General features: G+C 42.5%; 2 protein-coding genes, 1 long non-coding RNA gene and 1 pseudogene across 10 annotated transcripts; 2 read left to right on the top strand and 2 right to left on the bottom strand.

Annotated features, from left to right (window-relative positions):
• Window positions 1-22,292: 22,292 nt before the first annotated feature.
• On the top strand, window positions 22,293-22,740 carry LOC119622681 (proline-rich protein 13 pseudogene; annotated as a pseudogene).
• An 11,838-nt stretch (window positions 22,741-34,578) lies between these two features.
• On the bottom strand, window positions 34,579-42,892 carry LOC140712735 (uncharacterized). The gene is made up of 2 exons (XR_012094450.1): window positions 40,492-42,892; window positions 34,579-38,485 (listed from the first exon to the last, which is right to left on the bottom strand). It is a non-coding gene; the product is annotated as an uncharacterized lncRNA (long non-coding RNA).
• A 169-nt stretch (window positions 42,893-43,061) lies between these two features.
• Window positions 43,062-68,716, top strand: PHC1 (polyhomeotic homolog 1). 7 transcript variants are annotated; one of them, XM_037995125.2, is made up of 15 exons: window positions 43,062-43,381; window positions 46,179-46,336; window positions 48,636-48,746; window positions 49,898-49,978; window positions 50,514-50,663; window positions 51,593-51,724; window positions 58,914-59,406; window positions 61,034-61,818; window positions 62,341-62,488; window positions 62,746-62,957; window positions 63,604-63,718; window positions 65,362-65,470; window positions 65,682-65,832; window positions 66,282-66,513; window positions 67,731-68,716. In XM_037995125.2, exons 2-15 carry the CDS (start codon window positions 46,223-46,225, stop codon window positions 67,883-67,885), a joined length of 2,988 nt encoding a protein of 995 aa, XP_037851053.2. In that variant the 5' UTR covers window positions 43,062-43,381; window positions 46,179-46,222; the 3' UTR covers window positions 67,886-68,716. The 7 variants fall into 7 exon arrangements, with proteins under 7 accessions (XP_037851053.2, XP_007965723.3, XP_072876575.1 ...); XM_007967532.3 differs by having other exon boundaries at window positions 51,569-51,724; XM_073020472.1 differs by lacking the exon at window positions 43,062-43,381 and adding an exon at window positions 43,416-44,633 and having other exon boundaries at window positions 51,569-51,724.
• Window positions 68,717-68,774: 58 nt separating this feature from the next.
• On the bottom strand, window positions 68,775-78,539 carry M6PR (mannose-6-phosphate receptor, cation dependent). 2 transcript variants are annotated; one of them, XM_037995126.2, is made up of 8 exons: window positions 78,090-78,539; window positions 77,734-77,787; window positions 74,842-75,021; window positions 74,042-74,208; window positions 72,174-72,283; window positions 71,788-71,918; window positions 70,814-70,940; window positions 68,775-70,344 (listed from the first exon to the last, which is right to left on the bottom strand). In XM_037995126.2, the coding sequence occupies exons 3-8, from the start codon at window positions 75,018-75,020 to the stop codon at window positions 70,222-70,224; spliced, it is 837 nt and encodes a 278-aa protein (XP_037851054.1). In that variant the 5' UTR covers window position 75,021; window positions 77,734-77,787; window positions 78,090-78,539; the 3' UTR covers window positions 68,775-70,221. The 2 variants fall into 2 exon arrangements, with proteins under 2 accessions (XP_037851054.1, XP_007965726.1); XM_007967535.3 differs by lacking the exon at window positions 77,734-77,787 and having other exon boundaries at window positions 78,090-78,538.
• Between the last annotated feature and the right edge of the window lie 35,329 nt (window positions 78,540-113,868).

The raw sequence follows: 113,868 nt of genomic DNA, 5'->3' as shown, positions 1-113,868 counted from the left end.
CGCAAAGGAGGTCGTTCCCTGGCTTGCCTCTCTGCTATCAAAGGAAGAGAACAGAGGGAACTCTGAAGAAAAGGTAGTTGCCAGGCGCGGTGGCTCACACCTCTAATCCCAGCACTTCGGGAGGCTGAGGCGGGTGGATCACTAGAGATCAGGAGTTCAAGATCAGCCTGGCTAACATGGTGAAACCCTGTCTCTACGAAACATCCAAAATTAGCTGGGCGTGGTGGCGCGTGCCTGTAATCCCAGCTACTCGGGAGCCTGAAGCAGGAGAATCGCTTGAACCTGGGAGACGGAGGTTGCAGTGAGCTGGGATTGCTCCACTGCACTCCAGCCTGGGCGACAGAGTGAGACCCGGTCTCCAAAAAAAAAAAAAAAAAAAAAAAAAAGAAGGTAGTCATGAAAGCCCCTTCCACTCACTAAAAGCTCCACCCCACGTACATTTTGGGTCTGCAGCACTTACCAGAGCATTCCCTCTTTTGGAATAAAAGGAAATAGTGATCCTCAAGACTTAAGAAGTTAAGTGGGTCGGGCGCGGTGGCTCACGCCTGTAATCCCAGCACTTTGGGAGGCTGAGGCAGGCGGATCACGAGGTCAGGAGATGGAGACCATCTTGGCTAACACGGTGAAACCCCGTCTCTACTAAAAATACAAAAAAAACCTAGCCGGGCGAGGTGGCGGGCGCCTGTAGTCCCAGCTACTCGGGAGGCTGAGGCAGGAGAATCGCGTGAACCCGGGAGGCGGAGCTTGCAGTGAGCTGAGATCCGGCCACTGCACTCCAGCCTGGGCGACAGAGCGAGACTCCGTCTCAAAAAAAAAAAAAAAAAAAAAAAAAGAAAGAAATCTGAAGATAAAGATGGGCAGCTAGCAGCAAATAGGTAGTGAGAAGCCAAGGGTGTAGAGGACTAGCTAGGGAACAGGAAATGAGAAGAGGAGAGAAGGAAAGGGAGGGCCAACAGTTCAACAGCAAAGGAAGAGAAGGGACTTCAGAACCCAGATCCCACCAATATTTCTTCCCATACCATGGCTTCTTGAAGGGTTTCCCTTCTCCTACCTCCCCTCTTCATCCAGGATTTGGTAGGAAGTGGAAAGGAACCAGTATCAGAAAAGAAGCCTTGGTTTTTTTTTTCTTTCTAAGAATCCTACCTTACTAAGCAAACTATGTCACATTTGGAGCACAGAGAACTTTCTATCCTTCTTCCTGTAGCCCTGATTGAAATATTTATCATATCCCATCCAGATGGGATGCAAAAACCCTGTCGCTACTCCTTCTATGTCAGAACATTCCTCCACCCCATGTCTATTATTATACTTCACATGTTCTCCATGCACATGGCTGCCCCCATTCAACTAACCCTTATAATTGTGTCAGGTGATGTACTGCTAGCTATTTAAAATCTGGGCCAGGTGCAGTGGCTCCCACCTGTAGTCCCAGCATTTTGGGAGGCTGAGGAAGGAGGATCACTTGAGCCCAGGAGTTCAAGACCAGCCTGGACAACATAGCAAGACCCCATCTCATTCTTTTAAAAAAATAAAATCCTAATCTGATTATGTCATTCATTTGTTTAAAACCCTTCAGGAGCTCTTGGGGGTAAAGCTCTATTCCTCTTCATGGCATAACAGACTTTCATGACTATTTTCTTCCTGCCTCCTCCCCGCCAGCTCCATGTTCAGCCTTTGACCCTCACACTTCAGTAACACCGAACGTTGGGTTCCCAATTTTCACTAAAATCTCCGATAACTTTGAAAGATGCTTTCTATCATGCTTGAAAAGCCTTTCTCTCTTCTGCTTGGAGGACTTCCACTAGTCCTTCAAGGAATGGCCTCCAAGGTGTGTTTCCTACTCTGGCAAGGCTTCCTTAAGACCTCTCTGCTCCTACAGCACCTGTGATTCCGGCGGAGGATTTACCAAGCTGGGTTACCGTTTTCCGTTGACCCTCCCATCTCCCCCATCAGAATGTAAGATCTCTGGAAGCTTGGACCCTGTGCTGGGTACTTCCAACTCCCCCCCACCACACCCCATTATCTGTTCTCTTTATCACTGACAAAAAGTACAATTTTATTTGGAGCAGCAACATGCCCAACTAAAATCGTCACCTTCTCAGAATCGCTTGCAGTTAGATTTGGCCATGTGGCAGAATTCTAGCCTACAAAAAGTAACCGGAAGTCCCTGGAAAATATTTCCTTCTTCTTCTCTCTCTCTCTCTTTTTTTTTAGATAGAGTTTCACTCTTGTTGCCCAGGTTGGAGTGCAATGGCATGATCTCGGCTCACTGCAACCTTCACCTCCCAGGTTCAAGTGATTCTCCTGCCTCAGCCTCCCAAGTAGCTGGGGCTACAGGTACCCACCACCACACCCAGCTAATTTTTGTATTTTGAGTAGGGACAGTGTTTCACCATGTTGGCCAGGCTGGTCTCAAACTCCTAACCTAAAGTGATCCACCCGCCTCAGCCTCCTAAAGTGCTGGGATTACAGGTGCTAGCCACTGCGTCCAGCCAGTATTTCCTTTTTTAATAAAATGACAAAGCCTCATAAAGGAAAAGCTTTTGGTCCTTCCACCTCCTTACTGGAGCAAGGACAAGATACCTGGAGGAAGAGTAGTCATTTTGCAACCACACTGGTAAAAACCACACGCTGAAAGCCGGGCATGGTGGCTCACGCCTGTAATCCCAACACTTTGGGAGGTGGAGATGGAAGGATCACTTGAGATCTGGAGTTCAAGACTCGCCTGGGCAACATAGCAAAACCCCATCTCTACAAAAAATAAAAAACTAGCTGGACATGGTGGCGTGTTTGTGGTCCCAGCTACTCTGGAGGCCGTGGTGGGAGAATCGCTGTGAGCCCAGAAGGCTGCTGCTGCACTCCAGCCTGGGAGACAAAGCCAAACCCCATCACAAACAAACAAACAAACCAAACAAACAAACCTCCCAACACCAAAAAGCCATACACTGAAGGTGAGAGGGCAGAGGGAACAGTGGAGCCCAGCTGCTTAAGGACCCCACAGATTGATCCCGGATGCGCACCCTTGTACATCTTGGATGATCAGTGAGAAAAATTAATAGTTTCCTTTTTTTTTTTTTTTACCTTTTTATTGAAGTATAATAAACAGAAAATATAGATAAGTGTACTTCAATGAATTTTCACAAATCGAAAACACCCGTGTAACCAGCGTCCAGAGCATTTCCAGCATTCTTCTTTCTTTATTTATTTAATTTTTTTTTTTTTTTTTTTGGATACAGGTTCTCACTCTGTCACTCAGGCTGGAGTGCGGTGTCACAGTCACAGCTCACTGCAGCCTCAACCTCCCAGGGTCAAGCGATCCTCCTGTATCACTTTCCTGAGTGGTTGGGACCACAGGCTGGTTCCACCAAGCCTGGCTGATTTTGGTATATTTTGTAGAGATAGGAGTTTTGTCACATTGCCCAGGCGGGTCTTGGACTTCTGGGCTCTAGCCATCCACCTGTCTGAGCCTCCCAAAGTGTTAGGATTATAGGCATGAGCCACCATGCCCAGCCTCCACCATTCTTGAAGCCCACTCCCCAGTTTTGGTCGCCAGTCTCCAGGAAAAACCATTATACTGATTTCTAAGAGCATAGATTAGATTTGCCTGTACTTTTTGCCTATAAAAACAGGCATAGGTACAAATTTTTACTTTTATTTCTGGTTTACTTCATGCGACAATATGTTTGTGATATTCATCAATATTGTTGTAATTATAGATTACTTATTCTATTGCTACGTAGTATTTCAGTGTAAGAATATGCCTCAATTTATTTATCCATTATATGACTGATGGGTAGTTTGAGTGTTGCTACTGTAAAGCAAAATAAATCTCCCCAAAATCACTAGGTCAAAGGGAAAAGTCAAGATGGGCATTGCGTGGGGCAAACCTGCCTCTCATTCTATTCCTAAATAAGATACCTACAAAGATTTTAAAAAAAGAAGAAGAAAGAAAGAAAAAAACGAAGGAAGTTATATAGCTCCCTCACAATTTGCCCACCAGGAAATTCCTTGTGGAAAAAGGATACGCAGAACTCAAAGTCATCCCTCTGCTCTCATGAGACAAATGCATTTCTGATTGCTTCCTTTCACTAAACCAGACTAAGGCATAGGTGACTATTCTTGTAAATTGTGCATTCAGTGAAAGGCTAATCAGAAACTCAAAAAAAAAAACAACATTTGTCTCTTATCTACCTATGACCTGCAAGTCTCTTCTCCACTTGGAGTTGCCCTGCCTTTCCGGACTGAACTAATGTACGACTTACATATATTGATTGAAGTCTCGTGCCTTCCTGAAATGTATAATTCCAAGCTGTGCCCCAACCACCTTGGGCACGTGTTGTCAGGACCGCCCGAGGCTGTGTCACAGGCATGTCCTTAACCTTAATAAAACTTTCTAAATTGATTGAGACCTGTCTCAGATACCTTTTGGTTTCCACTACTATAAATAGCACTGCTACGAATATTCTAATACATGCCTTTTCGTGAACATATTATACACCTTTATGTTAGGGACATATCTAGGAGTGTAATTGCTAGATCATAGGGTATATATGATTTTTGCTTTCATGGACACTACAAAATCATTTCCCAAAGTGTTTGACCAATTTACACTCTCAATAAGAATGTACAAGATAATTCCAGTTATTCTACACCCTTGGCAACACTTTGGTAGATCCTAAGTTGTTTATTTTAGCCATTATGTTAAGCGTGCACTGGTTAACAGAAGACTGGTTTTTAATTGTATTTTCCTGGTAAAATAAAGTTGTCCTGTAAAATAAAGTTGAATACTTTTTTAAAAAGTTTATTGCTCATTTGGATATCCTCTTTTTAAAGAAGCAGTTCTATTAAGATACAATTTACATGCCACGCAATTCTCCCATTTAAAGTGTACAACTCTGGGCTGGGCGCGGTGGCTCACACCTGTAATCCCAGCACTTTGGGAGGCCGAGGAGGGCAGATCACATGAGGTCAGAAGTTTGAGACCAGCCTGGCCAACAGGGTGAAACCCCGCCTCTACTAAGAATACAAAAAATCAGCCAGGCGTGGTGGTGTGCGACTGTGAAAATAAAATGTACAATTCAATGGCTTTTTTTTTTTTTTTTCTTTTGAGACAGGGTCTTGTTCTATTACCCAGGCTGGAGTACAGTGGCGCAATCTCGGCTCACTGCAACCTCCACCTCCCAGGTTCAAGCAATTCTCCTGCCTCAAACTACTAAGTAGCTGGGATTACAGGCATACATCACCATGCCTGGCTAATTGTTTTGTATTTTTAGTAGAGGCAGGGTCTCACCATTTTTCCCAGGCTGGCCTCAAACCCTGACCTCAAGTGATCCTCCCACCTTGGCCTCCCAAAGTTCTGGGATTGCAGGCGTGAGCCACCGCGCCTGGCCAATTCAATGGTTTTTAATAAATTCACAGATGTGTGCAACCATTGCCACAATTTTAGAACATTTTCATTGCCTCAAAAAGAAACTCCATACCTTTTCACTATCATCCTTTATCTCCCCACTCCCTGTGCCCAGCCCCTAAGCAACAAATAACTTTCTATCTATGAATTTTCTTATTCTGAACTTTCAAATGAATGTAATCATATAATATGTGGACTTTTGGTGGGGTGTGGTAGCTCATACCTATAATCCTAGCATTTTGGGTGGCAGAGGTGGGCGGATCGCTTGAGCCCAGGAGTTTGAGACCAGCATGGGCAACATGATGAAACCCTGCCTCTACAAAAAGTGCAAAAATTAGCCAGGCATGGTGGTGGGTACCTGTAGTCCCAGTTACTCAAGAGGCTGAAGTGAGAGGATCACCTGAGCCCAGGAGGTCAAGGCTGTGGTGAGCCACGATCATGTCACTGCACTCCAGCCTGGGTGACAGAGTGAGACCCTGTCTTAAAAAACAACAAAAAGTGTATTTTTGTGACTGGCTTGTTTTCATTTATAAGGTTTTCAAGGTTCACTGAACTTCTAGTATCAATATTTCATTTCTTTCTTTTTTTTTTTTTTAAGATGTAGTTTTGCCCTTGTTGCCCAGGCTGGAGTGCAATGGCGCAATCTCAGCTCACTGCAACCTCCGCCTCCCAGGTTCAAGCAATTCTCCTGCCTCAGCCTCCCGAGTAGCTGGGACTACAGGCATGTGCCACCACACCTGGCTAATTTTGTATTTTTAGTAGAGAGGGCATTTGGCAATGTTGGCCAGGCTGGTCTCGAACTCCAGACCTCAGGTGATCAGCCTGCCTTGGCCTCCCAAAGTGAGCCACTGCGCCCGACCAGAATTGTTTTTTACCTTTTATTTTAGGTTCGGGGTATATGTGCAGGTTTGTTATATAGGTAAACCTGTGTCACGGGGGTTTGATGTACAGATTATTTCATCATCCAGGTACTAAGCCTAGTACCTAGTCACGTAGAAGTTTTTAAGTGCATGTATGTTCTCGTTTCTCTTGGGTGTATATGTAGGAGTAGAACTGTTGAGTTATATGGTGACTCTGTGTTTAATCGTTTGAAAAATTGCTAGACTGTTTTCCAAAGTAACTATACCACTTTACATTTCCACCCACAGTGTATAAGCTGACTCCTCCACATCCACTTTGATACTCGTTACTACTTTTTTTTTTTTTAAATTTTATTATGATGATTATTTTTTGAGATGGAGTCTTGCTCTGTCACCCACGCTGGAGTGCAGTGGTGCAATCTCGGGTCACTGAAACCTCCGTCTCCCAGGTTCAAGCAATTCTGTCTGCCTCAGCCTCCTGAGTAGATGCGATTACAGGCACGCCCCACCACGCTCAACTAATTTTTTGTATTTTTAAAAAATTAAATTTTAATTTTTTGTATTTTAATAATTTTTTGTATTTTTTAGGGTTTCACAATGTTGGCCAGGTTGGTCTTGGACTCCTGACCTCAGGTGATCTGCCCATTTCGGCCTCCCAAAGTGCTGGGATTATAGGTGTGAGCTACCGCACCTGGCCTGTTTTTATTTTTATTTTTAATTTTTGAGACAGAGTCTCGTTCTGTCGCCCAGGCTGGAGTGCAGTGGCACGATCTCGGCTCACTGCAACCTCTGCCTCCCAGGTTCAAGCGATTCTCCTGCCTCAGCCTCCCAAGTAGCTGGGACTACAGGTGTGCACCACCATGCCTAGCTTATTTTTGTATTTTTAGTAGAGACTGAGTTTTGCCGTGTTAATCAGGCTGGTCTTGAATTTCTGGCCTCAAGTTACCTGCCCGTCTCAGCCTCCCAAAGTGCTGGAATTACAGGCGTGACCCACCGCGCCTGGCCCTGTTTTTTTAATTCTAGCCATCTTAGTGGGATATCTCATTGTGGTTGGATATCCTCTGATGAAAAATGGTTTGTTCAAGGCTTTTGTTTATGATTCTGGATTGACTTTCTTTTGAAATTCTTTTTTTTTTTTTTTTTGGTTTGTTTTTTTCTTTTTTAAACTATTTTCTTTTTTTTTTTTTTTTTACTTATTTTAGGTTTGGGAGTACATGTGAAGGTTTGTTACATAGGTAAACGTGTGTCACGGGTTTGTTGAACAGATTATTTCATCACCCAGTTTTTTTTTTTTTTTTTTGAGACGGAGTCTCGCTCTGTCACCCAGGCTGGAGTGCAGTGGCCGGATCTCAGCTCACTGCAAGCTCCACCTCCCGGGTTCATGCCATTCTCCTGCCTCCGCCTCCCGAGTAGCTGGGACTACAGGCGCCCACCACCGCGCCCGGCTAGTTTTTTGTATTTTTTAGTAGAGACGGGGTTTCACTGTGTTAGCCAGGATGGTCTCGATCTCCTGACCTCGTGATCCGCCCATCTCGGCCTCCCAAAGTGCTGGGATTACAGGCTTGAGCCACCGTGCCCAGCCACATCACCCAGATATTAAGCCAGTACCCAATAGTAATCTTTTCTGCTCACTCTCCCTCCTCCCACCCTCCCCCATCAACTAGACCCCAGTGTCTGTTGTCCCCTTCTTTGTGTTCATAAGTTCTTACCATTTAACTCCCACTTAGAAGTGACAGTGTGTGGGATTTCGTTTTCTTTTCTTTTCTTTTTTTTTTCTGTTTGAGACGAAGTCTTACTCTGTTGCCCAAGCTGGAGTGCAGTGGCGTGATCTCGGCTCACCACAACCTCCACTTCTTGGGTTCAAGTGGTTCTCCTGTCTCAGCCTCCCGAGTAGCTGGGACTACAGGCACGCGCCACCATGCCTTTGCGCCACCATGGCTGGCTAATTTTTGTATTTTTAGTAGAGACAGGGTTTCACTATGTTGGCCAGGCTGGTGGGATTTGGTTTTCTGTTTCTGCGTTATTTTGCTGAGTATAATGGCCTCCAGCTTCATCCATGTTCCCGTGAAAGACGTGGTCTCATTCCTTTTTCTGGCTGCATAGTATTCCATGGTTTATATGTACCGCATTTTTTCTGGCTGCATAGTATTCCACGGTTTATATGCACCACATTTTCTTTATCCAATCTGTCATTGATGGACATTTAGGTTGATTCCATGTCTTTGCTATTGTTAACAGTGCTGCAGTGAACATATTCATGCATGTATCTTTATGGTAGAATGATTTATATTCCTCTGGTTATACATTCAGTAATGGGATTGCTGGGTTTTGAAATTCTTTACATATATAGATTAGAGGGCTTTGTGAGATTTTCAGATTTGCAGAAAGTTCAGAATAAACTTCAGTACTGCAAATATCTTCTTCAGTCTATGGGTTGCCTTCTCACTCTTTCAGTAATGTCTTTTGGTGAACAAAAGTTCTTAATTTTAATATAGTTTAAGTGAGTGATTTTATTATTCTATTTAAGAATCTTGCCTGGGTGTGGTGGCTCACATCTGTAATCCTAGCACTTTGGGAGGCTGAGGTGGGAGGATCACTTGAGGCCAGGAGTTTGAAAGCAGCTGTCTCTACAAAATCAAAATCAAAATCAAAATCGAGAGAAAGAAATCTTTACTTCAGGGTCACAAAATGCTTTTCAAATAAAAGCTTTTTTTTTTTTTTTTTTTTTTTTTAGAAAACAGGGTCTCACCCTCCCACTCTGTCACCCAGGTTGGAGTACGGTGGTGCAATCTCAGCTCATTGCAACTTCTGCCTCCTGGGCTCAAGCAATCCTCCCACCTCAGCCTCCTGAATAGCTGGGACCACAGGAGGCACATGCCACCTCGCCCTGCTAATTTTTTCTATTGTTTTGATAGAGTTTGATAGATTGTTGCCCAGGCTGGTCTCGAACTCCTGAGCTCAAGCAATCTGCCTGCCTCGGCCCCCCAAAGTGCTGACATTACACTGCACCCAGCTGAAAGCTGTTTTGTTTTAATTTTATCTGATATTGCTTTTTGCACATGGTATGAGCTAGGTCAAGAGACCCTGTTTTCCTACATGGATTTTATTAATATGGCTCAGATCATCTATTGAAAGACCATCCTTTTCCCACTACATTATAGCATGTTGCTTTTATCATAAATAAGGTAGCCATACATGGAAGAGTTTATTTCTGGATTCTGTTTTGTATCATTGTTTACTTTGCCTATCCTTGCAACAATATCTCACACATACACACACACACACACACACACACACACTAGAGTTTTATTATAGTTCTTGGTCTGGGGTAGTGCAATCCCCTAGGTTTTGAGATTCTTCTTCAAGATAGCCCTCGCTATTCTTGGTATTTTGAATTTCCATATAAATTTAAATCAGTTTGTTAATTTCTTCAAAAAACCTGCTGGGGATTTGGGAGGATTGCTTTGAAGCTGTAGAGTTGAAGATGACTGACATCTTCATAATATTAAGTTTCCAATTTATGAACATGCTCTATCCTTTAAGTATTAAGTCCACCTTCAATTTCTCTCAGCAGTGTTTTGTAGCTTTCAGCGTAGTGGGTGTTGCACATCTTATATTAAATTCATTCCCAGGCCGTTGGTTCTTTTGATGTTATGTAAACAATTTCAGTAATAACATCTAATTTCCTATTTATTTTGTATGTGGACCTTGAATCCAGCAACTTTGGTAAATTTGCTTATTGTCCGGTTTTTTTTCTTAGGTTCTTTTAAATTATCTTGGTACACAATTGTGTGGTCCATGAATAATGACAGCATAGTGGACTTTGTGGCACAGCACCCAGAACCACCCCCTTTCAAGACAGAAGCATTTATTCCTACAGTTCCTGGGAGTGTTAACAGCTGACAGCTACCAGTTTGACAGTGTACCAGTCTGGACTTTTGCCCATAGCGGCCTATCCCCTGTGATGATGCATTCGTAACTCTCTTCTTCCTCTTCTAAAGACATCAGTCACATTGGATTAGCCACCCTTATGGCTGCATTTCACCTTGATTACCTCTTTAAAGGCTCTCTCTCCAAATATAGTCACATTGGGGGTTATGGCTTCAACATATACATTTGGAGGGCAGGTGCGGTGGCTCACACCTGTAATCCTAGCACTTTGGGAGGCCAAGGCAGGAGGATTACTTGAGCCCAGGAGCTAGAAATCAGCCTGGGCAACACAGGGAGACTCATCTCTACAAAAAAATAAAAATAAATAAACAAAAAAAAATTAACTGGGTGTGGTGGTGCATACTTGCAGTCTCAGAAACTTGGGGGCTGAAGTGGGAGGATCACTTAAGCCCAGGAGGTCGAGCCGAGATCACGCCACTGCAGCACTCAAGCCTGGGCAGCAGAGCGAGACCCTGTCTCAAACAAAACAAAATGAAACAAAAAAACAAAACAAAAAAACCCATATACATTTTGGGGAACACATTTCAGTTCATAATAAAGTGGAAAAATTAAAAGAAATTAAATTTACAGTTTAAAGTTAGGCTAGAATAGGTGTGAAGTAGCCCCCCCAAAAAAAAGAGTTAAGAAAGAATATTAACTGCTCCTCTATAAGGTCTGTGAAGCATTAACCATATCTCTCCCCAACATATTTTGTAAGTTCTGTAAGCTCCTGTTTTTCTTGCTGTGCAGCTGCAAAGTCACAAGATAGATAAGCATGAGTTGCGAGACATGTGTTCCCAAGATGTAAGCTGAGTCCTAAGAATGTCACCTGATAATTAACTGCTTTGTTCTCGCTTTTGTAAGCCAGCTTCCTGCATCATATAATTCCCGCCTCAAAGTGCATAAAAGACATTTGTTTTCTTTCTTTGCTGCTCAGACTTTCAAGATGGCTGTCCGCTGAGCCGGTGTACACCTAAAATATTCCCCCCTGAACTCCACTTAGCCTCTCCAGTTTCTGATTTCCCACTACAATAACACATACCTGAAGAGATTTTGGTTTGAGCGATCAGACATAATAATGGTGTTTTCTGTGACGCAGACATGAGGAAACATATGGACTCAAACATTTTTTATTACCTACCTCCTAAAATAATTCTTTAAAATAATTTTTTAAAAGCATACATTATTTTGCATATTTTCAGTCAACATATGATTTTTTTTTTTTTTTTTTTAAGACAGGGTCTCTGTCACCCATGCTGGAGTGCAGTGGTGCAATCATGGCTCACTGCAGTCTCAACATCCCAGGCTCAAGCAATCGTCCGGCCTCAGCCTCCTGAGTACCTGAGACTACAGGTGTTTGCCACCACATCAGGCTAATTTTTGTATTTTTTTGTAGAGACGAGCTTTCGCCATGTTGCCCAGGCTGGTCTCAAACTCCTGGGCTCAAGCAATCATCCCATGTCAGCCTCCCAAAGTGCTGGAATTACTGGTGTGAACCACTGTGCCTAGCCTTCATCCACTTTTATCAGAGAATTTTATTTAATATGTTTTTATGCTTAAAAGTTTTGGCCGGGCGCGGTGGCTCAAGCCTGTAATCCCAGCACTTTGGGAGACCGAGACGGGCGGATCACGAGGTCAGGAGATCGAGACCATCCTGGCCTCGATCACCGTGTTGCGGTGAAACCCCGTCTCTACTAAAAAGTGCGAAAAACTAGCCGGGCGAGGTGGCGGGCGCCTGTAGTCCCAGCTACCTACTTGGGAGGCTGAGGCAGGAGAATGGCGTAAACCAGGGAGGCGGAGCTTGCAGTGAGCTGAGATCCGGCCACTGCACCCCAGCCTGGGTGACAGAGCGAGACTCCGTCTCAAAAAAATAAAAAAAGTTTTATCGGTCATCTTATCAAAAGTTCTGCCATAAAAATATGTATTTAACTTCAGATATCAAAGCATTTTTATTGTATAAGGCTCAAATATATTCAAGGCTTCTTGTGGATTGAGGTAACATCACAATTAGACATATTGGATCAAAACAGCATGCATTTTTAAAATAAGAAGTTAAAAAATATCACTTATTTTGTTTTGAGATGGAGTCTTGCTCTGTTGCGCAGGCTGGAGTGCAGTGGTGTGATCTCTGCTCACTGCAACCTCCGCCTCCCAGGTTCAAGCAATTCTCCTGCCTCAGCCTCTCTAGTAGTTGGGATTACAGGTACGTGCCACCACACCCAGTTAATTTTTTGTACTTTTAGTAGAGAGGGTGTTTCACTACGTTGGCCAGGCTGGTCTTGAACTCTTGACCTCAAGTGATCCTCCCGCCTTGCCTTCCAAAGTGCTGGGATTACAGTCGTGAGCCACTGAGCCCGGCCAAAAAATATTACATATTTTGGTAAATATTAGACATAACAAAAAGTAAAAATTAGAAACACATTTGCTAATTACATGAATGTGGTTGGGATTTTTTCCAATTATCCAATAATATATTAGTGAATGCGTTCACAGATGACTATTGCTTATTTCTTTTTTCTTTTTTTGACACAGAGTCTCACTCCGTCCCCCAGGCTGGAGTGCAGTGGCACAATCTCAGCTCACTGCAACCTCTACCTCCTGGGTTCAAGTGATTCTCCTGCCTCAACCTCCCTAGTAGCTGGGACTACAGCCGCCTGTCACCACGCCCGGCTAATTTTTGTATTTTTAGTAGAGATGGGGTTTCACCATGTTGGGTAGGCTGGTCTCGAACTCCTAATCTCAAGTGATCTACCCATCAAAGTGCTGGGATTACAGGTGTGAGCCACCATGCCTGGCCTATAATTTGCTTATTTCTAGAATGAGACAAGAATCAAGATTAATTGTATTTCAATTTTTAATTTCTTTAGGTATCTTATTTGAGAAATTTCACTCATATAAATAGGAATAGAAGGCATTTAGCTTTAGCAATGCCAGTGAATTTTGTGAACTCTTTCAAGTTATATACCAAAACCTTATGATAATCTTTCATCAAAAACTGATTTATCAGCACTCAACTTGATTAGATGCTCCTTTAATTTGGTTAAAAGAATTATAAATCTTGACTTCCAAAAAGATGTTTCATTAACGTACTTTATCTACACAAAGTGACAATATTTCCAATTATCTTTGGTGGTCAAGAGGTTGTGTGTGTGTGTGTGTGTGTGTGCGCGCGCGTGTGTTTACCCTAGAACAACATACCATGAAATGAATGAGAGTTGCAGTAACCTTCTGTAAAGTGAGCAGGGAGAGGGGAAAGAAGATGCTTTGACACATAGAGAACATTCTTGGCGAAGTGTCACGATGGAGACTGCATGTGGAAGTCAAAAATCTGAAAATTTCAGCCCTATCCCTGTTGAAAAGGCTTTGTACACCCCAGAGATACATGTACTCCAGTTTGAAAATTGCTGATGTAGTGTATATCTGGTGTCAATCAGCCTGTGTTCAAATAACAGCTCTACATCTTGCTAGCTGAATGACTTTGGGCAATTTATTTAATCTAACTATACCTCAGTTTCCTCCTCGGTAAAATGGGAGAGATAATACCTCAAAGAGTGGTAGTAAAGATAAAATTATCTATGTAAAGTACTTAAAACTGACAGGGAGGAAGGAAGGGATTGCAAATTAGCACAAGAAAGCTTTGGGGGTGATATGTTCCATTATCTTGATTATGGTGATAGTTTCATGGTTGCATACGTTAATATTCATCAAATTGTACACTAAATATGTGCTGTTAATTGTATACCAATTTTACCTTAGGAATGCTGTTTTAAACCTGGGCGCGGTGGCTCACGCCTGTAATCCCAGCACTTTGGGAGGCTGAGGCAGGCGGATCACTTTGAGGTCAGGAGTTCGAGACCAGCCTGGCCAACATGATGAAATCCCTACTAAAAATATAAAAATTAGCCTAGCATGGTGGCACACGCTTGTAATCTCAGCTACTTGGAGGCAGGAGATTTGCTTGAACCTGGGAGGTGGGGGTGCAGTGAGCCAAGATCACACCACTGCACTCCAGCCTGGGTGAAAAAGCGAGACTCCATCTCAAAAAAAGAAAAGAAGAATGCTGTTTTAAAAATCTTTCATTTTTTATTTTTAAAAAATAGGGACAGGGTTTCACCATGTTGCCCAGACTTTTCTCTGACTCCTGGACTTGACGGGTCCACTGGCCACAGCCTCCCGAGCCACTGCACCCGGCCTGTTTTAAAAATCTTCATTGGCATTTAATATGTATTCAGTAAATATTAGCTATTATTGTGAAGAGAGATTCTGGACCCTTCTTGCCAGGAGTTAAAATTTCCAGTCTCAATCTAGGCCCCCTGTTTCCCTGGGGCCTTTCCTCTCTACAGCTTTCCCTTCCCCAGCCCCAGGAAAGGTGGAGGCGACACCTTCCGGTCAGAGAGGAGATTACACAATGGTGTCCTGCGTTTAAACTTTTTGTTTTAGCATTTATTTTCGAATAGACAATACATGCCCACGTAAAAATTCAAAGGTCCAAAAAGACACCTTCCACATTTCTTCTCTCCGTTCCCTCCTCCGATGTAACCTATACTATTAGTTTTGCCAAATGTCAGCGCCTTGAAATACCACCCGAAATCTCACAGATAGGCAAAGCTGAGTTATTCATGTCATAGCAAGGGAGCACACTGCCTTGCGGAACTTTAGCTGCATCTGGGAGGAGAGGGCAAAGGGAGGGTATTTATGAGGTTCTAGGTTGGATTAAGGTGGGTCTTTCAGTGAAGGGTTCAGATTAAGTTTGGGTACGGATCATGATTTAGCAAGGTGAGGGTTTAAAAAGGTTTTTTTTTAGCATGAATAATCATTTAATAACTGTGTACTGGAAATCTAAGCAGTTTAAAATACGTTGTCTGGGTATTCCTGAAATGAACAATAACATTATTTAAAAGTTTTATTTTAAAAAGTGTTTTAAATTAAAAAAAAAAATAAAGGGCCGGGCGCGGTGGCTCATGCCTGTAATCTCAGGACTTTGGGAGGCCAAGGTGGGCGGACTACCTGAGATCGGGAGTTGGAGACCAGCTTGACCAATATGGAGAAACCCCCTCTCCACTAAAAATACAAAATTAGCCGGGTGTGGTGGCACATGCCTGTAATCCCAGCTACTAGGGAGGCTGAGGCCGGAGAATCGCTTGAACCCGAGAGGCGGAGGTTGTGCTGAGCCGAGATCATGCCATTGCACTCCAGCCTGGGCAGCAAGAGCGAAACTCCGTCTCAAAAAAAAAAAAAAAAAAAAAAAAAGCATAAGAATGATACAGTGGACTACAATGGACTTTGGGGACTTGAGGGGAAAGGGTGGGAAGGGAGAGAGGAATAACAAACCACAAATTGGGTTCAGTGTATACTACTCGGGTGATGGGTGCACCCAAATCTCACAAATCACCACTAAAGAACTTACTCATGTAACCAAACACCACCTGTTCCCCAAAAACCTATAGAAATAAAAAGTTTTTAAAAAATTTTATTTTGCGAGTGCAGAGTAAGTATATGGGATACATGAGATATTTTGATACAGGCATGCAATGTGTAATAATCACATCAGGGTAAATGGGATATCCATGACCTCAAGCATTCATCCTTTGTGTTACAAACAATACAATTAGGCCAGGCACAGTGGCTCACGCCTGTAATCCCAGGACTTTGGGAGGCTGAGGTGGGTGGTGAGACTCTGTTTCAAGAAAAAATAATAACGATACTATTGTCCTTTTAGTTATTTTAAAATGCACACTAAATTATTATTGATTAGAGTCACTCTGTTGTGCTATCAAATACTACATTTTATTCGTTCTATTTTTTTGTACCCATTAACCATTCCCGCTATAGCTTTTATTTTTGGGGCAAGAGCTTCCTGAAATACTAAAGTATTGTTGGTAAAGACAGTGGAATAGCAAAGTCAAGCTAATGTAGACAGTAAAGTGTGTGGGTGTGGCTTGGCTAATTCTCAATTTCTGTTATATCTTTTCAGAGCTATTCTGTGCTTATTCAATTATACATGTATAAATATTTTTTAATCTTTTTTTTTTTTGAGACAGAGTCTTGCTCTGTCACCCAGGCTGGAGTGCAGTGGCATGATCTCGGCTCACTGCAATCTCCGCCTCCCAGGTTCAAGTGATTCTCCTGTCTCAGCCTCCCATGTAGGTGGGATTACAGGTGTCCGCCACCATGCCGGGCTAATTTTTTTGTATTTTTAGTAGAGACGGGGTTTCACCATGTTGGCCAGGCTGGTCTCAAACTCCTGACCTCAAGTGATCCTCCCCTCTTGGCCTCCCAAAGTGCTGGGATTACAGGCGTGAGCCACTGTACCCAGCCTATACATGTATAAATTTAAGAAATGTGATATTTTTCCCTTTACCAGTTGTTGCAGAAATCCAGAAACTGAGTATGAGATACTCCTCATATAATGGCAATCCGACAGCATTTGCTCTGTGGTGATACGTGATGTACTTTTCCAAAGTATGTATATTTAAGTATTTTGTGTTGAATGGAATGAGTGTTTGAAGTATTCTAGTGTTTTCCCTCTCAGCAATTTATCTAACAGATTATGGTTTTGGCAAAATCTGTGGGGCACATTTTCTTATTCCTGGTTTCCTCTTTTCCATCACAAAGCAGATCACAGGGCTGAGTGGCAGGGGACAGAAATACTTATTCCATAAGCACTGAAATCTGAAGGCCAGCAGAGGGGCCGTCATTAAATGCGAATCTGTTGGGCACCCGCTAAGTGGCAGGCACTGCGCTGGGAACAGGATGAGTGTGACAGCCACACTCCCTGCCCTTCCCAGGCTCGCAGCTGAGTGAGGGAGAGCAACACTGCTTGCCCTTCATGAGGGGGATGAATGTGACAAAGCACAGCCAGGTTGTGGGAACCTAACCTATCTTTGGCTGAAGTAAGAATTCCCAGAAGTGACACTTGAGTTGCAAGCTGAAGAATCAGCAGGAATGAGACAGGTGAGGGGTGGGATGTGGGAGGATTGTTCTAGTAAGGGGAGACAGCCTATGAAACCTTCTCTGGAACTGAGATGACTTTTCTCCGTTTTTCTGGTTTCTGTGTTCAGCCATTCGTTCTGTACATCTTGTGGTCTGCTTTCCAGATAATTCTAAATGTACACAGAGAATTTCCAAGTGAGGAAGTCACCATCCTAAATACAAAAGAATCCATCCTGTGACTAAAGTCCCTCCTCAGCGAACGCCTCTCATGTTAGTGGTCCTAGGGAGACAGGACCCTGTACCTTTTTTAGTTCTCAGCAGATGGAGTGAAGACTGTTTTCTGCATTCTTGATAAAGTTCAAGAAATGCCCATCATTGGCAGAAAATGGAATTATAATTTCTTAGAATTGGAAATGTCTTTAGAAATCATGTAATCAGGGCCAGGCGCAGTGGCTCACCCCTGTAATCCCAGCACTTTGGGAGGCCGAGGTGGGCGGATCACGAGGTGAAGCGATTGAGACCATCCTGGCCAACATGGTGAAACCCTGTCTCTAATAAAAATACAAAAATTAGCTGGGTGTGGTGGCCTGCACCTGTAGTACCGGCTACTAGGGAGGTTGAGACAGGAGAATTGCTTGAATCCAGGAGGCGGAGGTTGCAATGAGCCGAGATCATGCCACTGCACTCCAGTCTGCCAATAGAACAAGACTCCGTCTCAAAAAAAAAAAAAAAAAATTCATGTAATCGGGTCTCTTCAACTAGAAAATGAGGAAAATAAGACCCAAAGTGCAGAATTCCTTTCTAAAAATTTTAATTATTTTAAAATTATTATTTTATTTATTTATTTATTTTTGAGATGGAGTTTCACTCTTGTTGCCCAGGCTGGAGTACAATGGTGTGCTCTCAGCTCACTGCAACCTCCACCTCCCGGGTTCAAAAGATTCTCCTGCTTCAGCCTCTTGAGTAGCTGGGATGTGCACACCACCACACCCAGCTAATTTTTTTGTATTTTTAGTACAGACAGGGTTTTGCCATGTGGCCAGGCTGGTCTTGAACTCCTGGCCTCAGGTGATCTTCTCGCCTCTGCATTACATCTCTTCACGCCTTGGCATTACAGGCGTGAGCCACTGTGGCCGGCCATATATATATATTTTTTTTAAGAGACAAGGACTCTCCCTGTCTTCCAGGCTGGAGTGGAGGGTGTGATCATGGCTCACTGTAGCCTCAAACTCCTGGCCTCAAGCGTTTTTTCCACCTCAGTTTCCCAAAGTATTAGCATTACTGGGGTGGATCACCTTGTGGTGCTCCACAGTACAGAATGTTTTATAATATCCAGGAGACCCGAGGGCTACAGAAACTGAACAGGTTGTAATCTTGCAGAAAATCAGATGTGCTGATCAAATGTCTCTCTCCTCATTAGCCTTCGGGGATGTGCGGGAGGTGGGGGCAATTTGAAAGAAAGGATAAGGTAGCTGGGTGCAGCAGCTTGCGCCTATAAGGCCAGCATTTTGGGAGGCTGAGGTGGGCGGATTGCTTGAGCCCAGGAGTTCCAGACCATCCTGACTAACATGGTGAAATGCTGTCTCTACAAAAAAATACAAAAATTGCCTGTAATCCCAGATGCTCGGGAGGCTGAGGCAGGAGAATCGCTTGAACCCAGGAGGCAGAGGTTGCAGTGAGCCGAGATCGCGCCTTTGCACTCCAGCCTGGGTGACAAGAGCAAAACTCTGTCTCAAAAAAAAGTAACCAGGCATGGTGGTTCGTGCCTATAGTCCCAGCTACTTGGGAGGCTATGGTGGGAGAATCACCTGAGTTTGGAGAGGATGAGGCTGCAATGAGCCGTGATGGAGCTACTACTCTCCAGCCTGGGTGACAGAGCAAGACTCTGTCTCAAAAAAAGAAAAAAAAAAAAAGATAAGGTATCCTAGATTTTTTTTTTTTTTTTTAAACTGGAAAAATGGTCACTTTACAAACAGAACAGTGGGTTCCATATTGTCTATATTAACAGATGTGTTATTGTCTATATTAACGTAAGTACAAAAAGACTTCCCAAGAGAGAAATGGGAGTATTAAATTCTTATTTTTGCTGTGACACATTACAACAATCTGAGTAGCTTTAAACAGCACACATTTATGACCTTATGGTTCTGGAGGTTGGAAGTCTGAAATAGGTTTCACAGGGCAGCAGCCAGGGTGCTGGCACGCCCACGCTGCCTCTGGAAGCTTAGGGAAGAATTCTGTTCCTGTCTTTTCTAGTTTTCAGAGCTGCGTTCCTTGCTTTCCTTGGCTCATGGCCTCCTCTTTCCTCTTTGAAGGCCACAGCAGAGCATCTGTGAATTTCGATGCTTCCATCAGCACCGCACATTGTGTCCCTCTGATCTCCTGCCTCCCTCTTACAAGGACTCCGTGATTACACTGAGCCCATGCAGACAATGCAGGAGAATCTCCCACCCATCTCAAGATCCTGAATTTAATCATGTATGCAAAGTTTCTTCTGCCACATAAAGTAACATTAATAGGATTAGGATGTGGACAACTTGGGGATGATTATTCAGCCTACCACGATGTCATAGATTTTTTTTTTTTCTTTGAGATAGAGTCTCACTCTGCCGCCTAGGCTGGAGTACAGGGGCAAGATCTCGGCTCACTGCACACTCCACCTTCCAAGTTCAAGGGATTCTCCTGTCTCAGTCTCCCAAGTAGCTGGGATTACAGGTGCTCACCACTATGCCCGGGTAATTTTTGTATTTTTGGTAGAGATGGGTTTCCCCATGTTGGCCAGGCTGGTCTCAAATTCCTGACCTCAAATGATCTGCCTGCCTCGGTCTCCCCAAGTTCTGGGTTACAGGGATGAGCCACCGTGCCTGGCCTGGCATGGATAATTTTAAGGAAAACAATTCATAAACTCAACTTCCAAAGGCACTTTCCCAAAACTGCCCATCGGTGTGAAGAGAGTGAAGCGATCAGGTTGTTTCTTCCTCTTCACCTCCTCTTTCACAAGCTTCCTCAAGCTTTGCGAAAGAAAGGCTCACCTCTGGCTGGGCTCACGCCTGTAATCCCAGCACTTTGGGAAGCTGAGGCAGGAGATCACGAGGTCAGGAGTTTGAGACCAGCCTGGCCAGCATGGTGAAACCCTATCTCTACTAAAAATAAAAAAATTAGCTGGGCAATGGTGTCGCATGCCTATAATTCCAGCTACTCAGGAAGCTGAGGCAGGAGAATCTATTGAACCTGGGAGGGGGAGTGTGCAGTGAGCTGAGATCTCACCACTGCACTTCAGCCTAGGTGACAGAGTGAGACTCAAAAAAAAAAAAAAAATTCAGTGACATTACTATAACAAGACCTTTTCCCTTTCTATCTACTTTTTCTTTTCTTTCTTTTTCTTTTCCTTTTTCTTTTTCTGATACAGGATCTCACTCTGTTGCTCAGACTAGAGCATGGGGACACAATCACAGCTCACTGCAGCCTCCAACTCCTGGGCTCAAGTTATCCTTCTGCCTCAGCCTCCCAAGTACAGGTGCCCGCCACTACGCCCGGTTAATTTCTGTATTTTCTTGTTTTGTAGAGACAGAGTTTTGCCATGTTGGCCAGGCTGGTCTTGAACTCCTGGGCTCAAACAATCCACTTGCCTCGGCCTTCCAAAGTGCTGAAATTACAGGCCGTGAGCCACTGCACCCTCTACAATCTATCTACTTATTGATGTATGCCACTTATACCTATTAGACAAGAAAAAGGGATTATAATTGATGTGAACCCTAGCCCATTCTAGCAATAAATTCTAACTATTCAGCCTTGCATATATGAACTAATTATAAGAAGAAAAGAGAAAAGACCACCTGCGGTGGCTCACACCTGTAATCCCAGCACTTTGGGAGGCCGAGGCGGGTGGATCACGAGGTCAGGAGTTTGAGACCAGCCTGGTTAACATGGTGAAACTCCGTTGTCTACTAAAAATACAAAAATTAGCTGGGCGTGGTGGCATGTGCCTGTAATCCCAGCTACTTGGGAGGCTGAGGCAGGAGAACTGGTTGAACCCAGGAGGTAGAGGTTGCAGTGGGCTGAGATTGTACCACTGTACTCCAGCCTGGACAACAGAGTGAGACTTTGTCTCAGAAAAAAAAGAAAAAAAAAAAAAAGAGTTCTACATGACATCCATTTAATTGAACTTCATTTCCTTTTTTGTTTAATAATAATTTATCAAAATTTGCATCATTATTGTTTTCATCTAATTATGTACCACTAATAATTGTAATGATTCCTGAGTCTGGAATGTACTGTCAAGACACTTCGACCTTTAGGATGACAAATGATTTCTTTTTTTGTTTGTTTTTCAGACAGAGTTTCGCTCTTGTTGCCTAGACTGGAGTGCAATGGCACGATGTCGGCTCACTGCAACCTCTGCCTCCCAGGTTCAAGCAATTCTCCTGCCTCAGCCTCCCAAGTAGCTGAGATTACAGGCATGTGCCACCATGGCCGGCTAATTTTCCTTTTTTTTTTTTTTTTTGAGACAGAGTCTTGCTCTGTGGCCCAGGCTGGAGTGCAGTGATGCAGTCTGGGCTTACTGCAACCTCCACCTCCCGGGTTCATGCCATTCTCCTGCCTCAGCCTCCCAAGTAGCTGGGACTACAGGCGCCTGCCACCACGCACAGCTACTTTTTTGTATTTTTAGTAGAGATGGGGTTTCACAGTGTTAGCCGGGATGGTCTCAATCTCCTGACCTCGTGATCTGCCCACCTCAGCTTCCCAAAGTGCTGGGACTACAGGCGTGAGCCACCATGCCTGGCCACAACTGGCTAATTTTCATATTTTTAGTAGAGATGGGGTTTCACCATGTTGGTCAGGATGGTCTCGAACTCCTGACCTCAAGTGATCAGCCCACCTCGGCCTCACAAAGTGCTGGGATTACAGGTGTGAATCACCGTGCCTGGCCATGATTTCTTTTTTAAAAAACATATTTTATGGGGAGAACTCATCAAGCCCAGGCGGTGGTGGAAAGAGACAGGGTTTCAGGCTGGTCTCGAACTCCTGACCTCGTGATCCACCCGCCTCGGCCTCCCAAAGTGCTGGGATTACAGGCATGAGCCCCTGCACCCGGCCAGGAAAGAGACATTTCTTATGTGGAAGTCCTGGTAGTTCTCCAGGCTGGAGGACACACCTAAACATGGAATTTCAATGCCGGGCAGCCAGGGCCAAATCCATATCCCCCCAACATCGGGTACCTTGGAGGTTCCAATCCCGCCACCTATCAACCCACCCTTTCTGCCAGGCCCCCGTCCTCCTCCCCCAGGACCTCCCCAGGGCAATCCGGCTTTCCCCCCAGGTAGGCCCCTCATCCTGTGCCGCAGCCAGGGTATCCAGGATGCCAACCCTCGGGTCCCTACCTTCTCCATACCCACCGCCTGCCCCTGGAATGCCTCCTGTGAATCCTTTGGCTCCTGGCATGGTCGGACCAGCAGTGATAGTGGACAAGATGCAGAAGAAAATGAAGAAAGCCCATAAAAAGATGCATAAGCACCACAAGCGTGGCAAACATTCCTCCTCTTCCTCCTCTTCTTCCATCAGTGATTCTGACTGAATACAGGCCCTGGACCCTTCTCTCAAGTCTCACCAGTTCTGCTCTCCCATCAAGCTTCAGATGCCATGTTGTACTGGGAAAAGTAGCCCTTGTGCTCTCCACCCCTACCCCCCACCCTGCTGTTCAGCCCTGAGCGGCTAGGGAAAATGGGAAGAGGATTGCCATGGCCTGGCCATCTTCTTGCTGCTTGGATAGATCATATAGCTAATGCGTTTAGCAAGGGAACTATTTTTTGAAGGTGATGAACTAAATATTGAAGACAAGTTTGAGATCTGTAAAATGTGGTTTTTTACTTCTGCTTATAATACTTGTGATTGGGGAGGTTTGTGGAAATTTAATTATGATGAACAACCTCTATCTTTTTTGTAATGTTGGCATACTTGGGGAATTTAGTGGCAAATACATTCCCCAGCAGGCCTTTTGTTGGTTGCACTAGCTGCAAGGTTGCTGGGAAGTAGAATTCGGTTGGTCCATGAGCTTTGATTGCCGTTTGGGAACCTCACCTCTCCTCCTTAGCCCAATATGCTGTCTCAGGTCCTATTCTCATTCTCCAGCTCTCAGTCCAAATAAAGTTATTTCTCCTGGAAAAAAAAATGTTACAGATGTAGTTTCAGTTTAGTTTCTAGTTCTGCAGGTCAGAAGTCTGAAATGGGTTTCATTGGGCTGAAAACAAGTTGCTGGCAGGGCTACACCCTCCTTAGGCTCTAGGGGAAAAGGCGATCAATCCAAGCATAAAATAGATCATGATAAAATCTGTGAGAAAAATGGAATGTAAATACTAGATCAAGGAGGAAAAAATGACAAAATTTTAATGCTAAAAATAACACTTTGATGAAAATAAAGACCTTTTTAGCTGCTGTGGTGTCTTGTGACTGTAGTCCCAGAGCTTTGGGAGTCTTGAGGTGGGAGGATTGCTTGAGCCCCGGAGTTCAAGATCAGCCTGGACAACATGGCGAGCCACTGCCCAACCTACAAAAACAAACAATCAAGTAAATAAGTACTTTTTCATGTATTTTAAAATTAGGTGATAGCCTCTGGCCTCTGTCTTTTACATGTATTCTACTGAATATATTTATAAGAATGATGTTTAATTTACAATCAATTTTTACAAATCTGCCAGTAATTACATGCTTTGTAACTATTTACATTTGTGATGTCAAATTTTAGATGTCAACTTAAAAATGTATAAGGGGCACATTTTATTTTGATAAACACTTTAATATTAAAAAATTAATTTTGCAAATGGTGATTCTCTGAATTCTCATGTTAATGCTTTAAAATTTTATTTCCTTTAGGGGAAATACATTACAAACCACAGAGCTTCATCTTAAAACATAGAGATGCTGTAGAAATGGATGACATTTACATAGCTCGCTCTCTTTCCCATTGTGGCCATAAAAATGTCAACAAATAGACAAGAGAGCTATACAAATGTCTATGATAAGCAGCAGATTGATCACTCACAGCTATAATTTCTAACTGGGAAGTTTTTTGTTGTTTTGGGTTTTTTAGATTACTTTAGAAAACCATTTATTAAAGGAAGAATGTTTAAACATTAATTTAACATAAAGAGTGTAGCCACTCCCTAGATCCAGGAATAGATTGCCAGTAACCCAGCGTTCATATGTACCTATTCCCCATTAAATCCCCTTCCCAGCCCCCAGAGGAAACTACTACATTGACATTAGCAGTAATAATTTCCTTGCTTTACTTTCCGGTTATAATACCCATGTATGCCTTTCCAAACGTCGAAGTTTAGTTCTGTCTGGCTTTGAACTTGATATAAATGAACAAGTATTTCAGACAGCATGTATTCTTTTGTCTGGGCTTCCATTACTTAATATTAGGTTTTTAAGATTCATATATATTGTTGCCTGTAGCTATACTTCATTTATCTTCACTGTAGTGTCGAATTTTTACCATTGTATGAACAAATGACAATGTCGCCATTTTATTGCTGATAAACAGTTGCTGTTGCGAACATCCTTGTACATGACTCCAAGTGGACACAAGCACAGGTTCGTAAGAGTGAGATGACTGGGTCACAAATAGTTGAATCTTAAATTTTACTAGATAATGTCAAACGCTTTTAACTCTTGGCATTATCACATTTTAAAATTTCAGCTAATTTGGAACATGTGTAATGATATTATATTTCATTATGTTTTTATTTGCACTTCTACCTAATTTGATTACTAATGAGGTTGGGGAATTTTTCTACATTTTTGACTATTTGGATATTATATTTTGCTTGAATCCTTTGCCCATTTTCCTTTGGGTTCTCTGACTTTTTTCTTTTCTTTTCTTTTCTATTTTTTTTTTTTTTTTTTTTTTTTTTTTAGACAGAGTCTCACTCTGTTGCCCAGGCTGGAGTGCAGTGGTGTGATCTCAGCTCACTGTAACCTCTGGGTTCAAGTGATTCTCATGCCTCAGCCTGTAGCTGGGATTACAGGCATGCAGCACCACACCTGGCTAATTTTTGTATTTTTAGTAGAGATGGGGTTTCACCATGTTGGCCAGGCTGGTCTCAAACTCCTGGCCTCAGGTGATCTGCCCACCTTGGCCTCCCAAAATGCTGGGATTACAGGCGTGAGCCATTGCACCTGGCCTAGGAGTTCTTATATATTCTTATATATATGCGGCTTGCCACAAAGCAAAACTCAAAATGTTTTCCACAGCCACTCTTCCATTTTAAATTCCTACCAGCAGTATGTGACAGTTCTGATTTCTCCACATCCTCACCAACACTTGTTATTGTTTGTCTTTTTGATTCTAGACATCCTAGTTGGTGTAAGGTGGTATCTCATTGTGGTTTTGATTGAAATTTGTGGCTTGCCTTTTAATGGTGCCTTAATAATTAAATGCTTTCAACTTTGACGCTCAATACAACAATCTTTTCCTTTATTGTTAGTATATTTAATGACTTAAGAACTTCCTTACTCCAAGGTCAGGAAGATAGTTTTCTGTATTATCTTTCAGAGGTTTTTTTTATTTATTTATTTAGACACACTCTTGTTCTGTCATCCAGGCTGGAGTCTAGTGGCACAATCTTGGCTCACAGCAACCTATGCCTCCTGGGCTCAAGTGATTCTTGTGCCTCAGCCTCCCGAGTAGCTGGGACTACAGGTGCAGACCACCATGCCCAGTTAATTTTTTTTTTTTTTTTTTGAGTTTTTAGTAGAGATGGGGTTTCACCATGTTGACCAGGCTGGTCTTGAACTCCTGAACTCAAGTGATCCACCCACCTTGGCCTCCCAAAGTGCTGGAATTATAGGCATGAGCCACTGCGCCTGGCCTGTTTAATCACTTTTATCAATCTGATAAATATCTATCTAATATCTATAATATCACTTTTATCTTTTTTTTTTTTTTTTTTTGAGACTGAGTTTTGCTCTTTTCGCCCAGGCTGGAGTGCAATGGCACGATCTTGGCTCACTGCAATCTCCGCCTCCTGGGTTCAACTGATTCTCCTGCCTCAGCCTCTAGAGTAGTTGGGATTACAGATACCCGCCACCATGCCCAGCTAGTTATTGTACTTTTAGTAGAAACGAGGTTTCACCATGTTGGCCAGGCTGGTCTCGAACTCCTGACCTCAGGTGATCTGCCCATCTCAGTCTCAGAAAGTGCTGGGATTACAGATGTAAACCACCATGCCCAGCCCACTTTTATCTATTTATCACCATATATATTAGTTTCTCTCTCCTTTCCATATGCAAAATACCCCACAAAGAGAGACAACCCCCAAATCCTGTCCAGTTACAGGATTAAGCTCAAAGTTCAGAATCTTTAGGTGACGTGATAGCCTTATATTTGGGAATGACGCGAGGCAGTGCTTGCACCACGTTCAGACGTGGCTGTTTTTGATCCAGAGACGTACGAACTAAAAAGACAAGGTGTCTGTGCCCCATCTCCCACCAATGTACAATGGTTGAATGGGGCCAGGAAAACCCTCCCATTAAGAAAGGGAAATACAAAGCATTCTGTAGAAATTCTAGACAAATGAGCAGACGGTTTCTTACCCTAGGAATGAGGAATTTCCTAATCAGGTCCCAATGTGTCCCCCAGGAAGGGCTCACCAGTTGGTGTTCTCTGTGCCTATCGCTCCACCCTCTGGGAGATCTTCCTTGGTCATATCTGAAGAGGGTTGCCGAGGAGGAAAAAGGTTTTTCCTTTGCTCTATCAGGGTTTTGCTGTGTTGGCCAGGCTGGTCTCTAACTCCTGACCTCAGATGATCCACTCGCCTTGGCCCCCCCAAAGAGCTGGGATTACAGGCGTGAGCCACCATGCCTGGCCCCAGGTTTTATTTTATAAGTTTAATGTGGCAGAAGGCGGGGGTGATCCATAGAGAAGAGAAGAGGCAGCGAGGCTTGGGGGTTTTTGTGCCATTTAGAGGAAGGACAATAAATGTATAGAGAAGTCACAAGGCAAAGGAAAGGGGTTTCTGACTTTCTAGTTCTAGGAGGTAGTAAATTGTGGGGAGGTAAATATATGGGAAATACTAATGGGAGATTAGGGCTAGTTAGTAAGGTTTATTCATGTAGACAGGTCATCTCTCTCTTGCCATTTCCATCTCTGGTGATAAGAGCTGTTCTTCCCTTCCTGATATGGGAAAGGGGGCGATCGTCTGCACAAGGAGAATATATGCCCCATTTTCATATAGGGAGGGCAGGGAGCTTACCCTGTGTTTGGTTTTTCTCAATTGCTTTCATCTCAAAATCATTCTTATGCCAGAGTGGCATATACTTTCCTGCAGGAAACTGAACTACTGAGCAGGTTTGACAACTTGTTCATTGCCTGTAGTAGACTAAGTGCGTGGGAGTCATTTTTCAGTCTCAAGTGGTCATACAAAGTTAAACTATAAACTAAGTTCCTCTCAAAGTTAGCTCAACCTACACTCAGGGACTAAGAAGGGCAGCTTGGAGGTTAGAACCAAGATGGAGACCGGGCATGGTGGCTCACATCTGTAATTCCAGCACTTTGGGAGACCAACCTGGGAAGATCCCTTGAGCCCAGTAGTTCAAGACCAGCCTGGGCAACATAGTGAAACCCCATCCCCACAAAAAATACAAAAAGATTAGCCAGGTGTGGTGGTGCATGCCTGTACCCCAACTACTAGGGATGCTGAGGTGGAAGGATTGCTTGAACTTGGGAGATAGAGGCTGCAGTGAGCCGAGATCATGCCCTGGACAATAGGGTGAGACCGTGTTTCAAAAACAAAACCAAACCAATTTTTTAAAAATAAGAATTTTAAAAGAAAAAGACAATTATAAAAATTTTAAGGGTTAGACAATAAGTCATCTAACACAGGCCAGGTACAGTGGCTGATGCCTGTAATCCCAGCACTTTGGGAGGCCATATGCCTCCTATTCTACTACTGAGTTCAGGAGTTTGAGATCCGCCTGGTCAACGTGGTGAAACCCCGTCTCTATTAAAAATACAAAATTAGTTGGGCACAGTGGCTGGCGCATGCCTATAATCCCAGCTACTCGGGAGATGGAGGCAGTGGAATCGCTTGAACCCAGGAGGTGGAGGTTGCAGTGTGCCAAGATTGTGCCATGGCATTCCAGCCTGGGTGACAGAGTAAGACTCCGCCTCGCTGGGTGCGGTGGCTCATGCCTGTAATCACAGCACTTTGGGAAACTGAGGTGGGCAGATCATGAGGTCAAGAGATTGAGACCATCCTGGCCAATATGGTGAAACCCTGTCTCTACTAAAAATATAAAATTAGCCAGGCGTGGTGGTGCATGCCTGTAATCCCAGCTACTCGGTAGGCTGAGGCAGGAGAAACACTTGAACCTGGGAGGCAGGGGTTGCGGTGAGCCAAGATCGCGCCATTGCACTTCAGCCTGGGCAACAAGAGTGAAATTCCATCTCAACAGCAAAATAAGAATATGATAGCTCTAGATATCCTCTTATAGGATAATCTCTAAAGTTTATTCTTAGGCCAAAAACTGTGGAGGCACCTCTGTTTTTTCTCTTTTTCTCACATCCCACATCCACTGTGTCTCCAAATCCGGTTGACTCTAGCTTCAAAATATATTCAGAATCCAACTACTTCTCACCACCTCTATTGTTACTCCTCTGGTCTACTGCAACAGCCTCCTAACATTTACTTGTTTCCATCCTTGTCTCTCAGGCCTATTCTTAACACAGCAACCACAGTGATGATGCTAAAATGTAAGTCAAATCACATTACTACTACTCTATTCAAATCCTTCCAACAGTTCCCAGTCACAATAAAAGCTGTAAAGGTAAAAAAGTGTGGTATCTTTCCTCACCCATCATAAGGGTCATGGCTGGCACTCCCATAATAAAAGAAAGGTGAATAAGAGAAAAGTATAACAAATGTACTTCATCAAAGTTTTAGGTGACGCCAGAGTCTTCAGAAATGAAGACCAAAAGACCCAGAGAAAACTGTGTTTCTGTGTTTAGGTCTGATGAAGAATGGGCAGCGGTGTAGGAATGTGATTGGACGAAAGGGTATGAGCTAATGGTAATAAGCTAATGGACCAAGTGGGGAAACCCAGCAAGGCCTGTCTGTTCAGATCCTTCTTGGCCTCTCTGTGCTGCATTCTTTCCTCCTAGGTTTGGGGCAGGACCCTTTTGGAATGAGGGTCTTCAACAGAGAACATAGAGAGTGACCTTTCTAGGTTTTATGACTTGTTCGTGGGGAGAGAAGTTCTAGTTTCTGTGATAAACCTTGGGGAAGAGGAAATACGGTTTCTGTGACTCTTCAGGGGACAAAGAGAGGCGAGAGACAGGAGGGCAGGAGGTCAGAGAGACTTTGCTTAGAGGCTTTTTAGTCTCTAAAGTACTCAGCATGCCAAAGTGCCATCCTTTGGGGTATCATTTTCTGAGCTCCAACAAAGCTAAAGTCACTTTTTATAATTGTTATTTGCTCTCTTCCTCCCGCTTCTCCTCTCCCCTGGCACTCCCACACTTTGTTACAACTCTGACCTTACTTCCAGCTCCTCTCTTCCTGGCTTACTGTCTTCGCCCATTTCCACACTGCTAATAAAGACATACCTGAGACTGGGAAGAAAAAGAGGTTTAATTGGACTTACAGGCCGGGCGCGGTGGTTCACGCCTGTAATTCCAGCACTTTGGGAGGCCAAGGCGGGCGGATCACGAGGTCAGGAGATCGAGACTATCCTGGCTAACACAGTGAAACCCCGTCTCTACTAAAAATACAAAAAAATTAGCGGGGCGTAGTGGCAGGTGCCTGTAGTCCCAGCTACTCGGGAGGCTGAGGCAGGAGAACGGCATGAACCTGGGAGGTGGAGCTTGCAGTGAGCTGAGATCTGGCCACTGCACTCCAGCCTGGGTGGCAGAGCAAGACTCCGTCTCAAAAAAAAAAAAAAAAAAAATATTGGACTTACAGCTCCACATGGCTGGGGAGGCCTCAGAATCATGGCGAGAGGCAAAACGCACTTTGTACATGGCAGTGGAAGAGAAAAATGAGGAAGCAGCAAAAGCAGAACCCCTTGATAAACCCATCAGATCTCATGAGACTTATTCACTATCATCAGAATAGCACGGGAAAGACGGGTCCCCATGATTCACTTACCTCCCCCTGGGTCCCTCCCACAACACATGGGAATTCTGGGAGATACAATTCAAGTTGAGATTTGGGTGGGGACACAGCAAAACCCCATATCATCCTGCCCCGGCCCCTCCAAATCTCATGTCCTCACATTTCAAAACCAATCATGCCTTCCCAACAGTCCCTCAAAGTCTTAACTCATTTCAGTATTAACCCCAAAGTCCACAGTCCAAAGTCTTGTGGGGAAAAGAAAGAGCGATCAGACTGTTACTGTGTCTATATAGAAAGAAGTAGACATAAGAGACTCCATTTTGTTCTGTATTTGAGATGCTGTTAATCTGTAACCCTACCCCCAACCCTGTCCTTGCAAGAGACATGTGCTGTGGTGACTCAAGGTTTAACGGATTTGGGCTGTGCAGGGTGTGCTTTGTTAAACAAGTGACTGAAGACAGCTTGCTGGTTAAAAGTCATCACCATTCTCTTAATCTCAAGTACCCAGGGACACATATACTGCAGAAGGTCGCAGGGACCTTTGCCTAGGAAAGCTAGGTATTGTCCAAGGTTTCTCCCCATGTGATAGTCTGAAATATGGCCTCGTGGGAAGGGAAAGACCTAATCGTCCCCCAGCCTGATACCTGTGAAGGGTCTGTGCTGAGGTGGACTAGTATACGAGGAAAGAAGGCCTCTTGGCAGTCGAGATAGAGAAAAGCATCAGTCTCCTGCCCGTCCCTGGGCAATGGAACATCTCAGTGTAAAACCCGATTCTATGTTCTGTTTACTGAGAAAGGAGAAAACCACCTTAGGGCTGAAGGTGGGACGTGCTAGGGGCAATACTGCTCTTTATGCACTAAAAAGGTTTATGGAGATGTTTGCATATGCATATCAAGGCACAGCACTTTTCCTTAAACTTATTCATGTCACAGAGATCTTTATTCATATGTATTACTGTTGACCTTCTCCCTAAGATGATCCTATTATCCTGCCACTTCCCTTTTTCTAAGATGGTAAAGATAATGATCAATAAATACCGACGGAACTCAGAGACTGGTGCCGGCAGGAGTCCCCTGTATGCTGAGCGCCAGTCCCCTGGGCCCACTTTTTCTTTGTCTATACTTTGTTTCCGTGTCTCATTTCTTTTCTCAAGTCTCTCGTTCCACCTAACAAGAAACGCCCACAGGTGTGGAGGGGCAGGTCACCCCTTCAAAGTCTCATTTGAGACAAGGCAAGTCCCTTCTGCCTATGAGCCTGTAAAATCAAAAGCGAACTAGTTACTTTCTAGATACAACTGGGATACAGGTATTGGGTAAATACAGCCATTCCAAATGAGAGAAATTGGCCAAAACAAAGGACTTACAGGGCCCATGCAAGTCCGAAATCCAGTGGAGCAGTCAAATTTTAAAGCTCCAAAATGGTCTCGTTTGACTCCAGGTCTCACATCCAGGTCATGCTGATGCAAGAGGTGGGTTCTCATGGTCTTAGGCAGCTCCACCCCTGTGGCTTTGCAGGGTACAGCCTCCCTCCTGGCTGCTCTCACAAGCTGGCATTGAGTGTCTGCAGCTTTTCCATGCGCGTGGTGCAAGCTGTCAGTGGAACTACCATTCTGGGGTCTGGAGGACGGCGGCCCTCTTCTCATAGCTCCACTAGGTGGTGCCCCAGTAGTGACTCTGTTGGGGGCTCCAACCCTGCATTTCCCTTCTGCACTGCCCTAGCAGAGGTTCTCCATGAGGGCCCTGCCCCTGCAGCAAACTTTTGCCTGGGTATCCAGGCATTTCCATACATCTTCTGAAATCTAGGCGGAGATTCCCAAACCTCAATTTTTTTTTTTTTTTTTTTTGAGATGGAGTCTTGCTCTGTCGCCCAGGCTGGAGTGCAGTGGTGCGATCTCAGCTCAGTGCAACCTCCGCCTCCTGGGTTCAAGTGATTCTTCTGTCTCAGCCTCCTGAGTAGCTGGGACCTCAGGCATGTGCCACCACACCCAGCTAATTTTTGTATTTTTAGTAGAGACGGGGTTTCATCATGTTGGCCGGGCTGGTCTCAAACTTCTGACCTCAGTTGAGCCACCCGCTTTGACCTCCCAAAGTGTTGGGATTACAGGCGTGAGCCACCACGCCCAGCCCACACGTGGGAATTCTGGAAGATATAATGCAAGTTGAGATTTGGGTGGGGACACAGCTAAACCATCTCACTCACTCTGGTCCAGGCACACTCTGCTTGCTGTTCTGACACACTGGGCACACAATCCTCCGCCTGAAGCAGATACGCACATGCCTCCTCTCGTTTCCTTTACATCTTTTCATAAATGCCATTTACTCTGTGAAGTCTTCCTGACCACCTTGTTAAAATTCTAAGCCCCATCTCCCAATTCTCCTGATATTTTTCCATTAAAAAAATTTTCCCATAGCAGTTCTCATCATCTGAATTCCTATGGATTTTAGATTTTACTAATTTGTTTGTTTTCTCCCCCACTACAATGTGAACTCCATGAGGGTAAACAGTTTATCTGTTTTGTCTACAGATGGCCACTCATGACAGAAAAAAAAGTGACTGTCTTGGGGGGCCCTCAATGTATTTTTGTTGAATATTGAATAAATGGATGACTCAGATGTAGGAGGTGATCTAAAGAGAAGAGTCAAGAATGACTTCAACATTTTCTGCTTGGGCCATTGGGATTGCCACTTTCCAAATCAGGGAAGTCTAAGGGAGGAGCAGGTTTGCTGAATGTGTGATGACCGGCTATCTCCGGTGTCATCAAGAAAAAGAACTGAGGCAGAGTGCACTGATGGGGCAATCCATTCTCTTGGACTCTGGGAACTCTAACAGTTTCCTTAGTCAGATTTATATTTGCCACAAATATTCTCTGAAAGTTGGAAAAGGAAGAGATTACTAGGTGTTCTTTCAGTTCAATACTGGGCTTGTGTCTTTGATTGATTCCCATCAATTCAGTTACTTCACAAGTCAGAAGAGGCAGAGATTAACTCTTAGCTGCAACTGGCTGCTGTCTGGTGGTGGAAAGGATAATCCTGAAGGTTATGGTTCATGGTCCTATAGGACATTAACCATTTTTGTATCCAACACAGCAATCTTACTAACATTCCTTTGTTAAATTGCCTAGAAACACCCATGCTTCTCAAATGCACTTTGAACTGATTTTGATATCTTATAGATTCTTTCATTAATAAGTTGTATAGAATCTTTGACATGTATTCATTTTATATTTGCATGAGTTATGATTCTAGCTTTTTGAAAATTATATTTTACTTTTACAGAACTAAAATGCTGCCACTCAAAATGATACCTGAGCACTTACTCATTGATTAGTCCAACCTTGTGACAACATGAATTTCTCTGTTGCTAGCGCACTAATGCAGCTGGCAACTGGCTAAACTTCAGGCAGCAGAGAATGTTCAGTGCTTGCTGCTTTTTGAAAAATTTAAAATAAAGGGCTTCATAATATGCCGCCCCAAAATATGTTGTTTTGGCATATTCATTTGAGCTGAAGGTACTGGAGAAACAGCTGATGCAGGAAAAGCTCTCTGATTCTCCCTTTCTACCTGAAAGCAGGTCATACAATTTTCCATGAGAAACGTGCCCTCTGTGTACAAGGAAGAGAACATTCTTATCACCACAGAAAGGGAATTGACACTGAAGTAGACGTATGCAAACAGTCTTACTAAAATAACCTTTAACTTCCACTGGTTCCCCCTTTATATTTCCTAGTCACTGTCCCACAATTTACTGCCATGACACAAGAAGCCCCTTTGTCTTGTCACACCCCCATAATTTATAATTCTTTGTGTAAAAAGGTATACAGTAGTTCCTTGGTATGTACAGGGTATTGGTTCTAGTTGCCACCCCCTGCATATGCAAAAATCTGAGGATGTTCAATGGCATAGTATTTGCATACAAGCTATGCACGTCTTCCTGTATACTTTTTGAAAATTTTTTTGAGAGAGGGTCTTGCTGTCACACAGGCTGGAATGCAGTTGTGTGATCTTGGCTCACTGTAACTTCTGTCTCCTGGGTTCCAGCGGTTCTTGTGCCTCAGCCTGTAACTGGGATTGCAGGCATGCACTACCACACCTGGCTAATTTTTCTATTTTTAGTAGATGCGGGGTTTCACCAGTTGGACAGGCTAGTCTTGAACTCCTGGCCTTAAGCAATCCGCCTGCCTTGGCCTCCCAAAGCGCTGGGATTATAGGCATGAGTTACTGCACCTGGCCCTCCTGTATACTTCAAATCATCTCTAGATCACTTATACCTAATATAATGTAAATGCTGTGTAAGTTGTTGTTATACTGAATTGGTGTTTTATAAATTTGTATATTTGTAGTTTTTCCTTCTTTTTTTTTTTTTTTTTTTTTTGAGATGGAGTTTCACTTTTGTTGCCCAGGCTGGAGTGCAATCTCGGCTCACCGCAACCTCCGCCTCCTGGGTTCAAGCGATTCTCCTGCCTCAGCCTCCTGAGCAGCTGGAATTACAGGCATGTGCCACCACACCCTGCTAATTTTGTATTTTTAGTACAGATGGGGTTTCTCCATGTTGGTCAGGCTGGTCTCGAACTGCTTACCTCAGGTGATCCGCCTGCCTTGGCCTCCCAAAGTGCTGGGATTACAGGCCTGAGCCACTGCGCCCGGCCTATTTTTTATTCATTTCTAAATATTTTTCATCTGAGGTTTGCTTAATCTATGGATGTGGAACCTGCAGATATGGTGGGCTGATTGCCTCTTTGGGTCTTTTCATTTTTTTTCTTGAGGCAGAGTCTCTCTCTGTCACCCAGGCTGGAATGCAGTGGCGCTGTTAACAGTGGAAGGTATGCTGACAATTCTGAAGGCATTTCTATTTTTATTCCGCCAATAATTTTAAAGCTAGCTTATTAAGTTACACTTTAAGTCACGTGAACTTGAAAATTGCTTAGACTTAATTTATGAGCACACTTTTACTTACAAGCCAATTTGGTAGACACAACATAAAACAGTAAGTGTACACACAAATAAACACATCTAGACATGTATACACACACATCAACAAAGATCCAATACTTTGGAACCTCAGCCATGAGATAGCAATACAAGCTTGTGGTTTTACTTTAACCTAATAGAAAATACAAGGAAGGCTCTGAACCAAAATTTCAGGTAAAGCAGTCTCCATGGCAGTTTGATATTGAAAGGCGAAGCCTCCCAGCCTCCCTAGACTTCCAGGAGCACTGGGGCCAAACAGTACCAAAGGAGGGCGTCACATGTTAACCAGGCCCCCTGCTTAGAACAGCAGCACAAAAGCCTGGATACATGCAATGCCATCACACTTTCCTATTAGACAGTGAATTTCAGATTCTAAACAATTTTGGGGCCAAGCAGCATTGCAACTGTGAGATAATTTTTTTTTTTTTTTTTTTGAGACGGAGTTTGGCTCTTTCGCCCAGGCTGGAGTACAGCGGCATGATCTCAGCTCACTGCAACCTCTGCCTGCCAGGTTCGAGCGATTCTCTTGCCTCAGTCTCCTGAGTAGCTGGGACTACAGGCATGCGCCCCTACGCCTGGCTGATTTTTTTGTATTTTTAGTAGAGATGGGGTTTCACCATGTTGGTTAGTCTGATCTCAAACACCTGACATCAAATGATCCGCCTGCCTTGGCCTCCCAAAGTGCTGGGATTACAGGCATGAGCCACCGTGCTCGGTCTCCAAGAGAAAATTCTAAGGAGGGTTTAATACTAGACCTTAGAACCTCTGCCAAGAGCGTCCTCTTTGGAGAGTTTGAGGTCCGCAGAACCCACAGAGCATCCTCCTGTAGGGTCCAATCTTAGAGTTCCAGACGTCTCTGGCCTTAGGTGGGTGCATCAAATGCAGGTTTCCCCTCCAAAGCATACTATGAGATTTGTAAGAATAGCCAAGAACTGTAATGAGAACTGGATGCCGGGTGAGCCTTTTGTTCCTTAGCCAGTAGAGTACGACATGGGAAGAATTTAGCATAGGAAAAGAAGGTTTACGTTGCCTGAAATATGTGCAAGTTTGCTCTGAATTGCACAGCAGGTAGAGATCATGGGCCATGCATGGAAAATATTAAAAAAAAAAAGTCTTCCCGCTTTGGGGCAGGGCAATTCTTCCCATTCCCTCCTCGGCCTTCAGGCAGTACCAGGGAGTGACCCCAGCCAATTGCCCTCAATTTCAAGGAGCTACTAAGAAACAGCCACTGTAAGACTGAAAAAGAAAGAGAAGACAAAAACATAAATAAATAAAGACCCAGATTCCGTAAGTGATCTGGGCAATGATGGTTAGGCTTCTCCACTAGGAAACCCCTCAGTTTCACTGGCCACGGCCAGAAACCTGCAGTTGCTTCCAGGTTTAGGCACTGCCCACCAAGGGTCCCAAGTTGGAAAGTCCCAAATCTGCTCCATGGATGGAGCAGGAAGGAAAGGGAGAAAAATGAATCCCAAACTTTGGGCTTACCTCTCCCTCCTGGCTGGTTTGCCAAAACATGTCAACGGTGGAGGATATCCAAGTTCTTCGCGTCTTGAACAAAGAATTGGACAAAATGCACAAACAAACCAAGGAAGGAATGAAGGGATTTATTGAAAATGAAAGTACACCCCACAGCGTGGGAAAGGGCCTGAGCAGAGGGAGTCAGGCACTGTTACAGAGTTTTTGTGAGTTTAAATACCCTCTACTTAGGGTATGCCCTATGTAAATGAAGAGGATAAAGTAAATGAAGAGGACAAAGTCATTTATGGCATATGCCCTATGGAGAGGATATTTCCTGTTATAGCTTAAGTGTGAATTAGCCTTATGCTCCCTGCCTCCAGATGCTATTTTCCTGCCTCTCTGTGCAATCTCAGCTCACTGCAACCTCCATTGCCCAGGTTCAGGTGATTCTCCTGCCTCAGCCTCCTGACTAACCGGGATCACAGGCGTGAACAACCACGCCCAGCTAATTTTTGTATTTTTAGTAGAGACGGGGTTTCACCATGTTGCCCAGGCTGGTCTCGAACTCCTGACCTCAGGTGATCCACCCGCCTCGGCTTCCCAATGTGCTGGGATTACAGACATGACCCACTGCGCCCAGCCTTAATCTATTTTATCGTGATTCTGGTTCACTGCAACCTCTGCTGCCTCTCGGGTTCTCTGCCTCCCGAGTAGCTGGGATTAGCTAATTTGTCAGTTTAATTCTTAAACCAGCTGCAGAACCTAAGAGAGTAGAAGGAAGTTTTCCTTTCCTGCACTAGGTGTATGTTAGTTTTCTGTTGTCACTGGTAGTGATTTGAGACACAACAATAAGCCACAAATTTAGTGGTTTAAAAGAACACAAATGTATTATCTTACAGTTCTGTAGGTCAGAAGTCTGACATGTGGCAGTGGCTAATTCCTCCCAAATCCCAACACTTTGGGAGGTGGAGGCGGGCGGATCACCTGAGGTTAGGATTTTGAAACCAGTCTGATCAACATGGAGAAACCCAGTTTCTACTAAAAGTACAAAATAAGCTGGGCCTGGTGGCGCATACCTGTAATGCCAGCTACTCGGGAGACTGAGGCAGGAGAATCGCTTGAACCCAGGAGGCGGAGGTTGCGGTGAGCTGAGATCGTGCCATTGCACTCCAGCCTGGACAACAAGAGGGAAACTCTGTCTCAAAAAAAAAAAAAAAAAAAGAAAAGAAAAAAAGAAAAAGAAAAAAGGCCAGGCGCGGTGGCTCAGGCCTGTAATCGTAGCACTTTGGGAGGCTGAGGCAGGCGGATTGTCTGAGCTCTGGAGGCTGAGGCAGGAGAATCTCTTGAACCCGGGAAGTGGAGGTTGCAGTGAGCTGAGATCGTGCCACTGCACTCCAGCCTGGGCTACAGAGCGAGACTCTGTTTAAAAAAAAAAAAACAAAAAAACACCTCTATTGAAAATACAAAACTAGGCTGGGTGGGGCATGGTGGCAGGCGCCTGTAATCCCAGCTACTTGGGAAAGTGAGGCATGAGAATTGCTTGAATCTGGGAGGTCAAGGCTGCAGTGAGCTGAGGTCACACCACGGCACTCCAGCCTGGGTGACAGAGTGAGACTCAAAAAGGGTCTCAAAAAGAACATAGTAAAAATTAAAATAAATAAATAAGAAAAAAAATAAAGAAGTCTGATATGCCTCTCACTGGGTGAAAATCAAGGTGTCAGCAGGGCTGTCTGTTTTCTTTTCTGGAAGCTCTGGGGAGGATCCATTTCCTTGCTTTTTCTGGCTTCTGAAGGCTTCCCACATTACGTGGCTTGTGGCCCCCTTCCAGTGTCAAAGACAGAAATGACAGGTTAAATACTTCTCATATCACATCACTCAACCTGTCTTTCCTGCCTCCCTTATCCACTTTTAAGGACACTTGTGATTACACTGGGTTTGCCAAGGTAATCCATGATAATCTCCCTATTTTAAGGGCAACTGATGAACAACCTTAATTCCAATTGCAACTTTAATTTTGTTTTTGCCATGGAGCATAACATATTCAGAGATTTCACAGATGGGGACATCCTTGGTGGGGGGGCACTGTTCTGCTTACCACAGTTCATCAGTAGATGAGAGAGAAAACAGAGAATTTAGGGAAATCATATATACATCTCTATTTTCTGCTGAGACATCTCCACAGTGTCTTTACAGACTGATAACTAGAGCTATTTCTCTAGTTAACAAAGGCAGAGTGGGCCTTGCATTGCAGGTATTTACCACGGCAAATGCCAAGCTTCTTTGTGCAAACGTTTATGTGTGTGCTAAGCATTTTAAACAGACCTTTCGCATCACTCTATTTTCACACTGTGAAGGATGTAACGTAGTTATGAGCTTTGAAGATGGACAGACCTGAATTTAAATTCTGACTCCATTACTTATTACCCCTATGAACCTTGAGCAATTTACCTAATCTTCCAGAGCTTTAATTTCCTCATCTGTAAATTAAGGATTAAAAACAGCTAGCAGAAAAGGTTATTGAGTGAGTTGAATACAATAATGCATGTGAGGCCATGAGCAGACGCTCTAACTATATTTTGAATTGTTTTTCCCTTTAGATGTTTTCCCAGGTACCTGGCTCTCTCGGCCTAGGACACATAGTTCCAGAGGGTATAAATCTAGTACTTGGTTCCAACATGGTTTTGCTCCCTAAATACTGAAATAGTAGACAAGAAGACACACCTGAAGCCTGAAAGAGGTAAATGTAGTTTACAAGGAAGGGAATACTCTTTGTCATATAAAATAATAGTAAGTTCACTAAACTAATTAATGCATAAACTCAACTAAAATTGTGAGTTAATAAGGTTGTGATGTAAACTGAATAAAACATAGTCGTTTGTTCTATTTGGTGATCACAAAAATATATTAGTAAGGAAAATTAATAATAGCTTGTGCTATGTGTCAGGTCCCAATGTGAAGTGCTTTACAAACATCGCACTTATTTCCATCAACTATCAGGTGTTATCCCTGTTATACTGAAAGCAAACCAAAGTTAAGGAAAGGTGCATAACTTGCCATCATTATAACTGTCTAAACTGATGAAGAGTATGTTATCGTTAAGTCTTATGCTCCTTAAGAATGTGGGGGTACATCTATATCTTCTGCGGGCAATGATGGATGGAATATTGGGCTGAACCAATTAGTATGTTAATTATAAACTTCTGCTTGAAGAAGGGATCTATGGTAGGTATTAGTAGCGAGAGATGAGAGGTATCCTTATATCTTTTAATTTCATATTCTTTTACTATGACAGAAGGGCAAGAATCTAGGACATTAATTCAGTTAACTACTATTTATTGGACATTTTCTATTTTCCAGGGATTATGACATATCCCTCTTCTACATTTATCATTTAGACTTCAGTTTTCTTCACTGAAAATTGAGGGGCTTAGTTTTAAAGTTCTTTTTTTCCCCCCTTTAAATATCTAAGAGCCTATAAATCCACTCAATCTTCATTTTCTCCCAACTAGACCTTAAAGTGGCATGCAGAATTACAGTGAGATACAGGTGGGCTGTGTACGGTGGTTCACAGCCACAACTGGTGGTGGGGAGAGTAAAGCTTATGATTTCCTTTTTTCTCTACTTCTTCCTATCCATAGTTGCATAAAAACATGGTCACACATTCTTACTTGATTACTTGTAGAAAGACACATTCCAATGATACTAACACCTTTAGGGTAAAGGACATCTCTTCCTTCACAATTTATTGCAGAATGCTGAGTATACAGGAGAAGCTTGAGGAATGCTTAAGCAATGTTCAGTTGATATGAAAAGTTTTATTAGCTTACCTTCTAGTCTATTTGCTTTAGTTGCTGCCAAACATCGATAGCCTTTCAAATCAGGATCCTTCCTTAGAGAAGTTTGCAGGAGGGCTCCAATTTCCATATACCAGATTAAATGCTTTTCCTTCTCACCTGTTTAGGCTAATGGCCTTCAGTGTTATGCAGAGTAAAGAAATTCTGCAGCCTCCATTCAGAAGAACCATTCTGTTTGAAAAAGAAAAGGCTAATTCCGGGAGAGTCATTAAATGAAAATGAGACACTTCAGAAAAATTCAAAAAAAAAGGTGAGTATTCTTGAGGAAACGCAAATTGTTTTGCTGTTTAGACCGAGATAAGCTCTTCAAAGCCTGTTCTCAAGCTGATTTAGTCTATGAAAATGATTTCTTATGTATGGAGGTTTTCCTATAACTTTACTTTGCTGTTGATAAATTTCTTTTTTATACTAAGTATTTTTTGGTGGAAACTGTTTAGACCTATAACCTTAGAATACTGGCCTGACTTGGAGAAAAATGAACTTGAAAAGAATCCTGTGATATATGGAGCACACACCTTTACATATAAAAATTAAACTACTGGCCCATAATCAATATAGCTTGCCTCATGATAGATTATTCTCAGGCTAAATAACAGGCACTCAACAAAAGTATTCATCGTTTATCCCCTAACATTATCTAGTAGCTGTAGAAGCTAGTGATCAAGTAAGTAGGAGAAGAATCTTTAGAGGTGGAATGTAACTTTATGCAGTAGCAGTAATTCTGCTCCATTTGTAAGGAGGGTGAAATGAGATATGGTCATGTATCCTCTTGGTACACAAGTTCCATAGGCTATTGAAAAACAAGTGTATACCCTCTTATATCTGCATTCCTTATTCTTGGAAGAGCTTATAAATCTTCTTTCGACACTTCACAGTTATAATTCTCCCAGGGAAACTAAGGAAGCACATGAGTCGTGTTTCTTGACTTTGATGTTGTATAATCTGAAAATTATCTATAGATGCTTTTTTTTTTTTCATTGGTACTAGAAAATTCCGCTTAGGCTCAATCAGTATCCATTTCTAAACTTCTGCAAGAAAAGCTTTAACTCTTTTGACATGCCAAAAATCCAGGTGTGAATTAAACAACGAATGCTTTACCTCGTTTTCACCACTGGTTCTCCCAGTCAGAATCTTTTCAATTCATCCTCAGCCAATGCCTGTCATCCACGGCCTGGCAACACACCCTTTCACCTCCTCATACCCCGTGTCTTCACTTTCCCAGTCCTTTGGCTGCCCTCCGGTTTCTTCCCTCACATACCTGTCTGACTAGTTCCCAGAAGCCTGCAGAGATTGTTCTCCGATTTTAATTTGGCTGCCACAAATAAAGAGCTTGGAGTCCAAATACTCCTCTCTCAGAGAAAAATCTAAATGGATATAATTCATAAGCAAAATAACACTTCTGTTTTTTTCTCTATAAACAAACCATGCATGGGCTTTTAAAGGAGAGAAAGAAGAGTGGATTGACAGAGAAAATAACTGTCTAGGATACAGGTTAGGAAGACTGAGAGAGCAAGAGAAAAAGCATCAATCCCAGTTGTTACTCCACGAGGCATCCCCCAGACCCTTCTGTAAAGGTTAATGAAGGCAGTACGGCAGTTATCTTTGTTTTGTGCACTGATGCAATCCAAGCTTCCATGATTTAGCACATAGTAGGCGCTCTAAAAATATTTATTGAATGCTGAACGATGAGCGAATAATTAAAAACCGGTAAGTTGATACCATAAATACAATGCCAAAGGCTCCCCGATCACATGTTTAGTGTTCCCAGAAACAGCCCTATTGTTCTACATCTCTATACTCTGGCCTTTTCCCGTTTTTGTCATTCGAACTCATATACATATTTAAATCGAAGCACACACAAATCTCTGAAATGACAAACTTAAGTGTTATCCAAAGGAAGTTATATTAGGTTGCTGCTTTGAAAATGAAGTCAACTCCTAACGGGTTAGCTGTTTCTGCAGCATTCGTTCCCGCCTTCTTGGAGTTGAGGTGAGGGATTAAACAATCAACCTTCTCCCTCCTTTCTCTCATTCTCAAAGTTTTTCTGGCCTTTTCTCTCCTTTCCTTTGCCTCATTTCCTTTCCCAGTCTATCGTTTCTCTAGGGGTCGTGGCTTTGCTCTTTCTCCCTCTCTGCCTCTTGGTCCCTTTGATCCTTTCTTTCTATCCCTTATTCCCAGCAGCTCCAGAAAATACCTTCTTTCTCCCCTTCTCACGTCACTTCCCTCCCTTCTCCCATCTCCCTCTCCTCTCCGAGAAGTGCGTTCCCCACTAGAGGCCAGCACTTTGTTAGTGTCCTCCCTCCAACCGGCGAGCAGAACTCGGAGAGAAAGAAGGGGGTAAAAAAGAGGAGAAAGAGAGCGAGAGAGGAAAAAACCCCGGGGCCTGGAGCGCAGAGGCCCGGGAGCTGCGTCGCCATGGCAACGGGCGCCGGCAGGAAACGAGGGACGCGCGGGAGGGAGGGGGCGGAGGGCGCCGAGGGGAGGCGGAGGGACGGGGGAGGGGTCCGGCTGCCCCGGAAGCACCTCCCCGCAGCCCCCTCCTCCAGCCCGGCCCGCAGCCCCCGGCCTGCGGCCCCCACCTCCTCGGCCGGGCAGGAAGTGACAGGCCCGGAGCGAGCCCCGGAGGCCTGGCTGAGCCGCTGCCGGGCCCGCACCCGGAGCGGCGGGAGGGGCGGGGAGCCGCGGCCGCGCCGGGCGCCTCCCACCCCGCCCTCGGCGCCCCCGCCCCTCCAGGAAGGGGAGGAGGCGAGGGGAGCCCGCCGCGGAGGCCGAGCGAGCCCCCAGCCCAGCCTGGCGACTGGGGACCCCGGCACATGAGGTGGACGCCCCCGGGGAGGACTTGGGTGCAGAGCCGGGCGAGAAGGTAACCGGGCGACCGAGGGCCGGGGAGGGGCAGGACCTTTGGGGGCTTGGCTGCGCGGGGATGTTTCCTCAGCCACCTCCATCTGTGTAACGCCCCAGGTACCTCCCCCAGTTGCTTTCCCTGCCTACCTCTGGCGCTGAGCTCTGCAGTCCTTCGGCTCTGCCTGTCCGAGTCTTCTGGCTATTCATTCTGCTGCGCTTCATGCTGTCTGTCCGTCACCCTAGCTGCCTCTGACTGCTCATTTTCTTATTCATTTTTCCTTCTCTGACTTTGGTCCTTCCAGCCGAGCATGCTGTCTAGTTATCTCCCTGCTTTCGTGGTCCGCTGGGTTCTTCAACCTCCAGTTCCTTGACTTCTGCCTGTCTCCCTGCTATCTGTATGCACATGTCCCTGCTCACTTGGGTCAGTTCACTCTGGGCGCACCACTGGATCCACCCCCTTCCCCCGGTGTATTTGATTTCTCTTTGAAACATCATTTTCATCAAGGTTCTATATAGAACCAGGACCCCTGGGCGTCTACTCTCCCTGTTCTCTTGATTATTACCATGTCGTTGGCACAGTCTTCCCTGAACCACCACCCCCTTCTCCCGTCCCCCTGCCTATGTCCCATCCTTTCTACGTGATAAGAGTTTCGTGCTTAGGGATACTGACTTTCTCCAACTCTCGACCCAATACTAAGTCCACCTCAGTGTCCCTTTCTAGCTCCCTTCGGTAGGTCTGTGCGCCTACCCAACCCCATGTATACCCCACATGCTACCTTTTAGGATGACCGTGGCTTAGCTACTTTGGGGACATCTGTGGATCAGCTTCTCACTCTCTTCCAGTTTAATTTTGAAAATTTTGATTCCTGGTGCTGCCCAAACTGCTTGTCTCCATTTTTTGTATTTAATCTTGTAGTCATAATGTTGATCACAAATGAATACATTTATGTGCCTGGGATCCAGGAATCCTGGTTTTGGTGGCAATTTCCCTCGATTTGATTGAGACTTTTAAGTTGGTCCCTTTACATTTTTATTTCTCGTTCACAGTCAAAATAAAATTGTTAATAAGAATTCAGTTTTGGGGAGACGAGGGGTGATAACAGTTTGTATTTTCACATGTGAATGTAGGAATTATGGTCTCTATACCTAGCAAAGGGGTCTCGTGTCTCTGAGTCCAGTGAACTAAATCCAGTAATCTATAAAACTGTGCCGTGCTGCCTCTAATCCTTACCCACTTTTTTTCTTCACATGCTGATAATGAGGATTCATGGGTCTGTATCTGTTTAGTGCTTTGATATTTTGGCAAAAGATGTGGGGAGAAGGTAGACTAGTTGAAGCTGATATGATTTTTCCTGTGTACTTTTTGGTTTATATACATGTTTGCAGTGACATTTGCTAGTCCTAAATGAAACTAAAGATTTGGGGGTGGGATAATGGTGTGATCGGATGATACTGGGAATGTGATAATAAGAAATATCCTCAGCTTTATTGCCAAGGCCAAGCAGTTTGATTTTATTTACTTTGCTTGTTTGTTTGTTTTGGATGCAATCCCTATGACCAATCCATTCACCCTAATAAAACTGTTGACAACACTTAGCAGAAATTCTGGTTTGATGTTTATATTCCTAAGCCAAATAATATTTTGGTGACCTGATATTTCTAGTGGCCCAGTGCCTCAGAAGTAGAGAAAATAGTGTGGAGCTTAACAAAAGAGAAAAACAAAAAGAATGAGTAAAAACCTTATTGTCATTTAGTGCTGCTTTGGAAGAATATTTCTTCTTCTCATCTCCTGTCTCTTTGCTTGGTTCTTAGCAATGTTTTCATATGTGTCTTTTTGCAAATTTAAGGGTAGTCCCCAGTGGGTAAATCTGACACGTTAGTAGATTACAAAGTTGCATCTTACTTTCTTGAAGATTTTCATTGTGTGTATTTCTATGTTGCATACCCCGGAGTCATTTCTTAAAATGATGTATTACATTCAGTATGAAGCCTTCTTTGCAGTGAGGAAACAGGTGTAAGGAGGAAAAGCGACATGCCTGAGGTGTTATTAGTAGCCGGAGCTGGAACCAGGCAGCTATTTGGGCTATGTGGGCTGTAGGTGAGCTCTTCTGCCTCCTAGTATTATGACCTTCCATGACCCACTAAATGTGTCTGTATCTTAATGAGGATAACGAGTACTCACTATCATAGTGAATGACACTGCCTTAATCACAGTTTGGTTTGAAGAAGCATGTGTTAGTCTAAAGACTTGATACTTACTAGGGCAACTTCTTTAATCTCAGAAAACCTTATTTCTTAAATTGTAAAATACGGATAACAGTGTTAACAGCACTACTATGAGAGAGAGAGTATAGGTGAAGTGCCTAGCCCAGTGAAAGGAGGCAACCAGTGGCTCCCCAGTATATGGTGACTCATTTGGATGATAATGTGATGCAGATGGAGACAAAAATGAGACAGCCAAAAGTTTTAAGTGGGAAGATTTTAAACTGTTAAAAAATGCTATGGGAATGTAAGGTAGCTTTGGTATTGTAAGGTGCCATCTCACATTCTGGCCATTTTACTTAGTGACATCCATGAGGGAATATGTAAAGGCTGTTTCTTTTGAGACTGCATAGCTTCAAAAGATGGTAATATTGGGAAGACATGGTTGCAAGAGTGTACTGAAGATTTGGGAGTTTTAAGATGAGAAATCATGGCTTATGGAAGAGGAGGAAGATTCTCAGATACTTAGGGATTTCCTGTGTTCTTGAATAATAACATGAGATAACAGCTTGGGATCAAGATATAAGTTTTAACCTTTTACTGCTTCCATCTAGGTCTTGAGTCAGAGCACCAGCCTTGGGGACCCTGGACCGCTATCATGGAGACTGAGAGCGAGCAGAACTCCAACTCCACCAATGGGAGTTCCAGCTCAGGGGGCAGCTCTCGGCCCCAGATAGCTCAAATGTCACTATATGAGCGACAAGCAGTGCAGGTGAGGCTCAGCTCTGAGGGGCCATGGTCTGTGTGAGTCTTGGCTTGTGGTAGGCAGTGATGCTGGAAGATAATTGTGCTCAATTCTTTTTCAACAATTTGGGGAGAGTTGGGTTAAATGACGACTAAGCTGTCTTCCAGCCCTGAGAATCTTAGGAGTTTACAAAGGTTTGGGCAAGCAAACAGTGAAATCTGGTCTTTCAAATAAGGATTTAAAAAACAACATCCAGTCCGTCTAGCTAGATTCTAACTAACCCTTTCTCATCCTGGATTGCCAGGTTTTTAATCTTTGGCCATTCTTGTAAATCCCTTTGAGTAATAGAAGTATCATGGAACTCTTTAGAGATTTATTTTTAAACAAACAGCAAATTCCATATTTGTATTAATTCTGTTAGGGAATGAGGTCTTTCAGTAAATATTTTGGTTACTAGAATAACTATGCATATCATAAAAATAGTTCCAATTATTGAAGAATAAGAATTCAGTAAAGTCCAGTTAGCACTAAAACCAAACTACTGTTCATTTTATAAATCTGTATTAGCATACTGTAAATATGTAAAAATGCCAATTGGTTGAATTCATTGAAAATTTTACCTGATGGAATCTTTTAGAAACCACTATTTATTTTTTCATTATTTCCAACCCATTAGGGCTCTATAACCTTTACTGTCTATCTAAAATATACTTTTACATTTTCTCCTTTTCTTTCTTTCTTTTTTTTTCTTGAGACAAGGTCTAGCTCTGTTGCCCAAGTTGGAGTGCAGTGGTGCGATCAGGGCTCACTGCAGCCTCAGACTCCCAGTTCTCCCATCTTATCCTCCTGACTAGCTGGGACTATAGGCACATGCCACCATGCCCAGCTTTTTTTCTTGTTTTCTTTACATTAATCGGCATCTTGTTTATTTTCACCCTGTCTAGTCTTTGCTATGGCATGTATTTCCAGCTCCCAATTGGAGAAGTAAGTTTGTGTAAATTGCACTGCTTTGCTTTTCTTACATTCTATGGAGAATAAACCATAGAATTACAGTCATGCGTCACTTAATGACAGGCATATGTTCTGAGAAATGTATTGTTAGGCAATTTTGTAATTGTGTGACTGTCATAGAGTGCACGTACACAAACCCAGATTACCTAGCCTACTATACACCAAGGTTATATAGTGTAGCCTATTGCTAGGTTATATAGTATAGCTCTTGTATATGTGGTCTGCCATTGACCAAATAGTGGTTATGTGGTGCATGACTATGATTGTTTCTTCCAGTTTTTAAAGGACCATATAGACTTACTGAGGCAGAGGCAGAAGGATTTTTTTTTTTTTTTTGAGATGGAGTTTTGCTCTTGTTGCCCAGGCTGGAGTGCAATGGCGTGATCTCAGCTCATTACAACCTCCGCCTCCCAGGTTCAAGCGATTCTTCTGCCTCAGCCTCTCTAGTAGTTGGGATTACAGTTGCCTGCCACCATGCTCAGCTAATTTTTTGTATTTTTAGTAGAGGCGGAGTTTTCACCATGTTGGCCAGGCTGGTCTTGAAACTCTTGACCTCAGGTGATCCGCCCTCCTAGGCCTCCCAAAGTGCTGGGATTACAGGCATGAGCCACCGCGCCTGGCTCAGAAGGATCTCTTGAGGCCAGGAGTTCAAGACCAGCCTGGGTAACATAGCAACACCCCATCTCTAAAAATAAAAAAAATTAGCTAGACATGGCGGTGCATACCTGTAGTCCTAGCTACTTGGGAGGCTGAGGCAGTCAGGAGGATTGTTTGAACTAGGAGTTTGAGGTTACAGTAGACTATGATCACGCCACTGCGCTCCATCCTGGGTGATAGAGCAAGTTGACCTTGCTCTAAAAAAAATGAAGGAAAAGGCTGGGCGTGGTGGCTCATGCCTATAATCTCAGCACTTTGGGAGGCTGAGGCAGGCGGATCACCTGAGGTCAGGAGTTTGAGACCAACTTGACCCCACATGGAAAAGCTCTGTCTCTACTAAAAATTCAAAATAAGCTGGGCACGGTGGCGCATACCTGTAATCCCAGCTACTTGGGAGGCTGAGGCAGGAGAATCACTTGAACCTGGGAGGCGGAAGTTGCGGTGGTTGCGGTGGATTGCGCCATTGCACTCCAGCCCTGGGCAACCAGCGAAACTCTGTCTCGAAAAAAAAAAAAGGAAAATAGCTGTTGAAGATTTAGCCCAAACTCCCATCTCCTCTGGTTTCTGTCTTTCCCATGGCCACACAAATATAGTGATTTACATAGAATAGGAGCTAGGAGTCCATTCTAAATATTTTATCCTCTCTGTCTTTTCCTAGGCTCTGCAGGCACTGCAGCGGCAGCCCAATGCAGCTCAGTATTTCCACCAGTTCATGCTCCAGCAGCAACTCAGTAATGCCCAGCTGCATAGCCTGGCTGCTGTCCAGCAGGTGAGAGGTCAGCAGCCAGCTGGCCCGAGAGGGAGGGGACAGGCACTACAGGTGGGTAGGGGAGATTTTTTGGGCATATTGCATCCTATACTAAGCCAGGCTGCAGGCAGCCTCTTCTGCCTCCTGTCTCCTGTGGGAGGATGGATGCATCTGAGCTTCTGGGGTTGCAGTAAGAACTATAAAATCACTTTTTAGGTATAGAGTGGCTATGTTCCAGACCTGCGCTGTCTATAATCTAGACCTACACTGTCTAATATCATAGTCACTAGCCACATATCGCTATTGAGTGCTTGAAATGTGGCTAGTCTAAATGGAGACGTCCTATAAGATTTGAGAGTTAGACTACTTAGTACAAAAAAGGTAAAATATCAGTAATTAAAAAATATTAATTGCGTGTGAAGTGATATTTTATATTGGGCTAAATAAAATAAATTATGAAAGTTAACTTTTCCTGTTACTTTTTAAAAATTTGCATAGTAGAAAATTATATATGTGGTTCACATTGTATTTATATGGGATACCTCTGGACTAGACTTTCACTGACTCGTGATATGACCTGACCAAAAGATCTTCTGGCTGGGCACGGTGGCTCACGCCTGTAATCCCAGCACTCTGGGAGGCTGAGGCAGGTGGATCACTTGCGGTCAAGAGTTCAAGACCAGCCTGGCCAATATGGTAAAACCCCCTCTACTAAAAATACAAAAATTAGCTGGGCGTGGTGGTGTGCGCCTGTAATCCTAGCTACTCTGGAGGCTGAGGCAGGAGAATCACTTGAACCTGGCAGGCAGAGGTTGCAGTGAGCCGAGATCATGCCACTGCACTCCAGCCTGGGTGAAAGAGGCGAGACTCCTTCTCAAAAAAAAAACCAAAAAAACAAAAAAAACACATCTTTTTCTACCTAAAAGAGAGTGGGAACTGGAGGGCAAGTTGCTTCTCTGCCCCAGAAGGGTTATGTGGGACTAACTGGTTAGCATATGTGGTAATGTGAGGATTATCGGGCTAGTGAATATACTTTTCTTTACCCTAAAGTGGAATCTCCCTGTTTATAATGTCAAATCTCCATGTTTTGTGCTTGTGATTTATTACTAGAAGACTGAGAGCTTTTTCCTTCACTGTCTTTGCTACTTCTTGTTTCCCTTCCCCTTTAACAGGCCACAATTGCTGCCAGTCGGCAGGCCAGCTCCCCAAACACCAGCACTACACAGCAGCAGACTACCACCACCCAGGCCTCGGTGAGTACTGCCTCTCCCACTGAGAGGCGTCTCTACCTGGGTCTTTGTCCCTGGGTTAAATTACTTTGTGCGGCTGATCTGAGAGTGTGTATTGAGCCATCACTGGATAGTTACTGCTCTTAAGTAGAGAATAGTAGTACAGGGGAAAGTAACCAACATTAATCTATATTGGAGTCTCTAAAGAGGAAGTCTAAGGAAGAAAGAAAAGAAAATTCTGGGAAAGAAGAGGAAATAACATAAGAAAGGGACTAATCCCTGAACTCTTCAATGAGAAGTAAAATCTGTCCTGTTTCAATCTTTTGTCTTCTCAACTGTTAACACTAGTGGTTAGAGACTGTTGGTTTTTTTCCACTTCGGTAATACCCTAAAGTAACCAGGATGACAGTTTTGGATAGGAAGACATTATTCATTTCCCCCGGCTCCATGAAAGTGAAATATTCTGTTCTTGACTGTGTTACTCTGATTTTGTCAGTCATGTACATTTCCTTTTATTTCTCCCAAATCCTTAGTCCTGGTTCCTTTCTATACCACACAGATCAATCTGGCCACCACATCGGCCGCCCAGCTCATCAGCCGATCCCAGAGTGTGAGCTCTCCCAGTGCTACCACCTTGACCCAATCTGTGCTACTGGGGAACACCACCTCCCCACCCCTCAACCAGTCGCAGGCCCAGATGTATCTACGGGTAAGCCACAGATGCAGCCACCATTGCCCCAGGGGCATGATTGTGTGGCCCTGGCAAATACTTGAGTGAAAGTCGGTTTTTTTTGTTTGTTTGTTTGTTTGTTTTGAGACAGAATCTCACTGTGTCACCTAGGCTGGAGTGCAGTGGCACAATCTCGGCTCACTGCAGCCTCTGCCTCCCGAGTTCCAGTGATTCTCCTGCCTCAGCCTCCCAGGTAGCTGGGATTACAGGCACACGCCACTACACCTGGCTAATTTTTGTATTTTTAGTAGAGACTGAGTTTCACCATGTTGGCCAGGCTGGTCTGGAACTCCTGGCCTCAGGAGATCCGCCTGCCTCGGCCTCCCAAAGTGGTAGGATTACAGGCGTGAGCCACTGCGCCCGGCCAAAAGCCATTTTTTAAAACCATGGTTACCCTGATGTCTTGAGAGAAGCTGGAACCTACTTCCTATACTTCACTTAACCTAGAAGTGATGCTCTCTGTTCACACGTAGCCTGTAGATTAAATTAAGATGATATGCTAGAAAATACTGGCTTAACATTTGACTAAATTAGTGTTAGATATAGTCGACCTTTAAACCTTTGGCACAAGTATACAAATTCTGTGTTATCGCCCAGCCTACTGAGCGATATATATAAGTACTTGTTCTAAAATCCTAATTTTCTCTATTTCTTCGATGTCTGACTCTTTGACATCAATCTGTAGTTTTCTGTGCATTCTAGGTTTTCTTCTGGATGGTTCATCACATGTGGAGAGTATGAGGCTCCTGGGTTGGTGTGGAACAGGCAGGGCTCAGCTGTTTAATATCTTCTGTTTATTTTGTCTTGTGGTCCTTCCTTTCCACCTCTTCTGTCCCTTCTTTCCCTCTCGTCCTCTTTGCTCTTCGTCTTCCTCTCCTTGCCAGCCACAGCTGGGAAACCTATTGCAGGTAAACCGAACCCTGGGTCGGAATGTGCCTCTAGCTTCCCAACTCATCCTGATGCCTAATGGGGCAGTGGCTGCAGTCCAGCAGGAGGTGCCATCTGCTCAGTCTCCTGGAGTTCATGCAGATGCAGATCAGGTTAGTGGGGATGACTTTACCTGTGGGTGGGCACTGGGTAGGATGAAGGGAATGACCATGGACCTGGGTCCATCCTTCTGCTTCATTACACTTTTCAGAATTCTTACTTTTTGTGTTTTGTTTTTCTTCCCTTAATCACCACAGAAGTTGAATCCCGTATAACCTTTGAGTTAATTTGAGTTAGAAAGACAAGGAGATTTGCCTGAAAATAGTCTTGTGGATTTGGGAAATCTTATTTTCAAGATAGGGTAAATTTCCTCACCATCCTTCAAGTCTCCTGTGGGTCTGTTTTATTCGGAGAGTCTTTATTCGCTCATAGTACTGTCAGAAGAGAAGAGATTGTTGAGAGAATTCTTCTGTTGGTTAGATCTAAAGCTGACCTGGCTGAGGAATGACCTTACTGGAGGAATGTTTGGTTGCTTCTGTTTGTAAGTTACTCTGGTTCTCAACTTTCACTCTCCTCTTCCTGTTCACTGTTTCTCCCAGTAAAGGTCTTCCTCACCGTTACTTCCTGTGACTTATTCCCAAAATACATGTATTTTTGAGCCTGAAATTTTAGCTGCTTATGGATGGGACACAACCTAGGATCTTAGGATAATTACTACATCCTTTTAGTTTATCAGTAAGCTGGTAAATGTTGAGTTCTTCCTGTGTGTACTTTTGGCCCTCCCTGTTTGTGGGTTCCATAACCTGCAGGTTCTGCATCTTTGGCTTCCACGTCCGCAGATACAACCAACTGCAGATTGAAGATATTTGGGAAAAAAACCAATTAAAAATAGCAATACAAGAATAAAAAAATACAAAAATACAGCATAGTGTAACTATTTACATAGTACTTACATTGTATTAGATATTATAAGTAATCAAGAGGTGATTTAAAGTATACAGGAAGATGTGCTATGTGCACAGATGATATGCAAACACTGCTCTGTTTTATAAAAGGGAATTGAATGTCTGCAGATTTTGATGTCCGTGAGCCTGGAACTAATCCCCTGTGGATACCAAGGAACAGTTGTATTAGAAATTTTGCAGGTTTGAAAAAGAAATGTGAGTCAGGTCTTCAAAGAGCTTAGATAATGAAAGTGCCCTAACTAGGCTGGGCGTGGTAGCTCACTCTTGTAATCTCAGCACTTTGGGAGGCTGAGGAGGGTGGATCACCTGAGTTCAGGAGTTCAAGACCAGCTTAACCAATATTGTGAAACCCCGTCTCTACTGAAAATACAAAAATTAGCTGGGCTTGGTGGTGGTGTGCCTGTAGTTCCAGCTACTTGGGAGGTTGACACAGGAGAATTGCTTGAACCCGGGAGGCAGAGGTTGCAGTGAGCCAAGATCGCGCCACTGCACTCCAGCCTGGGCGACAGAATGAGACTCCATCTCAAAAAAAAAAAAAAGTGCTAAACTAAATGGTGCTAACTTTGAGTGACACATGAGTTTGGAAAAGAATTGGTTACATTACTTTGCAATGCCTTATTGGGATACTTGAGCAGAGTCTTGAAGGGTGAGTGGATTTGATTTGGAGTGAGAAGAAAACTGGAGAGAGAACAGCAAGCGTAAGAGCGTAGTCATGTATTTAACTATGAGTATGTGTGGTGGGCGTTGGAATGAGGGAATAAATAAAATAGAATCGACAGGCCTGATGATAGAAGAGGTCATTGCTAGGGTGGAGCATAAAAGCCAAGTAAAGGAGGTTGTAGTTAACTTCATAGGTCACATTGCAGAATAACAGGATGAGGAAAGTATTTAGGAAGAACTGTAGGGAGAATAACTGTTCTAATACTGTTCTAATAGTTCCTGGAGAAGAGAAGTTAGGGAAACTCTTGGGGTCCTCTAGCTGTAAGGCAAGCCTTTGTTTTAGACTTGGTGATAGCAGTGGGAGCCAAGAATGAGGTTGGTTCCATTTCCATATCCAGTTCTTTCATTTATCCACTCATTCCTTCATCAGATATTTGAGTGTCAATATGTGGAGGAACAGAGGGCAGTAGTTAAAAATACGCATCCGATGGGTCAGATTCCAGCTCCACTACTTACTGTGTGACCCTGTGCAAATGATGTGACATCTTTATGTTACCGTTTTTTTCGTCTGTAAAATAGATATTGTAATATACCTACCTCAGGATGTGTTGTGAGGACTAAATGAGTTGCTGTGTTTAACTGCTTGAAGAGTGCCTGGACATAGTGAGTGTTTAGGAAGAACTGCTATTATTAATGTATCAAACATTCCTTAACCTTGGGTGCCCAAGAAAGTCATAATCACTTCTTTTGTGGAGCTCATAGACCATTGAAACACCAGACATTAAACTAATAGTCACCTGAATGGGGAAATAATTGAGAAAGTACCGAGTGTTCTGAGAATTTAGAAAGGGACTTAATTTAGCTTTGGCATGGGGTGTAGAAGTCAGGGAGGTGACATTTAACTTGGGGTGTGCAGAAGTTAGCCAGATAAGGATATGAAAGGAGAGTGTTGGAGGCAGGAGAACAGTGTGTCCAAAGGCCCTGAGGAGGGCAGGAACTTGATTTGTTTGAGGATTTGAAAGTCTTATATTCTTGGAGTTTGGCAAAGTGGGGCTAGATGGGTAGGAGGAACCTTATCTTGCAGGGCCTTGGGGGCTGTGTTTAGGATTTTGGGCTTTTTATAAAAAGCAATTGGAAGCTATAGAAGGATTTTAAATAAGGAAGTGTCATGGAGAGATTTGAATGTATTTTTGTTTTGTTTTGCTTTTTAAATACCATGTTGATTTCCTCTTTGGAGACTAAACAGATATGGTGTGAGTGTGACTGTCAGGAGAATAACTGTTCTGACGGTTTAAGGGAAAGATGATGTTTGTATTGGGGTAGCAGTGGAGATGGACAGAAACGCATAGATTTGAGGATAACTTGGAAGAATCATTGAAGAGGGTAAACTAATTTAATAGATGGGGGAATTAAGGGAGATGCCAGATATGAGATCTGATATAGCAGTGGGGTGGCCGGTGGTGCTGTTTATGAGACGACGAATGTAGAAGTGTATTTAGAGTGAAGTTCAGTTTTGGACATACGGCTTAGAAGTGCTTGTGAGCCATCCATGAGGAGATACTGAGACTGCACTGTTATTATGTGGTTCTTGAGCTCAGAGAAGAGGTCTGGGTTGGAGATAAACATTTGAGAGTAGTAGACATATAGATGATAATTGAAGTCCCCCATCTACTAAATTGGTTCACCCTCCTCAGTGTTTAAAATTGCCTGGGGAGGCCGGGCGCAGTGGCTCACGCCTATAATCCCAGCACTTTGGGAGGCTGAGGCGGGTGAACCACCTGAGATCAGGAGTTTGAGACCAACTTGGGCAACATAGTCAAACTCAGTCTCTACTAAACCTACAAAAAAAATTAGCTGGGCATGGTAGTGTGTGCCCATAGCCCCAGTTACTGGGAGGCTGAGGCAGGAGAATCACTTGAATTTGGAAGTTGGAGGTTGCAGTGAGCCAAGACTGTGCCACTGCACCCAGCCTGGTTAACAGAGGAAGCTCCATCTTAAAAAAAAGGCCTGGCGCTGTGGCTCATGCCTGTAATCCCAGCACTTTGGGAGGCCGAGGCGGGTGGATCACCCGAGGTCAGGAGTTTGAGACCATCCAACCTGATCAACATGGTGAAACCCTGTCTCTACTAAAAATACAAACATTAGCTGGGTGTGGTGGTGCACCCCTGTAATCCCAGCTACTTGGGAGGCTGAGGCAGGAGAATCACCTGAACCTGGGAGGTGGAGGTTGCAGTGAGCTGAGATCATGCCATTGTACTCCAGTCTGGGCAACAAGGGCGAAACTCCATCTTTAAAAAAAAATGTTTGGGGAGATAGTACAGATGGAGGAGAAGAACGTTTAATATGGGGCCCTGAGGTAGGATGAAGCCCCACTTTGGAAAAGCAGTTCAAGATGGATAGAGGGTAATGGGCTGGCAGAGGGGAATGGGAAAGAGCAGCAGATAGGAAAATCTGGACTGTAGTGTCATGAAGGCAAGGGAACGAAATGTTATAAGATGTGCGTGTGTGCATGCGTGCGTGCGTGCATGGGCAGGGGGGTTAAATAGGGAGGGAGAGTTGTTTCAGTTGAGTTTGGGGGGTGGTGAATCCAAAGTAGTATGATGAGTTTGAGGGGTGTGAATGGCAGGTGGGAATGAATACGGTGACTGTAAATAGCTATTAAGAGTTTATCAGCACCAGGAAAGGAAGGTGGAACCGGGGAGGGGAATGTGCATTTCATACATGGTGATGAGGGAGCCAGTGGAGAAGGAGAAGTGGAAGAGGAGGCAGTGGATCTTATATGCTTCTTGAGATGGCAGGAGGAGATGGGATGTAGAGCGCAGAGAAGGATTGATTGCCTTTTGATAGGAAGGAGAGAAGGGAGAGAAGGGGGAAGTGATGAAGTAATACTCATATAATGGTTTTTGTTTTCTTTGAAGAGGTGAAGAGTAGGAGGAGAAACAGAAGGTAGCCTGAGGTATAGGGAGAGAGTGGGAAAGTTTGAAATAGCCATTATGGAAATGAAGCTGATTGGAAAAACTATATATTAATGATTACTAGATAATATTATATACTAAAGCACCCAATCCTGATGATTCTTGTTAATATCTCTCAGAAGCCATCAACTCTTCTCTACTGCTTCTGCTCCTGCCTGAATTCAGGTTTTAATTATTTGAACCTGTTCTGTACTAGTTTTCTTTCTTTTTTTTTTGGAGACAGAGTCTCTCTGCTGCTTAGGCTGGAGTGCTGTGGTGTGATCTCGGCTCACTGCAACTTCTGCCTCCTGAGTTCAAGCGATTCTTGTACCTCAGCCTCCTGAGTAGCTGGATTACAGGCTTGTGCCACTATGCCCGGCTAATCTTTTGTATTTTTAGTTAGAATTTCTCCATGTTACTCCTGATGGTCTCAAACTCCAGAGCTCAGGCAGTCTGCCCACCTTGGTCTCCCAGGGTGCTGGAATTACAGGCGTGAGCCACTGCACCGGCATATTGTACTAGTTTTCTAAATGGTCGTCTTGACTTCAGTCTTACCTACTTGCAATTCTTTTCTGCATTACTATCAGGAAACTTTTACTAACTTCTTTTTTTAAAATAAGAAAATATATGTTGTTACTACTAATTTTTTAATTGTACTTCTGGTACACAGAATTTGCTAATATTATAAGCCTTGGGTCATGACACTCTCTCACTGTTGGTCTCGTCATAACCTTTTAAAATTTATTTACTCAGTAACTTTTAATAATGTAATAAGCAGTGTGCAGTTCCATCTATTGCCTTCCCTTACCCATAGTAAGGAGCCTTCTGGTTTCTAAGTCCGTTCTTCCCTGGGTCCTTTTTATATGGTTTTATTGCATCTTTGTATTTCTAAAATGCCCTTTTTATTATAGAAAATTTTAAACATATACAAAAATAGAAAAAGTGTGAATTCCTATGTACTTACCATCCAGCTTCAACAATTATCAACACATGGCCAATGCATTCAGGCCCTTCCCCGCCTGTGGAGTATTTTGAAGCAAACCCCGGACACCATGTATATTTTTAAATTGTATTGAAATGTATAAGGTACTCATGCTGTATGTACACTTTTGGAGAGTGCTTTCTTAGTAACATTGTTATGATCCATTTGTTTTGTTGGAGTCATTGTAGTTTATTAATTGTAGTTTCTACATACTGTTCCATTGTATGAATATACTATAGTTTATTCATCTTCTCTTCTGTAGATGGCCCTTTGGGTTGATTCCAGGTTGTGGTTGCTATGAATAATGCCACCATGAACATTCCTATACATGCCTCCTGTGGTACATGGCAAGAGTTTCTCTTGTGGAGTTCCTGGGTTAGAGAGTGGTGAATGTTCAACTTTAGGATATGATAACAAATATTTTCTAAAATAGGAAGTGTATTGATTTATACTTCAATCAGAAATGTATAAATGAATGTTTATTTTGATTAATAACCTTTATTGGCTTCCTATAATCCGTTAAGCGGGCATCATTCTTTCCCTTTATCCATATTTTAGAGTACTGACTATGTGCCAGAACTATGAAGGTGCTAGGAATATAACAATGAATAAGACAGATAAACTTGCTGTTCCCAAACTAAAGTTCAGATTCCTTATTTCAACACACCAGGCCCTTAATGGCCAAGCACCTTCCTACCTCCTTATCCACAGCCTGCCTTCCTAGCTTCGTTTCTTTCCATTCCTTGTAATTTACCCCAAACATAATATTTATAATTTCTAAAAATACAGTCTTTTTAGAAATTATACATATTTTCTATAATATTTAAAAATAATGTCTTTTTTTTTTTTCCCCCCACAGACAGGGTCTCACTCTGTTACCCAGGCTGGAGTGCAGTAGCATGATCTCAGCTCACTGCAATCTCTGCCTCACAGGCTCAAGTGATCCTTTCACCTTGGCCTCCTGAGTAGCCAGGACCACAAGTGTTTGCCACCATACCTGGCTAATTTTCTGTATTTTTTGTAGAGGCAGTGTTGCCCAGGCTGTTCTTGAACTCCTGAACTCAAGCAATCTGTCCATCTTGGCCTCCCAAAGTGTTGGAATTACAGGCGTGAGTCGCAGCGCCCGGTCTAAATAATAATCGTTTTTTGGCTCTGGCCTTGCAAATGCTATTACCAATATCTTTAAACCCCCACCTTCACCATTGCCTACTGAGTGTCAGATCAGCATCACGTGTTTTAGGAAGCCCTTTCTTGATCTCCCTAGTCTTAGTTGCTCTTCCTTCTTTGTACTCCTATGGTACTGGGTGTATATCTATACATCTTATATCGTAAGTGGTAATTTTCTTGTCTTCTCTAGTAGAAAGTCATCATTAAGAGCAGAGACTGTGTCTTTCCTCTGCATTTCCAGTATCCAATGTAGTACCTGAGGCATAGTAGGTTTTTGGGAGGTGCTGAATGATTGAATGGCGAGGAAAGGGATAACTGAAGAGAGATTTTGAAGGAATAAATGACCACACTTGATGACACACTTGCTAGTGAGTGAAGGTGGCTGAAAAATCAGATATGGTTCCAGAGTTCCTCCCTAGGAGGTAGGAAGGCCTTAAAGTATATTGTAAAGGCAGAGATACGAGCTGAGGTATTCTGTGGAATATGACACAGTAGCTCTCCTGGCTGCTTTTGAATCTTTGACCTTAATGCCTCCAGTCCTCCTTTTCTCAATCTGTTTTTTCATGTCTTTCAGGTGCAGAACTTGGCAGTAAGGAATCAACAGGCCTCAGCTCAAGGACCTCCAATGCAAGGCTCCACTCAGAAGGCCATTCCTCCGGGAGCCTCCCCTGTCTCTAGCCTCTCCCAGGCCTCTAGCCAGGCCCTAGCGGTGGCACAGGCTTCCTCTGGGGCCACAAGCCAGTCCCTCAACCTTAGTCAAGCTGGTGGAGGCAGTGGGAATAACATCCCAGGGTCCATGGGTCCAGGTGGAGGTGGCCAGGCACATGGTGGTTTGGGCCAGTTGCCTTCCTCAGGAGTGGGTGGTGGGAGCTGTCCCAGGAAGGGCACAGGAGTGGTGCAGCCCTTGCCTGCAGCCCAAACAGTGACTGTGAGCCAGGGCAGCCAGACAGAGGCAGAAAGTGCAGCAGCCAAGAAGGCAGAAGCAGATGGGAGCGGTCAGCAGAATGTGGGCATGAACCTGACACGGACAGCCACACCTGCGCCCAGCCAGACACTTATTAGCTCAGGTAAATTGTCACTCCTCATGTCATTATTCTCTCAGAATTAATGTGAAATTTTCCTTTTTTTCTTTTTTTGCCTTTTTTTCTTCACCTTTTTGTTTTTTCCCCGCTTCTGTTGGTCCTTGAATAGAGGAAGGAATGGGAATCATATCAGCCTTGAACATATTATTTCGGGGTTGGAGGACAAGTGACAGATACAGATCTTATCTGTTTCTACCAGGCAATAGTCAGCTTACAAGTTGCCCTGTCCGCTTTCTTAGGCTGTTAGTTCTTCAGTTTATCACTCTTGTCTATTCATTCATCACATCTTACTGAATTGCTTGCTGTTTTCTAGGAATTACTGGGGATACATTTTTGAAAAGCAGATTCTTTGTCTTCATGTAACTTAGCATTTACTATAAGGGATGAATTCTCTCCTCACTGTTTAATGTGGTTACTTGGTCCAGTGTAGAGCAGATACAGTACAAATGCCTTAGAGCACTTAAGACTAATAGAGAGGTGGGGTGCGGTGGCTCACTCCTGTAATCTCAACACTTTGGAAGGTCGAGGCAGGTGGATCACTTGAAGTCAGAGTTTTGAGACTAGCCTGGCTATCATGGTGAAACCCTGTCTCTACTAAAAATACAAAAATTAGCTGGGCATAGTGGTGTACACCTGTAGTCCCAGCTACTCTGGAGGCTGAAGCAGGAGAATAGCTTGAACCCGGTCGGCAGAGGTTGCAGTGAGCTGGGGTCGCACCATTGCCCTCCAGCCTAGGTGACAGGGCAAGACCGATAGTTTATACTTGCTTTCAGACTGCGGGTAAGATGTAGTTAGATGTGTGTATCTTATTTGGTCAAGTTGATTTTTGCCTTTTTTGTTTCTAGCACCTTAGTTGTTGATCTACTTAGATAATTTACTCACACAAAAAATTAAAAGTTAGTTATTATTATATTTGGTATTTACATACTCTAGCAGTTATATTTCTAAAGTGCTTTATCACATGCTTTGATCTCTGGACAATCTGGTGCAATATGGAGAAGTAGAGTTTGTCAATCCCAGTTTACAGTGGAGGAAACTTAGGTCAGAGCTGACAGGTGCTGACTCTTAAGACTTAGATAGTGATCTAAGCTGATGGTTTGTAAAATCCAAGTCATTCATGGGAAGATGTTGGTATCTTTAACTCTGTGAGTATCTATTTTTTTCAGTGAATATTAAGTGCTTCTGAAGTGTCAGGCCCTGGGCTGTGTATTAGGGATGTGAAAATAAATAAAACATGGATTCAGCCTTTGAGAAACTCCAAGTCTAATGGAGGAGGGGCTAACCATTCTTCTTTGCTGAGTACAGAGTAAAAGAGTATAATATTTAAGTATGGCAAAGATAAGAGACACAAGAAATTACTGAGGCTCTGAAATGATTGAGCAAGGGAGTTCTTTCTCTGGGATCTTTAAGACTAGTGGTAGTTGATAATGTCTGATTTAGTGGAAAGAGTATGGATGAAGTGATGTCCAAGTTTCATACTGACTAGATTTATTTTCACCGCATAATTCCAAAACTAGGTATACCTTGGAAAAATGATTTTACTTTTAATTTAGAATGGTTATTATTCTCTGCTCTTTTTTCTCTTTATTCTGTTCTGGGATTGTTCCTACAGCCACCTACACACAAATCCAGCCCCATTCACTGATTCAGCAACAGCAACAGATCCACCTCCAGCAGAAACAGGTGGTGATCCAGCAGCAGATTGCCATCCACCACCAGCAGCAGTTCCAGCATCGTCAGTCTCAGCTCCTTCACACAGCTACACACCTCCAGTTGGCGCAGCAGCAGCAGCAGCAGCAGCAGCAGCAGCAACAGCAGCAGCCGCAAGCCACCACTCTCACTGCCCCTCAGCCACCACAGGTCCCACCTACTCAGCAGGTCCCACCTTCGCAGTCCCAGCAGCAAGCCCAAACCCTGGTCGTTCAGCCCATGCTTCAGTCTTCACCCTTGTCTCTTCCACCTGATGCAGCCCCTAAGCCACCAATTCCCATCCAATCCAAGCCACCTGTAGCACCTATCAAGCCACCTCAGTTAGGGACTGCTAAGATGTCAGCTACCCAGCAACCACCACCCCATATCCCAGTGCAAGTTGTAGGCACTAGACAGCCAGGTACAGCCCAGGCACAGGCTTTGGGGTTGGCACAGCTGGCAGCTGCTGTACCTACTTCCCGGGGGATGCCAGGTCCAGTGCAGTCTGGTCAGGCCCATTTGGCCTCCTCGCCACCTTCATCCCAGGCTCCTGGTGCACTGCAGGAGTGCCCTCCCACATTGGCCCCTGGGATGTCCCTTGCTCCTGTGCAGGGGACAGCACACGTGGTGAAGGGTGGGGCTACCACCTCCTCACCTGTTGTAGCCCAGGTCCCTGCTGCCTTCTATATGCAGTCTGTGCACTTGCCGGTGAGTGATGTCTGATGGTTTTGAGGGCACTATTATGCAGGAGAGTGGACCTGGGGCTGAGTGGAAATAGAGCTTAATAGGGGAATAAAGAGTGAAGAGGGTTAATACTGGTGTTTATCTGCTTTTTCTGTAAGAGAGTGACACATTAATGTGTATAATATCTGAACTTTATACTCCTAAATTTGTTATTGATACTATTCTGGGTTTTGGGTATGTAATAAGTTAGATCAAGATAGCCTTAACCAAATCAGTCCTTGAAAAAACAACAGTTCTTGGTTGGTCTATGTGAATACAGGGTCTCAAGACCTAGGTCAGGTCTAAATCATGTTACATTTTCTTTTGTCCTGATGTAAAGTTATTAGGAATGACCAGGAATTTTAGTGTACCATGGGAAGTAGATAAATTGGCAAATCTGGAACTAAGAAAATTTTCTTTGAAAGAGATTATTTATGGTAATAATTGTGGTTCCTTATTATACTTCATTTGTACATCTTTGTTTCTTTCCTCTTCTTTACTCTGTAGGGTAAACCCCAAACATTGCCTGTCAAACGCAAGGCTGACTCTGAGGAGGAGAGAGATGATGTCTCCACGTTGGGTTCAATGCTTCCTGCCAAGGCATCTCCAGTAGCGGAGAGCCCAAAAGTCATGGATGAGAAGAGCAGTCTTGGAGGTGAGTAACTGACTTCTAAAATGCTGTTGTAGTACACACAGAGTAGAGAAATGTTCTGAGTGAGCTAAAAGATAAATCTGGTTGAGTAGAAAATGGGCCAGAAGTTGGTGGACAAATGAATACATCCAAAAACAGGGAATCCAGGGTGAATTGTCAAGGGTGAACATAGATTATTATGGAAGATCATGCCGGCTCAACTAATAGATGGATCAATATGTCATCTCATGTCTGTTGCTTAATCTGTGTTTGTTTTGCAGAAAAAGCTGAATCAGTGGCTAATATGAATGCTAATACCCCAGGCAGTGAACTAGTAGCCTTGACCCCTGCCCCATCAGTACCGCCTCCTACACTAGCCATGGTGTCTAGACAGATGGGTGACTCAAAACCCCCACAGGCCATCGTGAAGCCCCAGATTCTCACCCACATCATTGAAGGCTTTGTTATCCAGGAAGGAGCAGAACCTTTCCCGGTGAGGGCAGGGCCACAAGGTGGGACTTTGAAGTGGGGACTTGGTCTGATTGTTGTCTTTTCAAACTCCAGTAAAAATAAAAGCCACAGAACTATTTAATTAAAGAATGGTTCAGTTACGCTGTTTATTTAGTTATAAAGAAGGAAAGGAAAAGGAGTGTGTGAAGCATAAAATGAAAATGTTAGGAAGAGGAGAAAAAAAGGAAGAAAGTAACCTTTAAAACTGTAATGTTTAGTTAGATTAACTAGTTTGTTTTATAATGAATAGAACAGTAGTGAAGTTAAGGAACTTTCCTAGGGTTTGTAGAACCAGGACTAGAACTGAGGTGTCTTGACTCCTAGTGCATTTTCAGCACCATAGGAAGGAAAAGGACAAAATAGGGAGCCAGTGTAGGAACCTGTTCTCCATTGGCTTATCTGGAAAAAAAAGCCAGTTACTACTTTTTTTTTCATTTCCAAACATTGTATAGAGACCAGTTACCACTCTTAATGATTAACATATTGAAAGTGATTCTCTCTGAACCAGACTTGGTCTTTAACTCAGAGATCCAAGGAAAGACATAATATTGATTGGGAAATGTTAGGGAAAGCTATAGAGAAGCAGAAAGGGATCAGGCTGACTTAATTCTAAATGTTTTCTGGGACAGGTGGGTTGTTCTCAGTTACTGAAGGAGTCTGAGAAGCCACTACAGACTGGCCTTCCGACAGGGCTGACTGAGAATCAGTCAGGTGGCCCTTTGGGAGTAGACAGCCCCTCTGCCGGTGAGTATTTATTCAGAGACCCATTTAGGGGAAGGAGGCTTGTGGAGATGTGTTTGAGGACTCAGTGTAAAATAGTAGTTACCTGTTTATTTAAAGTAGAAATAAGGCCTGGCATGGTGGCTCATGCCTATAATCCTAGCACTTTGGGAGACCAAGGCAGGCACATCACCTGAGATCAGGAGTTCGAGACCAGTCTGGCCAACTTAGTGAAACCCCGTCTCTACTACAAATACAAAAATTAGCCTGGTGTGGCAGCGTGCGCCTATAGTCCCAGCTACTCGGGAGGCTGAGGCAGGAGAATCACTTGAACCTGGGAGGTGGAGGTTGCAGTGAAGTGAGCCAAGATCGCGCCACTGCACTCCAGCCTGGGCGACAGAGTGAGACTCTGTCTCAAAAAAAAAAAAAAAAAAAAAGTAGAAATAAAATGAAGTCCGTCTACACATAGAAGCCATATTATATATCAGAGTATGTAGAATCACAGAAAAGGAGTTATATAAAGTTAGGGGAATTTATCCAGCTAAAGTAACCTTTTGAATTGTTGTTATTTTTTTTGAGATGGAGTTTTGCTCTTATTGCCCAGGCTGGAGTGCAATGGTGTGATCTTGGCTCACTGCAACCACCGCCTCCTGGGTTCAAGCGATTCTCCTGCCTCAGCCTCCTAAGTAACTGGGATTACAGGCATGCGCCACCACACCCGACTAATTTTTGTGTTTTTAGTAGAGACGGGGTTTCTGCGTGTTGGTCAGGCTAGTTTCCAACTCCCCACCTCAGGTGATCTACCCGCCTCGGCCTCCCGAAGTGCTGGGATTGCAGGCGTGAGCCACCGCGCCCAGCCCTTGAATTATTCTTTACTCTATAGATGTATTTTTTGGCCGAGTGTGATGACTCTCACCTATAATTCCAGCACTTTGGGAGGCCAAGACCAGTGGATTTCTTAAGCTCAGGAGTTTGAGACCAGCCTGAGCAACATAGTGAAACCTTCTCTCTACAAAAAAAATATAAAAATTCACTGGGCATTGTGGCACGTGCCTGTAGTCCCAGCTACTTGGGAGGCCAAGGTGGGAGGATCGCTTGAGCCCGGGAGGTGGAGGTTGCAGCGATCCAAGATAGTGCCACGGCAGTCCATCCCGGATGACAGAGTGAGACCTGGTCTCAAAAAAATTTTTTTTTTTTTTTTTCAAAAGATTATCTAAAATAGGACGTTTATGTCTGTAATTTCCAGTTCTCCTTATTCTAGATTTTATAATCTGTCTTAAGGACTCTTATTTACATTTTCCCCCTGCTTTTGGAAATTCTTGTGTTAGATGGATCTTATATCTTTCTAGGCATTAGTAATTAGTTCCTCTCTCCTCAGAAGTTGAATCATATCTGAAATCTAAGAGTGTGAATTAGGATAAAATTAGTAAGACATCTAAAATGGAAAGAGTTTGACTTAAGATTAGGAAGATGTCATAAAGTTCTCAAGGGACACGTCTTCATGGTTTTAGATTTTGAACTTTGTGTTTTAGGGATTCTCAACTAGGTTGTGTAGGTTTTTGGGGGTAAACCCTGAGAATAATTTTAGAATCCAGCTCTGAGCCTAATGATTGCTTGAGGGGCAGCAGAAACCCATGGTGACTGTCCAGCGATGCCTTGTTTTTTAGAGTTAGATAAGAAGGCGAATCTCCTGAAGTGCGAGTACTGTGGGAAGTACGCCCCCGCAGAGCAGTTTCGTGGCTCTAAGAGGTTCTGCTCCATGACTTGCGCTAAGAGGTACTCTGGGCACCCTCCTCCTTGCCCTCAGCACTGATATCTCCATCTAATGTTACACCCCTTCCCCAGGATCGTCTCATAGCTGATATTTTATGTCTGCCTCCTTGCTTTTATTCCCTTCCCCAAATCAGCTCATAAGCAGCAATTCACGTTTAGAGCAGGGTAGTCTTCTGTGGCACTATTAACATCCTGTATGTGCCCTGTCCTTTAGGTACAATGTGAGCTGTAGCCATCAGTTCCGGCTGAAGAGGAAAAAAATGAAAGAGTTTCAAGAAGCCAACTACGCTCGCGTTCGCAGGCGTGGACCCCGTCGCAGCTCCTCTGACATTGCCCGTGCCAAGATTCAGGGCAAGTGCCACCGGGTGAGCTGCTTGTTGCAGAGCCAGATGCCTTTAAAGTGGGTCTTTTTTCTTTCCCTACAGGGCAATTCATTTGCCCAGGTAAGAGGGCGTGAGATGAGAACTCTGGTTTCACATTGATTGCATGACTCCAAATTCCAAGAGATCCTGACCCCCTTTGTGTCTGGACCTCTTACCCAACTACTGGTTCATATATCCATTAATCCTTACACTGTACTTGAGTAGAGAAAACAGATCAATTGTTAGGTCACGGGGAGAATCAAGGAGGTGATACAGTTTCTGTTTAAAAGACACTTGAGAGTAGATTTTGGGCATTTGCAAATAAAGTGCTGCTTATTTCATATGTGGTAAGATTAGTTTTTCTTCTACACCCAATCCAGGGTGGTTTGGGAAGAGAGAGAGGGGAATAAACCTTTGACACTGACCTCACTGGTTTGCTATTTTCCCTATAGGGTCAAGAAGACTCTAGCCGAGGTTCAGATAATTCCAGTTATGATGAAGCACTCTCTCCAACATCTCCTGGGCCTTTATCAGTGAGAGCTGGGCATGGAGAACGTGATCTGGGGAATCCCAATACAGCTCCACCTACACCGGAATTACATGGCATCAACCCTGTGTTCCTGTCCAGTAATCCCAGCCGTTGGAGTGTAGAGGAGGTGTACGAGTTTATTGCTTCTCTCCAAGGTACTGACCCTCTCTTCAACAGAACCCAGGTGGTTTTCCTTACGTCATCCCACAGGGGCCTTGATAAGAGGGAAAGTAATTGACTTTAAAGCAGTAGGAGCTTGAATGCTAATATAGCAGCTCTACTCCTAATATTTATTCAAGTTGACTTCCTGATTTTTTTCTGGGTTGACATTATCTTCTATAGTGTCAGTAATTTTACAGTGTTTGATTCTCATATTTCATGATGTAGCTGCATTTCTCACTAAATTTTTGGATAAAATATTTTTTATGTGTAATTAACTATGATACCTACCATGGAGAAAATTTTTTTCCAGTGGAGCAGGGTATTAGAAACTAAGTGGCTCTTGTTGCCCCACTCTTCAAAGAGGGCTTGTTTGCTAGTCTTTTTTGTTGTTTGTTTTTTAAACAGAGGCAGGGTTTCCCTATGTTGTCCAGGCTGGTCTTGGAGTCCTGGGCTCAAGAGATCCTTCTGCCTTGGCCTCCCAAAGTGCTGGGATTATAGGTGTGAGCCACCGCACTCAGCCTATATGCTATTCTTGACAAAGAGTTTTCTCCAGAAATGAAAATCACCCTACCCTTCTTGCTATTTGTCTCAAAAAGATCACAAAGAATCTTTTTGCCAGTATAAAAGAAAACATGCTTTTTTTGTTCTCTCGCTTTCCCCCGTCTCCACGCTATTTGAATGAAGTTATTTCTGTGGTTGAACAATTTAGTTGCTTTTCCTTTCTTGGTCTTGGACCTTGGCTTTGTTGTTGTTGTCGTTTTGAGACAGTCTTACTCTGTTGTCCAGGCTGGAGTGCTGTGGAATGAATTTTGGCACACTGCAACCTCTGCATCCTGGGCTCAAATGATCCTCCTGCTTCAGCTTCCCAAGTAGCTAGGACTATAGGCATGCACCACCATGCCCAGCTAATTTTTGTATGTTTGTAGAGTCAAGGTTTTGCCATGTTGCCCAGGATGGTCAACTCCTGGGCTCAAGGGATCTGCCTACCCTGGTCTCCCAAAATGCCGGAATTACAGGTGTGAGCCTCTGCCATTTTTTAAATAGCCAATTCTTTCTAATTTCATTTTCTTTTTAAAGCTTGCCATCTGACTTCGTATTACTGAATTTAGGACAAGTACTTTGGAATTAATCATTGCTAGACCTCAGTTTCATTTAGTTTCCCTCCTCCTATCATCTGGCACTACCTACGTGTTCTCCCCATTTCTTCTAGGCTGCCAAGAGATTGCGGAGGAATTTCGCTCACAGGAGATTGATGGACAGGCCCTTTTATTACTTAAAGAAGAACATCTTATGAGTGCCATGAACATCAAGCTGGGCCCTGCCCTCAAGATCTGCGCCAAGATAAATGTCCTCAAGGAGACCTAAGGTGGCCCTGTTGCACAAACCAGCCTAAGGCAGACACTCCCCACTGTCCAGGTTATAACCTGGTACCAGCAGAGACTTTGCAGGGAAGAAAGAGCTGTTCCAATCATGTAACCTTCTGTAGGGGATTACTGAGACAGGGAAGAGAAGTGCAAGAATTGGTTGCTGGTGCTACATGGCGGCAGCTTTGACATTTTCTCTGGGTTCTACTTTATTTTGTAAAATCTTTACAATTCTCACCATTTCCACCTACCTTAATCCAATCTTTATAAAAGAGGCAGTCTAGAGAACTAGGACTGCTCAGCCTTATCCTGGAGTGGAGCATTTAGCCCAGGTCTTAATTCTCCAAGAGGAGGAATACATAGTATGGTAAGGCAAGGAACTGGGTGGAATGTTAGGTTGCCTGCCCAATGGGAGAGGTAGGGTTTTTCTAGCTTGTGTGACACAAGTAGCAAAATCTGGTATACCCCCTGCCAGTGTAGCTGTGGCTCAGAGTTTTCTCTTTGTTGTCACTTACGCCCTTGTGACTGAATCTTTTCTCCCGGCAGGATCCCCAGCCAGTGTAGAGACTTGATTGGCATCTTTCGTATGCTGCAGGGACTAAAAGTATTTGACTGGGGCATATGTGGCTGCTCATTCTTTCTGCATCCCACTGTTCCCCTCCAATTTGTTATTTTGTACCCTATTTTTCAGTTCCAACTCTGCTCTGTCCTATAGCTGTTTAAACCAGAGTGCGTGGGGCTGAGGTCAGTATAAGTACCTGCCTTAGGTACTATTCCTTATACAACAAAAATATTAAATATTTTTTTCCTCAGTAAAAGGATGAAAATCGGTTTCAGTTGTCTTACTCTATTCTAGTCTTTGCCCTCGTTCACACAAATGACTAGGCCAATATGTTTTGTTTTTTTAATCATTATGAGTTTTTGTACAAAAAGTGATTTTTTTTTCTTCATTTTAAAACACCAGGGTGTGGGGGGAGGGATGCAAACAAATAACAAAAAAGATGCTTTTGTAACATTATTTTCCCTGTTTAGAAAGAAAAAATCACTCCAATAGTATTGAAAAGTCCAAAGATGAAATAGTTTCATTTTCTTTTCCTAAGGCTTATAAAAGGCCCCCTGCCTATTGATTCCATTCCTCTTTTGTGTCCAGTGGAGCCATGTTACTCTTCAGTGGCCCAGGGGTTCACTATTACAGAAAGATCAGTCCAGGTTTCTGGGCACATGGCCTAAACAGGAAGATGGAAGCATCAGAGGATTAAAAACCTTTCCCCACAGAAATGTGGGCAAGAAGACACTTCCCTGAGCCAGCAGAAGGGACAGGTGCAGCAGCATTCCACACCCAGCGCAGAGGACAGCAGAGCCCTCGATGTCCCACTTCTGCTTCCATTCCCTTTCCAGAAGATTGAAAAAAAGGTCAAAACCACATGCCTGTGGAGAAAGTGCGACACGTTTAGAAATACTGGTATAGGGAACCAGGAGTCAGAAAAGCTTTACCAGCTTTTACTACAAATGGAAGAAAGACATCAGGATCCCACCACCGCAAGGTAAAGTGACTTCCCTTTTCTGGAACCCCTGTGGCACAGGAGTTCCAATTTTCCTTTCCAGCGGACTGGATTTCTGGATAGGCATTTTGGCTGTATGTGGACAGATAAGACCACAATCCATGGCCCAATCCCACCTATACAGTCACCCCAATTTCCACAAATGATGTGATGGTACCGTATAATCCTGTAAAGGGAAATTTCACATTTTTCCTGTCCTAATCCCAGAGGTGGGAGAAGCAAGTCTAGAACATCTCCAGGCTCAGACTAAACGAGAGTACTTGGACTGCAACCAAGTAATCACTGCAAAGTAGTTCCAAGCAGCAAGAAATACCAGATTCTCATGGAGACTACTATAGGGTACAGAATAACAACATGAAAGCAATCAAACCTGTATAAATAATGTTTCTTGGCTTTTTTTTTTTTAATTAAAGAAATCCAGTGTCTCAAAAACTTGTGAAAATGTGTTTAAAAAACAAAGGGCCAGTGAGCCTGCCACACCATTTTGCCCATATGCCTGTTGTACCTTGTGATGTCAAGAGACAATGCAAAAGCCTGTTTTCACAGGCCATATTAAGTCTGACTTACAACTGTACCTCTCTAGAGAAAAAACAGAAAATAAGGAACAAAGGGAAGGCAGTTTTACTAGTGAAAAGATGCAAATCAAAAGCAAACTGGAAAGCAAGAGCAATAGTAAGGGTGAGATGAGAGACTGGAGTTGAGACTGCTTGAGAAATCTGGCTGTGTAGCTTTGGTTTGGGGGACTGAGGAAGAGGCTGGACATATAAAGTGCAATCTACATTGGTAATAAATGGTCATCCCTTTCTTCTGACTCCTCCCCCAGCTGGTCATCCCCCACACCACGATATGCTGCAGGCACATTTCGAGGTTTAGAACGGCAGACAAAGTCACAGCCATCCTGTAGGAGAGAAAAAAAAATAATTTGGAGCATCCAACTTTAGGTTATGAGAAAAATGTACTTATGGTCTAGGAATGTGGTAAGAATTGGTTTTCTACAGGGATAATGAGAAAACCTAAAAGATCTGACAATCAGCCTAAATTCAATTTGGGACAACAGGAGAAAAAGTTTCTTCTTAGGCCTCCCCTTCTTCCCACCCAGGCCCACTTAAAAGCTAAATCAGATTTAGAAGAGCCCACCTGGTCATCAACAGTGTTGTTCTTTCAGCAATTTCTTACCAAGGCCAGAAACGATGCTATGCCACTTACTACTCTGTACTAGGGCAACCGTCTTGTTTACTGGGACTTTTGTGGTTTTAGCACTCCATGTCCTGTGTCCCAGGAACCCCCTCAGTGTGAGCAAACCAGGATGGTTGGTCACCCAGCCTTGTTTGCAGGCTACAAATTCAACCAGCTGCCCTGTTACTTACTGCTACCAGATTGCCAAGATCCTGCCAGAAGGCTAAGTGAGGAAACTGCTCCATTCCTTTGGCTCCCACCACCAGTCGCTGGTATAGGAACCCCCCAACAACATAAACAGCAACCAGCGACGCAAACCTGTAGAGACAGAAATCTACACTTAAGAACTGAGAAATAGTAAAACTCAGGATAACCTCTGTATTTATTGTTAGCTGTTTCCTAAGATACATTCCCTGAAAAGGAAAAATGAGTAGTGACACTAAATGAAAAAGGGGGCTGGTAACTCTTAGAAAACCAATTAGAGTGCTGTCAGTCCAAGAGAAACAAAGGCCCAAAGTGTGACAGGGTGTGATTCTATGGCCAAGAATAATCACCGTTAAGTATATGATTCCATTTCTCTAAAAGTTCTGATAATCGAATGAAATAATATAAAAATTGCCTAGTCCTCCAGCAGGGGAAAAAAAGCACCTCCAAATGCTCTATACCGGCAACTAAACATTAAATCTCATTTAAAAAAAACTTGCATAGTCAGTTTTTTTTTTTTTTTTTTTTTTTTGAGACGGAGTTTTGCCCTTGTTGCCCAGGCTGGAGTACAATGGTGCGACCTCAGCTCACGGCAACCTCCACCTCGCAGGTTCAAGTGATTCTACTGCCTCAGCCACCCAAGTAGCTGGGATTATAGGCATGTGCCACTGTGCTGGCTAATTTTGTATTTTTAGTAGAGACAGGGTTTCACCATGTAGGTCAGGCTGGTCTCAAACTGACCTTAGGTGATCCGCCTGCCTTGGCTTCCCAAAGTGCTGGGATTACAGGTGTGAGCCACTGTGACCTGGCAGAATTATTTTATAGCCAGAGGATTTAAAAAGTCATCCCCATCAATTACAGTATAACATACACACGTACAATTTGTGCTTATGTACCACCATATAGTTACTGATCTTAAAAACAAAAGGAAAGAAGGTCTGTTCTGATAAGGCATACTCACGTGACAAGTAAGATAGAACCCACACTGAGGTGGGAGATCTCTGGGGAACAGGCCAGGCTGCTATCCATCTCAAAGAGGTAGAAACAATCTTGGACTTTGCCCCGCTCCTCAGACACAGGGTTAAAATTGTCCTGATGATGAGATGGCATAACACATTTAGGTGGTCAAGTGTTTTGACTCCTATGCAACAAAATAAAAACCCCAAAATACCTGCTCTTTCCTAGTTCAGCAGCCTATTTTCCATGGAAGATGCATGTCTGACACAGAGAGAAACTGAGCTGCTAGTATTCTAATGTCCAATCCAATGTATTGTGTCCCCTCTGGATATTCTCCCCCACCTCACGTCAGTCCTCCTCCCTCGGCTTATACAACCCAGGGTGCCTCACCGCTAGGGTGTGTCGATTGCAGGAGATCATCACCACTGCACGACGCTGCTCCTTGCCACAGTGGTTGTCATATTCATCACCCCCTTTATAGATCAGCATGATCCAATTACCTGAGGAGGGACAAGGAAAACGGAGCTATGGCGTGGGGGAAAAGCAGAGGCAGATCTGGGTGGTATGGCAGAGTGGAATTGAGTAATTCATTGCAATTGGTTATAAGTAAACAACCCTCATTAGTATGAACTTGGTATACCAGAAATGCCAAGCTAAACTTGTTTGCTTACGAAGACTTGTGTTCCCTTAAGACAAGAATCAGATATTCATTTAAGAATAATCTTAGGCCGAGACAGGCGGATCACGAGGTCAGGAGATCGAGACCATCCTGGCTAACACGGTGAAACCCCGTCTCTACTAAAAAATACAAAAAACTAGCCGGGCGAGGTGGCGGGCGCCTGTAGTCCCAGCTACTCGGGAGGCTGAGGCAGGAGAATGGCGGGAACCCGGGAGGCAGAGCTTGCAGTGAGCTGAGATCCGGCCACTGCACTCCAGCCTGGGTGGCAGAGCGAGACTCCATCTCAAAAAAAAAAAAAAAAAAAAAAAAAAGAATCATCTTAATTTTTAACATTAAAGGTAGGCAGCTGACAATGCAAAAGCAATTATGATCCATACCTTAACACTGATTCATTTTCTGAATATCTTCTAAAAGCAAAAAAAGAGGTTCCATACAATGGCTGAGCAGCAGGGGTAAGCCCATCTAAGATTTCGACTTAGCCCCAGATAAATTCAAAGCGGATATTTAAGATTGGAATGCATATCTCCTCTTTAGTATTTACTGTGTTCAGTTATTTTGCAAAATATCATTTGATTCAATAATTGTGAGGTGAATGCTCCTCGTTTTGCATATGAGAAAATAAAGTCAAAAGGTGATACGACTTTCCAGTCACAGGATTAGGAAATAGGAGGAGAACCTAGTCACATGACCCCTAGCCCCAAATCCTTTTATTTTTTTATTGTATTATTTACCAGGAGTAAACAGCTACCCTGTATAACTTAGTTATTTATCTGTATGGGAGGGAATTGGACCATAGGTGCTTACATGGTCCTCTCCAGCAATATGACTTTTAAGAAATACCACCACCATAGCACAAAAGTCAGTGGGTAAAGTTTTGCAGACTGAGTAGTTTGCAAAAAAAAGTTTGAGCTCTTAAAATTTAACTGGTCAACTTTTGATTAATTTGACGAAAAGTCGTGGTGGTTGGCATTTTTAAGTCTAGTGTGAAACTCATTAAAAGTATTTGGGTGAATAAAAGAACTCTAGGCTATAGAATTCTGGCTAGAGTTGGCTGGGAGCGGTGGTTCATGCCTGTAATCCCAGCACCTTGGGAGGCCGAGGTGGGCAGATCAGGAGGTCAAGAGATCAAGACCATCGTGGCCAACATTGTGAAACCCCGTCTCTGCTAAATATACAAAAATTAGCTGGGCGCGATGGCACACACCTGTAGTCCCAGCTACTCGGGAGGCTGAGGCTGGAGAATCGCTTGAGCCCAGGAGGCTGAGGTTACAGATCGTGACACTGCACTCCAGGCTGGGTGACAGAGACAGACTCCATCTCAAAACAACAACAAAAAATTCTGGCTAGAGTCTTCATTTTGCATAAGTTTTGCACTAATTTTAATGCACAATTGTCCTGAGCTGTGACTTACAGAGGAGCTGTGGAATTAGGCATCCTGTGGTATATTATAGTCTCAGGTGTGCCGAACCACACATATGATATACCGAAGAGACTGGAAAGGGCCACGACATACAGGATTGTCAGAGGGATTGGTTGGGATCAATTAGTTAATCAAGAGTAGGAAGGGGAGTTTTCTTACTTCCGTTGAAGATGTGAGTCTCGTTGAGTCTCCCTACCACTGTCTCCTTCCCATTACTTTTGTTGATTTGCACCAGGCCTGCCCCAGAAGTGTGGTTGCCAGCTTCCCGGCACACCCTGAAGATGTAGATGTATGTGTCTGAACCCTGGCCCACAGTGCTCTCAAAGCTGTAAAGAGAAGTGGGAAGAAAGAAGAGGAGAGTTACCAGCTATCAGCCTCAGGAATAAGAGCATCCTTTTCCTTTAATTAAAACAAAACAAACAACATGCTCGATTTACTTGAGGTCATGGCTGAGTGAATATTTGTTTAATTTTAAGATATTCATAACCTTGACAGACCATCCTTATTGCTGATGATGAATTACTAAAATACACCACCCAAGATAGCTCAGTATTCTAGTTATTTTTTAGAATGCCTGTTAGTAACCATGTTCCAATGAATAAGGGCCCATGTTCATGGGATAGTCTCATTTCTTAGGGACCAACTTCAGATTTATATAACTGAAGATCCCTGACACTTACAATGACGTGTCAGCCTAAATATGTTTACCCGATATTTCTAAAGTCCTATTATATGTAGGTATCAAATAATGCTTAAATTTCTACAAGCTAGTCTCTTGGATCCAGTCTTGGAAGTAGCTACTCTTCTGTGAAAGATGAGAAAACTGCACACGGCAACTAAAAGCTGGGCTGAGAATTTGCTCTATTATCATAAAAGAGAGCACGTTATCAAATAAAATCAGTAAGAAAAGACCTTAACATAAATATTTTCTCAAGCTCTTTAAGGTTCTTCTCATTTACCTTTTATTAAACAGTGGTTTCAGCCTCTTCACTAGAGCCAATTCTTTCTCTGACTCTTTACCCTTTTCTCCTACCAAGTCGCAAGTTTTTTCTTCTGCCTGCCAGGATTCTCTCACTGCCACAGCCAGAAGTAACAGCAGTAGCAGTCCAGTCCTCCAGCAGTTGTAGAAAGGGAACATCCTTTGGGAGAGAGTGTGTGTTGGGGAGGGCAGGTAGGATCAGGAGAGGGGGAAAGAAACAAAGCGTATGAATGTGTAATAAATGGATGGTATTTTGACTATCCAGAAAGTACACGATTCTCTGGCATATGCAACACATGCTACATTTTAATATCTCTAACAAGAGCACCTGCAGCAGAAAACTCATTTATATTTAACTTGTGAGTCTTTCAGAACAAACTACAAGGTTGAGAAGAGGGAAATGAAGAAAACTTAAAAGAGAATGATGACAGCTTGGGCGGAGCCATCCTTGCCTCCTTGCCTCTTTACTGTTTGATGGCTTGATGAAGTCTTTTGAAACCTCTTCGGCCTCTACAGGTCACAAGTCTCAAGGGTTTCTAGACTTCTAATAAGTACAGTTGTCTTTTACGCTACAAATCAATGACAACAAATTGGGAATCACCAAGCCATTTTACAATTGAGTAAATTCAATTCACCTGCTGCTTGTACTGCTCTAGGAATGAAAACACACAGCTCTCTTTCCCAAACTTACTAGGTTGGTGCAAAGGTGACTGTGGTTTTGGCCAAAAAACCCCCACCAAAACCTAACATTTGGTTTTCTCTAATCCATCCTCATATCCAGGACAGACTGATTTACCCTTGCAAAACACTTCACTCTGATATCTGTTAATGATCCCTCAGGCCATCACTACTTGTTTATTCCAACAGTATCACGGGCAGTTTCCTGATTTAACTCTTCTAAACTTTTCTCACTTACAATAAAACGCTGCAAATCTGGGCTTTGGTATAAATATTCTTTAAAGTTCTCTAGTTCTTTTTCATGCTGGTCCACTTACTCCACCGCATTTTTGAAATATAAAACTTGAAACAAGCAGAATTTTCATGGGTACTAATGAGTTTGAAGATGGGAAAATGGAAGCTCCAACCTTGACCCTGAATGCACTTTCCCCATTTCCCTAAACAAAGTAACATCTGACCTTCTATTTCCCACACCCCACTAAAGCAACAAATTCCGGGAAATTGTCTACCTGACTTCCTGTACCCCAAACATCAATTCACTACTGTAATATTATGGTAGTTGCCATAGAATAATCATAGCTAGCCAAGAGGTCCAAGGCCCTCATAACACATTTAATGCACTGAAACCACACAACAGCAGGAAACAATAGACTACTGCCTTGGGCCAGGTGCTGTTCAAAGCACTTAACATATATTAAATAACTAATTAATCCTCACAACCTTATGAGTAAATACAATTATTGTTTCTATTTTACCAATAAGAAAACCGAGACACAGCTAGTGGAATTAGCTAGAGAGTCTGGCTCCAGAGTTCATGGTCTGTCATTACATGTATATTTCCACTATGTACATAATAATTTTTTGGAGATGAGAGTAGGCAACCAAAACTGTGGGTTCTTTTTTTTTTTTTTCCTCTTAAGAAGTGAAGGGGAAGTGATTCCTCACAGTTGACTGAATAGGTGGTGAAATAAAGAACTTAGACCTCCAACTCCCACCACCTTCCCTAAGTTAACCCAGTGCTCAACACACAACTTGACCAGCTGACTCACTAAAAAGAAATTGGAGGCTCCTTTTTCTAGACTAACTTAGCCTGCCATTTTCCTTTACAGTCAGTCTCTCAGGACCTAATTAAAAACTGAGTTGATGATTTCTTTTCCTAAACTAGAACAAGGAATCTCACAAAATTAGGAAGGAATGAAAAGTTAAACACCTCAGCCATTAGCTGAGTTGAACTATCTTTTATTTGCTTATTATTTAAAAAGTTAGGGTAATAAATTGATACTGTATTCTTTCCTGCTTAAGGCTTGGCTTTAAATTTAAGCTGCTTCTCTTTGATTCAGTGGCATAATGCGCTAAATGTTTTACCTAGATTATGTTCATTCATCTTCACAACCCAGAAAAATAGGTGTAATTTTTCATACTTTAAAACGAGAAAACTGACGCTTTACAGAGTTAAATTACTTGCTGTACATTACACAGATATTTTATGTGTGTGAAGTTACTGGGGCAATTTAGACGATTCGTGGCATAAAGATAACTGCTGGAAAACTTACAAACATAGGGGTGCAACAATCAGGCAGAGAACGAAATAGAAGGGTTGGGTAGTCCCCTTTTAATATGCTACAATTAGATTCTCAAGGTACAAGAGTTTGTCTATATACTTTGGAAATAAGGAGCAGGATTTTATGATCTTGAAAAACCTCTTTCAATTTTCTTATTCTCTAACGACACATCTATTCCATTTGGCAATGCTAAAAATTATCCTTTATTAGGGTGGCCAATGACTAAGCCAGCAATCGGGAAGCAGCTTACACCACTGGGCCTCTGTAGCACTCACTTCCCCATCTGGTAAGACAGCCATGGCCATTTTTCCAGTGGAATTTCTACTGTCTTCCCGCTGGCTCCTTTCTGATGTAGCAGTCCTTATCCCCTTTTCTCAAGCAGCCTACATTTTTCGAAAAGCAGCCCCAATTGGCTAAAAGGCCTAATGCTTAAAGAACTCAAGAGAGAAGGAGCCTCAGAGAAGTAGCGGCTTTGTCCCAAGAGCGGAAGCTCCCCACGAGGAACACATGATAATCCGTCCATCAGCCATTCTTATCCATATCACAGTCGCATCCCCCTCAAACCTCTCCCAGGGTGCTAGAAATTCTCGCTCTGTCCAGTGTCCCGACTTTCCAAGTGCTTGGAGCCATACCTTCTCCAAATGATGCCACTTGACCTCCCACCGTGATGCAGGCCAAAATTCCTCCTACAAATAAATCCACGAACACCTGCAACGGACTCCATACTTGGGGTTATCTTCCTTTCCCTGCTTTCCAAGTATCGTAAATCCCCTCTCTGGTTTTGGAAGTCCTTTCTCCCTCACACCTTTCGGAACTCCGTGACTCTCCGCCCCCACGCCTCCGCCTCTATTCTACTCTTAGGGCTCCTCAGCCAGATCTTTGGCTAGAACCATGGTCAAGGGAGCCATTGCGATTCCGGCTCCTGTTATAGACGCTTAAGTGTGAGCGCACCCCAGCCCGCCTCCTCCTCCACGCCCCTCACACTCACGTGTCGCGGGGAACTGGAGCAGCCAAAGCTCAGAATCCCCCGTGAATACCCGTCTGGGGATGGGAGACGGGGCCAGCTAGGGGCCGGCCGCAGACCCCGGTCCCAGAGCTAGTTTCAGAGGCCAGCGTTCCCCTAGCGCCTGGATGCGCCCCACTCCGGGAACCGGAAACAGGAAGCGCCAAGAGGCCGCTGGGCAACCGCTCCTCCCACCAGACCCCGCAGCATGTGACCAAAGAACAATTTCGCCCCTTTCCCCTTCCCGGTCTCCCTGGGATTTTAGCTCCGCCCTCGTTCCATCAGCTCCAATCACTATCGAGGTTGTCTAGTTTCGCCTTTTCTGGTTGCCTTTCTTCCAATGGGGTCCCAAAGTCCCGCTTCCAGGGCCTCTCGGCTTGCGCGCCCCGGTCACGCGGGGTCACGCGCCGGACCGCTCCCGGGTAGGGTCCGAGTGAAGAGAGTGCGAGGGGCAGGTGGCGGAAGCGGAAGTTACGGAGGCAGCTCGCCCTCGGGCTCGGCGGGAGTTGTAGTTCTCACGCTAGGTCTCCTCCGAGCGCTTTCCTAGACCGTTCGCCGCCTGAGAGGGACGCTGTTCCGCCGCGTGCAAACTTCAAGTCTAGACTCCACTGTCGACTCCTAGACGAGAGTAGTGCAGCGACGGGGCCATGTGCGTCCTGGCTTTCTTAATGACATCACTCCTATGTATTGCCTTTTCCCAGTTGAGTACCTTGGGGTGAATTATTATTGTTACTGTTACCTCTGTCGTTCCTTACTGCCTCGTGGTATTTTACTTGATAAGCATGCTCTGCAACCACCTCTGTTCGCCAGAGGTTACTTCTGCAAAGTAGGAAGAAACGAGCAACACGATGGGAATCTTTGTGCCTTTGCTAAGATCTTTAGCAGGTTCCTTGTGTCTTATTAGCCACTTGTTGAAGTCCTGCTCGTTCTTAAACTCTGTTCAAACGTTTTTTTCTCCTGTAACTTCCTGCATTCACTCTCTTCGGAATTAACCATTTCTTCCTGTGGACCCCCGCTTGTGGCTTGTACCTGGCTTTAGCATGTTTTCATTCCGCTTCCACTCTTACGTTTCTTTTATGTGTGGTTCTACGCAGATGCCTGGATTTTTTATTCTTACCCCTCTCATTAGAACTACTACAGTGTTTTGAGTCTAATAATAATAAAAGAGAACGGATGCATATCTCGGTGGTGCGCGGCACTTTTGTAAGTGCTTTAAGCGATAGTTAATTCACTTGGTCTTCACACCAACCTTATGAGGAAGTATGTTATCCCAAGTTTACAGATGAGTAAATTAAAGCAGATAGAAGCTAAGTAACACCGTGGGTCCCACAGCTATTAAGTTATCGAGCCAGTATTTAAATAGTCTCCATAATCAATGCTCTCAAGCACTACGCTCTACCTACTGTGTGCCATTCTGCATTTCTTCGTTTGTTAGTAACACATTCAGTTCAGGCTAGGTAGTAATCATATCTGGGTTGGATGTTGCCCCAATAAATAAAATTGAAATATTTTTTTCTTTCTGAAAATAAAAGGAATTTGTGATCAGATAACACAGAAAACAATAAAACAAAAATACATAAACTCACCAGGAGGGTGTGTATTTCCTTCATGAATATATGTTGTTTCCTTTTTTCAAAAATGTAATGTATCGGTCCCACACTGTGGCTCATGCCCGTAATCCCAGCACTTTGGGATTCCGAGGCAGGAGGATCACTTGAGGTCAGGAATTCAAGACTAGCCTGGGCAACATAGTGAGACCCCTTCTCTTAAAAAAAAAAAATTAGCTGGATGTGATGGTGCACAACTGTAGTCCCAGCTGCTTGGGAGCCTGAGGCTGGAAGATTGCTTGAGCCTGGGAGTTGGAGGCTGCAGTGAGCTATGATCCTGCCACTACCCTCCAGCCTTGGTGAAAGAGTGAGAACCTATCTCAAAAATATATGTATGTATCAAATATTTTTCCATATCCTCACAAATAAACTTTTTAATAGCATAATATTTAGTTCTATGCATTGCTACTTAACCAATGACATTAACGTTGAGCATTTAAGTTATTTCTACAGACTCGCTTTTATCAAGTAACTCAACACAACTTTACTGCCCAGTGCCAAAACTACATAATATATGTGCCAAAACTACATAATATATAGTATAGGTCTTGGGGATACAGCAGAGAAGAAAGACAAAAATCTCTGTTACAATCCATTCTAGAACTGATGTTCCTTTGTTGGTTAATTCAAGTTTTGATTTCAGAAATCCTGCCTCTTGGTGACTGCCTAGAGTAGCATTGGGCTGGAGGGGAGGAAGTGTTCATGTTAGAAATGGGGAATGGGCCAGAAATGCAGCTGAGTAGGTTGACTAACTTGTCTGCTGTCGGAGTGGAAGCAGGGGTAGTTTCCCTTTCCAACCACAGGCAAACAACCTGGGTCACTTCCTTGCTTCTCAGACCTCAGTGCCCTTTCTGGGTGCTTTCTGTGTTAGAATTCTCATCCCTGGCAACTGAACTCAAGGTTCTTGCTGGGGCAAAAATTGAAATGAGCAGGGTTTGTTGTTGTTGTTGTTGTTGTTTGCATTTCTGGCCTGCCTCCTTTCTAGCCTCATTATTAACCACCACACTCCCCACAATAAACCTACACCCACACTGCCTTCTCCCACACAAGGTAAATTGTTCACTTTGTTTAGAAAGAAGTTTTAGGATTGTTGTCCTGAATCAAATGGGAAGGATGCCTCCTGTTCAGTAGAATCATAAGAGAGGAAGGTAACTAATGGTCCTAGAACCTCAGCTTCCCAAGTAGCTGGGACCATAGGTGCAAGCCACCATGCCCAGCTAATTTTTGTATTTTTTGTAGAGACAGGGTCTCACGTTTTTGCCCAGGCTTGTTCTAAACTCAAATAATCGGCCTTCCTCAACCTCCCAAAGTGCTGGGATTACAGGTGTGAGCCACTGAGCCCGGCTCAGATGCTTTTCAAAATGATCATGTTTACCATATTTCAAGGACTAAATATAGTTTTTGATAACTTTCAATTTTAATGTAATTTATCATTTATAGAGAAGATGCAAGGATAGTACAAAGAACTCTGCTACACACTTTACCTAAATTCTTCTCTTTCCCCTCCATATACATTAGTTTATTTTGAACAAGTTGAGAGTAAACTTCCATTACCACTAAATATGTCAGTGTGTGTTTCCTAGAAGCAAGGACATCCTCTTATCAAAGTCAGGAACTACAGTATTAATACAATATTATCAAATCCATAGTCTGTATTCAAAATTTTATCACATGTTTCAATAGATGTTCTGTATAATTACTTCCCATTTCCCAACAATCACAGGAGTCAAGCCAGAGTCACACATTGTAATTAGTTGCCATTGATCTTACTTGACTGAAATTTTGATAGGTACAGGCTACTTGTTTTGTAGAATGTCTTTCATTTTGGTTTTATCTGATATATCTGATGTAGGATTTTTCTCGGTCACTTTGCCAACCAAGGACCCCTCCATAGTTAGTGACACCACCCCCCACCCTCAGGCCTCACTTGACCCGCTGCCTGTGTTATCGTTTGTACCTGTGTTTGGTGGTTCCTGAACTCTTGTCCCACATCCAAGAAGAATGAGGATATGCTGACAATTTGAAGGATGAGAAGGATGGAGAAGAATTTTATTGAGCGATGGAACAGCTCTCAGTGGAGAGGCGATGCTGTAGGTGGAGGTGGTCTCCCACCCCTGCAGTCAGGTGGTTTCTCACCCAGTGTGGTTGGATCTGGGCTTTTATGGATTCAGAATGGGAAGTGTGTGCTGATTGGTTTGTGAGTATGCAAAAAAAGTTAAAGTGAAGACACCACTCAAAGGTGGGCACAACAGTGTAGAAAACCAATTAGGAAAGGGTAGGTCTATGTAAAATGGGTGAAAGGTGGGGATCAATCAGAGAAAAACGTGCCAAATGGGAAGACAGGTTCTTAATCCGGTCCATGGATTTGACTTGTAGCTTGGCTTTCAGGCTTTAAACTGTCTTCAGCTTGGAGATGGGGTTTCACTGGGGATCTGCCTAGCCTTTTGTCTGCCTTCTGCCACTATCATTTCCTCATGGTTATATTTAAGTGTGCATTTTTTAAGGATAGAAATGCAAGAGAAGTAATATGTTTTTATATCAATCAGGGTCCATTCAGAAACAGATATCATGTTGGTGATTTTAACAGGAAAAATTTAAAGAATTGTTTTCTAGTAAAAGATGATCAGATACTAAAAGAGGACTCTATGATACAGAAGAATCAGCTACAAAAAGGAGCTGTTATTTCTAGGGATGAAGAAGAGTTAATAAAGGAGTTACTTAAGTTAAAGGAAATGCTCCCTTCCCCAACTGCAAGATTAGAGATTCAGATCTCTGAGGCAAGGGTGTGTTTCCTACCACAGGAACATGCAGCCCACCCACTGATGAGGCTGAGAAGTTGCTGGAGGGTGTGGGCCTTTGTGGAGCAGCCAGTGGGAATATTTTAATGGTGGCTCCTTTATGCTTTTGACATGTCCATATCATTTTTTGAGGAATTCTTTACTTTCAGACACATAAGATGTTCCTTGTTTATCTTGTAGCATTCAGCATGAACGGACCTGGAGGACATCATGCGGAGTGAAATAAGCCACACGCAGAAAGAAAAATATGATATGATATCTGTTGTATGTAGAGTCTTAAAAACAAAAATCACCATAGAAACAGAGTAAGAGGATGGTTACCGGGGCGGGGTAGGGGAAATGGGAAGATATAGGTCAAAAGGTACAAAGTTGCAGTTAGATTCTAATGTGTAACATGAGGACTGTAGTTAATATTGTGTTGTATGCTGGTACTTTGCCAGGAGAGTAGATTTTAGGTACTCTTACCACCAAAAATAAATAAATAAAGGAAACTACATGAGATGATGAATATGTTACTTTGCGTGACTGTAGTAATCACTTCACTATGTATATGTATATCAATCAAAATATCTTGTATGCCTCAAATGTATATTTTAGAAAAGTTTTATAGTTCTCTTACCCTTATCCTAGAATCAGTCATTTCACCGAGGGGTCCTGGTTCTTTTAGTGGAAAATGGTATTGAGAAACCAAGATGTGATTATGAGTTGTGTTTGTTGCTACTTGTGTGTCACTGCTTCAGTGTCAGTAGACAGAGCTAGGAAATTGTATATTTCCAAGAGTGAACCAAGTTCCCATTATATTCATTGTATGTATACATTTATTCACATATAAGAAAACACAGGAAGTGATTTTTTAACTGATAAGTGGTTTTTTAACTATACGATGTGTGAAGCAAGCCTACTAGTAAGAGTTCCATATTTGTTTAAAGTTCTGTTTTCTCTAGTTAAGGCAAAATATATAAATCATGAAATGTACAACTCTTAAGGATACAATTCAATTAATTTCTACAAATGCATCATAACTGTTACCCCTCTGTATTAAAAAAATTTAGAAGATTTTCATCATCCAAGAAAATTTCCTCATGCTCCTTTTCAGTCATTTTCTCCTATTCCTAGAGGCAACTATTGCTCTGATTTTTTTTTTTTTTTTTTTTTTTTGAGCTAGAGTCTCTAGCACTCAGGCTGGAGTGCGATGGTGCAAACATGGCTCACTACAGCCTCGACCACCCAGGCTCAAATGATCCTCCCAGTTGGCCTGTGGAGTAGCTGGGACCACAGGAGTGTGCCACCATGCTAGGATAATTTTTTTATTTTTTGTAGAGATGAGTTTTCCTTATTTTGCCCAAGCTGGTCTTGAATTCCTGGGTTCAAGTAATCTTTCCATCTCAGCCTCCCGAAGTGCTGAGATTACAGGCATGAGCCACCAAGCCTGGTCTTTTGAAGTTTTCTTTTTTTTTTTTTTTTAAATTATAGATTAATTTTGCCTATTTTAGAACTTAGTATAAATGGACAGATACTGATAGTGGTGGGAAGCAGACAAATTCCTAGGCAGATTTGGGGGGGGTCCCTGGTGAAAACCAACCTTCGAGTCAAAGACAGCCTGAAACCTGAAAACTCACCTGCCAGTTCTGGGTAGAATCCAAGACCCAAGTGAGAACTCCCGCAATGCCTTTTAGCCAGTCAAATGGTGCTTTTTCCAGGCTGCCTATGGACCAATCAGCACACACTCCCCTATTCTGAGCCCATAAAAACTCCCAGACTCAGCTACACGGTGGGACTACCCACCTTTGGGTCCCCTCTCTGCTGAGAGCTCTTCTGTTGCCCAATAAACGTCCTCTCTGCCTTGGTCACTCTGCAGTTGTCAGTGTAACCTCATTCTTCTTGAACGCAGGACAAGAACTCAAGGACCTTTCGAACAGCGGATGCAAAAGAAGCTGCAAAGCTGTAGCCCTCCTGCCCATTCCTGGCACCAGGTGGCCACCCCACGTTATGGGAAGTGGTGGTGGGGCCAGGCCAGCCCAGGAGCCTCAGGCTGGTGGGACTGAACAAGCTGGGATGTGCCCCCGTTCAGCAAAGCTTGTGGACGGCAGGAATGAATGAACTGTAACACAAATGAACTGAGACTCCTGTGGGGTGCAGATCTTGGGATTCCCCGAGCCAGAGCTGTAACATGCTGTGACACCCCCCACCACATTTTTTTTTTTCTTTTTATTTTGAGACAGAGTCTCACTCTATCACCCAGGCTGGAGTGCAGTGGTGTGATCGTGGCTCACTGCAACCTCTGCCTCCCAGATTCAAGTGATTCTCCTGCCTCAGCCTCCTGAGTAACTGAGATTACAGGTTCCTGCCACCACGTCTGGCTAATTTTTTGTATTTTTAGTAGAGACAGGGTTTCGCCATGTTGGCCCAGCTGGTCTTGAACTCCTGACCTCAAGCGATTCTCCCACCTCAGGCTCCCAAAGTGTGGGGATTTCAGGCATGAGCCACTGCACCTGGCCTTTGAGGTTCCACAGTTGCTGGTGTCTCTGAGTTTTTTGGGCACCACTGCGTTCCCTTCGTTCATACGCCAGTGCCCAAGGTAGAAGCTACTTGCAGTATACCTGATCCAGCCACAGCTTCACATGAAGCTGGTGCCTGGAGGTGATGCCCTGCTGTAGCAGCTAGCGTGCCTGGCTTGCCCTTGGTAGGTGTGAGATCTAGGCCAGTAGCGCTAGCCAAGAACCAAGCACAGCCTGCCAAGCCCAGTGGGTGGAGCCAGCCCAGTGGTCACGAGTGAATTTTTTTTTTTTTTTATACTTTAAGTTCTAGGGTACCTGTTACATATGTATACATGTGCCATGTTGGTGTGCTGCATCCATTAACTCGTCATTTACATTAGGTATATCTCCTAATGCTATCCCTCCCCGCTCCCGCCTCCCCACAATAGGACCCAGTGTGTGATGTTCGCCTTCCTGTGTCCAAGTGATCTCATTGTTCAGTTCCCACCTATAAGTGAGAACATGCGGTATTTGGTTTTCTGTTCTTGCGATAGTTTGTTGAGAATGATGGTTTCCAGCTGCATCCATGTCCCTACAAAGGACACGAACTCATCCTTTTTTACGGCCGCATAGTATTCCATGGTGTATATGTGCCACATTTTCTTAATCCAGTCTGTCACTGATGGACATTTGGGTTGATTCTATGTCTTTGCTATTGTGAATACAAGTGAATCTTGATCTTGAGCAGGGGACCCCCAGCCATGGAGGTCTCTGTGGAGCAACACCAAAAAATCCTGTGTCAATAGCATGTTCCTTTTGCATTTGTTTGATTTCTTTCACTGTAGTATCTGTGAAATTGTATGTATCAGTAGTAGGTTTTGTTTTGTGTTTTGGTGGGGTAGTATTACATTTTATGAATACAATAGCCCTCCCTTCTCCTCAGGGGACATGTTCCAAGGCCCCTGGTGTGGACAGCATCTAACCCAGTTGCCTTCAATGAGAATATGTTTCTGTTCATATCTTCCACCCACAAATTTAATGCCTTTTCCATCTTAACTAAGCACTTATCATGGCCCACGGCAGTAACTTTTGCAGTTTGAGTTGCAACAGCAAAACTAGCATGTTTCTTTTCCCTTCTTCACAATTTAACAGATAGAGGATTTATTCTTACCATAGAATATATATATATATATATATATATCTTTTTTAGTAAGTTAAGAACCTTCACCTTTTTATTTAAAGGAAGCACTTTACACTTCTCTTTGGCATGTCTGCATAGCCAGCATTACTACTCTTGCGCTTTGTAGACATTATTTAGTACAATAAGAGTTATTTGCACTGCTATACTGTGGCAGTCAATCTGATAACTGAGAGGGATGCTAATGGGCAGGGAGTGTCCACAGCGTGTTTCCCCTGGACGAAGGGGTGATTCATGTCCCAGGTAAGATGGAGCAGGACAGCGCAAGATTTTATCACAGTACTCAGAACATGCAATTTAAAACTTATAAGTAGTTTATTTCTGAAAATTTTCATCTGGTATTTTCAGACCTTGGCTGACCATTGGTAACTGAAGTTATAGAAAGCAAAACTGCAGATAAGGGTGGGGAACTATTGTATTTCTCATCTTATTCATTCCTCTTTTGATGGGCATTTGGGTTCTATCTGTATTTTCTTCTAAGAAGCCTTATAGTTTTATGTTTATGTCTGTAATTTATTTTAAAAAATTTTTAGAGACAGGCTGTTTTTGCTATAGTGTCCAGGCTGGTCTCAAACTCCTGGTCTCAAGCAATTCTCCCAACATGGCCTCCCAAAGTGTTGGGATTACAAGCATGAACCAGTGTGCCTGGCCTATGATCTATTTTGAATTAGTTTTTGTATATGGTTGAGGTAGGACTGAGGTTCCTTTTTTTCCCCATATGGATATATAATGACTTCCTATAATATTATTTGACTATTTTTCCTCCCTTAATTGCTTCAGAGCTTTGTTGAGAATCAATTGAATGTATAAATGTAGTTCTATTTCTGGACTTAATTCTGTTTAATTGATATCTTTATTATTATGCTAATAACACACTCCTGATTCTTCTAGTTTTATATTAAGTCTTGAAGAAAGGTATTATAAGTCTTTCTTGTCTTTTCAAGATTGTTTTGGCTATTCTAGGTCCTTTGCATTTCCATATACACTTGAAAAGCAACCTGTTAATTTCTGTTAGAAAATGCTGCTGGGGCAAGGCATAGTGGCTCACACATGTAATCTCAGCACTTTGGGAGGTTGAGATGGGAGGATCACTTGGGCTCAGGAGTTCAAACCAGCTTGGGCAACATGGTGAGACTCTGTCTCTACAAAAAAACCTAAAAATTAGCTGAGTGTGATGGCGTGTGCCTATGGTCCCAGCTACCTGAGAGGCTAAAGTGGGAGGATCGCTTGAGTCCAGGTCAAGGCTTCAGAGAACTGTGGTCTCCAGCCTGGGCAACAGAGTGATACCCTGTATCAAAAAAAAAAAAAAAAAAAAAAAAAAAGAAAGAAAGAAAAAAATCCTGCTGGGGTTACAATTGGGGTTGATATGAATCTGTAGATAAATTTGGGGAAAATTGACATCTTAATGTTGAGTCTTATAATTCATGAATGTGAAACCACCTTTGCAGAACCGTAAGTAATGAGAGAAGTCTAATATGGTTGACTCCATCTTGCTTCTAACCTCTCAGGTTACATTGTTTTTTTGTTCATTCTAATGTGGGGGCCAAGATAACTGTAAGAGGAATTTAGTTTACAGTTAAAGCCACATTCATAAGACAAAGTTAAAATTATGGTAGGGGCTTGAACTTTGCTAAAGAATAGGCGTAGTTGAACGATGACCCGCCACTGCTTAGCTTGTTTTTGTTGTATAAGTTGCTTACTGGCCCAGAGTCATGTAGCTGGGGTCGCAGGATTTAGAGCTTCTCCAACTACTCCTGTAGGTAATATTACTATTGTAAAACCTAAAGAACTGGTCTTTGAGACATTTTTCAGAGTTAGCATTTCAGGATACCAAGAGGTGCCACCTGGTCCTGAGACCCCTTCCCAGGAAATGACTTGCCTGCGTGAGTACAGTTTTAGACACTCCTGCAATTTCATCCCCAGCCAATCAGTTGTTTCAATTCTCCAGCCCCCTGCCTGCCAAAGTAGTAGTGAAAAACCCAAACCTCTGAACTCTTGTGGGGATAGGTTTGAAAAGTGTCTGTCGTTCTGCTCACTTGGCTGGCCCTGCAATTATTAAACTCTTTGCTGCAACACCTGCTATTCTCATTGTTTTTTTCAGGGTGGCAGGCAAGAAGAACCCCTCGGGCTATGACAAATAGGGTACAACTCTATTTATGTAAGCCTTAATTTTTTTCAGCAGTGTTTTACAGTTTTCAGTGTAGAGGACTTACATGTCTTTTGTTACATTTGTCCTGAAGTACCTTATTTTTTGATGCTTTTATAAATGAGGTTATCATGAAAAATTTATTTCATGAATGTTTACTGGTAGTATGTAGAAACACAATTGGTTTTTGTATTTGTAACTGTATTCTGTTACCTTGCTACTTATTCTGGCAGTTGCTTTTTAGATTTGTTAGGATTTTATATAGAGACAGTAAATTTATCTGCTAGTTTAATATCTATTTTCAGACTTCTGGATTCTGTTCATGATGGTATAACTGGGACTGGATTTATTCTTCTATCTTAAACAACTGGCAGACTGGGAAAACATATGGAACCATGGCTTTCTGATATTGGACAACAGATAACACAAGACAGCGATTCCTGAGAGGAGGGGAATAAGTTAGGCGAGCCCCACAATTCCCACTGCTTAATGCATGGGGAGACTATCCAAGGTGCAGTGCAGGAAGGGGGAACCCAAACAGAGCCTGGAAGTTTCACTGAGCTTCAGAGGGGGAGAGAGTGTGGAGTTTGAGAAAGCTAAAGCAGCTCAGATTTGTGGGTTAGAGTACCAGAGAAAAGAGAGATGCACAAAGAGTGAGCTCTAGATAACTACAGAGGAATCCTCTCAAGCCTTTGGTTGAGTTCTGAGCTGAAGCACTTCAAAGCAGTAGGCAGAACAACTCCTAGATCTCACACAGGGCTACGAATAGTGTTTTCACTTGCCAGAGTGGAAAGATGTTCTCAGTATACGGGATTTTTCAGTAAAGTTCTGAGAAGACTTTTCACTCCCTTGCGTGTTCAAATTAGTTCTAGACTTATATAAAGCCCTGGTAAAGCTTTAATATGATGGGAAGCATGGATCCATGGATTGCTTACATTTTTGTATGTCTTGCAAGCAGAGGCACTAACTGACCTTTTGTTCCAGACGGTCTTTTCAAGGATATTGGAATAATGAACAGCCTTAGAATACAGAAATACTGTCTCCTTCTAGGACCAAGGGCAGATTTGTTTATTGTCCAGTGTAATGAAGGTCATGTGTCCTTTTGGGACAAAATATAGTACTGCTTGTAGCACATTATAAAAATTCGGATTCCCTAAGCTCAAGGGAGATTCCCTAAGGTCTCCTTTCATTTGACTCACTCAATGTTTTGTGATAGTTAGGTTATTTGAGGGGACAAGGTGTAGGAGATGGCAAAGAGGAGAAAAAGAAAATTTCTACCCTAATTATCAAAGATACCAAAAGTGTCATCTCCTTTAATTCCTGTACCAACTCAGCAAGTTAGGTTTCATTATTATTTCCATTTTACATAAGGAAACTGAGGTTTACAGACATCAAACTGCTCAAGCAGTGATGCAGACCCACTGGTTGCACAGCATCCATCTGGCCTTTTCCATATTGCTGCTTTGAGACTTGGGAGGCAAGAAAAACCCATGCAAACAGGAATCTCATGTTCCTTGCCACACTGTAAATAGTAATGTCCTTTGCCTTTGAGCCAGGAGTTTTGTGTCTTTAGCTAATATTTGTGAAACTTGGTAGGTTAACGTGTTTGCTCAGAAGTAGCATAAAACCTCTGATTCTTCACAGTTCTAGATAAAAAGCAGGCCTCAAAAGGATCAAACTGATAACAGGTAACTGTGTCCCATAAAATAAGATGGCAATTTTTATTTATTTATTATTTATTTATTTATTTATTTATTTATTTATTTATTTATTTATTTTTGGAGATGGAGTTTCACTCTTGTTGCCCAGACTGGAGTGCAATAGTGTGATCTCAGCTCACTGAAACCTCTGTCTCGCAGGTTCCAGTGACTGTCCTGCCTCAGCTTCCTGAGTAACTGGGGTTACAGGCACCCACCACCATGCTTGGCTGATGGTTTTTTTTTTTTTTTTTTTTTAGTAGAGACACGGTTTCACCATGTTGGCCAGGCTGGTCTTGAACTCCTGACCTCAGGTGATCCGTCCGCCTCGGCCTCCCAAACTGAGATTACAGGCGTGAGCTACCGCCCCCGGCAGCAATTTTTAAAAGAATACAACAATATCTGGCACTCGGCTGTCTGGCATCCAGGTAAAAATTGTCACACAGGCCAGGTGTGGTGGCTCTCGTCTGTAATCCCAGCACACTGAGTGTCCAAAGTGGGAGGATCACATGAGGCCAAGAGTTTGAGACCAACCTGGGTAACATAGGAAGACCCCATCTCTACAAAAAATTTAAAAATTAGCCAGGCATGGTGGTACGCACCTGTAGTCCCAGCTACTCAGGAGGATGAGGTGGGAGAATTGTTGGAGGCCAGGAAGGTGGAGGTTACAGTGAGCTATGATCCTGCCATTGCACTCCAGCCCATGCAACAGAGTGAGACCCCATCTCTTGCCAGGCTTGCTAAGAAGGAGGTAAATGTGATCCATTATAAGGAGAAAAAAAATTAATAGAAAGAGACCCAGAAATGACAAAGCTGATAGAATTATCAGCAAGGATGATAAATCAGGTATTATAAATAGACTCCATATGTTCAGAGAATAGAGGAAAATTGAACACGGTGAAGAGAAAAATGGAAGATATTCAAATATCTTCTAGAAATGAGAAGTATAATATCTGAAATGATAAGATGAATATATAATAGATGGGATCAACAATGATTAGAAACTGCCGAAGGAAAGATTAGCTCACTTGAAAACATATTATCAGAAAATATCCAAAATAAACACATGGAGGCCAGGAGTGGTGGCTCACACCTGTAATCCCAGAACTTTGGGAGGCTGAGGTGAGTGGATCACTTGAGCCCAGGAGTTCAAGATCAGCCTGGGCAACGTGGCAAAACCCCATCTCTACCAAAAGAAAATACTCAAATTAGCTGGGCGTGGTGTTGAACACCTGTAGTCCCAGCTACTCAGGGGGCTGAGGTGGGAGGATAGCTTGAGCCCAGGAGGCGGAGGTTGCAGTGAGCCGAAATCACACCACTGCACTCCAGCCTGGGCGACAGAGCCAGACCCCGTCTCCGCCACCCCTCTCCCCCCTGCCCAAAAAAAAAGTAAAGGAAACAAACAAAGTAAACACATAGGGAAAAAAGAAGATACCTTTCCCAACCCTGAAAAGATCAGAACTTCAGTGACCTGTGGTACTATGTCAATCAATCTAACATGTATAATTAGGGTTTCAGAAAGAGGACAGATTTGGCCCAATTTTTTCCAAATGAGATGAAAACGAAAAACTTATAGATCAAAGATGCTCAATAGATTTTAGGCAGAGGAAACATGAAAAATTATATATATACCAAGCTACATTATTAAGCTACTGAAAGTCAATGATAAAGAGAACATCTTAAAAGCAGCCAGAGAAAAAATACACAATGGCATAGTTTCTTTGCATCAGAAACTATGCAAGCTGGAAAAAGTTAGATATATTTAAAACACCGGGGTGAGTATGGAAAACCCTGTCAACGTAGAGTTCTATGCATTCAAAAATACCTTTCAGAAATGAAGGCAAACTAAATTTTTTTCACATGAACACATGCTGAGAGAATTCATTGCAAACAGACCACTAAAAGATATATTAAAGGATTTTTTTCTTTTTTTTTTTGAGATGGAGTCTTGCTCCAGCTCAGGCTGGAGTGCAGTGGCGTGATCTCGGCTCACTGCAACCTCTGCCACCCGGGTCCCGGTTCAAGCAATTCTCCTGCCTCAGTCTCCTGAGTAGCTGGGATTACAGGCACGTGCCACCATAACCAGCTAATTTTTGTATTTTTATTAGAGACACGGTTTCACTGTGTTGGCCAGGATGGTCTTGAGCTCCTGACCTCGTGATCTGCCCGTCTCGGCCTCCCGAAGTGCTGGGATTACAGATGTGAGTCACTGCACCCTGCTGATTTTAAAGGAATTTCTTCTGCATGAAGGAAAATAGCACCAAAGGAAAAGTTAGGTTTATACAAGGTAATGTAGAACATTTAGAAATGTTAAATATGTGTATTTAGTGTAAAATATACCTGTTCAAAAATTTTTTTATTTAAGTTCTAGGGTACATGTGCACAATGTGCAGGTTTGTTACATATGTATACATGTGCCATGTTGGTGTGCTGCACCCATTAACTCATCATTTACATTACATATTTCTCCTAATGCTCTCCCTCCCCAATCCCCCCACCCCATGACAGGCCCTGGTGTGTGATGTTCCCCTTCCTGTGTCCAAGTGTTCTCATTGTGCAATTCCCACCTGTGAGTGAGAACATGCGCACACCTTCAAATTTTTAAAGATATCTCTGAAAAAGTAATAACTAGGCTGAACCATGTGACTGACACCTGTAATCCCAGCACTTTGGGAGGCTGAGGCAGGAGGATCCCTTGAGCCTAGGAGTTTGAAACCGGCCCTGGCAACATAGTGAGACTCCATCTCTACAAAAAATTAAAAAATTAGCCAGGCATGGTGATGTGTGCTTGTAGTCTCAGCTACTTGAAGGCTGAGATGGGAGGATTTCTTGAGCCTAGGAGTTCAAGGCTCAATATATGGAACAATGGTTCCATGTATTTTCTGCACTCCAGCCTGGCCAACAGAGCTGAACCTTGTCTCAACAAACAAAAGAAGAAAAATAATAATGTATTTTGGAATTTATAAGAATAGAAGTAAAATGTATGAAAACGGCCAGGGAAAGGGAGAAGGGTATACTATTGTAAAGTTCACTTCATATACATGAAGTAGTATAGTATTGAGAGCAGAATGTGATTAAAGATGTACAATGGAGAACCTAGAGCAATCGTAACAGAAAGAAAGAAAAGAAGGAAGGGAGAAAAGAAAGAAAGAAAAATGAAGGAAAGGGAAGGAGGAGAGAGGGAATAAATAAAGGGAAAGATAAATAATAAGCAATAGTGAAGATAAAGTAGAATCATGAAAGACATTCCATTTAAAAAAAGATAAGAAGAAAGAAAAATGAACAGAAAATAAATGGAACATACAGAAGATAAAAAGCAAGGTAGTAGATATAAACTCACCTAAAATGATAATCACATTATCTAAATGGCCAAAATTCTCCAATTAAAATGGTTGTCAGATTAGATTTTTAAAAAGGTCCAAGTGTATGCTATCTAAAACAGACAACAACAACAATAACAAAAAACACACACTGAGATAATAGAAAAATCTATACCATGCAAAGAGAGTTGGAGTGCCTGTCTTAATCAGACAAAGTAGATTTCAGAACAAGAAATATTACTAAGCCTTGCTCTAAAATAGAGTGACAATTTTATAAGGGATAAGGAGTGACAATTTTATAAGGATAAAAGGGTCAGATAATCAGGAGAACATGTGTTTGCCTCTAATAACTGAGCTTCAAAATACATAAAGCAAAATCTAAGAGAACTTGAGAGAAAAAGACAGATCCAAAATTATAATTGGAGGTTTTAACACCACCATCCCACGTAATTAACAGAAAATCTGTAGTGATATAGCAGCTTTGAACAGCATATCAGTTAAACTGTTTAATTGACATTAATATAGCATTTAATCCAACAAATGAATAGTATACATTCTTTTCCAGTGCACACAGACTTTTACCAAGATAGCACATATTCTGGCCATAAAACAAGTTTTAATACATTTAAAAGGATTGAAATCATGCAAAGTATATTTGACAAAAATAGATTTAAACTAGACATCATTAATAAAATAATACCTGGAAAAATCCCCAAATATTTGAAAATTAACAGTTTTTGTATAACCCATGGGTCAAAGAAGAAATAATAAATTAAATGACCAATATTTTGAATTGAACAAAAATGAAAACATTATCAACATCAAGGGATGCATCTAAAGCAGTGCTTACAGGGAAATTCATAACATTAAAATTTTAGCATTATGCTAAAATTTATAGCATTATTATTTCTTATTTCCACAGGGTGAAGTTTATCCTCAACAAAACTGTCCTCTCCCATCTCCAGCCTCGGACAGGGTAGGACAGGCGGGGGCTAAGATGTGGCTCCAGTGGCTGAGGGGCCTCTGAGAAACAAGTAAGGGCCCTGGGTTTCCAGGCAAAACCATGTCTGGCTCCTCCAGCCAGGCTGAGTCCGCTGTGCCTCCCTGCCCCAGGCCTTGGGAAAGAGGAGGGTGCGCTGGCTCCTGGCTAGTTCCAAAGTGGAGTGTGAAAATAGTGAGATGTTTACATGCAGTAGCCAGTCCAGCGTGGTACTCACACCTCTTTCTGGAAGTTGACATTGGGTGGTTCTGTGCGCTCCCAGGCTGTTGCTTAGTGCAGTCAGCTGTTCTTAGGGGTTGTGGGGGAAGAGCCCAGTGTCATGGATTTGAGGGCATTCCAGCTCTGAGGTCGCAGGCTTCTCCTTGGCAGTGGGCTGGCTACAGTAGCAGGTGAAAGTGTGGAACCTCTGGTGGAGTGCTCTTATTTTAGTTAAAAAGAAGAGTCTCAAATCAATGATCTAAGCTTTCACATTGAGGAATGAGAGGAAGAGGAGCAAATTACACTTAAAGTAAGCAAAAGGAAGAATCTAATAGAGGCACAAAGCATCAATGGAATAGAAAATAGACAACAGAGAAAATGAAGCCAAAATCTAGTTTTTTAAAAGTGATCAATAAAATTGATAAAATGTTGACGAACTGATTAGGGAAAAGGCACACATTTCCAATATCAGGAATCAGAGAGGTAAAATCACTATAGATTCTAAGCCATGAAAAGGATACTAAGGGCTGGGCATGGTGGGGCTCATGCCTGTAATCTCAACACTTTGGGAGGCCAAGGTGGGTGGATTGCTTGAGCCCAGGAGTTTGAGACCAGACTGGGCAACATGGTGAAACCCCATCTCTACACAAAATGCCAAAGTTAGCCAGGTATGGTGGTGCATGCCTGTGGTCCCAGCTACTCTGGATGCTGAGGTGGGAGGATTGCCTGAGCCTGGGAGGTTGAGGCTGCAGTGAGCTGTGATTGTGCCACTCTCCACCAGTCTGGGTGACAGAGGGAGACCTTGTCTCAAAAAAAAAAGATAATAAGTGGTCGGTAAAGTCTGCCCTGTGTGCCTAATCTGGCTTGCCATCTCTTTTGTGAGTAAAGTTTTATTGGAATACAGACACAACTATTTCCATTTTATCTATGGCTGAGTAGTTATGGGAGGCCACATTGCCAGAAAAGCCTGAAATATTTACTATGTGGCTTCTTACAGAAAAAGTTTGCTGACCCCTGACTTAGTTGAAAAGAACAAAATCATTGACAGACACTAACTATCAAAGTCACTCAAGGAAACATAGATAGCCTGTATATTCCCCCGTCCCCTGAAAAAATTGATTTATAGTTAAAGTTTTCCCACAATGAAAGCTTTGGGCCCAGATGGCTTCACTGGTAAATTCCACTTCTTCCTTTTCATCTTTTATTTATTAACTTTTCGGCTTCACTGGTAAATTCCACTTCTTCCTTTTCATCTTTTATTTATTTACTTTTCTCTAGGATTTCAGTACAGTGTTTCATAGAGTTGCTGAAATAAGACATCCTTGCCTTGTTCTTAATCTTACTGAGATAACATTCAATATTTTACCTTAAGTGTGTTAGGTTAGTTGTAGGTTTTATGTAGAAGCCATTATCAGATTGAGAAAGTTTCCTTCTGTTCCTTTGCAGACCTTATTTATTCTGAATGGGTGTTGAATGTTTTTTCATGCTTCTTTCTGCTTCAGTTCACGTGATCTATATCTTTTTTCTTTTTCATTATGTTAATATGGCAAAGCACATTGACTGCTTTTAGAATGTTAAACCCACATTGTACATTTCTGGGATAAACTGTATTTTGTCATGATGATTTATTTATTTTATATTTTTATAGATATTTTGTTAAAGATTTTCATGTCTATAATCTTGAAGACTGAGTGTCTGTAATTTTCTTTTCTTGCAATTTTTTGTCAGGTTTGGTATCAGAGTCATAATGGCCTCCTAAACCAAATTGGGAGAGTGTACTTATATTTCCTATTTTTTGAAGGAGCCATGTTATTTATTTCTTAAAGTTTAATATAGTATACTATTGAAGTCACCTGGGCACGAAGTTTTCTTTGTGTGTAAGTTTGTATTAACCAATTCCTGTTTTTTAGTGGTAACAGAGCTATTCAAAAATTTATTGCTTTTTTGTTTGTTAAATTCTGTTTTTTTAAATAAAGAATTTGTCTACTTAATCTAACTCGTTAAATTTATTGACATAAAGATATAATATTACCTTATTATACTTTTGATGTCTTTAAAATCTTTAGCAATATAGCCTCTCCATTCTTAATACTGGTAATTTGTGTTTTTTTCTCTTTGTTATTTTTATTATTTATTTTTTTTGAGACTGATTCTTGCTCTGTTGCCCAGGCTGGAGTGCAGCAACTCACAGCAACACCCCCCACACCCTGCCCACAACCCCCAGGTTCAAGTGATTCTCCTACCTCAGCTTCCCAAGTAGCTGGGATTACAGGCGCATGCCACCACACCTGGCTAATTTTTGTATTATTTGTAGAGATGGGGTGTCATCATGTTGGCCAGGCTGGTCTCGAACTCCTGACCTCAGGTGATCTGCCTGCCTTGGCCTCCCAAAGTGCTGGGATTACAGGCATGAGCCACCATGCCCAGTCTTTTTTTTTCTCTTTGTTTCTTGATCAGTTTTTTAAAAATGTGTGTTATCATTATTTTCATTTTTATTTTGTCCTTGTCAAACAGCTTAGATGTTTTTCCAGCGCTATTGAGATATAATTGACAACTAAAATTGTACATATTTAAGGTATACAACTTGATGTTTTGATATATGTGTGCACTGAGAAATGTTACAATCAAGGTAACTAACACACTCATCACACTTTTTTTTTTTTTGGTAACGAGAACACCTAAAATCTACTTTTTTAGCACATTTTAAGGATACAATACAGATTGTTAACTGTAGTCACATGGCTGTACATTAGATTTCCAGAACTTTTTCATCCTGCGTAACTGAAACTTTGTACCCTTTGACCAACATTCTCCATTTCCCCCTCCCTTCAGCTTCTGGTAGCCACCATTTTACTCTTTGCTTCTGTTAGTTTGACTATTTTATTTATTTATTTACTTATATATTTATGGTGATGGGGCCTTGCTATGTCACCCAGGCTGGAGTACAGTGGTGTGATCATAGCTCACTGTAGCCTTGACCTCCCAGGCTTAAGTGATCCTCCCATACCAGCCTCCTGGGTAGCTAGTACCACAGGCATGCACCACCACACCCAAACAACTAAAAAATTGTGGGTTTTTTTGTAGAGAAAGGGTCTCCCTGTGTTGCCCAGGTTGGTTGTGAACTTCTGGGCTTAAGTGATCATCCTGCCTTGGCTTTCCAAGATGCTGGTGTATCCGGAATTGGTGGGTTCTCGGTCTCACTGACTTTAAAAATGAAGCCACGGACCCTGGCGGTTGAGTGTTACAGTTCTTAAAGATGGTGTGTCCGGAGTTTGTTCTTTCAGACATTCAGATGTGTCTGGAGCTTCTTCCTTCTGGTGGGTTTCTGGTCTCACTGGCTTTAGGAGTGAAGCTGCAGACTTTCGGGTGAGTGTTACAGCTCATAAAGGCAGCGTGGACCCAAAGAGTGAGCAGCAGCAAGATTTATTGCAAAGAGCAAAAGAACAAAGCTTCCACAGTGTGCAAGGGGAGGCAACCAGGTTGACACTGTCCTGGTCAGCAGCCTGCTTTTATTCCCTTATCTGGCCCCACCCACATCCTGCTGATTGGTCCATTTCACAGAGAGCTAATTGGTCCACTTTACAGAGAGCTGATTGGATTGTTTTGACAGAGTGCTGATTGGTGCCTTTACAATCCTTGAGCTAGACACAGAGCTCCAGACATAAAAGTTCTCCAAGTCCCCACTAGATTAGCTAGACACAGTGTACCAATTAGTGTATTTACAAACTTTGAGCTAGACACAGAGTACTGATTGGTGTATTTACAAACCCTGAGCTGGACACAGAGTGCTGATTTGTGCGTTTACAATCCTTGAGCTAGACACAGAGTGCTAGACATAAAAGTTCTCTAAGTTCCCACTAGGTTAGCTAGATACAGAGTACCAGTTGGTGTATTTACAAACCTTGAGCTAGACACAGAGTACTGATTGGTGTATGTACAAACCCTGAGCTAGACACAGAGTGCTGATTGGTGCGTTTACAATCCTTTAGCTAGACATAAAAGATCCCCAAGTCCCCACCAGACTCAGGACCCCAGCTGGCCTCACCCAGTGGATCCCCCACCTGGGCTGCAGGTGGAGCTGCCCGCCAGTCCCGAGCTGCACCTGCACTCCTCAGCCCTTGGGCGGTGGATAGGAACTGGCGTTACTAGCGCCGTGCAGGGGGGAGGGGGGAGGGGGGACGGGGGAGGGGGAGGAGGTGCTCAGATATGGTGGGCTGCAGGTCCTGAGCCCTGTCCCGCCAGGCAGCTAAAAATTTGAGAGCAGCGCGGGAGGGCCAGTGCTGCTGTGGGACCCGGGGCAACCTCCGCAGCTGCTGGCCCGGGTGCTAAGCCCCTCACTGCCCTGGGCTGGCAGCGCCGGCCTGCCCCTGAGCCCGAGCCTGCCCCAGCAGGAACTCCCACTGGTCTGCAAGCGCCGCCCTGGTTCCCGCCCGTTCCTCTTCCTCCACACCTCCCCGCAAGCAGAGGGAGGCTGCTCTGGCCTCAGTCAGCCCAGAGAGGGGTCCCACGGTGCGGTGGCAGGCTGAAGGGGCTCCTCAAGCGCCACCAGAGTGGATGCGGAGGCCGAGGAGGTGCTGAGAGTGAGGGCTGCTAGCACATTGTCACCTCTCACGGAGATTACAGGCATGAGCCACCACACTTGGTTGAGTTTGACTACTTTAAATACCACATATAAGTGAGATTACACAGTATTTGCCTTCCTGTGTCTGACTTATTTTACTTATCATGTCCTCCAGTTTCAGCATGTTATCACAAATGGCAAGATTTCCTTTTAAAGGCTGAATAATATTCCATTGTGTGTGTGTGTGTGTGTATATATATGTGTATATATATATTCTTTATCCATTCATCTATTGACAAATGTTTAGATTATTTTGCATATTTTAGCTATTGAGGATAGTACTTCAATAAACAGTGAGTGCAGGTATCTCTTTGAGATACTGATTTCATTTCCTTTGGATATATACCCAGAAGTACAATAGTTGGGTCATATGGTATTCTACTTGGAATTTTTTGTGATGTCTCTATACTGTTTTTCAAAATCACTGTACCGATTTACATTCCCACTAACAGCATACAAAGCTTTCCTTTTCTACACGTCCTCTCCAACACTTATTTTTTGTCTTTCTGATAATAACCATTCTAGCAGGTGTGAGGTGATATCCCATGGTGGTTTTGACTTCTATTTCCTTGATGATTGGGGATGTTAAGTATGTTTCCATAAACCTGTTGGTGATTCATATTTCTTTTTTTGAGAAATGTTCATTAATATCCTTTGAAGGCCGGGCACGGTGGCTCATGCCTGTAATCCCAGCACTTTGGGAGGCTGAGGCGGGCGGATCACAAGGTCAGGAGATCGAGACCATCCTGGCTAACACAGTGAAACCCCATCTCTACTAAAAATACAAAAAATTAGCCGGGCGTGGTGGCGGGCGCCTGTAGTCCCAGCTACACAGGAGGCTGAGGCAAGAGAATGGCGTGAGTCTGGGAGGCGGAGCTTGCAGTGAGCCAAGATCACACCATTGCACTCCAGCCTGGGCAACAGAGCGAGATTTCATCGCCACCGCCCCCCCCCCCCCAAAAAAAAAGATCCTTTGACCACTTTTTTGAGATAACAATTTTATTTCTACGGGCTACACACACACACACACACACACACACACACACACACACGGGGAATTGCTGTATTTTATGGTAGTTCCCTTTGACTGTTTTTAATCTTTTTTTTTTTTTTTTTCTATTATGTTGTATGGAGCTAGGTGCAGTATCATGCTACTTGGGAGGCTGAAATTGGAGGATTGCTTGAGGCCAGTAGTTTGAGACCAGCCTGGTTAACATAGTGAGACCTCTGTTTAAAAATAAAAAAAATTTTGTATCAGCTATTTATATATTTTGGATATTAACCCCTTTATCAGATACACGGTTTACAAATATTTTCTCCCATTCTATAGAATATCTTTTCACTCTGTCAATTGTTTCCTTTGCAGTGCAGAAGCTTTTTAGTTTGATGTAATACCATTTGTCTATTTTTACTTTTGTTGTCTTTGCTTTTGGTGTTACATCCAAAGACTCATTGCCCAGGCCAATGTCAAGAAGATTTCCCCTCTTTTTCCTTAGAGTAGTTTTACAGTTTCAGGCCTTATGTTTAAGTCTTTAATCCATTTTAAGTTGAATTTTTATGTGGTGTGAGTTAAGTCCAGTTTCATTCTTCTGCATGTAGATATCTGGTTTTTCCAACACCATTTATTGAAGAAAGTATTCTTTGCCTTTTGTATGCTTTTAGCAACCTTGTCAAAGATCATTTAACTGTAAATACATGGATTTGTTGCTGGGCTCCTTATTCTCATCCATTTGTTTATGGGTCTATTGTCATGTCAGTATGATACTATTTTGATTGCTTTAGCTTTCTGATATAAATTCAGGAAGTGTGATGCTTCCAGCTTTTCTCTTCTTGCTCAAAATTACTTTGGCTATTTGGGGTCTTTTGTGATTCCATATAAATTTAAGGATTATTATTATTATTCTATAAAGAACGCCACTGGTGGCTGGGCGCAGTGGCTCACACCTGTAATCCCAGCACTTTGGGAGGCCCAGGTGGGCAGATGACCCGAGGTCAGGAGTTTGAGACCAACCTGGCCAACATGGTGAAATCCCACCTCTACTAAAAATAAAAAAATTATCCGGGCACAGTGGCTCACACCTGTAATCCCAGCTGGGCTGAGGGAGGCTGGGATTTGGGAGGCTGAGACAGAAGAATCACTTCAACCCAGGAGGCAGAGGTTGCAGTGAGCTGAGATCGTGCCATTGCACTCCAGCCTGGGTGACAGAGCGAGACTCCGTCTCAAAAAAAAAAAAAGAAAGAAAGAAAAAAGAAAAAAAAAGAATGCCATTGGAACTTTGATAAAGATTACATTTAATCTGTAGATCATTTGGGTAGTGCTGTGGTTTGAATGTGTCCCCTCAAATTAATATGTTGAAATTTAATTACCAATATGATAGTATTAAGATGTAGGACCTTTAGGAGGTGAATGTGGGAACTTCAGGAGGTGATTGGGTCATGAGGGCTTTGCCCTCATGAATGGAATTCCTGACCTTATAAAAAGGCTGGAGGAAACCATGTAGACCCCTTTTGCCCTTCTGCCTTCTGCCCATATGAGAACAGGTGTTTATTTGCTCTGGTGGGCATAGCAACAAGGTGCCATCTTGGAAGCAGAGACCAGGCCTTCATCAGACATTGAACCTGTACCTTGATCTTGGACTTCCAGAAAATATGACAAATAAAATTACCCAGTCTTAGGTATTTTGTTATAGAAGCACAAATGGACTAAGACATAGTATGGATATTTTAACAGTAATAATTCTTCCAATCCATTAACATGGGATATCTTTCCATTTATCTGTGTCTTATTTAATTTCCTTCATTAATGTTTTATAATACTCAGTGTGTAAGTCTTTCAATTCAACTCTTTGGCTAAGTTTGTTTCTAAGTATTTTGTTCTTTTTCTTGCTATCATAAATGGCATTAATTTAAAATTTTCCTTTTCAGATTGTTCTTTGTGTATAGAAACATGAATGATTTTTGTATGTTGATTTTGTATCCTGCAACTTTACTAGTTCTAATACTTTTTTTGTTGAGTCTTTTAGTTTTCTATATATATATAATCATGTCTACTGCAAATAGAGATAGTTTTACTTCTTTCTTTTTAATTTGGATGCCTTTATTTCATTTTCTTCTCTAATTGCTCTGGCTAGGATATCCACACTATGTTGAATGGAAATAGTGAGAATGGCATCTTTTCCTTTAACCAGATCTTCTAGGCAAAACACTCAGTTTTTTTCTGCATTGATTGTGATGCTAGCTGTGGGCTTCTTCTATATGTTTTTTATTATATTGAGGTACATTCTCTCTATACCCATTTTTTGAGAATGTTTATTATGAATAAATGTTGAATTTTGCTACATGCTTTTTCTGCATCTGTTGAGATGATCAAAAGGGTTTTTTCATTATGTTAATGTGGTGTATTACATTCATTGATTTGCTAGTGTTGAACCATTCTTACATTCCAGGGATAAATTCCACTTGGTCATGGTGTATGAGCCTTTTCATGTGCTGTTATTATTTGGTTTACAGGTATTTTATTGAGGATTTTACATCTGTGTTTATCAGGGGTATTTGTCTGTAGTTTCCTTTTCTTGTGGTATCTTTGATATCTGGGTGTTGTTTGCCTGATAATAATTATGAGGAGGCATTCATCCTCCTCCTCCTTCTCCTCCTCCTTCTTCTCTTTCTCCTTCTTCTTCTCCTCCTCCTCTTCCTCCTCCTCCTTTTTTTTTTTTTTTTTTTTTTTTTTGGAGACAGAGTCTTGCTCTGTTGGCCAGGCTGGGGTGCAGTGGTATGATCTAGGCTCACTGCAACCTCTGCCTCCCAGATTCAAGCTATTCTCCTGCCTCAGCCTCCAGAGTAGCTGGGATTACAGGCATCTGTCACCACACCTGGCTAATGTTTTTTGTATTTTTAGTAGAGACAGAGTTTCACCATGTTGGCCAGGCTGGCCTCAAACTCCTGACCTCAAGTCATCTGCCTGCCTTAGCCTCCCAAAGTGCTGGGGTTACAGGCATGAGCCACCACACCTGGCCACCTTTTCTATTTTTTGTAAGAGTTTAAGAAGATTGGTATTAATTTTTCTTTAAATGTTTTGTAAAATTCATCCATGGAGTCATCTAGTCCTGGGTTTTTCTTTGTTGGGAGATTTTTGAATACTGATTTATTCTCCTCATTTATTATTGATATTTTCAGACTTTCTAGTTATTCTGAATTCAGTTTCAGTTGGCTTTATGTTTTTAGAAATTTATCCATTCCTTGTAGGTTATCCAATTTGTTGGCATATAATTATTCTTAAGTGTTCCTTATGACCCTTTCTATTTCTGCAGCATTCATTGTAATGCTTCTTCATTCATTTTTTATTTTATTTGTGTTTCCACTCTTTTTTTCTTCATTCTTTTCTTTCCTTTTTCTTTTGAGACAGGGTCTTTTTCTGTTGCCTAGGCTGGAGTGCAGTGGCGCAGCCATGGCTCACTGCAGCCTTGACTTCCCAGGCTCAAGTAACCCTCCCACGTCAGCCTCCCGAGTAACTGAGACTACAGGCATATACCATCACACTGGCTCATTTTTTTATTTCAGTTGAGATGGGGTTTTGCCATATTGGCCATGCTGGTCTTGAACTCCTGACCTCAGGTGATCTGCCCACCTTGGCCTCCTAAAGTGCTGGGATTACAGGTGTGAGCCACTGAGCCCAGCCTTTTTTTCCTTAGACTAGCTAAGTATTTGTTGATTTTATCTTTTCAAAAAATCAACTCTTGGTTTTGTCAATTTTCTTCTGTTGTTTTCTTTTCTTTATCTGATTTATTTTTGCTCTAATCTTTATTATGCCTTTTGCTACCATTTGGCTTAATTTGTTTTCTAGTTTGTTAAGGTGTGAAGTTAGATCATTTATTTGAGATTTTCTTTTTGAATGTAGACGTTTATTGCTCTAAAGCTTCCTCTTAGTATTGCTTCTACTGCATCTCATAAGTTTTGGTATTTTGTGTTATCATTTTTGTTTGTTTGCAGATAGTTTTAAAATTTCCTTTTGATTTCTTCTTTTACCCGGTGGTTATTCAAGAATGTGTTTTTTAGTTTCCATGTAAATGTGGATCTTCTCCTTTTATTAGTTATTGATTTTTATTTCATTCCATTGTAATTGAAATAGATAGATATTTGGAATGACTTGTATCTGCTTATGTTTGCTATAACTTGTTTTGTGACCTGACATGTGATCTATCCTGGAGAATATTCTCTGTGCTCTTGAAAAGAATATTTTTCTACTGTTGGGTGAAAATTTCTGTATATATTTGGTGGGTCCATTTGGTCTATCATGTTCAAATCAGCTTTTTTTTAAATTGATTTTTTGCCTACATGTTCTATTCATTACTGAAAGTGGGGGTAGTGAGGTCTACTAATTTATTGTATTGCTGTCAATTTCTCCCTTCAAATCTATCAATATTTGTTTTATATATTAGATTCTCTGACATTGAGTGCATATATATTTTTAATTGTTATGTATTCCTATTAAATTGACCTTTTTATCAATATAAAATTACCATAAAATTACCTTTTTTCTTTAGAGAATGTTTTTTACTCAGCTAACTTTTTTTTTTTTCTTTTGAGATTGAGTATTGTTCTTGTTGCCCAGGCTGGAGTGCAGTGGCATGCATTTTGGCTCACTGCAACCTCTGTCTTATGGGTTCAAGTGCTTTTCCTGCCTCAGCCTCCTAAGTAGCTGGGATTATAGACATGTACCACCACGCCTGGCTAATTTTTTGTATTTTTTAAAGTAGAGACAGGGTTTCACCATGTTGGTCAGGCTGGTCTTGAACGCCTGACCTTAGGTGATCTATCCGCCTGGGCCTCTCAAAGTGCTGGGATTACAGGCAAGAGCCACTGCACCCAGCCTCAAAGTTTAATTTTTTTCGCATGTTAAGTATAGCCACTTCTGCTCTCTGTTGGTTGCTTTTTGCATGGAATATCTTTTTCTATCCCTTCACTTTCAGTCTATGACTTTCTTAAGTCTAAAATGAGTTTCTTGTAGACATTATATCACTAGATCTTGATTTTTTTTTTTTTTTTTTTTTTTTTTTTGAGACGGAGTCTCACTCTGTCGTCCAGGCTGGAGTGCAGTGGCACGATCTTGGCTCATTTCAAGCTCCACCTCCCAGGTTCACACCATTCTCCTGCCTCAACCTCCCGAGCAGCTGAGACTACAGGCGCCTGCTACCACGACTGACTAATTTTTTTTTGTATTTTTAGTAGAGATGGAGTTTCACCGTGTTAGCCGGGATGGTCTCGATCTCCTGACCTTGTGATCCACCCACCTCGGCCTCCCAAAGTGCTGGGATTACAGGCGTGAGCCACCACGCCCAGCCTAGATCTTGATTTTTAAAATCTAATCAGCCTGTATGCCTTTTGATTGGGGATTTTATTTTATTTACATTTAAAGTAACTCTTACTGAGGACTTACTATTGCCATTTTGTTGTTTTTTTGTTTTATAGTTCTTTTGTTCTTCTCTTCCTCTCTTGCTATCTTCCTTTTTTAAAAATTTGATGGTTTTTATAGGGAATTGCTTTGATTCTTTTCTGTAACACTTTGTGGTTACTTTCAGTCTTGAATAAAATAACTTGTAGTTAGAATAATCTATTTTGAGTTGATAATTTAATTGCATACAAATCTGTACAGTGTTACTTCCTCTGCCTGAATTTTGTGTTTCTGTATTAAGAGTTTCATTCTCATTCTTTCAAGACAGTATCTCACTTTGTTCCCAGGCTGGAGTGTAGTGGCCTGATCTCAGCTCACACTGTAGTCTCTGCCTCCTGGGTTCAAGTGATTCTCCTGCCTCAGCTACCTGAGTAGCTGGGATTACAGGTTGCACCACCATGCCCGGCAAATTTTTGTATTAAGAGTTTCATTCTTTTCATAGTGTGCATTGGTTAACAAATCTTTTTTTTTTTTTTTAACCTTTATGTTAGGATTAAAACTGTATGTACCACTATTACAGTGTTATGTGATTCTGTATTTATCTATACACCTTCACCAGGAGATTTAGGCTTTCACATTGCTAGTTAGCATGCTTCACGTTGCTGTTTAGCATGTTTCAATTTGAAGAACTTCCTTGAGTATCTCTTGTAAGGCAAGTCTAGTGGTGATGAACTCCCTCAAGTTTTGTTTATCCAGAAAAATGTAATTTGTCCTTCATTAAAATTTTTGAAAATGTTAAAATTATTTTTACATTTTTAGTAGAGATGAATTGTCACTATGTTGCCCAGATGTGGGGCTCAAATGATCCTACTTCCTCGGTCTCCCAGAGTTCTGGGATTATAGACATGAACCACTGCACCTAGCCTGTCCTTCATTTTTAAACAATAATTTTTCTAGGTATATCTTGGTTGATTGTTTTCTCTTTCAGTACTTTGAATATTTTATCCCTTCCTCTTGGTCGATGAGGTTTAGGCTGAGAAATCTACTGATAGTCTTATATGTGAGAGTTTCTTTCTTTCTTTCTTTCTTTCTTTCTTTCTTTCTTTCTTTCTTTCTTTCTTTCTTTCTTTCTTTCTCTCTCTCTCTCTCTCTCTCTTTCTTTCTTCTTTCTTTTTTTTTGGAGTCTCACTCTGTCACCCAGGCTGGAGTGCAGTGACACATTCCTGGCTCACTGCAACCTCTGCCTCCTGGGCTCAAACGATCCTCCCACCTCAGCCTCCTGAGTACCTGGAGCTACGGGTATGTGCCACTGCACTGGGCTAATTTTTGTAGTTTCAGGAGAGACAGGGTTTCACCATGTTGGCCAGGCTGATCTTGAACTCCTGACCTCAAGTGATCCACCTGCCTCAGCTTCCCAAAGTCCTGGAATTACAGGTGTGAGCCACTTCACCTGGCCTGTTTTTTTTTTTAAGACAAGTCTTGCTCTGTCACCCAGGCTGAAGTGCAATGGTGTGATCTCGGCTTACTGCAACCTCTGCCTCGTGGATTCAAGTGATTCTCCTGCCTCAACCTCCTGAGTAGCTGTGATTACAGGTGCCCATCACCATGCCTGGGTAATTTTTTTTTGTATTTTTAGTAGAGACAGTGTATCACCATGTTGATCAGGCTGGACTCAAACTCCTGACCTCAGGTGATCCATCTGCCTCGGTCTCCCAAAGTGCTGGGATTACAGGTGTGAGCCACTGCACCTGGCCTCTCCTTCATTTTTAAAAGATAATTTTTCCAAGTATAGTATTCTTGGTTTGACTGTTTTATCTTTCAGTACTTTGAATATATCATCCCATCTTCCTGGCATATAAGGTTTCTTCTGAGAAATCTACTGATAGTCTTATATGTGATGAGTCATTTTTCTTGTGCTACTTCAAAAATTCTCTTTGTCTGATCTTTAACAATTTAATTATAATGTGTCTAGGTGTAGACTTCTTTATGTTTAACCTACTTGGAATCTTTTAGTATTCCTGAATCTGGATGTCTATGTTCTTCCCTCAATTTGGATAGTTTTCAATTATTATTTTGTTACATATGTTTTCTGCTTCTTTCTCTATTCTCCTTGTGGGACTTCTATAATGTGTATATTGGTTTGCACATTCATGTCCCCCAAATCCTGGAGGCTTTCTTTTTCATTCTTTTTTTTTTCTCCTCTGACTGGTTAATTCAAATAACCTGTGTTTGAGGTTGCTGAATCTTTCTTCTGTTTGATCAAGTCTGCTGTTGAAGCTCTCTATTGTATTTTTTATTTCACTCATGTATTCTTCAGCTCCATAATTTCTGCTTTTTTTTTTTTTTTATTTGTTCGTTTGTTTTTGTTTTTTGTTTGAGTTGGAGTTTCGCTCTGTTGCCCAGGCTGGAGTGCAGTAGTGTGATCTCCCCTCACTGCAACCTCTGCCTCTTGGGTTCAAGCGATTCTCCTGCCTCAGCCTCTTGAGTAGCTGAGATTACAGTGGCCTGCCGCCATGCCTGGCTAATTTTTGTATTTTTAGTAGAAACAGGATTTCACCATGTTGACCAGGCTGGTCTCAAACTCCTGACCTCAGGTAATCTGCCCACCTCAGCCTCTCAAAGTGCTGGGATTACTGGGATTACAGATGTGAGCCACCATGCCTGGCCCTGTTTTTTTTTTTGTTTTTTTTTTTATGATTTCTATCTCTCTGTTGAACTTCTAGTTTTGTTAATACATTGTTTCTGATATCACTGAGTGAGATGTCAGTCTATGTTATCTTACTGAGCCTCTTTAAAACACTTTAACTTTGAATTCTTTGTCAGGCAATTCGTAGATCTCCATTTCTTTGGGGTTGGTTCCTGGAAATTTATTTCGTTTTTTGGTGATGTCATATTTTCTTAATTTTTTATGTTCCTTGTAGGCTTGCAATGGTGTCAGTGCATTTGAAAGAGCAGTCACCTCTTACTGCCTGCAAGGGTAGTGGCTGGGTGAGGTGCATGGTGCACTGGGTCAGCATGGGACTGGAGACTTGTGGGGCATATATGGGCATCAATTCTAAAGGGGGTGTCATGGCATTGGGTCTGATAGGTGAGTGCACACATGCAATGCCAGGCTTGGGGTGAATAAGCAGCATTCACCCTGGTTCCAGAGGATGCAGCTGAGGCTCTGGCTTTGGAGGGAGTGCAGCAGTGTGAGTTCTGGGCAGCTCCATTGGCTGGTGTCAGCATTCTTGAAGACTGTGGGGGTCGTTGGCAGTTAAAACTGTGGGTATTTGTAGCAGTGGGGATGGCTGCTAGAGTCCTGAGTGGCAAAGGTTGCATGGGTTTTCCTGCTCTCCTTTTCACCTTGTGAGGAAGTCACAGCTGATGGTATTCCTCTTGGCATTGAGCTGTGCCAGCCTGGGGAATGGGGTTACACAGGTAAAATGCTTTCTATACTTTTCTGCATGACCATCCTCAGTTTTTCTGTTTCACTGAGTTGCAGTAGCTTTTTAATTGTACTCCAGAACTCTCCCAGAGCTATTTTCATCTGTGGATAATTGTTCAATTGTTGTTTTTGTGGATGTATAAGGACTGGTACATCCTAGTCTGCTCTCTTGCTGTGTCAGTCCTCTTGCTCAATATTATTAGAAGTTTATCAGTCTTAATCTTGTCAAAGAATGAAATTTTGACTTTGTTAATTTTTCTAGTCTTTGATGATTTTATTAATTTTCCATTTAAAAATTCTGTCTTCTACTTAAATTGGTTTTAATTTGCTCATTTTTTAAAACTCTCATAAATTATAAACTTGCATTATTTGTTAATTTTTTCTTTTCTATTCATTTAAAGCTATAGTATTCACTCTAAGACTGTTTTAGCTGTGTTCTATACATTTTCATATTCTATTTTCATAATCATTTAATTTAAAATACTTAATTTTTTAAAATTATTTTTTCTTTTACCCATGGGTTATTTGGAAGTATGTGTTTTAATTTCCAAATATTTAGGGATTATGTAGTTTTTTTCTTGTTATTGATTTCATTGTGGTTATTAAATATATCTGTAAGATTTTAATATTTTGAGATATATTATGGCTGAATATGTAATATATCTTTGTGAACATTTTATTTACACCTAAAAACATGTATTCTTTAATTGGTGAATGTCATTTTGTTGGATTAATTTAATTTGGTCAAGGTGGTTGATGGTGGTGTTGAGATTTTTTTATGTTATTACTGAATTTTGTTTAATAGTTTTATCAGTTACTGAGAAAAGGTTTTTAAAATATCCAGCTATGATTGTAGATGTTTAATTTTCTTTTTTTTTTTTTTTTTTTTTTTTTTTTTTTTTTTTTTTTTTTTGAGACGGAGTCTCGCTCTGTCACCCAGGCTGGAGTGCAGTGGCCGGATCTCAGCTCACTGCAAGCTCCGCCTCCCGGGTTCACGCCATTCTCCTGCCTCAGCCTCCCGAGTAGCTGGGACTACAGGCGCCCGCCACCTCGCCCGGCTAGTTTTTTGTATTTTTTTAGTAGAGACGGGGTTTCACCATGTTAACCAGGATGGTCTCGATCTCCTGACCTCGTGATCCGCCCATCTCGGCCTCCCAAAGTGCTGGGATTACAGGCGTGAGCCACCGCGCCCGGCCTAATTTTCTTTAATTCAGTTTTTGCTTCTGTTCATATGTGTTGAAGTTCAAAAATAGGTGCATACTTATTTATAGTTGTCATATATGCTTGATGCAGCCAGTGACTCACGTAATTATGAAATATACCTCTTTATACTCACCTATTTTTGTCTTATATTGGTATGACTGCTTTGTGGAAGGCTGAATAATGCCTCTCCTCATCTAAAATATGATAATACCCTAATCCCTTGAGCCTATAATGATGTTACCTTATATGACAGATACTTTGTAGATAGGATTAAGCTAAGAATCTTGAGATGGAGAGATCATGCTGGTTTGTTCATGTGGGTTCAATGTAATTATGAGGGTCCTTATAAGAGGGAAGCCGTAGAGTCAAAGTCAGAAAACAGAGATGTAATAATAAAAGCAGAGGTTGGAATTATATACTTCAAAGGTGGCAGAAGAATCCACAAGCCAAGAAATTTGAAATTTGGCAAAACTGATTTCCTTCTGGAGGCTTTAGAGGAGAACATTTCCTTGACTTTCCAAGAAGGAAATCAATTCTGCCAAAACCTTGATTTTGGACTTCTGACCTACAAAACTTTGAAAAAATAAATATATGGTATTTTAAGTCACTAAGTTTGTGTTAGGTAATTTGTTACAGCAGTGATAAGAAACGAACACACCACTCCAGGTGCTTACTGTGTGCATAGTATATATTTTGTATACCTTTCTTTTAATCTGTCATTATATTTAAAGTGCATATCTTATAGCCAGAACAGATAATATCTTTTTTTTTTTTTGAGATGGAATTTCACTCTTGTTGTCCAGGCTGGAGTGCAATGGTGTGATCTTGGCTCGCTGCAACCTTCGACTTCTGGATTCAAGCAATTCTCCTGCCTCAGCCTCCCAAGTAGCTGGGATTACAGGCACCTGTCACCACGCCTGGTGACTTTTTGTATTTTTAGTAGAGAGAGTGTTTCACCATGTTGGCCAGGCTGGTCTTGAACTCATGACCTCAGGTGATTTGCCCACCTCGGCCTCCCAAAGTTCTGGGATTACAGGTGTGAGCCACCGTGCCTAGCCAGAACAGACAATATCTTATTGGTTCTTGCTTTTTCTTCTAGTCTTACAATTTGTGCCATTTATTTGGTGCAGCAGTTCATTTATGATGAATTCAATTATTGATAAGATTGGCTTTATCATTTTGCTGGTTTTTTAAAAATGATTTGCCTTATCTGTTTTACTTTCTGTTTTTTTTTTTCTTAAAGAAATTAAGATGGGAAAAGAAAATAAATATAATTATTTATATGTACTTATATATTTACCATTTCTATTGCTCTTCGATGTTTTCTATATATCTATGTTTTCATCTAGTGATACTTATTTTCTAAGAACTTCCTTTAGCATTTCTTATAATGTTGGACTGCTCATGACAGATTTTTTGTTTTCTCTGCTCTGAAAATATTTTTACTTCCTCTTCATTTCTATTGGATACTTTTTCTGGATATAGAATTCTGTATTGGCAGTCTTACCCTTTTACTTTTTTTCTTTTTTTTTTGAGACAGAGTTTCACTCTTGTTGCCCAGGCTGGAGTGTAATGGCACAATCTCAACTCACTGTAACTTCTGCTTCCTAGGTTCTAGCGATTCTCCTGCTTCAGCCTCCAGAGTAGCTGGGATTACAGGCGCCTACCACCACGCCCAGCTAATTTTTGTATTTTTAGTAGAGACGGGGTTTTACCATGTTGGCCAGGCTGGTCTCGAACTCCTGAGTTCAGATGATCCATCCGCCTTGGTCTCCTGAAGTGGTGGGATTACAAGCGTGAGCCACCATGCCTGACCCATTTTACCATTTTAAAGATGGCATCCCATTGCCTTTCTCCTTTTTTATTTCTGATGAGAATTTAGCAATCATTCATGTCGTTGTTTCCCATTATTAATGTGTTACTTATTTTCCTCTGGCTGTTTTCAGTATTTTCTTTTTATCTTTGGTTTTTGTCAGTTTTAGATTATGTTCTTAGGAGTGATTTTCCTTATGTTTATCTTGATGCGGATTCAGTGAGTTTCTTATACCTGTGAGTTGTATCCCAAATTTGGGGAATATTTGATCATTACTTTTTCAAATTCCTTTCCAATTTCATTATATGTCCCCTTTATTTTGGGGGACTTCAGTTTCACTTTTTTTATGCTGTTTGGCATTGTTCATAGGTCACTGATGTTCTGTTCATATTTTTCTCCCATTTTTTCCCTCTATTCTTCATATTGAATTATTTTTAGCAATCTATCTTCATGTTTACTGCCCTCTTTTATTTGCTATTAATCTCATTCAGGTATTATTATATAATTATTATATATATTATATAATTATTATATATTATATTATTATATATACTATATTATTATATAATTATTATATATTATATTATATTATTATTATATAATTATATTATTATTATTGAGATGGAGTCTCGCTCTGTCACCTAGGCTGGAGTGCCATAGTGCAATCTCAGTTCACTGCAACCTCTGCCTCCTGGGTTCAAGTGATTCTCCTGCCTCAGCCTCCTGAGCAGCTGGGACTATAGGCATGCGCCGCCAGGCCCAGCTAATGTTTTATATTTTTAGTAGAGACAGGGTTTCACTATGTTGGCCAGGCTGGTCTCAAACTCCTGACCTCAAATGATCCACCTGCCCCTGCCTCCCAAAATGCTGGGATTACAGGTGTGAGGCACCATGCCTGGCCCTCATTCAGTTATTTTTAAAAATTATGAATGCTTTTCTGTTCTAGAATAGTCACTTGATTCTTTTTTGTGTTTTCTACTTCTCTGACATTCTTCAAATTTTTATTCATTATGACTATATTTTCTTGTAAGTATTTGAACATATTTATGTGGATATTAAAGTCCTTGTTTGCTAGTTCCAGCATCTACGTCACATAAGTTTCTTTTCTACTTACTGACTTTTCTTTGATCCATGACGCATATATTCTTATTTCTTTGGATTCTAATAATATTTTATTGTATGCTAGACATTAAATGTGATGCATTATGGCTAATCTGTGTTATGGATCCCCTTTTTTGAAGAAAAGTTTTATTGGGGAATAATTTCAGGTTTACAGAAATGTTTTTAAGATAGCACAGAATATTTCTTTATACCTTTCACTCCATTTCCCCTAATGTTAGCATTTTTAAAAATCATGGCACATTTCTCAAATGTACGAAATTAATATTGCTACATTGTTTGAATTCTGCCAGTTTTCCACTAATGCCCTTTTTCTGTTCCAGGATCCAATGCAGGATACCACATTGCATCTAGTTGTCACATTTATTGTTTTCCTCTGGTCTATGACAGTTTCTCAGTGTTTCCTTATTTTTCATGAAGTTGATACATTTGAAGAGTATTGGTCAGATATTTCATAGAGTAGCACTCAATTTAGAATTATCTGATTTTTTCTCATGTTTAGATTGGATATGTAGGGGAAAACTTTTTTCAACTCCATTTTACTTCTGCTTTCACACCACCACTACCACAAATATCAACAAAGAAGACTTGTGTGACCAAATGTGGTAGGGGTGTACTCCACATACCAATTAGCAGACACCAGCTGGGTGTCCTTTAATTCAATTCCGACATTATCCACATGGAGATAGTGTCAGATCTTACAGTTCAGGGGTTCAATATGCAAACTGCCCGCTACACCCTCAGACACC

Source organism: Chlorocebus sabaeus, chromosome 11 (genome assembly GCF_047675955.1).
Source record: "Chlorocebus sabaeus isolate Y175 chromosome 11, mChlSab1.0.hap1, whole genome shotgun sequence".
In the NCBI taxonomy this organism is placed as follows: Eukaryota; Metazoa; Chordata; class Mammalia; order Primates; family Cercopithecidae; genus Chlorocebus; species Chlorocebus sabaeus.
This window is presented reverse-complemented; position numbering and strand designations above follow the sequence as displayed.

What these genes read in the sequence shown, in the direction of transcription:
- PHC1 (XM_007967528.3), top strand. An exon ending in TTCATGCAGATGCAGATCAG is followed by an intron (nt 51,725 to 58,913) that starts GTTAGTGGGGAT and finishes CATGTCTTTCAG; the next exon opens with GTGCAGAACTTGGCAGTAAG. An exon ending in TGCAGTCTGTGCACTTGCCG is followed by an intron (nt 61,819 to 62,340) that starts GTGAGTGATGTC and finishes TTTACTCTGTAG; the next exon opens with GGTAAACCCCAAACATTGCC.
- M6PR (XM_037995126.2), bottom strand. Translation starts at nt 75,020, where the DNA reads ATGTTCCCTTTCTACAACTGCTGGAGGACTGGACTGCTACTGCTGTTA. An exon ending in GACTCACATCTTCAACGGAA is followed by an intron (nt 72,284 to 74,041) that starts GTAAGAAAACTC and finishes GTCCCTCCTCAG; the next exon opens with GTAATTGGATCATGCTGATC. An exon ending in ATCTTGGCAATCTGGTAGCA is followed by an intron (nt 70,345 to 70,813) that starts GTAAGTAACAGG and finishes TCTCTCCTACAG; the next exon opens with GATGGCTGTGACTTTGTCTG.